The following is a 144,179-nucleotide window of genomic DNA, read 5'->3' as shown; positions in this document are numbered from 1 at the left end:
CTTAAACAGTCAGATTTAACTTCGATTTTCTTGCCAAATTCCACTAAATTACAGTAAATGGATTGTTTTAAAGGCATAAACCCAGAAAGAGAATAGAAGAAACAGCAGCGACACAGTGAAATGGCATCTAACTTAGCAGACTTTGGAAAGTTGCAGGAAAGCCAAGATGCAGTCTGGTATACATCGCAGAACCCCAAGAAGCTCAGGAGCTGGTGTTGTCAGGTGCCTCTGGACATGGGAGGAAAAGTGGAACTGAAAAGAACAGAATTGATTTAGTTTCCGTTTGAGAAGCAGTTAGACTCCTGGATCCCCTCTCCAATTTGATGCAGCTAGGTGACTGCCAACCCCAGCCATGAAGTTTCAAAGTTTATTTTCTGGAGTGGGTAAATCAGAGGGTCTCTAGACTGAGAGAAATGAAACAATTGAGGGCAGAGGTATATATTGAAAACAAAAGAATTCAATATACAAAAAAGTTTACATACTAAATACCCTGTTTCTCCTCTAGGTTCTGATAATGCTGGAAGCCAAATGTATTCTTATTAGTCAGGCAACTAGAAGTGTCCTCTCTGGGGAATGTAGTCAGCCTGAAGATAAGACCTAAAGATACTGATATCAATTGTTTCCCAAATGAAATAGCCCTGCCATACCGTCCTACTAAGAAGACCACAATGGTAAGGTCGAATGAAGAAAGCTTTGAATTAGCTTCTAAATATCTCAATGTTACATATGAGCTAATAGCCAAAAATCATTAACTATTTGAGGAAAATCTCTAATATGAGAAAGTGACCAAAAGCAACTGGGATGAAACAGATATTAGAGATTTTAAAAAGTTGAAAACAAATAAAACCTATCCTCAGGTACAGAAAATACATTGCACTCATGAAATAATAACAGAATACTTGAAATAAAAAGATCATTCAGAGAACACAAAAAAGAAGCTCCTAGAAAGTAAAATATGAAAAATAAGGTTTGGAATCTCTCCCCAAAATAGAGCAAAAAGTTAAAGAAATGGAAATTAGAGCTGCAATGAAGATTAGAAGAGTTAGTATTTGTTCCATGGTTAGAAGACTTTCTGGTACACAGAAAACAGAAAAAAGTGATGATAATAATAATTATAGAAAGATAAAATGAGGGGAAAGAAATTGCCAAAAAAATAATTCAAGAAAAAAGTTCAGAATTGAAGGATGTGAGTATCAATATTGGAGAAATCATTACAGAGCCCAATACAATGAATGAGGCACACCACTGTGTTTTCAAAACTCTTAGAACAAAGAGAAGAAACTTCTGGAGAGAAAAACAGGTTTTGTACTACCAACCTAAATAAGAAACAGAGAGAAGCCCTCTAAAAGAAAAAGATATTTAGGAGTAGAGCACTGCAATGGGAATATGCATGTCATAGTCAACTCTTATGTGTATTTAGGGAAGTAAGAGAAGACAAAGTGTTTTAAAGGAAAATGAGCCTGGCTGGCTCTATTTGTCAGGCTTTTTCAGCACCAGTGACTCCATTTTGATTCTGACAACTTTCACAGTATGAAGGATCAAGGATGCCATTGAGCTTCTCAACAGCAATTATGGAAGCCAGAAAATAATGGCTAGAATAGTTTTAAGATTCTAAAAGATGTTCCCCTTCCTGTGTCCAAATGTTCTCAACGGGGCCCGTTGTGGGGTGGAGGGAGGGAGGAGGGATAGCATTAGGAGATATACCTAATGTAAATGACAAGTTAATGGGTGCAGCACACCAACATGGCACATGTATACATATGTAACAAACCCACACGTCATGCACATGTACCTTAGAACTTAAAGTATAGTAAAAAATACATATATATATATATAAAAAATTCTAAAAGAAAGCATTTCCAACCTAAAATTTTCTACTCAGCCTACTAATCAAATGTGAAGGTTGAATAATGATTTTTTAGAAATCAAATTTCTTGAATTTTCCTTCCATTTACTCTCAGGAAGGTACTAGAGGACATATTACACTAAATGATGGAGAAGATCTTTCCTGAAATGAAAGACATTCCCGACCTCCTCCTTCCCACTTTTTCTTTTCACTGCCCCAATCCCCACCATTACCATGGTAATTGTTGTTGTTATTTCTAATTCTATAACCTAAGATCCCACTGGATTTTGGCAGCCATATCAACCCTCAAATCTTCTGCACAACTGCTTCTGCTAAACCATATCTCACCACCACTACCACATGCACACCAGGTACCTGCACTTAATTATCCCAGACTTCAAGATTTATATGAATAATTTCCTAGGACTATGCCCTAAGTCCTGGTTTGTTTTACCTAAGTGCAGGATCTTCTTTCTATTGCTGATAAAATCCGTCTTGTTAGATTTGTCCCATTGCTCCAGCCTGTCAGTCTTTTTGGTCTTAATTCTATCAGCCAATGAATTTGCTATCGTTTCCAGACTCTTGTCATCCACAAATTAAATCAATGTGCCCTCTAAACCTTCAGCCAAGGCGTGGATATAAATGCCAAACAAGCCAGGGCCGTGTCCATCTGGGAGTACATTGATCAATGCCAACAGCTGTTCAACCAGTTATGAATTTCCTCAACTCTCATGGGAGATGCTCCTGAAGACAAAACCAGATCTGTAGACAAGAAAAAAACTATAATGTTATTAATATGGAGTATCTGGTTTCTCTGTCTCTAATGCAACTCATGAGAAGTGTGCCATTTGGAGCCCAAGTAAATAAAGAAACCCTTTGAATAACTTGAGTAGTGAATACATTCAGGCTCAGCTTATGAAAACTAGCTACAGAGAAAAATACGAGAGAGAAGCATCTTGTGCAACAGTTCCAATCTATTTTCTTTTTTTTTTTTGGAGACAGAGGCTTGCTCTGTCGCCCAGGCTAGAGTGCAGTGGTGGTGAGATCTCAGCTCACTGCAACCTCTATCTCCCGGGTTCAAGCAGTTCTCTTGCCTCAGCCTCCCGAGTAGCTGGGACTACAGGCGCAGGCCACCACACCTAGCTAATTTTTTGTATTTTAGTAGAGATGGGGTTCCACCATGTTGCCCAGGCTGGTCTTGAACTCCTGAGCTCAGGCAATCCGCCCACCTCAGCCTCCCAAAGTGCTAGGTTTACAGGCGTAAGCCACCACACCCAGCCAATAGTTCCATTCTGAAGACAATATAAAGTGAATGTTCTCTCTAGTCATCATTACCCTTAAAAACCCTTTAGCAAAGAGCTGCATTGGAAGCCATCTCAGTCTCTCAGTAAGATCCCCAACACTAGCTTTTCTTACAGTGGTGGAACAAATTGCAATCTCTTTAGTAGAGCATCAATGAAGTGGTTGGCTCAATTTTAGTAGCCATGTTAAAGAAAAATACGCATCTTGTAAATACTAGAATCATGCTTAGTGTGGCAAGATGCTCCCACTGTTAGAGAACAAAGCAAAAATATTGAGTGAATAGTAGGCGTTCCTCTCTCCTTCTGACTCCAGGGCTTCCACTCAGTAAGTGGGGGAAATAGTCTCTCTCTCTCTCTCTCTCTTTCTCCAGTTCCTCAGAATAGAATTGTTTAAACATGGATATGATGTCTGTTTTGTAGTACCACATTTTTTTTTTTTTACTAGTCTTGGGAGTTCTAGGCAGGCAGATTACGAGGTCAAGAGTTTGAGATCAGCCTGACCAACATGGTGAAACCCCGTCTCTACTAAAAATACAAAAATTAGCTGGGCATGGCATGCCTGTAATCTCAGCTACTCAGGAGGCTGAGGCAGGAAAATCGCTTGAATCCGGGAGGTGGAGGTTGCAGTGAGCCAAGATCCTGCCACTGTACTCCAGCCTGGGCGACAGAGCAAGACTCCATCCCCCACCCACCCACACCCCCTGCCCCCCAAAAAAAGAGTAAAAAATATGCACATTTCTGATATCTGAGATCAGAAAGTTCAAATGTTTAGAGGGGGACAATTATTCAAAAGGAGGTGGATTACAATCTGTTATCTTGGGGGATTCAGAGTAGTCTATTTCGGCATTAGAGTGTCTATTACAATGCAGGCAGGTTGGTTAGTTTAACTACATGTCTACCTTGGGGAATTACTGGGTGCCTGGACCTATTATTTGTAGGTACTATGCATTTGTAGGTATCATTGCATCTGTGCCTGATGAGTTTCTGAAGAGACAAGGTCAACAGGAAGCTGGGATTTTACAGTGCCCGAATATTTTAAAATGCTAAGGAGAAGTCAGTGCTCCCCCATTGCCCCTCCTGAACAGCAACCTTTAGGTAGAAAGAGAACTACCCTTAAGTAAGGAGTTAGTGGGCTTGTCCTCCATTACAGGAAGCTGCAAAATTAAAACCAGGGATGTACTGAGGAATGCCTTCTAGGTGTGCTTGCCTAGTGCCCTCAGTAAAACTTCTTTGAAAGAGATGTGGGCAACTGTAGCAGCCACGAGTGTGGAAAGTTGAGAACCTAATAATCTAATTTTGGGGAGGTTAGAAGACCTGCCATTATCCTTGACCTGAAAGGAAGGTAAAGATGGTTGGTCTCTCAACACACTCATCACCACAAGAATAGCATTTTAAATCCAGAAATCTCTTAGTCAGGGCCTAAGCCACATATGGTCGTGTGAAATAGTAACAGTGCTCACACCCCTGCACAGGCAAGGTGCCTGGAGAGGGATGTGCAATGCTGAAAATCAATGCCTGTCTCTAAATGAAAAACTCAGACGCACGTGGGCTTTGGCTACATAATGAAAGCTCTTGGGTTCAGTAATTTACAGAATTAAGTGAGTGCTCATATTCAAGAGCTTTTAGTAGAAGTGATACAATTAAATGACCAATGTTTTAGCAAAACATTTTTAAAACCTTACTCTTAATTCAATTTGACCTTTTTAGAAGAATTATTTAGCAGATAAATTTTATCCTGAAACCAGACAAAAGAATAAAATGAAATCACACTTATGATTTCTCACATGCTGATATTAACTTCTTGCATATATTTTAAACAATGGCAATAGACTTTGTACTGAAATTTAAATCTATGTTGTAAAATATACTCAGAGCCTTGTCACTAGCTTCCAGTTTAGTGGCTTCCAGCACTTATTGATCTCACAATGTCAAAACAATTTTTTTTTGCTTCAAGTCACTTAATCTTTGATCAGAGGGGATCAGTTACCAAAATTGACTGTATGAAGCTTAACGGCTGAATTTAAATTGTGCCAAGTAAACAATTGTGTCATTTATATTTGTTATAGGGCGGTCACCATCTGCTTTATTCTGCTTGTGCTTTAGGGACCCAAAGTTATAGGGCAATTTTTCTAGTGAAAGCTTTTAATCAAATTGTCATCTCCTGTCTAAGCCACCTTGTTGAAACATGACATTTCTGACCCTGGTAGCATCATGAGAACTTGAAATAGAATATAAATTTGTATTACTGGGTTTTCTTATTGGTTGACCAAAAAGAAAAATTAACCTTATATGTATCACAAATTAAAGTATAAAATTTGAAAGGATCTTTGTCCCCAGAAGTGGGAAAGCAAGATGTAAATGAATAAAAGTCTCTTGAAATGATTATGCATCTTATTCATCAACAAAATTCTATCCACAGGACCACAGCTGACATTTACTAACACTTATTACATATGCCAGGCTCCATGATTGCTGAATTGTATATCACTTAATCCATACATGAACACTATATGACATGTTTTATTGTAGCTTTCAAGTTTACAGATGAGGAAACTGAGGCATAGAGCACATCTGCACCTTGCCCAAGGATATGGGCGAAGGATTGATTTTCAGTCCAGGCAGTATGACTGCAGCACTTGTTTCTACCATATTTCCTCTGAACAACCCACCTGTAGAATAGGAAGATCCTCACCTAATCCTTTCACCCAGTAACTATAAAACACAGAGAATGGACTGGATGAAAATAGTGTACTTTCAAGTCTTCTTACCTCATTGCCCTCTCAAATGCTGTTCCTATTCCTTCTATAAGTTTTGAAGAGCCCTTGGCCAAGCAAACAGACTGGGCTGCTCCTATTTATGAGATTTTTTTTTTTCCATGAGTGCTATATGTAGGAAAATAAAAAGGAAGCGTAATGTGGAAAAAGCACTTAGGCCACCTTCCGTGCTTTTAACATCTTTCTAAAACAGACCCAGACTCTTATTTGTAATAACAGTTGCTATGAATCACCTTCTGGTTATTTTGGCTTCTGTAATCAGAGGATTCTGGGGCTTTTTCATTTGGCTTTTCTCTCTTGTATTTTTCTCCCTGAAAGGACATGAGGCATTTTGTCTATTCTGTACAAATCCAAACTCTAAACAAGCCTTGATCAGGCTGTGTTGTGGATATTTGGCAATAGGAACGAATCTAGATGGTGTAACAACTACTCACTTTATTTGATGGAAGTCAGAAGTAACGATGAGTTATTTGCTTAGGGAATCATTTTACATTCTATTTGGGAAGCAGCTGACAGTTCAAGTGGTTTAAGCTATTACACTGGGCATGAAATAGCACTTTTTTTTTTTTTTTTTTGAGACAAAGTCTCACTCTGTCAAGCAGGCTGGAGCGCAGTGGCGCGATCTCGGCTCACTGCAACCTCCACCCTCCAGGTTCAAGTGATTCTTGTGCCTCAGCCTCCTGAGTAGCTGGGATTACAGGCACCCACCATCATGCCCAGCTAATTTTTGTATTTTTAGTAGAGGCGGGGTTTCACCATGTTGGCCAGGCTGGTCTCAAACTCCTGACCTCAGGTGATCCACCCACCTCGGCCTCCCAAAGTGCTGGGGCTGCAGGTGTGAGCCACCATGCCTGGCAGGCACAGCACTTTTTCCCAAGGTGGCTTGATGGTGTCTTCACAGGAGACAAAATTATCTCTAGCCTCCAAGTCAGTAAAATAACTATGTCTTACATGTTGTGCAAAACATAGATACGTGGAGTTTCCTAATCTGCTTAAATTTGCAGCTGGGAGCTGGGACAGAGTATACCTTCAAGGAACTTTATTTTCTGCCTTCTGTCTTTTCCTCTAGTTTTTTAAACATAGAAGGAACTTCAAGGCTCATCCAGTCCAACCCTGGATTTTGCCCAGAGAAAGAAATTCTTCTAAGTGAGAGATGTTCATCTTCAGCCCTTTTCTGGGGAGGGGAGGATTGAGCTCTGAGCACCAGCTTGGTCATGAGGAATACACCTTCTACTACATGGAATCTACCAATGTTTCCTGAGCACCCGATATGTGCAAGGAACTGCTTGGCTCTCAGAATGCTAAGTTGGCCAGCTATGGGCAGCTAAATCTCATGGGAGTACAGCCATGCACATTTGTTTATGTATGCCTAGGGCTGCTTTTGAGCTGCAACAGCAGAGTTGAGTAGTTGTGACAGACACTGTATGGCCTGCAAAACCAAAAATCTTTGTGACCTGGCCCTTGACAGAAAAATTTTGCCCATGCCTATTTCAGTGCCTCTCCCTTTGGGGTTTCATTGAGAGGAGCATTTAGAAACGGAATAGTTTGCTCAAGCAAGCATCATGTTTTTCAAAACAGAATCAATGTCTCTAGATGATGCTCAGAGACCTCCAAGTGCAGCTCACTGTCTTTCTAAACCCAGCACTTCCACATTTAAGCTACTCTGTGGCTTCTGAAGGCATTTGAGTTGGAGAGCCCTGATTTAGAGCAAGGTGGAGAGAATGAGGAGCAGGTCGTTTTCACTTAGCTTCAGTGCTGAGCCCTACCTAACATAGGGACATTTCTTCTTTACCATCAGTAACGCTCCAGTAAGAAAATCATTAGGTACTGGTTGGCTTATAGAATGAAGGTAGTAATGGAGAGTCTCGTCTATTATAACACTCTTTTGACCCCAGGTACAAGTATCTCTTGGCCCTCCAAACCTGGAACAGCTCCTGGCAGATAACAGATCCTCTATAAATATTACGGGGAATGAATCAATAATGGAAAAGAAGGGCAGCACAGAGCAAATAATTAATGATGTTTTCTAACTGACCAATGAGCTTGTTGAAATTGCCTCATTGTTTATTCATGAATTTTTACATACTCCTTTTAATGACGTAAAAGCATCTTTTTTTAATTAGGAAACTTGTCCAAGAGGATGAAGAAGTAATATAACCAGTTTATTATCAATATATAATCTCTCAACAGTCATGAAAGAGAAAGCCTAGAAATTGAGTGATGGCAACTCTGGCTGGGTCTTTCACAAGGTGACTCAATTTTTTTTTTTTTTTTTTTTTAAGATGGAGTTTCGCTTTTGTTGCCCAGGCTGGAGTGCAACGGCATGATCTCAGCTCACTGCAATCTCCGCCTCCCAGGTTCATGTGAATCTCCTGCCTCAGCCTCCCAAGTAGCTGGGATTACAGGTGCCTGCCAGCACGCCTGGCTAATTTTTGTATTTGTAGTAGAGAGGGGGTTTCACCATGTTGGCCAGGCTGGTCTCGAACTCCTTACCTCCGGTGCTTAGCTTGCCTCTGCCTCCCAGAGTGCTGGGATTACAGGCATGAGCCACTGCACCTGGCCAACTCTATCAACTTTTAACTAAATTTATTTTTAAATTTTAAGACTTAGCTGGTCCATGGGTTTCCACTTACATAAAGGTCTTGATGACTAGATAGAGGGATTATCACTTTGATCCTATAGGCAATAAAATCAACTTTTTATAATGATTAGAAAATATAACTTCATGTCACAAATAATTAAACCCAAAGAAGCCATGAAAGAGCCCATAGTTATCTCCCTGTTGGCTGGCAATATTCCCACCTGAGCTAGACAACATGAGTTCACTGTACTTAAAATATTGCCTTTTATAAGTGGCTTTAAGACCATCATCAGCTATCATTTATTGAATAACAGGAACTGTGCTCATTGTTCTATGTGCAGTATTTAATTTAGTCACATGAAGGAGATTGACTTATTATTTTCATTTTACATATTTGGAAATTGATGCAAACTTAAAGAGGTTAACTAAGTTACCCAAGGTTGTACATAGATGTATTGGCCAAGGCAATCCACATTTAATTCCAAAGCCACTTAGCCATTGAACCACCAATGCAATAACCTGCCTCAACAGTCCATGTTTATAATAAGGTTTTTCACCTTCTCAGTACTAAAATTCTAGATGGAAATACTGCCTAGGCCATATATTGCAGGGGGATCATTCAAAGCACTTCTTAACCTGGGATCTAGGGACACCTTCCAAGTTTATGAGTGCTTCAAGGACACTGCAAAATCCAGACATTTTATGCAAATGTGTGTGTGTGTGTATGTGTGTGTGTGTATGTGTGTGCGTGTGTGTGTGTGTGTGTGTGTGTGTGTGTGTGTGTGTGTGTGTGATGTGCATGAGGGTATGCATTTTTCTGGGAAGAGTTTTCATCCAAGTCTATGACCCAATAAAATGCTAAGAACAACTTGCTATTTCAATTACTCAATTATTCTTTGATTCACTCATCAACTATTTACTGAGTATCAACTGTGTGGCAGGCACTATGCAAGGGGGATACTAAGATGAGAGACTGCATGAAAGTTGAAGCCCTTTCTGCCATTTATTTTGTAATTAACCTAGCGTAAGGAGGTCCCTGATGTCTTTCCTTATTTAGGACTACAGAATCTAACTCATATCATGCATTAATTTGCTAATTTAAAGCTCAATAAAAATTTAATAGTGTTAAATATGTTGACTGAGTTAATTATAAAAAATTAGACACCATTCTCTACCAAACAATAAAAAGCAGGCTCTGTAACATCTCTTCATAAATTGCATATGTATTCCATTTTTATTGTATTACCTCAGTTTCTTAATCCGTCTTTGGAAAAAGTAAAAATAAAAAGATTTTTAGCAAGGAAATTTAGTCTTTTCATACCAGATTTTTTTTCCCAGGACTCTTTTAGTTTCAAGTAACAGAAACCCAAGCTTAAATAATAACAGCAATGTATTGAGTTAACACAGATGAAATATCCAGGGAAAATTTAGTTTTAGAAATGTGTGAGTCAAGTCCAAACAACAGTGTTTAAATCCTATTTATCTCTGTCTTTTGAATGGGTTCTTGCTACATGGTGAAAATGACACCAGCCCCCTCATTCTACCGATTTAGCAACCCCAATGGGAAAAATAATGTTTTAAAATCTCTCTCAGAGAGGTCACAAGTGATATTTGGATTCACCTAGGTTGGACATTCTTAATTCAAAGCCAACAACTCTAATAACTATAGCCAAGGAGACAGAGCATTCAAAGCCAGACTCATACAGGCCCATGCTTGGAGCTGGAATTGAGGAAACTGATTGATGAATTCAAATAACAGGGTCTCTTATGGAATAAAAGTATCCTATCACCATCAGAGAAGTGAATGGGTCCTCACGGACCAGAACCAGAGATGCCCATCATAGTAACTGTATTAGTCTGTTCTCACACTGCTAATAAAGACATACCTGAGACTCAGTAATTTATAAAGTAAAGAGATTTAATGGACTCACAGTTCCACATGGCTGGGGAGGCCTCACAATCATGGTGGAAGGCAAAGGAGAAGCAAAGGCATGTCTTACATGGCAGCAGGCAAAAGAGCTTCTGCCAGGGAACTCCTATTTATAAAACCATCAGATCTCGTGAGACTTATTCACTACCATGGGAACAGTATGGGGGAAACCACGTCCATGATTCAATTATCTTAACCTGGCCCCGCCCTTGATACATGGAGATTATTACAGTGCAAAGTGAGATTTGGGTGGGGACAGAGCAAAACCATGTCACCAGCATATGTGTTCTAAGGAAACTGCCTAGCAGGCTGAAAGCCTATCCTTTACTCAATGACAGATGTCCTTTGTAATGAGCTAGGCATTTCCCTAGGCACTAGATACAGGTTTTAAAAAGGCAAGCATCCTGCCTTCATGGAGCTTACCTTCAAAGTAGGGGAGATAGTCAATAAATAAAACAAGTAAGTAAGTTATACAGTAAGTCAGAAGGCGAGAAGCATTATGGAGAGATACAAAGCACAAAAGAGAAGTAGGGTATATTCGAGGAGAAAAGGAGATTCAGTGTTAGAGGTCATGAAGGCTCCACTGGGTGACTTTGAACAAAGACTTGAAGTAAGTGAGAGAGGCGACCATATAGATACCAAGGAGTTGAGCAGTTAGGCAAACAGAAACAGCATGTGCAAAGGCCCTGGGGTGGGAACACGTCTGGCATGTTCAAGGATTAGCAAGGAGTCCACTGGTGTTGACACTGGGAGATCTGCAACAGGGAGAGTAGTAGGAGATGAGGTCAGATAAATAATGGCATTTTTTTCAGGACTTTAATTTTCACTTTGAGTGAAATAAAAAGCCACTGGAACATTTAGAGCAGAGTTAAACTTTTTTAAACAATATCATTCTGGATGCTGTGCTGAGAATAGGCAGAATAGGGTGCCAGGGTAGAAGAAGGGAGAGCATTTTAGAAGATTTTGCAATAATCCAGGTGAGAAGGGATGACTTCGGCCAGGATAGTAGCAGGGCACATGTTAAATAATGGTCAGATTTTGTGTATATGGTAAAGATAGAACTGCTCATTTATGCTCTCTGATTTTGACGTAGATGTAAGAGAAAGGAGAAAGGTCAGGCTCAATTCTAAGATCTTTAAGGATGGAGTTGATATTAACGAAGTTGGGGAAGATGGAAAGGGGAGCAGATTGGGGGAGAAGGGAGAGATCACAAAGATTACTGAATTCTATCAAACTACATTAAAATCTATTTTCAAATCCCCAACATTTTCATTTCTGTCCTTCTCAAGAAAGCTCCTTGCACCTACAAGCACTACCTTGTAGCTGGCCTTAAGCCAGATCTTGTGTAGTAAGCTATACACCCACAGTTTGCAGACTGTTTGAGGAGACAAGGTTTGCCCACATGTCTAAATAATGGTAGAAGATTTAAATAGTAGTAGAAGATTTGAATAACCATTGAATCATACAAAATATGTTGCAATAGGGCTCATTCTGCAACACAATGTCATTAAAAATCAGATAAGGGAGGTCTCAATTTTTCTGATCAAGACAAGCAAGGTGTAATTGAGAAGGTATGATTTTGGTTGGCTACTGATGGAACAAGATTTGGATACATGGAGAGGGTTAGCTGTAAATTTCATTGGTTTTATGTGTGTGTGTGTGTCGGTGTGTATCTCTAACTTGGCTGCCTTGATTCATAAATGAGCTGTAGAGCAGGGGTTCTCAACTGTGGCTGCTTGTAGGAATTACCCAGGAAGGTTTCTTTAAAAATTATTCTAATTTAATTGATACGGGATGAGGCCTGTGTACCAAGATTTTTCAAAGCTTCTCAGTGATTCCAATGGCAGCCAGGGTTGAAATCCTATAGCAAAATGCAGAGCATGGCAAACTACCCACCATGGGCCAAGTCCAGCTGTTACCTACATTTGTAAATAAACTTTTACAAGCACACACCCCTGTCCATTTGTTCACAACATGTCTATGGCTGCTGTCATGCTATAATGGCAGTGTGAACAGCTGCTGTTGGGCCCTTTACTGAACAAGTTTGCTGATCCAGGGTGTAGAGAGGGAGGAGCATCACACGAACCTAGGTCTGAATCCTATTTCTTCTAAATATTAGCTGTGTGACTTACAGCAAGGTAGTTAACTGTCTCCTGGTTCCCCTACCTGTAACATAAAGACAACAGGTAGATTACGAGGCTCAAAGATAATCTGTTGAAGAACCCAGCATAGAAGCTGGCACAGAGAAGTAGTCAATGAAGACTGGTTTCCTTTCTTCCATATACAGGGTAGACTCAATCTTCAAGAATCTTCCCCTTGCAAAAAAACAAAACAACAACAGCAACAACAAAAACCCATAATTTAACATTTTTATGTACTTGAAACCTTATTATGTAGCCATTGTGGAATTTGTGCTTCCTCATTGCCCTACAGGTAAAAGTATCTGGCAGGTCCTTTAGGCACTTCGGTAGCTAGATGCTTTTAAGATACCAAGATGGACCCACGTTATATTCTATTTTACTAGATAACAAAGAGTTGTTCATGTATTCTGGTGTATTTAATATGTAATAGAATAAAAAAGGACTTATGTATCATGTCAAGAGGTAGAGCATAAATGATTGTGACAAGGGAAATGGAAGATCAGATGGTATAACCTCAGCTGACAGCAGAATCAGCATGATTAACGCTCCTGGCTAAAATAGCCAGCTTTCAAAAGCATCCTTCCAGCCTTTGCAAGGAACTGGGAACATGAACTGTTTCATAATGAGAAATGACCAAGTTAGTTTCCTGAGTGCCTCAAGAAATAAGGGACAATTCTTAAATTTTCAGAAAGATTTTAGAAGAAAGCTACTTGACCAAGGACAGGGATGTAGGAAGGCAGACTTGTAGAAGACCTTCAGTGAATCAAACACACATACACACACACACACACAAACACTCTACACCATTTAAAAGGACAAGTAGCTTGACACCCAATCCTGACTGCTAGTTCTAAAAACTCCTGTTGCATGCCGTGTCATTAACATCTTTTTTTTTTTTTGAGATGGAGTTTCGCTCTTGTTGCCCAGGCTTGAGTGCAATGGCAGGATCTCAGCTCACTGCAACCTCCGCCTCCTGGGTTTAAGCTGTTTTCCTGCCTCAGCCTCCCAAGTAGCTGGGATTACAGGCATATGCCACCATGCCCAGCTAATTTTTTTTTTTTTTTTGTATTTAGTAGAGACGGGGTTTCACCATGTTGGTCAGGATGGTCTTGAACTCCTGACCTCAGACGATCCACCTGCCTCGGCCTAATATCTTATACTGTCATCATCATGTGTGTCATTTGTTGTTCAAATGGATTTACAACTAGAAATGACAGACACAGGGGCTGCACTATGACTTTTGGGGACTCTAGCCACTTTTGCCATCATGAGCCATTTCTTCCATAAAAAATATTTTAAATGGTATTTCATGACTAACTACACAGGCTTAAAGATGAGTATAATTCAAGCTGGATTGTATTTTTTTTCTTCTGACTTTAAAAGAAATTAAAACCTCTTCATGGACCCCTAATAACATCGTGAGCCTTGGGCACTCTGTGTATTGCGTCAAATGGATAAGTCAGCTCCGGGCAAACTTGTACCAAGGCAATATATTTCCTCACTTCAGGAACCAGCAAGAACTAACACTAAGGAGAGGCCACTTCTTCTACATTCTGAAATTCTGATCATTAAAGTCTGATAATGAGTCCCAGTGTGTCGTGGTGGCCAAAGACCATATATGATATCTCCTCTCTGGATGGAGGTTACATTCATCAATGACATAGCAATTGTCCTACCCCTACAGCTGTGTCCTCATCACTCATGTATAGTCATTCAGAAACAGTGTGGAGAGCGAGGCGGGCAGATCACTTGAGGTCAAGAGTTCAAGACCAGCCTGGCCAACATGGTGAAACCCTATCTGTACTAAAAATATAAAAATTAGCCAGGTGTGGTGGTATACGCCTGGAATTCCAGCTACTTGGCGGGGCAAAGGCATGAGAATCACTTGAACCTGGGAGGCAGAGAGTGCAGTGAGCTGAGCTTACACCACCGCACTCCAGCTTGGGCAACAGAGCGAGACTCTGTCTCAAAGAAAAAAAGAAAATGAAAAAAGAAATAGTGTGGAGAGGAAGGAGTAAGTTGAAGAAAGACGAGGATGACAAACAGGAGCGAGTATGGGGTGTCTCAGCACTGCCAACTGGGAACTGAGCTTTGCACTCACCGTGACAGATTGGAGCTAATGGCTGAGAAATATGATCCTAAAACTATCCCCTAAATGCCAATTCAAAGACTCCTCCTGCCAATTCAAAGACTCCTCCTTCTCACACAATGACTCGGTGGAGGGAGGCGGCAATCTGAACTTGATGATAGAATGACAAGGCAAGTGTTGGTTTGTTTTTCCTATCAGGTGTCCACTTCCCGGAAAGCTCCATCTCAATTGCCATGCGTCAAAACTTGATTGCTGAGAGCAAGAAAGATGGGTACAGCAGGAATCGCGTACTTAGTCACCCACACATGTTACAAAGTTCATTCAGAGTGCCCTGGGGTCTTCAGCTTCAACAGTAGCACCTCAGAAAATGTCCGAAGGGCAATTTTCCCACAGTATCTGGGATGACAAGAACCATCCTCAGATTCTGGACCGGCTCTAACTTGGGAAGTTAGACTAGAATCACATGCACAGTCCCTGGTGTGGTCTCTGCTTGACTACTGTCCTAGGAGCCAAATAATTGGTGTAGTCAGTGTGCTTTACTAGGGGGAGGAAGGGGCTGATAGTGAAAAGATATGAACAATTAAGAAAAGAGATTAATTTTAAATTAAGCTGAATGTCAAGAAGATTAGCATAACTCTGACTGCTTTACCAGAAGCAGACTTCTAAAATGAGACTTAATCTAAAGACATAAATTAAAAATATCCCTTTAAATGATATATGGAAATACGAGCGGGCAGGCAGTGAGGAAGGCAGGCAGTTGTGTTGGATCTAAGATAAGTAAGTGTTCTGCAAATCAATTCACTTCACAGAGTCATTTGTGGAGCTATTGTTCAGGATATTTGTATTTGAATAGAGCTTGTCTCTCTCCTCACCCTGCTTCTCTATCCCAGGAGTCTAGAATGAAGGCACAAACTTCCACCAGGGTGACTGTGGCTGGTTGCCATGGAAATAGCGAGAAGGCACTGGATTCAGCATTTGACTTCACTGTGGATCACAAGCCCGAGCATGAAGACTGAGTCGCCTTTAACTAAGAGACTTGCTAATTAATGGAGCGCCAGGTACAGCTTAAAGAGAAAGTCACACAGTAGATAAAGCTAAGTTTTCAGGGCTCTCAAAAGAAATAATCGCAGGCCCAAGAGGACTGTGTAAGAGAATGCTTTCTCCTCTGAGATCTGTCTCCTTTTAAGTTCTGACTGCCACTTTTCCCTGACTCTCTGGAGGGAGGTGGAAATGGAGCCATTTAGGAAACCTTCCAGCTAATTGAATTCAAGAAGCCCATCTACGGACAAATGGATAAAGAAAAAGTGGTATATATGCACAATGGAATACTATTTGGCCATAAAAAAGAATGAAATACTGTCATTTGCAGCAACATGGATGGAACTGGTGATTGTTAAGAGAAAAAAGCCAGGCACAGAAAGACAAATACTGCAAATTCTCACTATGCAAGTTAAAAAAAATGATCGCATGGAGATAGAGAATACAATGATAAATACTAGAGGCTGGGAAGGGTGTGTGAGTCCGGGGGGAAGGATAAAGAGAGGTTGGTTAGTGGGTACAAATGTACAGTTAGGTAGAAGAAATAACCCCAATATTTGATAGCAGAGTAGGATAACTATAGTCTGCAACAATGTAATATATGTTTCCAAGTAGCGAGAAGAGAGGGCTTGAAATGCTCCCAACACATAATAATGATAAACACTCAAGATGATGGACACCCCAAATGCTCTGACTTGATCATCACACATTCTATGCATGTAACAAATATTCACATGTACCCCATAAACATATAACATTTTGTATCAGTAAGAAAAAAAGAAAAAAAGAGAGAGAGAGAAAGAGAGATGAAATGGCACAACTAAATCCTCAAAAGGTGACGATGATTTTCCCAGCCCTGATCTCACTCTGCCTCTTTGTCTCTGGGGGGCAGGTTCTTGGAAGGAGACATTTTTGGGAAGACGGCTCCACTACCCTGCTATGCGCTGCCTCCCCTCCCTTCTCACTCATAGCTCTTCCCCTAGCAAAATACAAGTTCACCACTGCCTCCCCTTGGTCTTCTTCCTCCCTCGCCTCGTGGCCCATTTGCAAGGCCATCTCTCGACCAGCCAGCAGAAATGCAAGAGCATCTGGTGTAGCAGAGTCCGTTTGAATAAAATGTGAAAGCACAGTTGTACGCCAGTCAGTGCACAAATACCAGCTGGTGGGAGTGGAATAGGAAAATCATTTCCTCACTGGTAGCCCATTTTTAAACACTTCATAATGAATGAAGAAGATTGAATTGGTCATTTAAAAGATAGCGGATTTCATTCCACAAATGCCTTCTGAGTGCCATTTACTGAACTGGGTGCTGGGGAGGTTTCTTAGGTAAATCAGACACATTCCTACTGTCAATTACACAATTGTCAAGCAGACAATTCCTGCATCACATGGAAGGAATAAGCCTGAGAGGCCTGGTGAGACGGAATCTAAATAGTATGCCAGCCTCCTCTTCTGCGTCTAGAGGTGAAGTCACCCGAAGATATAGTTTAACATTCACAGGGTGCGCCTCTGTGCTGAACACATATGGTTGAATTTGGCTCATAAAGGTGTATTATGCTACAGCACTGGATAGAAGTTCTGCTGAGCTTCTGCCGGGGTCTAGGGCCACGGTGGGCAGTGTAGCAGCTATTGCAGTGTGCAGCTATGGTGAGAGGCCACTCCAAGTCCGGCCCGTTGGTAAGGTAGCCAAGCTTTACTAACAAGGGCTTACTAACAAGGGCTGAGCTGATGAAATATAAAACCTGTGATCCTTTAGCTCCAGTTTAGGGTCCCACTATGGCCTGGGCAGGGATTTGGACCAGCTGAGGTGTGGCCATCACAGCAGAAAAGCATCCACCTGGCTGTGCATGACAAGGGTTCCATAATAATCCCACGTGGGAACAACTAAAGCCACACTGGTAACAGACTGACCAGAGTGACCTCTTTCTCCTGGCACACAGAAGCAAAACTAACCTCTTTTAAATAAAACTTCAAGTGTTAACAATTTGGGGTGGAAAAGAGGTCTCAAAGGTGAGATAATTGACTTTCTGCTAATATAAACACATGAGCGCTCAATTAATTGGATAAATAAAAGAGTAAAAGCCAAAATCCTTTCACTGGTCTACCGGATCTCTTGTATACTGCCCTCTCTCTGATCTCATTTCTGATCAGCTTAACCCTGCTCACTCAGCACCAGGCAAGGCAGCCTCTTTCCTGTTTCTCAAACATACTCTCACCTCAGGGCCTTTGCACTTGCTGATCGCTGTGCCTGAAATGCTCTTCCTGAGTGCTTCACCTGTCAGGACTCTGCTCAGACATTACCTTATTGGTGGTCTTCCCTCGCAACCTCATAGCACTCCCTCCTGCCAGCATTCTCTCTCTTTCCATCCTCTCTTGCTTTTACCCACAGAACGAATCACCATCTCATATTACATATTTACCAGCTTATCACCTCTTACCCCTATTTGAATATAAGTTTCATAAGGGCAGAGGCTTTATTTCTTACTGTTTCACTAGCACTCAAAATTGTGTTTGGCCCATAATAGGTGCTTAATAAACATTAGTTGTTGAAGGAGATGTGAATCTATTTGTACCCCAATTGTGGGGGTTGCATTCATACATGTAACAAATAAATACTAACACAAGATAGAGTCATAAGAGTGAGCCAGATAAAATGTTCTCAGAATCTAGAAGAAGGAGAGAGAATTCCACAGAAAGAAATCAAGGAACAGTTCATGGAGAAGGGACCATTTGGTCCTTAAAAGATGGATTGGATTTGAACATTTGGGGATGGGGGGAAGTTTCAGTGAAGGACATTAACATGAGCAAATGCATAGAGGTATTAAGAACAGCTTCTTTTAGCTAGAACAGAGGAGTACAGAAAAGATGGTCTAAAAGGTAATGAGCTTAGATTTTGAAGGGCCTTGCTCTCTATTCTCTGAAAATTAATGAATTATAATTCTGTAAAGTCTGTAATTATACACCAGAGGCTGATGTGTAAAACAGGTACAAATTCAGAGCCAGCTACGGAGGGCAAGGGGGATACAGGCCTCCTGGACCACACACCCACTCTCCTTTCTATGAACCCCTAGGGCACTGCTGTTCAGAGTCTAAAAACTACTGTTCTATAAATAGAGAGCTATTAGAGGTGTTTGGGCTGGGGAGAAACTGGATTAGAGCTGTTTCAAAAAGATTGATCTGGCAACCAAAAGACAAATTGGAGAGGGAAGGCACTAGAAGCGAGAAAACCAATTATGGTACTCTTGCCACTGTCTGGATGAGAGGTAATGAAAGGCACAACTTAGGCAGGTGAATCACAGATTCATGAATTAGGACTCTGGCAACATAGGAAAATGACTATGAGGGAGAACACCTGGATTGGGTGGTAGGGTTGGGGAAGCTGACTCAGGTGGTAGGTGTCCAATGGGCACCAGAAGCTCAGGTTGACTCACACCTGTGCCAATATCCCTGAGTTAGGAAGATACGAGCATCCAGGAGTGTTATAGGTCTCGCAGATGTTCACGTGGTTCTTCCAGGTCAACTATATTCACTGCAGGATCAAGTCATCACTTTGGAGTATGGGAAATCAAGAAAACAAATCCAAAATCCAGGGAAAATCTTAGAGCTCAAAAAGCTGAAGTCCCCAGTTCAGCTCCCAAAGTCAGATTGCTGAGCCTGGTCGGAGAAAATCACACAGCTCTGCATACAGGTGCTACTAAAGTGAAGTCTTTAGGTTGTTTGAAGACATGAAGTCTTCCTATGTGTCCTTCATCAATTTATTCTTCTACACACTTGACAAACTATTAGTACTCTCCTCGAGCCCCTGCTCTACTACTTTGCCTCTGATTTTCAGCAGACAGCCATGTTCCTTCTCTCTGGGATTGATGAATTCCAGCCCAATATTTTAAATGCTGTCTCAGGGGTGAAGCTTCCACAATCTGTAACTCTTCTCATGATCTCTTCTCTGTGTCCAAAACTACTTATCTATGTATTGAATATTCCACAGACACCTCAAACACAGCCTGGCCTAAACAGACGTGATTTCCAGCCTTAAATCTATTCCTCCTCATCTCTTTTTCTATCATAGTAAATGGCAACACCATTTACCCAGAGGCACTAGCTTCACAGCTAGAAACTATCTTACTCCCTTTAGTGTTGCTACAAAGGGATATCTGAGGCTGGGTAATTTATAAAGAAAAAAAGATTCATTCGGCTCACGATTCTGATGTCTGGAAAAGTTCAAGATTGGGCTCTGCATCTGGGGATGCTCTCAGGCTGGTTCCAGTCATGGCAGGAGAACGGGAACTGGTATGTGTGGAGATCACACGGTGAGTGCTGAAGGAAGAGTTGGGGAGGTGCCAGGCTCTTTCTAAACCAGCTCTCACAGGAACTAATGGAGTGAGGATTCATTAGCATGAGAAAGGCACCAAGTCATTCATGAGGGATTCACCCCCATGATCCAAACACCTTCTATTAGGCTCCAACTCCAGAATTTGGATCAAATTTAAACATGAGCTTCAGGAGAACAAACATTCAAACTATGGCACCATAGCACCGTCCTTGATTCCAATCCATCAGCAAGTTTGGCCTACCATATATATATATAGTAAAAAATATTTTACATATATACACACACCTGCTTTCCTCTCCATGACAACAATAACCCCTTAACCAAGCCACCATCACTCCATGCCTGGACCACACCCGCAGTCTCCTAGCTGGTCTCTTTGTTAGCTCTCTGCCATTCTCCCTCCATTTGCCACACATCCAGACATCTGCATGTATTCGTCCTCATCTCAGTTCACCTCTTAGCAGCATTTAACACTATTAGCCATTTCCTCCTTTTTGAATTTTTTGTCTCTTGGCTTCCAGACATATCAGTCTTCTGGCTTTCCTCCAACTATGTGGGCCTTCTGTTTTTTAGGTTTGTCCTTGTAGTCTAGCTGTTAAATATTAAAGATCCTCCAAGCTCTATCCTAGACTCTCCTCCTCTTACTCTGTATTCTCCATGATCTCATTAGTGCCCACAACATCAATTATGCTAATGACTATGCTGATGACTAACATATTTAGATGCCTAGCTTACATCTCTTCTTTGAGCTCCAGACCTATATATTCAGCTGCCTCCTTGACATCTCTTGAATATCTCAAATGTATCTTAAATTCATCATGGTAAAAACTAAGCTAAAATCAAATTCCTTCCCCAAACCTGGCCCTCTTCCAAGGCTTCTTAGCCCAGCACAAGGCCCTAGAGTCCATGCAGTTTGCATAAACCAGAACCAAGAGTCCCCCTTAACACCTGCCTCTCCTTCATCCCTCAGGCCCATGTCCTTATGTCTAATTTGATGGCAAATGGGGTAGCCACTTCTCAGCCTGGGTAAATGTCTTAAAGTTTCTTGCCTTGGTTTTCACACCTGTGAAATTGGTCTTATAAAAGAACCTATCTCATAAGGCTACTATGAACAGTAAATGAGATAATATACATAAGGTATTTAGAATGGTACCTAGCACATTATTTTTAAAAAGGCATTCAGCAACTGTTAAATATGATTATTATCCAATGCATAATGAAATCCTGCCAATAGTGCTTTTAAATAAATTTTAATCAGTTCATCTTTTTCCTCAGGCACCTTTGCCACCCTAGCCTAATCTATCATCACCACTTACTTGGACTACTGCAATGCAGCAGCTTCTTAACTGGCCCACTCTGTCCCTTTGGCCTCCATCTCTGCCACAAAATATCTCCTCCACAATGCAGACAGAATGGCCTCTTCAAAATGCAAACCTGATCACATCTTACCTCCTACCTCTTCTCCCCCAAGTCCTCACATTTTTCAGTGACTCCTTGCTGGTTTTGGGACAAATATGAAACTCCTCCTCATGGCCCTGCCTGCCTTAGGCCCTGTCCACCTCCCCAGCTCACTCTCACCCTCTGCTCCTGACATGTTAACCTCCCTTAGACTCTTGTCTGGCCTTGTCCCTTTCCCACCCAGGGCATTTGCACGGCCCATTCATTTTGCCTGGAAAGCTCTTCCCTCCCCTCTTCTACTAATTAAGGCTCCACCTCATCCAGTAAATCCCTGCTCAGGCAGTCTGTGCAGACCCCCGAATCACAGCCCCTCCTGGCTTGGGGCCCTCTCCCTGTAGCACACCACACAGCTGCCAAGTTCCAATTATTAGTGTGGGTGTTAGAGATCTGTCTTCCCCACTGAACTCTGTATCCTCCCAGGAGGACAGAGAGCATATGTGCTTCTGCTCACCCTTTGTCCCCTGCTGGTAGCATATTGCCCAGCAGAAGGTGGGCACTGCAAAACTATGTGTCTTTTTCTTTTACAGTACCACTTGCAGAAATGCCACCATTAAAGAATTTCGACAATTTTTGATGAGCCCCAGTGAGGTGATAAAGAAAAAGAATCCATCTGAGAGACTCAGTAGCCAAAAAGGGCATATTGATTGTCACAAAGACAGCCCATGCCCAGCAAATAGAGCTGAAGAAGGAGGGCGAGAACAATGCGAAGAAAAGTAACAATGGAAGTGTCAAGGAAGATTAAAGTGCAGCTCTTTGTGGAGCTAATAGATAAGGATTTCCCAACAGAGTAGAGTAGATGCATTAAATGTGAGAGCAGCCAGTTTTGGGTTGGAAACTAACATCCAGACAGTCATGAAAGGAATATTTCAATGTATGGAGCTCAAGAGATGGCAGAATTCTTCTCTCGTTCCCTTACTTTTCTTAAGAGTTTTATCATAGAAAGGACAACCAAAATTTATTTTCTCACAGTCTGAAAGCTAGAAGTTCAAGATTCAGGTGTCAGCAGGTTTATTTCTTCTGAGGCCTCACTCCTTGGCCTGCAGGTGGCTGTTTTTCCGTTATGCCCTGACATGGTTGCCTCTTGGTCTGTGTGTTGTCTGTGTCCTCTCTCCTTTTATGAGGACATCAATCGGCTGGGCATGGTGGCTCATGCTTGTAATTCCAGCACTTTGGGAGGCTGAGGTGGGTGGATCACCTGAGGTCAGGAGTTCGAGACCAGCCTTGCCAACATGTTGAAACCCCGTCTCTACTAAAAATACAAAAATTAGCCAGGCACGGTGGCAGGCGCCTATAATCCTAGCTACTTGGGAGGCTGAAGCAAGAGAATTGCTTGAGCCTGGGAGGTGGAGGTTGCAGCGAGCCAAGATTGCACCACTGCACTCCAGCCTGGGTGACAGAGCAATACTCTGCCTCAAAAAAAAAAAAAAAAAAAAAAAAAAAAAAAAAAAAAAAAAGGACAGTAATCATATGGGCTCAGGGCTAACACAGATGAACTCATTTCACCTTAATCACCTCTTTAAAGGCCCTGTCTCCAAATATAGTCACATTCTGAGGTATTGGAGGTTAAAAGTTCCTATAAAGTTTTGGGAAACACGATTCAGTCCATAACACTTTTCTATCTATTTATGTTATGTCTATGACAGCTGTCCAGATACACATGGCATACTTATTTTTTATTATATGACTGAACCAAAATTTCTTTATTAATTCATTTGTTAAGCACCTGAGTTGTTTCCAGCTTTTTGTTTTCAAGAATGCTGCTTTGAGCATTCTTGTACATACTCCTGGCATATATACTGAATTATATATGTGAGAGTAGAATTTCTGGATGTTAGGATGAATATGTCTTCAGTTTTACTAAATAATGTCAAATGGAAAACAAATTTCTGATAGATACTCTATATAATAGTCCTAGTTATTAAAGTTTTGTTTTTTAAAAAATTATAAACTATTTTTACTGAATATTTGTTCTGTGTCTATTAATTTTACTTAACAAATACCTATAGCAGATGCTATGAGTGACACTCTGTACTTAACAGTTACCAACTATCTATTGGAATAATCACTTTTTTTATTTTGTTAATATGGTGAAGAGCAGTAATAGGCTTTATAATGTAAAATTATCCTTGCATTTTCAGAATAAACTTCACTTGATCATGATGGATTATTTTTTCATCCATGGCTGAGTTTGCTTTGCTAATATTTTTCTGAAGATTATTTCATCTATGTTCAGGAGAGAGATTGGCCTATAATTTCCCTTTCTCACTTTGTCCTTGTCTAGTTTTCATTAGCAAAGTTGTGCTAGTCTCTTAGAATGAGCTGGTGGGGGAGAGTCCCTCTTTTTCTTTTATCATAAAGCATGTGTATAAGAGTTTTCAATCTTATATGATCTGTTCATATACATTTTTGTAATCTAGTTTTAATCTATAAACCTAGTTAGACCTGGTGTTTTCTTAATTGTTCAATAGCTTCTATTTATGTGGGTTTTATTTTTAATTTTTTTATATTCCTTATGTTTTCAAATGTATTAAACGTGTTTGTTGTATAGTTTAGTTTTCCTCATTTTTTACTTTAACTTTAAATGGACTATCAACGGCATATGTTCCATAACTTGTTCTTTTTATTTTATGCTGTATCTGTGAGTTATCCAGGTAAATTTCCAGCAATTCCAATATATTTATTGTCTAGGTTTGATTCCATTATGGGTTGCTTCTGCTGACTTGGCTCACAGAGCCTTGTTTGTGTGTATTTCTACTGTAAATTTATCTTCATTGCAATTTAATTTGGGGGAATTCTCTGAGGACTTGTTGAGGGTGCATTTCTCCTGAAAGTGTTTCTGTTTGCTTTTGTCAAACGCCTGGTGCTATGAGTCTGCTTGAAGTTTTTACTGTGCAGTTTTTTCATCCATGCCAAGAGTGTACATTTGAAGCAGGAGACTACTCGCTGGTCAGCCTCGAGTCCCCGGTTCTCAAAGGAGCTTTGTATTCCTCCTCTACCCAGCGCCAATGCTGAGACAGATTTTTTTCTCTCCTCTCTGCCTTTGAGCTGTGTAATTCTTCCAGTTTACCCTTTCACTGGGCTTCTGTGGTCAGGATTTTATGAGGGATCTCTGCTCACATCCTGCGTCTTGCTCAGGCCTAGGGGCTTGGTCTCCTGTCTCCCCTGCATGTGGGGAGACGAGAAGCTCTAGGCCTTTAGGGTTTGACAGAAGCCCGCAGAGTAGCTGATGGTTTCAGGGTCCACTTAGTTCTGGCTTTATGAACTCATTTCATTCCAGCCATTGAAGGAGTTCCTGTACTTTGTTGTAACTTAGACCATATTTAAAAGGGTGTTTTAAAGATTTTATCCACCATTTCCAGGCGTTTTATAATAAGATTCAAGAGATCTAAGCTACCATATTATGTGAAACAGAAGTCAGACTTCTTTTTTTAATCCACATTTAATCTAATTGACAGTTTCTGTGGCTAACCACTCTTTCCCTCCTTTTCATCATCCTCTATCCTAAGGTTTCTTCTTACTCATTTGTTTTAGGCTAAAAACCTTTCTTGAGTATTTTTATTAGGTGAGTATGTGGATGATACATCTAAATTCCACTCCCTTTAGAATAGCTTTCTTTAACCCTGAAAGAACAATTTCTGACTTTTAGTCTTTTTTTTTTTTTTTTTTTTTTTTGAGACGGAGTCTTGCTTTGTCACCCAGGCTGAAGTGCAATGGCACGATTTCGGCTCACTGCAACCTCCACCTCCCAGGTTCAAGCAATTCTCCTGCCTCAGCCTCCTGAGTAGCTGGGATTACAGGCGCTCACCACCATACCCGGCTAATTTTTGTATTTTTAGTAGAGACAGGGGTTTCACCATGTTGGTCAGGCTGGTCTCGAATCCTGACCTCAGGTGATTCACCCGCCTCGGCCTCCCAAAGTGCTGGGATTACAGGCGTGAGCCGTCTTGCCCAGCCTAGTCCTTTTGACTTTACATAATGTTGATATTATTTAATCATCTTCTAGCTTCTTCTGTCACAAATGCCCGTCTGATTATTTTTCCTTTTGTTATTTATTTATTACTTTTGCTTAGGAGCTTGTTAGCTTTTGTTCTAATCATATAATCTAGGAACTTTATAAAACTATACCTACATCAGTGGCATTTTTCTCTGACCTTGCTTGGAACTTGGTAAGGGCTTTCAATCTGCAGATTTTTCTTCAGCCAAGGGATGTTTCTTTTATTATGGTAAAAACCCATGAAAATGCAGATCCATATTGCTGCTGTCATCTGTCCAGCTCCCATCACAAACAGGAGTGGTCTAAAATGCTTATGCTGTATGTGGTGGAAAGGAGGAGAGGCATGGAGTAGATGATGACATGGCAGCCAGGTGGTGAAACTGCAGGCAACCTTGGCTTGGGAAGTGGGGTCATTCTTCCTCTGGTCCAGTCTCACATCAGATTGATGAAATGAGCACCAACCAACTGGATGATTTCTCAGATTGCTTCTGTTGATCTAGAGGTCCCAGCCAACCACAGCACCCAGATATGTCCCTACTGATATTTAAGCTGGAGCAGGTAGTACAAACCACAGCTGGCCCAGGAAGACTTTGGATCACACAGCTGGACATCCAGAAATTCCAGGCTGGCAATCCACACAGGTCCACCCAGGACACTGCTTGACCTCACAGTAATGCACACCTCATAGTTTTTACAATTGACTTTTTGGAGCCCACTTAAGCTATAGTAGCAGAATTCAACTGTATTTATTTGTTACATTTTCCTATTTATTTATCTCCTTTTGTTACCAAGACACTAGATTTTCTGGGTCAATTCTCTAACTTTCTTTTTCCCAAAGCACTCCCACCTCTTTATATTTTTGCTCTGTGATGTGAAATATTTCTTCTATGTGACCTTAGACATTAGTTTCTATCCCAAGATTGATTGCTCTCTCATTTAAGGCATCTACTCCACTGTTTATTGGGGAAAACATTATCTATTAGCTCCACAAAGTGCTGCACTTTAATCTTCCTTGACACTTTCATTGTTACTTTTCTTCACATTGTCCTGTCCGCCTTCTTCAACTCTGTTTGCTGGGCATGGGCTCTCTTTGTGCTTATCAATATGTTCTTTTTGGCTACTGGGTCTCTCGGATGAATTCTTTTTCTCTATCAGCTCACTGGGGCTCACTGAAGTTGTTGAAATTCTCCAATGGTGGCATTTCTGCAAGTGGTACAGTAAAAGAAGTGTTCTCATCTCTGTGGGTCATGGTGCAGCCCACAGAGGGCTCCAAGGCCCCTGATGAGGCATGATGTGGAAGGCACTCTGGCTGAAGGGCCCCCCTCACTCCCAGGCCCAGAACAGGTAGCATTCTGCCACCCTTTCAGCTCCTGCTCTATGTATTGGTGGCCAGCCAGTCCAGGCACAGCCACACAGAGCCTGTGACGCATGGAATTCTGTGTGTCAAGCTCTTTCTAGAAACCACCTATTCCTGATCCTGATTCCAATCTTGGGGCTCTCCAGTGCTAATCTCCAGGCTCTTGACTAACTCATGAAAGAGGCAGCCCTGCACTGGTTCTCCTCCTCAGGACCCCCAGAGCCCGAGGCTCAAGTACAACCACCTGTTGAGCACCCCTGCAGCTGCCTGGTTTAGGAAAGGCAGGTAAGTTGGTATAGGAGGGAAGCCCGGCTAGCTATGGATAGGTGGTCATTGTTCCAGGATTCTCAGCCATCCCATGTGTGTTATTAAAAGTTCACTGTGACCTCTAATCATTCATATATCTGCTCAACACATAGTTTTGGAATACCTACCCTCAACTGGGCAATATGCTACCAGTAGGGGACAAAGGGTGAGCAGAAGCCCATATGCTCCCTGTCCTCCTGGGAGGATGCAGAGTCCAGTGGGGAAGACAGACGTCTAACACTCATACCAAAATCGGAACTTGGCAGCTGTGTGATGTGCTACAGGGAAAGGGCCCCAGGCCAGGAGGGGCTCTAACTAGGGGGTCTGCACAGACTTCCCTGAAGGCACAATGCCTGAGCAGGGATTTACTGGATGAGGTGGAGCCTTAATTAGTAGAAGAGGGGAGGGAAGAGCTTTCCAGGCAGAACAAATGAGCCGAATGCCCTGGGTGGGAGGGGACAGGGCCAGACAAGAGTCTAAGGGAGGTTAATGTGTCAGGAGCAGAGGGTGAGAGTGAGCTGCAGAGGTGGCCAGGGCCTGAGGCAGGCAGGGCCAGGAGGAGGAGTTTCGTATTTGTTCTAAAACCAGCGAGGAGTCATTGAAAATGTGAGGACTTGGGGGAGGGGAGGTAGGAGGTAAGATGTGATCAGGTTTGCATTTTGAAGTGGCCATTCTTTCTGCGTTGTGGAGGAGATATTTTGTGGCAGAGGTGTGAGCCGAAAGGACAGAGTGGGCCGGTTAAGAGTCTACTGCATTGCAGTAGTCCAAGTAAGTGGTGATGATAGATTAGGCCAGGGTGGCAAAGGTACAGATGGAGAGAGGTGAACAGATTCAAATTTCATTTAGGAGACACAATGATGAGATTTGATTACAAAGTGGATAAAATTATAGGCAACAAATATTTAGCAATTTATAAGCAATGATTGAAAATAAAGTCTCAAGTGTAGAGATGCTAGGCAGAAGCAAAGAGAAAGCAGAGTTAAAATCGCACAATGTGTAACTTAAAATTTAAAATACTAAATGGGATAAAAAGGACTAGGTAATGAAAAAAGTCAGTATTTAAGAAAAACTTATATGATCTAGCACAGCCATGTACTGACAAGTGATTAAAGCAAGCATGGACTAACAGAGACTACCGACACTTGGGTAATACAATCAAGGTTATTGAAAGGTGGCTAACGCCTGTAAATCCAACACTTTGGGAGGCCAAGGCGGGAGAATCACCTGAGCCCAGGAGTTGGACACCAGCCTGTGCAATATAGGGAAAACTGTCTGATATGGTTTGGCTCTGTGTACCCACCCAAATCTCATCTTGAATCGTAGCTCCCATAATTCTCACATGTTGTAGTAGGGATCCAGTGGGAGACAATTGCATCGTGGGGGTGGTTTCCCCCATCCCCCATACTGTTCTCATGGTAGTGAATAAGTCTCATGAGATCTGACAGTTTTATAAGGGGTTGCCACTTTCACTTCCTTCTCATTTCTCTCTTGTCTGCCGCCATGTAAGACATGTCTTTTGCCTTCCATTATGATTGTGAGGCCTCCCCAGCCACTTGAAACTGAGTCCATTAAATCTCTTTTCCTTTATAAATTACCCAATCTCAGGTACGTCTTTATCAGCAGCATGAAAACAGACTAATACACTGTCTCTACCAAAAATAATTCTTTTAAAAACTAGCCACGCATGGTGACACGTGCCTGTATTTCCAGCTACTCAGGAGGCTGAGACAGGAGGATTGGTTGAACCTGGGAGGTCAAAGCTGCAGTGAGCTGTCATGATGCCACTGCACTCCAGCCTGGGTGACACAGTGAGGCTCTAGGATCTGCAGCAGCAGCAGTGACATCCTGCAATGGAGGCACCAGGTTCCTTACCCTCAAACCCTCACCAGCCAGTATGCAGCTGCAAATCAAGCATCAGAAGGGGTGACAACATCTAAGACTCTTAGGAAGCGGAACCATCCCCTTGCAGGCCCAGCTTGACAAGCACAAATTGAATACTCAGCCTGTGACTGGGACTGCACAGATTGGGGAACCAGCAAACCTGGGCCAGGAGCACACCAGTCATCTTGGGGTTTTATACTTTTCAAAATAATTGCTAGAGGACAGTACACAGTGTAATCAGGACTGAACAAACTTCATACCCATTATTCTCTCACCTCCACAGGCTAACACAGCTTGCTCTAAACACATTCCTAAGCAACTTTAAGAAAAGTTTAGCAGAGTTCATAGTATCATTTGTTTAGGTGCCTAATAATATAAATGTTCCAAAATTGTCTCAATCATAGCAATAAGCTCCTGGAAATGGAAATGGGAAAGAGAATAATTTCACCAGGATGACAAAAACTATTAAATATTTTAAAATAAATTAAACAAAATGTCCAGGACTTAGATGATTAAAACTATAAAAGCTTATTGAAGAATACAAAATAAGATCTAAATAAAAGGGAAAATATGCCATGTTCTAAGATAATTGATGTCTTTAAAAATGCCATTTTTTTCCCAAATCAATTTATAAATCTAATATTTCAATTAGAACACAAACAGGTTCTTTTTGTTTGTTTTGAGGGCTATTTGTGGGCTTTTTTGGTTTGGTTGGATTTTGTCCTTTATTTGATGGGAGGTGGGCTGCGAGTAGAGAAGAAGGAGGTTTCATTTTTCTTGGAAGGAAAAATGCCCAAGAATAGTTATGAAGAGTATGAATAACAACAGTATCAAGGGGGCACTTGCCTCAGTAGACATGTGAACATGCTTTAAAACAGAACAAGATATTTTAGAATGTAGAGGCAAAATCAAATCAACATACAAATAGATCAATGCAACATGATGGAAAAAAATGAACATAGCACAGTAAAGAATCCAGAAATGGATGTTAGTATATTTGGAAATGTAGCATATGACAAAGATGATGTATCCAGTAGAAGGGAAAGGGGTATTATTTAATAACTAATTATTGGCACAACTAATTATTGATCAGGAAAAAAACATATTAAAAATAGTAAAAAAAAAAAAAAAAAAAAAAAAGCCAGACATGGTGGTGCACTCCTGTAATCCCAGCTACTCAGGAGACTGTGGCGGGAGGATCATTGGCACCCAGGAGTTTGAGGCTCTAGTGCACTGTGACAATCAATAGCCACTACACTGTAGCCTGGAGAACACAGTGAGTGATGTGGAGAAATAGGAACACTTTTACACTGTTGGTGGGACTGTAAACTAGTTCAACCCTTGTGGAAGTCAGTGTGGCGATTCCTCAGGGATCTAGAACTAGAAATTCCATTTGACCCAGCCATCCCATTACTGGGTATATACCCAAAGGACTATAAATCATGCTGCTATAAAGACACATGCATACGTATGTTTATTGCGGCATTATTCACAATAGCAAAGACTTGGAACCAACCCAAATGTCCAACAATCATAGACTGGATTAAGAAAATGTGGCACATATACACCATGGAATACTATGCAGCCATAAAAAATGATGAGTTCATGTCCTTTGTAGGGACATGGATGAAACTGGAAATCATCATTCTCAGTAAACTATCGCAAGAACAAAAAACCAAACACTGCATATTCTCACTCATAGGTGGGAATTGAACAATGAGAACACATGGACACAGGAAGGGGAACATCACACTTCGGGGACTGTTGTGGGGTGGGGGGAGCGGGGAGGGATAGCATTGGGAGATATACCTAATGCTAGATGACGAGTTGGTGGGTGCAGCACACCAGCATGGCACATGTATACATATGTAACTTACCTGCACGTTGCGCACATGTACCATAGAGCCTAAAGTATAATAATAATAATAATAATAATAATAATAATAAAAAAATAAATAAATAAATAAAAATTTACAAGTGATTTAATAACCTAAATGCTTTAAAAAAATAATAATAGTCTTTCAAAGTAAATAAATAAAAATACTTCATGTAAAATTTATGGATTGAGAGAGGACTTCTTAACCAGGACTAAAATCTAGAAGCTAGAAACAACTGTGTTTGACTATATAAAAATAATATTTTGCTATAGTGAAAGATATTATAATATCATCAAAACAAAAAACTTGGAAAATCTTTATTTACAATGTAGAAATCAGTTAATACCTTATCATACAGAGAGATCTTTCAAAATGACAAGGAGACAAGTAATCTGTTAATAAAATGAAGGAAGAAACAATTCATAGAAGAGAAAGACCAAAGAGTAAGCAAATCAACGAAAAAGCTAACTCACTCTCTGAGCAGGGCATCTCTGAAAGAAAGGCAGCAGCCCCAGACAGGGGCTTATAGATAAAACTCCCATCTCCCTGGGACAGAGCACCTGGGGGGAAGGGGCGGTTGTGGGCAAAGCTTCAGCATACTTAAACATTCCTGCCTGCTGGCTCTGAAGAAAACAGCAGATCTCCGAGCAGAGTGCTCGAGCTCTGCTAAGGGACAGACTGCCTCCTCAAGTGGGTTGCTGACCCCCATGCCTCCAGACTGGGAGACATCTCCCAGCAGAGGTCGACAGACACCTCATGCAAGAGAACTCTGGCTGGCATCTGGCGGGTGCCCCTCTGGGACAAAGCTTCCAGAGGAAGGAACAGGCAGCAATCTTTGCTGTTCTGTAGCCTCTGCTGGTGATACCCAGGCAGAGAGGGTCTGGAGTGGACCTCCAGCAAACTCCAGCAGACCAGCAGCTGAGAGGCCTGACTGTTAGAAGGAAAACTAACAAACAGAAAGGAATAGCATCAACAACAACAAAAAGACGTCCACACAAAAACCCCATCCGAAGATCACAAACATCAAAGACCAAAGCTAGATAAATCCACTAAGATGAGGAAAACCCAGTGCAAAAAGACTGAAAATTTCAAAAACCAGAATGTGTCTTTTCCTCCAAAGGACCACAACTCCTCGCCAGCAAGGGAACAAAACTGGACAGAGAAGGAGTTTGACGACTTGACAGAAGTAGGCTTTAGAAGGTGGGTAATAACAAACTTCTCTGAGCTAAAAGAGTCTGTTCTAATCCAATGCAAGTAAAATAAGAACCTTGATAAAGGGTTACAGGAATTGCTAACTAGAATAACCTGTTTAGAGAAGAACATAAATGACCTGATGGAGCTGAAAAATACAGCACGAGAACTTCATGAAGCACACACAAGTATCAATAGCCAAATCGATCAAGTGGAAGAAAAGATATCAGAGATTGAAGATCAACTCAATGAAATAAAGCATGAAGACAAGATTAGAGAAAAAAGAATGAAAAGGAACCCAAAAAGCCTCCAAGAAATATGGATGATGTGAAAAGACCAAACCCACGTTTCATTGGTGTACGTGAAAGTGACGGGGGGAAAGGAAGGAAGTTGAAAAACACTCTTCAGGATATTATCCAGGAGAATTTCCCCAACCTAGCAAGACAGGCCAACATTCAAATTCAGGAAATACAGAGAACACCACAGAAATACTCCTTGAGAAGAGCAACCTCAAGACATAATCGTCAGATTCACCAAGGTTGAAATGAAGGAAAAAATGTTAAGGGCAGCCAGAGAGAAAGGACGAGCTACCCACAAAGGGAAGCCCATCAGACTTGCAGTGGATCTCTCTGCAGAAACCCTACAAGCCAGAAGAGAGTGGGGGCCAATATTCAACATTCCTAAAGAAAAGAATTTTCAACACAGAATTTCATATCCAGCCAAACTAAGCTTCATAAGCGAAGGAGAAATAAAATCCTTTACAGACAAGCAACTGCTGAGAGATTTTGTCACCACCAGGACTGCCTTACAAGAGTTCCTGAAGGAAGCACTAAATATGGAAAGGAAAAACCAGTACCAGCCACTGCAAAAACATACCAAAATGTAAAGACCATTGACCCTTTGAAGAAACTGCATTAACTAATGGGCAAAATAACCAGCTAGCATCATAATGACAGGATCAAATTCACTTATAACAATATTAACCTTAAATGTAAACGGGCTAAATGCCCCAATTAAAAGACACAGACTGGCAAATTGGATGTTACCTGCACGGACCTTGGGGGAACTGAACAAAGGGGGGCGAATGTGGGAATAAAGACAAAGACAAAAGAGTGTATTTGGAAGAAGGGGCACCTTGCGTCTAGTGGACAAGGGCCCAGACTTTCCACAGCCCTTCGAATTTATTGGTAAAAGAGATAGTGCAAAGGGGGGTGGAAGAAGAGGTCAGCTGCTCAGGCCAGAGTAGGCTTGCAAGACTGCATTCCTCGAACAATAGGCTCTAGATATCCCAGTAGATAACCTCAAGGAGCCCAGTGCCAGGGAGTGACCACCCTCAGCAAAACTTCTGGTGGCAGGCACAGTGTGAGTTTGCCCACATCCTGCATTCATGATAAACAGTTTGCTGTTTGATCATATAGCCTCCAGTGGAAAGCTGAGCTGGTCACAATCCCTTTGGCCTTTTTGGCTCCCAACAGATAATGAGTCAAGACCCATCGGTGTGCTATATTCAGGAGAACCATCTCACATGCAAAGAAACAATAGGCTCAAAATAAAGGGATGAAGGGATATTTACCAAGCAAATGGAAAGCAAAAAAAAAAGCAGGGGTTGCAATCCTAGTCTCTGATGAAACAGACTTTAAACCAACAAAGATCAAAAAAGACAAAGAAGGGCATTACACAATGGTAAAGGGATCAATGCAACAAGAAGAGCTAACTATCCTAAATATATATGTACCAAATACAGGAGCACCCAGATTCATAAAGCAAGTTCTTAGAGATCTACAAAGAGACTTAGACTCCCACACAATATTGTGGGAGCCTTTAACACCCCACTGTCAATATTAGACAGATCAATAAGACAGAAAATTAACATGGATATTCAGGACTTGAACTCAGCTCTGGACCAAGTGGACCTAATAGACATGTACAGAACTCTCCACCCCAAATCAACAGAATATACATTCTTCTCAGCACCACATCACGCTTATTCTAAAATCGACCACATAATTGGAAGTAAAACACCCCTCAGCAAATGCAAAAGAACAGAAATCATAACAAACAGTCTCTCAGACCACAGTGCAATCAAATTAGAACTCAGGATTAAGAAACTCATTCAAAACTGCACAACTACATGGAAACTAAACAACCTGCTCCTGAATGACTACTGGGTAAATAACAAAATTAAGGCAGAAATAAATAAGTTCTTTGAAACCAATGAGAACAAAGACACAACATACCAGAACCTCTGGGACACAGCTAAAGCAGTGTTTAGAGGGAAATTTATAGCACTAAATGCCCACAGGAGAAAGCAGGAAAGATATAAAATTGACACCCTAACATCACAATTAAAAGAACTAGAAAAGCAAGAACAAACAAATTCAAAAGCTAGCAGAAGACAAGAAATAACTAAGATCAGTGCAGAACTGAAGGAGATAGAGAAATGAAAAACCTTTAAAATATATATATATAACTATATATATATAACTCTCTCTATATATATATAGTTGTATCACTGTAACATGATATCAGAGTTCTTCATTGCACAACACAGTTCACTAGAACGTTCTGCAATGATGGACATCATCTGTGCTGCCTAATATGGTGACCACTAAGTGTATGTGTCCACTGAACACTTGAAATGAAGCTAGTGTAACTGAGGAATTGAATTTTTAATTTTACTTAATTTCAATAAAAATTAAGATTTAAACAGCCATATGTGACTATGGTTACTGTATTGGATAGCACATGTCTAGCAGGTAGTTTTACTGTCATCAATTCTTTATTGACACTATGAGGCATCTATTCGTTCAAGTTTCTATCCACTTTTTAGGTGTTGAAACTAAATATTATTTAAGAGACATTCCCTAAATGGCAGCAAAATCCTTTAGACTACCCTCTGACCCAACCTCATATTACTACTGTCTGTGGATCTGCTGTTTTGACTAGTTAAAAAAAAAAAGCTAACTCACTATAAAGTACTAAATTTTATATTATACATACACACACATATGTATGTATATATGCCTATGTAAATACATATACTTGCATTCATCACAAAGAAAAAAGATAAAGCAACATAAAGGGATATGGGGGAAGGATACTCACATATATTTTTGGTACAAATCTTAACAAATAAGAACTTTGAAAAAGAACTGGAAACATCTTAATGTAAAAAATACATACATAATTTGATCAAGCAATTCTGCTCTTGAGAACATATCCTCTAGAAATAGCAGCATGAATATGTAAGTATATACATACAGGATTGTCTGTTCCGGCATGGTTTTTAGAAGCCAAAACTAGAAGCAACAATCACAACATAAGGGGAATGCCCGATATATGGAAGTCATTAAGAAAAAGATTGAGTGTGCTAGCTTCAGCAGCACATATACTAAAAATGAAAGAATATACTAAAAATGAAAGAATGATAACCTATGCTAATTGACATAGAGAAGTTTCCATGAGATACTATTGAATGAAAAAAATTAAAATGCAGCAAATATATACAAACATGTGTGTACGTGTGTATATACATATGTGTATATATGTGTGTGTATGTATAGGAAAGCTTATATACTAGATTAATAACTACAGTTATCAGAGATAGTGTAGAATGAGGGCAGTAAGGAAATGATGCAGTTTGGGGAAGGACAGTCATATCAAATCACTTTTCTGCTTAAGAAAACCTTTAATGATTATTCATTTAACTTGGACACAAACAGAAACCTCTTACCATGGCCTACAAAGTCCGGCATAATTTTCTCTCCAGGTAGCTCTTTAACCTCGCCCTGCCCATTCTTTTTTCTCACTTACTGTACCCTAAGCACCCCGATCTTCTGAAAGGTCCTAGAAGTGCAAAGTTCTTTCCCAGCTCAGGCTTTTGTACCTGCCCTTCCTTATTCCTGGGAAGTTCTTCCAGGATCCCTGGCTTCTTGAGTTCTAGGTCTCACCATCCAGAGATACTAACCTTAACTATCCTATTTAAAGAGGTACTCTCACCCTGTTCTTTATTACAGTACACTGTATATTTCCTTCATGGCACGTTATCACAATTGATGATTAAAAAAAATTTTTTTTTTTGCTTATGCAGGGTAAGTTTCCCTCTTTGGAATATAAGCTTCATGAAAGCAAAGAATATGCTTCTTTTCTCACCACTCTGTTCCTAGCACTTAATGCAGTTATTAAATAATGAGTGATCCATCCTCTTCTTTACAGACAAGCTGGAATCCATCATGCAAAACCCCATAACTTTCTGTTCACTGCTCAGCAACAAGTATTAAGAATATTGACACTCACCCTTTCTCTTCTAACAAAGGCATCTTTGCTTTTTCTTTCTTTTTGAGATGGTGTTTCCCTCTTGTCACCCACGCTGGAGAGCAATGACCCAATCTCGGCTCACTGCCACCTCCGCCTCCCGGATTCAAGTGATTCTCCTGCCTCAGCCTCACGAGTAGCTGGGATTACAGGCGCCCACCACCATGCCTGGCTAATTTTTGCATTTTTAGTAGAGACAGGGTTTCACCATATTGGCCAGGCTGGTCTCAAACTCCTGACCTCAGGTGATCCACCCGCCTCGGCCTCCCCGAAATGCTGGGATTACAGGCGTGAGCCACCGCGCCCAGCCGACATCTTTGCTTCCTACCTGAGCTCTGGGCCCTATATTTTGCCTCTTCCTCAAGAACCTCATTTCATCAATTATTAACTTCTTTTCTATATCTTCAACATCTCTGATCCTTTCTCCAGCATATATGCACATATGCTCAGTCCTTTCCACTCTAGAAAGAAGAGGAAGAAAGAAGGAATAAAAAACTCTCCACTTCTCTATAATAAAATGTACTTTTGGTTGAAGAATCCCCAGGAACAAAGAGATCTTTAAAAAGCAGCTACCATACGAGGAGGAAGGGGCAGGACAGGTCACCTGTAAAGAAGCAACAATTGGGCCGGGCGCGGTGGCTCATGCCTGTAATCTCAGCACTTTGGGAGGCTGAGGGGGGCGGATCATGAGGTCAAGAGATGGAGACCATCCTGGCTAACACGGCCATCTCTACTAAAAATACAAAAAATTAGCCGGGCGTGGTGGTGGGCGCCTGTAGTCCCAGCTACTCGGGAGGCTGAAGCAGGAGAATGGCGTGAACCTGGGAGGTGGAGCTTGCAGTGAGCCGAGATCGCTCCACTGCACTCCAGCCTGGGTGACAGAGCGAGACTCCGTCTCAAAAACAAACAAACAAACAAAAAACAGGAAGCAACAATTAGACTCACTGCTTCTTTTTTTTTTTTCAATAGCAACAGTGGAAACCAAAATACGTTGGAATGATGTCCTAAGAGAAAATAATTTCCATCTTAGAATTTCATATCTGGGGAAAATATCTTGTAAGAATGGGGATAAACACGTTTTTAGACAAACAAAAGCTAACATTGTTTTCCATCAACAGAAATTATAAAAAATTTACTTCAGGCAGAAAGATAGGGACAGATGATAGGTCTGAGATGCAAGAGGAATGAAGAACACAAAAGTGTGACTTAAATACGAACATCATGCATGACAAATTGAAAAGAATCAGCAAAGAAAAGATGATCTTTTCAATAAATGGACCTGGGAAAATTGGGTTATGAAGAAAAATGAAATTGGACCTCTGCCAAATAACATACAGGAAAATTGATTCTACGTAGATTAAAATCCTAAATGTGAAAGGCAAAACAATAAAGCTTTTAGAATATATTATAGGAATATAGTTTCATGACTTCAGGGTTAGAAAGTATTTTTTAAACAAGAACCTATCAAAGACAATGGCTAAATTTGAGTACATTAAAATTAAGATGTTCTATTCATCACAGATACCATAAAGAGGGTGAAAAGAGAATCACAGCTTGGGAGATGTTTGCAACACATGTAATAAACAAAAGACTAAAATCCACAAATATAAAGAACACTTACACATTAATTAAAAAGAGACATAATACATCTTAAAAATGGGCAAGTGACTTAAACATTTTATTATTACATAGGAGTCTGTGGTCAAAAATCTATGGGAAAATTACTGCTTCATAGCAATTTCCCAACGAATGAGTATTTTAATGAATGAGATTAGAAAATGGTGCATGTGCACTCGCAGGCTCTGTCTCCAAGCTTAGGAAGTGGTTCCTGCATTTCAAGGCTGGATCTTTCACCTCCAAAATGTGCTTGGGGTATTATGTTTGGAAAATGAGCTTCAGAGAGGGCCCTTATTCAATACAGAGAACTATTATGAGATTTTGCAAGAAGGTTGCAATTCAGTATTTCTAAAATTTCTTAGCAGATTAATGTAATTTTGTACTTAGTGAAAATGTGCATTTAACTTTATTCTAAATTAAATTTGCAGGTGCCAAGCGCAAGAACTCATTAATAATAAACATTTCTTTTAATTAACGTAAATATTTTTGACTTAACAATTTCACGAAGGCATTACTTCCCTGTCTTCTGCCCCTTTACCTCTTTCTCTGTCTCTCCCATCTCCCTGTCTTATCTCCTGTTCATCCAAACCACTCCCATCTCCCACCAAACCTGATCTTTCTACACCTCTACATTTTACAACATTTCTTACAATTTTCCAGTGGAATTTTCTTCAATACATAATTAATTACTGGAAGGAAAAATCAACACAAAATAAAACTGACAGTAGTTAAAACCACATATTGTAAAATTTATGACTAAATAGTGGTCAAAATCTTACTTTTGTCTAAGTTTATATCTTGTCCAATTTAAGCTGGGTGGATTGGCCAATAAATAATGGCCTCAAAAGGAAATGCATGGCAATAATTACAAAGAGTAAAATTTGATAGGAACATAAACTCAATCAATGAATCACATTTGTGATATGAAAGTTTCTCTTTAGAAAGGAACTGATCACATTGAAAATAATTTAATAAAAAATAAAAAGAGGGAAAAATGTAAATCGTATATCTCTTTTATATAGAAAAACTGATAAAAAATAATTAAATTAACTCAATGTAGTTGACTCTGGAAGATACTACATCATTATGATTAAAACACTTTTTCTAAATTATTCTAGAGGTTAAGAAGTTTAGTAAAATATATTTTCCATGAAATCCTGCAATTCATTTTTGTCTATAAATATAATTTGTATGTTATATAAATTAGAAAAATGGTAAATGTTTCCCAATAACCTGGTATCAATTACTAATACTGATTGATATGCCACACAGTTTTGCAACAAACATTTGTTGAGTGGCAGCTGTGTGCCTTCACTGTCTAGGTACCGGGAATACAGAGATGAATTAGACAGATTTCTGCCCTCAAGGAATTTACATATGCACTAAAATTGCAAACACGAGCCTGAAATTGATTCATTTTGCTTTACCATATTTGACTATATTAATAAATCTGTGAATTTTAAACATGTGCGTGGTTGAAATGCCACTTATAAATTATTTATTCAAGAAGGTGACTAATGATAGATCGTATAGGACGTTGGACATATAGTTAAATGCCGACTTGTCGTAAACATTATGTTTTTCATTGTTCCCAAGTTTACTAACAAAGTAATCCCAATAAAATTTGGCAAGTTTGAAAATGTAAAAAAAAAATAAATAAATAAAATAAATAAATAAATAAATAAATAAATAAATTATTTATTCATCACTCTGCTGTGACGTTGTCTCTTCAAGACAGTGTCCTCTCCTGAATTTTCATTTATTTAAACATATCTGCGAGGTTTAGAAATCAGTATCAAAAGCCTCTAAAGCATTACATTCAAAATACGAAGTTGGCATTTTACATTCTGTAACAGCCTTGTGTTAATTTAGCCTGTCAGAGTCAGTTTATCCTGTCAGTCCTCCATAAAGTCAAACCATTAATTTCCTCAACTATCAGTGTACATATCACTTTTAGGATAAATCTATCGAATAAAATCTGACATCTCCCAGGCTTTGCCATCATTAGATGGTGATTAATGTTAAAAACTTCCATTCATCTTTAACACCCCCGTTTCTAATTCAGTAATTGGATCAAAGAAAGAGATGCTGTGTTAATGGGCAGTACAGCCTATTTTCCAGGTGGCTCCTTCAGCTCCTGAGATACAAGTTCTGGGCCTTCCCTAAACCATTCCTAGCTTGAAGCTTCAATGACAGCCCACCCCTGGACTTCAGCGTCAGCAAGTGTAACCCCAGGACTTCAGTGCTCTGGTGATTCTTCATGAATCTTAAAGCCCAGGATGAATGCATTTCAAACTCTGTCCTGCAACAATAAATTAAGCTCCCAGAAATTGGTCTTTGAGACTTTCTTGCACTGTGTTACTTAAAGCATAAAGCCTTAGATTGAATTCCCATTGCTCCACTGCTCATAGGAAAAAATCCCTTAATAATCTGGCCCCTACCCAGTTTTGCAGTCTCTTTAACCTTTCTCTGTCTCTCTGTCTCTCTGTTTCTTCTCTCTAGCTTCGTGGGCTTCCTTGCAATCCTTCAAATGCCCTGCTCCTTTTCCCTCTGTGGGTCTTTGCCTTTTCTCTGTTTGGATTGCTCTTCCCCCCATCCTCATCCAGTTTCTCTTCTCTAACTTCTGATTAGAGGTCACTTCCTCAAGGACTCTTCCCCCAGATCCCCACAGTAGTGTTATATGTTGTCAAGTACCTTTTCCTCATCACACATAGCACAATTCTCATCACTTATTCACCTGATGATCTGCTTAATGTCTGTTTCCTCTCATTCAACAGTAGACACGAGAACAGGAAAATTTTCGGGCTTTTCACCATTTCATCACCATAGCATAGTACACACAACAGCCCAACTTACAGAAAAATGTTTTAAAAATATCTGTTAAATTACAGTAGGGTTGTATTCCGGTCCCAGTCTGGGAAGGCTCCATTTTTTTTCTTGGGTAAACAGGAATGGAGTTTAGGCACAGTGGAGTCCTTTGTGAGCACCTGCTAATGACCAGGACTAGCAAGGACCTCTACCCAACAAACACATCTACAGCTGTCCACACTGGCGGGTCCATTTCCCACTCACTTGCCTTCCTGAAAGCACGATGAAGACAAAATGGGCAGCTGGATTCAGCACAAATAATTACGGGAAGGGTACCCACTGAAATGTTCTGCCACAAATATATATGCCAGTAGCCGGACAAGCAAGAGTTCAAATGTTCTCGAAAGCACCAAGCTTAAAAATATAATATTGACTCTGCGTTCATATTCAATAAATTCTTTCCTATGAGGGTTTGACAATCTTATCATCAGCAAATGTATCCATTCCACTCCTGATCTGCCTCAAACTGGATTGCTTTTTACTTACTATCCTAGGGTAAATGGGAATATGTTAGACTTTGGGTTTGCAGAGTAACTATAGTTTGTTTGTTGGTTGGTTGGTTGGTTGGTTGGTTGGTTGGTTTGTTCTTGGAGGCAAGGTCTTGCTCTGTCACCCAGGCTGGAGTATCATGGCGCAATCATGCGTCACTGCAGCCTCGAACGCCTGGACTGAAGTGATTCTCCTGCCTCAGCCTCAAGTAGCTGGGACTACCCACCGCCACACGTGGCTAATACAGCTTGTTGTTTATTCTAGCTTTACTTACTGCCTGAGACGTAGAGTCAAAGATTAAGCAAATATATGCCTAGAAGGCTCTTATACTTGGCTGGTTGTGGGTATCTCAACAGGGGATATTCAAATCTGTCCATTTTCCCCAGAGCCATCACTGCCACCTTAGTTCAGGCCAGTAACATTCTTGCTTGGTCTATTGCATTAACCTCTTAACTTTTTCCTGGTTTTCTGTACAATCCGTTTTCCACTTTGAAGACAGAGTGGTCTTTATAAATCAAATAAGATTGTGCTTGCCTTGGCCCAAAACCTGCCAATGGCTTCTCATCATACATATCTACTTCTTCTATCAATTACTAAAAAGGATCTTAAAAATCTTCTGTTATGATTGTAGATTTATTTCTCCCTTTATTTCTGTCAGGTTTTGCTTCATGTATTTTGAAATTCTGTTATTAGTTGCATACATGTTTAGGATTATTATGTCTTCTTAATGGGTTGATTCTTTTATCATTATGAGATATCTCCTTTATCCCTAATGATACTTTTTGCTCTAAAGTCTCTTTTCTGATATTAATATAGCTATTTCTGCTTCCTTACAACTAGTTTTATGTTTCTTAAGTTCTTATATGTTTAATTTACTTGTGTCTTTTTATTTAAAGCATACGTGTTGTAAATAGCCTATGTCTGGCTCTTGCCCTTTTATCTAGTCTGAAGATATCTGCCTTCATGTAATTAGTAATACAATTGAATTAAGACTACCTTCTTTTATTTTTTCTCCATTTATGATATCTGGGTTTTGTCCCTTTTATCCTTTTTTACTGCCTTTTTTGTGTGTTAATTATTTTTATTGTTTTATTTTATTTCCTCTATTAACATTTTAGTTGTGCTTCATTTAGTTTTTTTTATTGGGTCCTCTGAGATTACAATAAGCTCTATTAACTTAATGCAGTCTACCTTGAAAAAATATTAGACTACTTAATGTATAAGAAACCTACAACAGTATGCTTTCGCTTGCCCTCTTCTGTCCCTGGTACAGTTATTGACACACATTTTACTCCTACATGTTACAAACTCCATGATACATTTTTATCATTTTGCTTTAAGCAATTATTTCTTAAAGAGATCAAGAAGGGAGGGAGAGAAGTCTTTTCTTTTCCCTTTTTTGAGAAAGGATCTGGCTCTATCACCCAGGCTGGGGTACAGTAGTGCAATCTCAGCTCACTGAAACCTCCACCTCCCAGGTTCAAGCCATCCTTCCAACCAGCCTCCAGAATAACTGGGACTACAGGTGCCTGCCACCACACCCAGCTAATTTTTGTATTTTTTGTAGAGATAGGGTTTTGCCAGGTTGCCCAGGCTGGTCTCGAACTCCTGAGCCCAAGCAATCCACCCACCTCGGCCTCCCCAAGTGTTGGGATTACAGGCATGAGCCACTGCACCTGGCCAGAGAGAAGTCTTTTATATTTATTCATATATTAACAATTAAAAGTACTCTTCATTTCTCTGTATAGGTATGAGTGTCCATCTGGTATCATTTTCCTTTGTTTCCCTGAAGGACATTTTGATTTAGCAATCTGATGAAGGCATTACAGATGGTCCTCAATTTACAATGGTTCGACTTATAATTTTTTTGACTTAATGCTGGTGCAAAAGCAATATGTTGAACAGAAGCCATATTCAAATTTTGAATTTTGAACTTTTCCTGGGATAGCAATATGCAGTAGAATATTCTCTCTGGTTGCTGGGCAGTGGCAGTGAGCTGCAGCTCCCAGTCAGCCATGCAATCACAAAGCTCAGCAACCAATATTTCACAGTGTGCTGTGTTGCAGATGATGTTGCCCAATTGTAGGTTAATGTTATTTTCTGAGCATGTTTAAGGTAGATTAGGCTAAGCTATCATGTTCAGCAGGTTAGGTGTATTAAGTGCATTTAGTTTTGCAATATTTTCAACTTAGGATGGGTTTATTAGGATGCAACCCCGTGGTAAGTTTCAGACCATCTGCATTGTGATTCCCTTTTCTTCCTCCTATCTCTTGTCTCACCTCGTATCCATTGAGCTCCCTCCCACCTCCTCCAGTCCTCCATCTTTCCAACTTCTTTAACATTTCTCATAGTACAATTCCCAGAGTGACAAATTCTCTCAGCTTTTATTTATCAGAAAATAGCTTTATTTTGCCTTAATTTTTTGGTGGATACATTTGCTGGATATAAAACTTAGGTTGACTTTTTTTTTTTTGCAGTATTTCAAAGATGTTGCTCCATCTTCTAACTTGCTTTGTTTCTTATAAGAAGACATGTTAATCTTATCATTGTTCCTTCAAATGCAATGTGTCTTTTTTTGATGCTTTTACTATTTTCTCTTTATTTATGGCAATTTGACTGTAATGTGCTTAGGTATGATTTTCTTTGTATTTATCTTGCTTGTGGTTTGTTTGAGCTGTTTGAATGTAAATTAATATTTTTCTTTAAATTTGGAAAGTTTTAGAGCATCATTTATTCAAATATCTCTCCTCCTTCTGGAATTCCAATTACACATGTGAGACTGCTTGACAACGTCCTACAAGTCAGTAAGCTTCTCTTCCATTTTTTCAGGGTTGTCTCTCTCTGTGTGTTTTAGTTTAGCCAGTTTCTATTGTTTTTCTCTTGTGCAGTGTTCAATCTGTCCTTAAGAGCACTGTTTGACCTTTGAAATCTCTGTTCAGCTTACAGCTCCCCAGAAGCTACTCTCAGCCCAGCCATCAGCCTTACCCTTTGCATGTGTATCTTAATATTTGGCCCAAGACTGAAGAGAACTCCTATGCAGATTTTTGGAGTTTCTTCTGTATATAATTCCTTCCTTTCTGGCATTCTGCCATGTGAAATTGCAGCTGCTTTAGCACCCCCAAACATGGATCTCTGCCTACTCATCTCAGTGAGACTGCTATGCTGTGCCTGTGCCCTACTTCCCTACACTGTGTTCCAGAAAGTGCATCCACACAGAAGCCAAGGTGCTTCTCTTCTCTCAAGGATCACAGCTTTGCTCTGCCTTTTATCCAATGTCTGAAAGCCATTGTTTCATACATTTTTCCAGTTATACAGTTGTTTACTGTAAGAGAACTAATCCAGTACCAATGACTCTGGTTGCCCCATAATAAATTCCAAACTCCTTGCCCTTGTTTATAAGGCCCTATACAATCTGGCCTGCCTACTTCTCTGAGTTCACCCTAGCCTCCTTTCCCCTCCCCAGACAACCAAAATACTTCCCACTTTAGAGCTTTTGCACTACTGTGCCTTGTGTCGAGCATGCTGTGTTTCTGACCTTCACATGACGGTCTCTTGCTTATCATTCAAGACCATCCGAATTAAAGTATCCACTCAGTCATTTTCCCAGAAATCTGTTTTAATTATTTGCAGAGCGCATATCACATTCTAATATTTTTGGTTTTGTTTGTATATTTAATTTATTTTTTCTTGGCTTATTTTCTGTCTTCCTTCATTAGAACAAAGTGTCCATGAGGGACCTCTTCTGTTTGGTTTACTGTGGCATCTTTAATGCTGGGACTATGTCCAGCACATGGGAGCACTTGATAAATATTTCTTGGGTAAACGGATAAATGAATAAAACCTATTTTTCTTTTATGTTGCTTCATATCTTTCCTTTAAAATACCACACTTCAGTGGGCATGTTCAACTTTACATAACATACAGATAATGGTGAGGAAGAAGATAATAATAATTCCTAATATTTATTGAGCTCTTTTACTGTGTGTTAGTCACTGAACTAGAAGATTTCCATCTATTATCTCAATTAATCCTCATTACAACGCTATGAGGTACCTGCTAGGATTTTCAACATTGCAGATAAGAAAACTGGGGCACAGAAATTCAGTGACTTTCTGAGTTTCTCACATCTAAAGTAATGGTTTCACCCACACCCCAGAGTTGATTTTTCAGCCAGATTTTCCAGAGTTGCTTTTGTCCAGGCTCTGCTGTTCATTTCCACATGACAGGAGCTGGGTTTATCCTGCCTTTGAGATATGCTCAGGTCATGCTGGTCTCTAGTTCGGAAACATCATGTACCACATCTGTCGCCCATTACTCTTCCTTGCCAAAATAGTCCATATTGTGCTGTTGTATCCAACCCCCATGTTTCTACTGTAGCAAAAATATGCTTAACCAGCTGCTGCTAACACTTCATAATGCTTGTGACAACTCTACTGAGAAGCCCCTCTTCATGGAGCAGATGGTGTGAAATCAAGCAGGCAAGCGGAAATGTAGCGGAAGAGCCTGGGGAGGAGGTTCTGGTCAGGGGAGGCACCGCTTCTTTTGTTTTTGTTTTTTTTTAGACTTTAATCTAAAGTAGGTCCTATCCACATCCCTATGAACATGTCCCAAAGTCAGTGTAAGAGCTGCTGGGATATGGTGTTAAAGGAAAGACATTTGGAGAGCGGGAAAATAGAAACATTGTACAGAAGTAACTGATGAAACCACAGGAATGAATATGTTTCTCCAAAAAGCAAATGTAGGTGGAGCACAACAGAAGGCACTGAGCAGAGTTAGGGATTCGGGGGAAAAACCAAAGGGAGGATAATTGTCCGAGAAGAGTAAATGGCATATGTTAATAATCACACTATTAAGAGATGTCATTTTGAATAATGTAAAGAGAAAAACTTCAGAGTCAAACAGACTGGGATTCAACCCCAGATCCGCTGCTTGCAAGCTGTGACGCCCCAGGCAAGTTCCTTACCCTCTCTGGGTTTAAATTATTATCCTTTGGATAATAAATCCTACCATAAGGTTTATAAGAGGGAGGTTTGGGATAGAGGCTTGTTGCCTAGGGACAACATGTACAACAAAGCCAGTGAAAAGTCCTCCCACAAACCCCAAGCTATGAGTGGGTAAAGACCAACCTCCAACAGTCACAAACCCTGCAGCGTGTCGGAGGTGGTGCAGAGGCCATGGGGAGGAGGGAAAGAAGGAAATATCCATGTGTCTGACAGACTTCAGAATAGGAGACACACCAAAGAAGCAAAAAGTATTCCACTGGAAGGCACAGCAGACCAATTGGAGAAGAGCAGCTACAATTGCTATAATTGGGAGTGACTGCAGTAAGGGTGAGTGCAAGGGATCCAGGGTAAGAAGTTCTGCAGGATTTGAGCAAGGGATGCCCTCTTTTTCTCCTTGGTTGGCAGGACATTTAGAGTCTCAGGGAACCTAATATGCTAAGGGGTATATGAAATGCGTGTTGCAAGAAACATTCCAAATTTCTCAGTTAAATTCATACAAATATTTGGATGTTTATGAAATCGGGGTGTAAAAATATTAATTTAATTTCCTTTGAGACCAAGTATCAAGTCTCCTAGCTACAAAATTATCCAGACTGAAAATGTCCGGGATTCCATGAATGTTGAATGAGTTTGCAAAGCCATCTACATTGCCCTTGACCAAGAGTTGTAATCTCTTGCAACACTGGCCACTGCCAACTCATGGTCACTCGTTCTGGCAGTTTCGAGCTTGCTTACTCCAGAAGGAAGAAAAATTATGACATTAAAAAATTTTTCTGATCCAAGTGTCTGCTTGCCTCTGGTAGTTTGTAGACAAACTAGGTTGGTGCTGTTTGGGAATAATTTGCATTATTAATGACACTTAAAAGCAAGATATCTTAGGCACGAACTTTCTTTGCCTCACTTTTGCCACAAGCTCCATAAAAAAATGGGAAAAGTTCCAACTTTATTTAGGGTGTTTTAGGAAAGCTTCACTGAAAGGGGACATTTGGGAAGACATAGGAAGGAGGTGAAGGAGTGAGCCATGAGGAAGAGACATTCCAGACAGGAGAATTCCTGATGCGTTCAAGGAACAGCCAGGTGATCAATGTGACTGGAGCAGAGTGATCAAAGGTCAGAGAGACCACAGGGAGCCAGGCAGTGGGGCCTTATAAGGATTCAGGCTCTTACTTTAAGTGGCTGTGACACCATTTGGAGGGTTTTGAGAAAAATGACATAATCTGACTAATGTTTTAAATAAATCACTCTTGCTACCGTATTTGTGAGAGTTACTGATTAGACTGTGGGTGGCAAGATTAGAAGCAAGGAAATCAGGCCAAATTTTTGTATTTTTCTGTAGAGACAGGGTTTCACCATGTTGCCCAGGCTGTTCTTAAATTCCTGGGCTCCAGGAACCTTCCTGCCTCAGCCTCCCAAAGTGCTGGGATTATAGGCATAAGCCACTGCACCCAGCATCCCCTTATTCCTATGGAAGCAAGGAAATCAGTAGAAAACTGCTGCAGCTATGAAGAAGAGAGACAAGGGCTGCCCATGGCCAACACTCCACTTGTGCCCTCCTTCCCAATCCCTCTCATCTATTCAAGCACATCACCTCAGCAATTCTTTCTCCTTGTATTATGACTTTCCTTTGCTATTCTAGATTATTTCTCTTCACATATAGGATTGTTGCTCCATGGCATTAGGCTCTTCTTGTATTGCTATAAAGAAATACCTGACACTGGTTATAAGAAAAAGAGGATTAGTTGGCTCAGAGTTCTGCAAGCTTTATAGGAAGTATGGTGCTGGCATCTGCTTGGCTTCTAGGGAGGCCTCAGGAAGCTTATGATCATGGCAGAGGTAAAGGGGGAGCAGGCATGTCATATGGCAGAAGCAGGAACGAGAGAGAGAGAGTGGGGTGGGGAAGTGACACACACTTTTAAATGACCAGATCTCGTGAAAACTCATTATCACAAGGACAGCACTACATCATGAAGGATCCACACCCGTGACCCAAACACCTCCCACCAGGCCCACATCCAACATTGGGGATTGCAATTCAACATGAGATTTGGGTGAAGAAAAATATCCAAACTATATCACCAATATTAAACATGTGTACACACATACATGCATACATACACATTCCCACTCAACCCACTTATGCCTCCAGCTACTGCTCAATTTCTTTGCTTTTTGTTTGCTTGAATTTTTTTTTTTTTTTTTTTTTTTTTTTTTGAGATAATGTCTCACTCTGTTGCCTATGCTTAGTGTAGTGGTGTGACCGTGGCTCACTGCAGCTTCAACCTCCCAGGCTCAAGCAATCCTCTCACCTCAGCCTCCTGAGTAGCTGGTACCAAGGCACAGACAACCATGTCTGGCTAATTCGTTTGTACTTTTTGTAGAAACGGGCTTTCACTACATTGCCCAGGCTGGTCTCCAACTCCTGGGCTCAAGATCCCCCTGCCTTGACCTCCCAAAGTACTGGGGTTACAGGTATGAGCCACCACACCCAGCCCTTCTTTGCTTTCTTTCGTAGAAAATAATTCTCTCCAACTTCTTGCCTCCCAACCTCTCTTAAACCCACTCCAGTCAGGACCTCACCACCACCACTCCACTAAAATCACTAGGTCATCCACATTACTAACTCCAGTGGTTAATTCTCCGTTATACTCTTCTCCTCCAGCAGTACTGGACACAGCTTCTCTCTCCAACCTTCTTAAAACCCTTCTTCCTTCAGCTTCTGGGACACCATATACTCCTCATTTCCTACCTGCTGCTCAGGCCGGTCCTTCTTGATCTCATTTTCTGGGTCTTTCTTGGTTTTTCAGCCTTAACATTGCACTTGTCTTTGGACCTCTTTGCATTTTTGTTTACTTTCATTGTCTAGGTCTCCAGATCTCTGCTTGGCTCTTTTCATTTTTGTTTACTTTCACTCTCTAGGTCTGTAGATCTTATTCATCTCATGGCTTTACACACCAGGGGTATGGTAACAACTCACAAAATAAACCTCTAGTCTGGGCCTCTGCCCTGAACTTCTGACTTTAACCTCCAGCTGCCTACTTGACATCACATATTCTATCAGCATCTCATATTTAATGGGGCTGAAACCAAAACCCTATCCTCCACTCCCTCTAAACCTCTCAATAGTAGTGTCTTAGGGCTGCTGTAACAAAGTTCCACAAACTGGATGGGTTAAACTAGAGAAACGTCTTGTTTCACAGTTCTGGAGACTAGAAGTCCAAGATCAGGGTGTCAGCGGAGTTGACTCCTTCTGATGGCTGTGAGAAAGAATCTATTCCACCTCCTAGCTCTTGGTGCTTTGCTGGCAATTTTAGGATTTCTTGGCTGGTAGATCTCTGCCATCATCTTCACACACATGACATTCTCCCTGTGTGTTCCTGTGTCTAAATGTCACCCTTTTAAAAGGACACTAGTCATATTGGATTAGGGACCCACTCTACTCCAGTATGACCTCAAAATTTAACTAATTACATCTGCCATGATCTTATTTCCAAATAAGACCACATTCTGAGGTCCTAAGGATTAGGACTTCAACATATGAATGTGCGGGGGACACAAATCCATACACTCTCCAGCCAGTTTTTCCCATCTTAGTTGATGGCAACTCTACCCTTCCAGTTGTTTAGGCTGACAACATTGGAGTCATCATTGCGTCCTGTCTTTTAAATATCCACACCTAATATATCAGCAAACCCTATTGGCCCTGCCTTTAAATTATATCCAGAATCTGACCATTTCTCACCAATTTCCCTGCCATCACCTGGTTTGGGCAGCCCTTGTCTCCCTGCTTCATAGCTATACCAGTTTTCTACTGATTTCCTTGCTTCCATGGAGTAAGGGGAGGCTGGGTGCAGTGGCTCATGACTATAATTCCAGAACTTTAGGAGGGTCCCTTGATCCCAGGAATTCAAGAACAGCCTGGGCAACATGGCAAAACCCTGTCTCTACAGAAAAATACAAAAAATTAGCAAAGTGTAGTAGTGTGTGTTTGTAGGGAGGCTGATATGGGAGGAGGTCGAGGCTGCAGTGAACCATGATTATACCATTGCACTCCAGCCTGGGTGACAGAACCAGACCCTTCCTCAAAAAAAGAAGGGGTTTCCTCTACAGAAATGGAAAGGAAGGCAGAGGACACAGGGCAGATTTTAGTAGGCAGGCAGATGTGGTGCTGGGAACTTTTACAAGTTCTCTCAGAGCACTTCCATGTTCTCAGTGGAATAGGAAGCAATGTCATTAACTGAGAGAGAGAAGCAGGGAGCAAGGGCTGCAGGTTTCAGGAGAGATGAAAATAAGTGCAATGGTCATTTAGGAGAGAGGGAGAGTGATTGCCCTAGGAGAATGTGGTATGGTTGCCAGGGAGCCCATTTTGGTCAGGTTTGTGCTAGGCCTGACCAAAGGTAAGCAGATCCATGTGGAGGAGCCAAGTGCTATCAGGAGGGTGTGATGATCAATTCATGTGTCAACTTGACTGGGCCATGGGTTGCCTAGACATTTGGTCAAACATTATTCTAGGTGTGTGCATGGAAGTGTTTCCGGATGAGATTAACATTTGAATCCATAGACTGAGAAAGGCAGATTACCCTCCCTAACGTGGGTGGGCCTCATCCAGTCAACCGAAGGCACGAATAGAACAAAAATTCTTAGTAAGAAGGAATTCCACCTGCCTGACTTTTGGTGTTCTTCTGCTCTCCGCCTGGAACTTATGCAGTCAGCTCTCCTGGGTCTTCAGCTTGCCAATAGCAGATCTTGGAACTTCTCAGCTTCCATAATTGTGTGAGCCAGTCCTTACAATAAATCTCTCCTTTCTCTCTCTCTCTCTCTCCCTCTCTCTCAATAAATAAATAAATATATATCTACATATATAATTATATATGTATATATATAATTTTGTGTATATATATAATTTTTTTGTTAGGCAGGTAGATGTGGTGCTGGGAACATTTACAAGTTCTCTCAGAATGCTTCCATTTTCTCAGTGGAATAGGAAGCAATGTCATTCATTAGTTGAGAGAAGTAGGGATATATATATATATATTTAGAGAGAGAGAGATCTTTGTATATATATACACACACACACAGATCTATATATATACACACACACACAGATACTGATACACACACACATATAGGAGTATGTATTATATATCACCTATTGGTTCTGTTTCTCTGGAGAACTCTGACTAATACAGAGAACCCTCACATGGCTCATCGTGTCTCTGCTGCCTTGCAGGGGCTATCCTGTGGGTGGACTCCTAAGGGGCAGGAAACAGAAGAACTCGAAACACTCTCCACCCGCTAGTAGAGTGTGTTCCTCTGTGCTGCCGCCTCTAGTGGGGAATTAATGAGCTGGCAGAGGTGGGTGCTGCTTTCACTTCATAGATTATGCACTCCTATAGGATGTGTCATCTCACCTCCCTCACCCTGAAGACCACAGGTGGACCCTTCCCCAGTCATACCATGGGCAGTCCTCCTGATTTTGTGTGTCCTTGAACTAAGAATGCCTTGTATATTTTTAAACAATTGGGAAAAAATAAAAAGACATAAAATGTGTTGTGACATGGGAAAATTATATGCAATTCGAAATTGTGTCCATAGAGTTTTATTGGAACACAGCCACAGCTGTTTGCTTAGGTAGTCTCTGTTGCTGCTTTCATGGGCAGAATGGAGTAGTTGCAACATGGACCATCTAAAATAGTTACCAGCTGGCTCTTCACAGAAAAACTTTTCTAACTTTTACCCTCTGTCATGGGGCTCCATCTCAGCCCAGAAGTATTGCCAGGAGCCAAAGTCTCTGGGCCCAGTTGGGTCAGGCCTGGAAGCTATAGCCGCCTTGACTCCTGTCCAAAGGCCAAATCAGAGCCCAATGTCTGGGGCTCTTCACTGAGTGGGTTTTGGAGGAGGGTTGTTGGGTAGGGCAAAACAAATGTGGGTGCTTCATACACTGAGTTCAATACAACATCTATAAAGTTATTGAGAGTTAGCTCCAGAAAGGACTTTAAAGATCTCATATTTCATTTTACTTATGAGGAAAATAAGTAAAGGTCCATAGAGAGAAAGTCATTTCCCAAGGCCACACAGCTGACACTGGATTAGAACCCATATTTTTCTTACTTCCTATTAATACTCTCATGCTCTTCCCACAGCCCCTGCTCCATCATCTTTCTGATGCTTCTGGAATCAGAGCCTATTCCTTCAAGCCATTCAGTGAGCAATGTCCCTTCTTGCAAAGTTCGCTATCAGTTGTGATATGGGAATCCAGGGCCTATGAAGCACATGTGTCTCTAAATCGGGAATTTCTCATATCTGACATTAGGATGTTGTCTCATCAGTAAGACCAGGAAATGTCTAAAGGCACTATCCTGCAATTGTCTGGAACTCCTGGCTAGGCATAAGGGCATAGAGTAGCTTTAGCCATTCAGAAGTTGTTCTCTGCCTTCAGATTCCAAGACCTTTCCAGCGACAGCTTTTCAAACATGACCATGTATCTAATTAATAATATGGATTTTCTGTTGTAAGTTAAAGCCCAAATATAGCTTCAAAATTTGCTTGGCCAGGCACATTTTAATAATACCTAAATGCCCTCAAGTGTTAAATATTCATCCATTTTTTCCATAACTGCTTACAATAAATATTGATGATCGTCTAACTTTGAAAATGGCTATGTACATGGAAGAATATTCATGTGTGTCTCATTGATTTTCCTGACAGGGCCAAATGGAGCAGGTAAGCCAATTTAACACAACCAATTTCCAATTTTGCACAGACCAAATAGGAGAAGTGCTGTGGAAATGAATAATCAATCTCATACCATTATTAATAATAATATTTAGCTTACATACAGCTCTTTCCATCTTCTAAGCACTTAGGCAACATTAACAAATTTATTATTAATACTCAAGGGAGGCCTTTTTGTAATGGGAATGAGAAGCCAAAAGGGATGTAAATGGCCCCCTAGGGCTGAGGGACAAGTGCAAAGCAGGAGAAACTGGTGAGTCCCCGTTCCCATGGGATTCCCTAAACTCTTCAATATTGCGGAAGTGTTGCAAGCCTGGGAGGCAAGTCTAATTTTTAAATCTTAATTTTAAAAGGTGTGTGCTCACCATAATAGAACTACATTTATTACTATTTTTTGAACACCCACTTTAGGCTAAAAACTGCTAAGTGTTGGGAACATTAAAAGAAAACAGCTTCTATCCTGAAGAAACTTACAGAATAGTGAGGGAGAGGGAGACCTGAATCCCCCAACAGCCTGCAGTGGGATGAAGTCCCATCTGAGAGACACAGAGAGAGGCACAGCCACACCGAGGAGAACCCAGCACCCCATGAACACCTTCCCTGAGAAGGTGTTGCTCCAGCCGAGCCCTATAAGGCAGCTGAATTAGGATGGGGGATTTGAGCAGGAGAGACATTCTAGAGAAAAGGAAAAACATGAGGGAAAGGCAGTATGGAAGAGAGTTGTGTCTTCTGGGAACTGTAAACACTTTAGCTGGACTGGAGTGAAGAATGAGACAATGAGATGCAGCCATTACAGCTGAGCAAAATCCTAAAGATGTCTCCAGTAATATCTCCCATCCCACATGCTCTTCCACAATGGGAGCTTGCCACCCTCCCCCATCTAGAGGCGGGGTTACATCCTCTCCACTTGAATCTGAGCAGGTTTATGACGGCTTTACAAATGCAGCAGACGGAAGCGATGCTATGTGACTTCTGAAGCTAGGTCAGACAAGGCACTTTTCTGACTCTTGGAACACTGAACCGCCAGCTGAGAAGTCCAGCTAGCCTGAGGTCACGGTGCTGGTACTCAGGCCACCAGGCTACAAGGAGAGGCCGCAGGTGGGTGCTCAGGTCAACAGCCCCAGGTGAGATCCCAGCCGACAGCCAGCATCAACTCCAGATGTGAGTGATGACACTTCCAGATGATTCCAGCTCCCAGCTATTAAGCCGCCCCCCAGCTTGGGAGTTTCCAGCAGAGACTCCAGACTCTGTGGAGTACAGGCAAGCCGTCCTCTTTGTGTCCTGTCTGAATCCTGACTCACAGAATCCATGAGCATGATCAAATGGCTGACATTTGGGAGTGGTTTGTTACATAGTAATAGTAACCACAATGCCAACACCGCAGAGTTTTTTACTTTATTTTCAGTTAGTAGAGAAGCATTGAAGGATTTTCAGGTGGAGTGTGGTGTCATCAGGTTTTGTGTTCAGACTGAAGGACAGGAACAGGGGGGTCCTGTGTGAAATGAGAAGACCATTTGGCCAGTGGTTTCTGTATCTCAGGCCTATGGATCCTCTTAGATGAATCCAGGGCATCGCCTTCCTGTCGCTGCTGGCCAGTTTCCCTCTAGCTTAGTGATTTGTATTTCCGGTTCCACAGTAGGATCACTCGGGAGCATCAAAACTATCCCATTTCTTGGGTCCCACCCTAGATCAATCAAGTATGAATGTCTGAGGAAGGGGATCTGGCATCGGATTTTTTTTTTTTTTTTTTCAGAGTCTTGCTCCATCACCCAGGCCTGTAGTTCAGTGGCACGATCTCAGCTCGGCTCACTGCAACTTCCGCCTCCCAGATTCAAAAAATTCTCCTGCCTCAGCCTCCTGAGTAGCTGGGACTACAGGCACCTGCCACCACACCTGGCTAATTTTTCTATTTTTAGTAAAGGCAGGGTTTCACCTTGTTGGTCAGGCTGGTCTCAAACTCCTGACCTCAGGTGATCCACCTGTCACGGCCTCCCAAAGTACTGGGATTACAGGCATGAGCCAGCGTGCCCGGCCTGGCATTGGATTTTTAAAGTGTCCCTAGATAATTCTGATGTGCATCCAACATCGAGGATCACTGAGAAAGTTGCTCGCTGACCACACAACTCAAACTGGGGAAAGTTGTTCATACCGCAAATCTGAAACTCTGTTGAAAACTAAACTTACAAATTGCAAAAATCAATATACCCTCCTACCTTGGTAGAAAAAGAAATGTCTAGACACTGGGGGCTGGTTACTGTAACAGAACCAAAGGAAATATATCAGACCTGAGGCCATATTATGAAAAAGATGTAAGGTCTCGAGGGTAAATTGATCAAAAAGGGAACACTGAGACTCTCTCATCAGAAGGATTGTCTGTTTATGAATAGAATAGAGAGCTCCTTTCTTTCAAGCAGAGCTTCCCAGCTTGGTTTGATGGAGACCTCTTCCAATAAACCACTTTCTTTTGCTTTGACTCTGCCCCAAACCAAAATGGGCCAGTTACATAATCACTGCGACTCTACCCCAAACCAAAATGGGCCAGTTACATAATCACTGCTCACGTCTAGGAAACTGGGTAAAAAAGAGAAATCCTCCCCCGTGTGCCTGTATATTGGAGGGATGTGGGAGAGACAGGACCAGGATCATAACATTGGAAAGTAGTGGGCAAATCAGGATAGTGTAGAAAGGGACTGGACAAAGGAGAAAGAAGTCATGATGCTTGGTGACCTTGGGCAGGCCACATGGCCTCTCTGAGCTCCAATTTCCTCATTCATATAAGAAGGTAGGATGATTTGGAGGTCTCTTCTTCAGCTTGAAACTATGATTCTGTGGTTAGGTTCCAGAAACCTGTATATTTTGCTTTCGAAGTACAGTTCTGCCCCAGACTAGCCCTGAGTCCTAATGCACAGCACCTTAATCCTCTGTTTATTAACAATGTGTTTCTGATGCTTTGACACCTGGGGCCTTGCTGACCCTGGAGAAACTGCCCTTCCCGGAGATAGCCAATTTCTAGAGATAATAAAGAACTTATCTCCAAGCACGCTTTTGATATGCAAACAAACCATTCCAGAGCTCACACCCCAACCACCTGCTTTATCAGGCTCTAACCTTCTGGGCCATCATCCACCTGCTCTCATCACCCCAGGGTCAGGTACCAGATGGCTGGGGACAACCTGTGTGACCCAGAGCCTGCTGAAATGCTAAAATGGTCAATCCTCAGCCTGCTTACCCTGCCTCACCCATTCCTTTTCCAGGGAATCATGATAAAGCCTGTTGCCCAAGTCTTCCCCTAACCCCCTCTGCCTCCTGATCCACCCTGGTGCTTCCCCATGGGACCCTGTGTGGTGCAGCGTGCCTCCTCCTTTTGGGAACTGTGAGTAACAATTATCTTCTCAATAGAGGTTGTCTTCTGATCTGTTGGCCATAACATACCCGAGAAATTAAACCTATATTTAAAACACTGTAAACACAGCATTCTCACTTGTAAATCAAAGATGGGAATGGCAACCTCCCTTCCAGTGATTATGAGAGCAATCAGTGATCACAGTGACATAAATACAGTCCACTAAAGCACATGTGCTTGGAAATCACAGAGACATTTCAGATCAATACATAAAAGCACCTTTAGAAGTCCATGTATTGTGATGGGTTGATCCAGGCCCCCATTCCCTTCACCTTAGAGCTGTGCAGATCACAAAAGAAATTGTCTGCAGTGTCACAGCTGATTGGGATAGAAATTGGGAAAGCAAATACAAAGTCCTCTGGCATGACCCAGCAATCATGGCAGTGTCAAATTAAAGAAATTGACATTAACCCCTCCAAACAAACACTCCATCCCCAATGCTACATATTCCCATCAACACAACAGTCCATTTTCCCTGAATTTGTATCACAATGGTAAACTGATATTATATAAAAGGGACCTACAGTCTCATTTCAGTCTCCCCATTTTCGTAACTTGCACAGCAGGTTTAATTTCACAGCTTTTAGTTTCACGACATTCAAATACCAACAATTGATTGGGGGGAGGGGAGAGACCCATGTTTATTGGAAATATCAGTCACTGTAAAAAATCCTGAAGGAAAACTTGCCACATTGTAAAAGGTCACCAGATAAATAATTGCCTTCTGAATTGGGATGATTCCTGTTGTCATTAAGCCCCAGCAGCGATCTAATACGCTTTAATACTTCCACTAAATTCTGGGAGACAACTTTGCAATCGCAGTCACATAGACAATTAAAGCTAAGCAATTGGTGCCTGAGTCAGAAGGCTTTTTCTTTTTCCCCCCATTTTTAATGTATAAGATGAAATGATATCTACTTCTCAACTCTTATCCTCCCTTTTTGCAATGATAATCATTGTACCCCTGTGAACACAATTGATTTAGGGCTTAGTTTCTCAAGCCTAACACAAGACTGGCTGGCATTAGCTTTATAGCAGATGTTTCCCATTCCAGCTCTCACATCTCCCCACCTCCACCAACAGGGAGAACAGTTGTATTCACCAAACAGTGGGATCTTCCTAAACCATCCTTCTGGTAAGTGACTGCTGTGGACTAAATTGTGTCCCCCAAAATCCTTATGTTGAAGCCCTAACCCCTGATGTGACTGTATTTGGAAATAGTGCCTATAAGGAGGTAATTAAGATTAAATGAGGTCATAAGAATGGGGCTGTGATTTAATAGAATGAGTGTTCTTATAAGGAGAGGCACCGGAAAACTCCTGTCTCTCTGCCTTGTGTCTGCCATGCCATAGAAAGAAGGCAGCCCCTGCAAACCCAAAAGAGTGCCTTCACCAGAAACTGAACCCTACCAGACCTCAATCCTGGACTTTCCATCCTCCACCACAGGGAGAAAATAACTTTCTGGTGTTTAAGCCAAGCAATCTGAGATATTTTGTTGTGGCAGCCTGAGTAAGCTAATACAGTGGCCTTCTAGAGACAGCAAGAAAGAGATCTCCTCACTTCTTCACTGAGTGGGTCCTCACAGCCACAACAGACTGTGGACACAGTTTGGCCAGCAGAGATGCAGGACATTTGCTCCTACAGAGAGGGAGGTAGTCATGTTAGCCTGCAGCCACATGGGCAAAGGGAATGGATGAGGAGAGTCAAGGGCATCAGACCTCATCTAAGGACAAGGTTATGCACAAAAGCTCTTATAATTAGGCATCCTATGCTCATGTGTAAATGTCTGTCTTTTTGCAAGAGGTCTTTATATTAGAATGAGGAAGAGGGCATGTCAGCATGGTGTACGTCTAGGTTATAACAGGGGCTAACTGAAGTGGTGACAGTATTCATTTTCCCCTTGAAAGCTGGTCCTAGAATTATCCGAAAAAATGGTCAGTCAAGGTCACTGACCCATGGCTGCTGCAGGTTGTTTTTCTGCTCTGCTAAGTAAAGTTAATATAACCCAGGACTCCCTGGTAAATCCTCCCTTAAGCCATGGTGCTCAAAAAGCTCCTGAGCTAATCTGAGCCTGTAACCAAGTAGTGTACATTTACATGTTCCAGAACTGAAACCTCAGCATCACAGACATGTCTCCTGGACTTGGAGTTGAATGTTTACAAATCACAAGTGAGCTCATCAAGAAGGTTTAACTTTGTTTAGGAGAAACTCCTGATTCTACTACACAAAGCAAAATAACTCGGGCTGTGTGTGTGTGTGTGTTTGTGTGTGAGTGTGTGTGTGTGTGTCCTCTTAATTGATCTCTTTCCCAGGAAAGATCCAAGATGTAGAAACCATCTTGTAGTGACCCAACATTTCCTGAGCACCCAATCTGAGCTAGGTGTTTTATGTAATAGTTGCCAACATTTATTGATTATTTTGTTAAGATAGCGAACACATTACTTTATTTAAGCCTAGCAAGAAATGTATTATTATCCCCCATTTACAGACAAAGAAACTGGCCTTGGGGGTTTGGTAACTTATCCAACCATAAAAAGTTAGCCAGATTAGCCTTCAACCTAGGTTCCTTTTGCTCCGAAGTCTACATATGGCTCTACATCTTACAGTAACCCTATGCAGTAGGGATTATAAATCTACTTCACCAACTAAATAAAGTTATTTGTTCAACATCATACAATTACTAGCAATAGAACCAAGCCTTACTCAGACCTGGACAAGCCCATAAGCACTCCATTACCCAAGGGGTTATCACATCCTGGCACACACAGAAAAGGTGTGGAACAGTGCTTCTCAAGTCTTAGTGTGCAGTACCATTTGACCCAGTGATTCTACTCTAATCTACCCAACTGAAATAAAAACATATGCCACAAAAAGACTTGTACACAAATGTTCTTTGAGGTATTACTCCTAATGGTCCTAAAATCGGGGAAAAAAACACAAATGTCCATCAACTAACGAACACAAATGTCCATCAGCTAATGAACACAGAATTGATAGGGACAGAAGGCAGGGAAATTCTGGGCAGAAGAGGTCGGTCCCCGGCTAGAGTGCCATCCTCAAACCTGGAACCACGGCCCAAAGTGGGAACATACATTCTCACTTTTTTTCCCACCCGAATGTTGCCTTTTCCAAAACCACCCATGACCCAACTTGTTCTCCATCCTGTGCCCATAAAAACCCCAGGCTCCACTGGCAGAGGAAAAGAAGAGAAGAGGAGAAGCAGCAGAACATCAGAGACTATGGATGGATGTCAAAAAGCAGCAGCTTGATTTAGAGGGACAGCTTGATGGCGTTGCTTAGAAGTCTGGGGACAGCCGGACTCCAGGGGAAGATTATCTTCTCACTCCATCCCTTTTTCAGCTCCCCTTCCATCTGAGAGCCACTTTGGTCAGCAATAAAATCCCTGGCGTTTACCATCTCCAATTTGTTCATGCAACTTCATTCTTCCTGGATGCCAGAAAAGAACTAGGGTGCAGGTACAAAAGGCTGCCAGACTAACCCTCCACTGAGCTGTTAATACTTAAGCCATCCATGGACAGCAAAGCTAAAAGAGCACTGACTGTAACACTCTTTCTGGGGCTTCAGGATTGCGGGCACCCCCCTAAGTGTTACTGGGGTTGGGGGGAGCTGCACACAGTTTTGTTCCTGCCAGTGCCCAAAAGTGCTCACCCTGGCTCCTGCACCCACTCACTTGCATTCCCCCTCCTGCGAGGGGTGGAACACAGCGGGACCAAGCGAGTGGAGTCCGCCCCTGTTGGCACCCAAGCAGCGGCTAGTTCTAGCACCTGTGCACTCCAGTTCCCACCACAAAGGAGTCAGCGAGATTTCCTGCTTCGGAATGGGATATAATCATAACAATGGAATGTTATTTGGCAATAGAAAGAAATGAAGTACTGATATCTGTACAGCATGAACAAACCACAAAAAGCATTACATTAAATGAAAGAGGCAAGACACAAGGGATCACATATTGTATAGCTCCATTTATCTGAAATGTCTTAGACAAATTTATAGAGACAGTGGATCAGTGGTTGCCTGCGAAAGAGATGGGAAGGAACCAGATTGACAGTAAAGGGAATGAGGGATCTTATTGGGGTAATATTATAGAAGTGTTTTAAAACTGATTTATAGTGATGGTTGTACAACTTGGTAATTTCACTAAAAATTATTGAATTGTACACTTGAAATGGGTAAGTTACATATGTAAAATATGCCCAAATAAAGTTGTAAAACAATTTTTAAGGTACAATTGAATCATCTTAGAATCTTGTTAAAATGCAAACTGAGTCAGTAGGTGCTATGGTTTCAATATAGGACTTCTTGGCCCCACCAGGTCTCATGTTGAAATTCTGTCCCCATTGTTGGAGCCTTATGGCAGATCCTTTATGAATGGCTTGGTGCCATTCTCAAGGAAGGGATTGAGTTTTCACCTTTGGTTCCTGAGAGAATTGGTGTTGAAAAGAGCCTGGCACCTCCTCCTCTTTTCTTGGTCTACTCTCCACGTGCTCTCTGCACGCAGCCCCCCTTCGCCTTCTGTCATGAGTGGAAGCAGCCTGAGGCCCCACCAGAAGCCAAGCAGGTGCCAGTGCCATGCTTCTTATATAGCCTGCAGAACTGTGAGCTGAATACACCTCTTTTCTTTACAAATTGCCCAGCATCAGGTATTCTTTTCTAACAACGCAAATGGACTAAGACAGCAGGTTTGGGGCAAGGCCTAAGATTTGCATTTCTAGTAAACTCCAAGGTGATGCTGATGCTGTTGATCCAGAGACCACATTTTGAGTAGCGAGGAGACAGATGTCCCAAATTCCTACTTCTCCAATTCAACTAACCCCAGACAAGTTACTCCCTCACTTGGGCTTCATTTATGCAGATGTAACATCCTCAATCATCTCATTCTGAATTCTTCACTGGCCTTGAACCATGTCATGAATGCACCAAATCCTAAATGAAAAATTTTTATTTCTCCCCTCCTTTTCTTTGTTTGCCTAAGCCAGCATGTGAAACTTTAGCACATCAAGCTCACCCAAGGAGCTGTTTAATATGCAGATTCCCTGACCCCCTGCCGCCCCCTGCCCCCAAGACATTCTGAATCTGTAGGCCATCACTAGGAAAACTGTCTTTTTAACAAGCACTCCAGGTAACTCTTATGCAGGTGATTTAAAAATTGTCTTTTGTGCACTGTTAATCTAAATGAGCACAGATCAATAGAAATATGATGGAAGCCCATATGTTATTTTAAATATTCCAGTAGCCACATTTTAAAAAGTGAAAAGAAACAGGTGAAATGAGCTTTCATAATATATCTTATTTAACCCATTAAATCCAATATGTTATCACTTTAACATGTAATCAATATAAAAATATTGAGATAATTTATGTATTTTTTTGGTACTAAGTCTTTGAAATCTGGTGTGTATTTCAAATTTATCACACATCTCAATTCAGACTAACCATATTTCAAGCACTCAGTTTTGGTCACCGACCCAAGACCTCTTGGATCATAAACTCTGGGTGTGGCCCAGTAAGCTGTGGTCTAGTAAGCTCTCCAGGTGATTCTCATATTCACTTGAGCTTGAGAACCAGTGATCTATGCTATTGTTTCTTGAACTTGACTGCACGTTGGAATCACCTGGGAAACTTAAAAAAAAAATGCTTATGCATGAATCCGAGTCTTAGAAATCAAGATTTCCTCAAAAAGGCCTTCCAGATGATTCTAACATGCATCAAAGCTCAAAAGCTGCTGCTCACTGTCTCTTAAAGATGCCTACCTTATTATCTTCAGCTCCGAGAAGTTACTGGGCTCCTTCCATCATTTTCTGTGATATATCATGCTCTTCTCACCAATCCCCCCAGGTCCACATTTCTTGTTTATTCCACTTCGAGTTTTTAGAAAAAAAGTAATCATCTAAACCACTACTGCAATTCCTTTCCTAAAAGGGAAATCTCTGAAAAATCTGCATCCTTCAGCTTCTCCCCGATGATTGCTAGTCCCCACCTGCTTGACCCACTCAGCAACTCTCACCTCTTACTCCATCTCCCCATAGCCCCCACAGACCCTGATTCATCTTCCAGGAGCATCAACCCAATAACAACTCCATCCCACTGCCTATGTGGCTCCCAAATTTTGGACACTTATTGGTGACTTTTAATTGAGCTGTGGCCCTCTCCTGTATTTCAAAGGAATCCCTGAAGGCCCAAATCATCCCTAAAAGTCTCCTCCAGAGAAAAAGAGCAAAAACAGAAACTCAACCCATAAGCCTCCTTTCCTACCACTGCTAAGAGTTTCCATTCAGTAGATCTCCATTTCCCACACCCTTGGGTTCTGGCAGCTCTCTGGGAGAGGAGGGATCTTTGGGAAGGTCATCTGATCATGTGTGGAAGGAGTTGAGGGAATTAAAAATCAGATTGCATGCCAATGTCATAGATTGTTCAGGAAAAAGCAGCTGCTTGGCGTGTGTGTGTGCAGCCCACACAAACAACATAGGTCATGTTTACGTCTACGTAAATATGTATAGTTGAAGCACCCTCTAGTGGAACACCTAGAGAAGGTCACACTCTCTGGAGAAACTCATCCTTGGAGGAAAAAACACAAAAAACAAAAAAACAAAAAAACAAGGTATTTGGAAATCTTATCTGCCCAGAGCATCCATGACGAGATATAAGAGCACAAGTCTGTAGTGTATTCATGTACAGGGGCACAGGCCAGCCCGGTGTCCACCTGGTCCTGCTGGGTGAGGAGGGGGCATGAGCTGAACTGGTCTTTCTTGAGGCCTCACATGGAGGCTTTGATTCCCCTGTTGCCTGAGGTGTAAGAAAGCAGTGTTGGGATGTATTTTACAGATTACCACGGGTTCCTTTCAGAGTAAGAAGCGTCCATCTCCATTTCAAATCAAGGAGTGGGGAGAGAAGATAGATTATTCACTATCGGGACAACTGGATTGCTATCGGGAAGAGGATAACTTTGAAGCATGACTCAACTTTCATACACTAAATAAATTCCAAACTGAAACATAAAGAATTTGAGAAAAGGAGTGAAGATTATGTTGAATTAGGAAATACCTTGCCAAATGTAACCCCAAATCGTAAGTCATTTTAAAAACCATTGAGAAAGTTTAACAAATAAAAACAAAATATTTCCACATGGCCAAAAACAATGCCATGAACAAGGTCAAAAGACAAATAGCACACAAGGGGAAAAATGCAATGGATAGTACAAAGGGATAAAGTCCTTAATCTAGATGGTGTTCCTACAATTAATAAGCCACACACTAGGAGTTCAATAGAAAAAAAATGAACAAGGGATATGAACAGACAGGTCACAGAAAAGAAAACAAAAAATTATGCTCTTAAACCTATAGACAATGTTCTGTTCATTCTCATTCATAAGAGTTGTTTTTCAACATCACAGAGTAGGGTCATATGCTAAGCAGGGCAAGTATAAGGAAGCAGGCACAGTCATATGTGGGAGTGTGGAATAGAAACTGGCACACTGTTCATAAAGGGCAATTTTTTAATAGCCATCAAAATAAACATTAGCCATACACATTGACCCAGCAAGTCCACTTGTAGGAATTTACCTTACAAATACGCTTACAGATGTGTGAAATGATGCATGCATGAGGAAATTCACGGAAGCATGGTTTGCAAGAGCAAAATCCTAGAAACACTGTAAATGCCCATCAAGAAGGGACTGGGGAAATAAATTATGGTACGTCCATACAACAGAATACTATGCAGCCATGGGCTCCATGTTTCCAAAATAAGTCATCTCTATCTGTGGAGATGTGGATTAATTTTCTACATATATAAAGTGAAAATAACAAGATGAGGTGAGGATGTGAAGATTTTCATTAAAAAAAATGAGGCTCCCTGGGGAGAAAAATGTTTCTCAGGTTGTAGAACCAGCTGGTGATATTTTTATGATTTTGGTATAAATGTTGCTTGTTTTATTTTTAATTCAATAGTTTAAAATTATCACAAAGGGAATACATAAATATAAGAAAAGAATGGTTAGTTTTTATGTTATGGGCACAACAGTCATATAACTGCTTGTATTTTCCTCTGCATTTGCTGCTAGAAAGCTCAGAGCCACATTAGTAGCCCACCTCTTGTTGTACAGTGTTTTAGGGCATGTGTATTTTGTACTAAACTCTCTGCTGACTTAGTTTTATTTTTGTACAACTCTATACTTTCCTAAACCATTATTTTACATAGATTATAATAAACTGCTTCAAATGCATCTTGTAATGAGACAGTGCTATATACCTACTGTTTGTGTTACCCCCACCCCAAGAAAATTCATGTGTTGAAATCCTGCCCCGCAGTGTGATGGTATTAGGAGGTCGGGCCTTTGGGAGGTGATTAGGCCATGATGGTGGAGCACTTATGAATGAGATTAATGCCTTTATAGAACAGGCTCCAGAGAGTTCCCTCACCCCTTCTACCTTGTGAGGACACAGCAAAAAGATGGCTGTCTATGAACCAGGAAGCCAGCCCTCACTAGACACTGAATCTGCTAGTGCCTTTATCTTGACTTGTCAAAATATAAGAACTATTTTTTTGTTGTTTATAAGCCACCCAGTCTATGGTATTCTGTTATAGCAGCCTGAACGGACTAAGACCAATAAGCATATCTTTTTTAAAAACACTAGAAAAAGAAAGCAAAGAAAGTAGTATATGCTTCCGTTCGCATTAAAAAGAATACATGCATATGCTCACATTTGCATAGAGTATCTCTGGAAGGTTAGTAACTCTGGTTTCCTGCAAGGGCTAGGGAACAGGAGACAATGGGAATCTTATTAATTACTAATAACTAGTTAATAATAAAATACAAAATAATTTTTAAAAGTTGTTTTATGCCATATACATCTTTAATAAATATTTTTTAAAGTTATCCTTCCCTTTGCTCTAAAGAGCCACTTGATTGCTTTGAGCACCACTCTCCTGGTTGCTACTGTTCCGCCAACAGGAAGCAGTGTAATAGAGGAGAAATTGATTTACTGTCACCCACTGACTTTCTGTTGTAATGTGGACTCACTGGTTCTGTGTATTGTGCCAGAGCTGCTGAAATGTCTATAAATATTTTTACTGTATTATGAAAAACGAAAACTTGGCCCATCTCCGATAGTTTGCATTTTTTATCTCCAAAACGCAATTGGAGATAAATATGATTTTTAAAAATGTATTGAAAGTGAGGTCCCTAGTAGGGGAAAGACAAGGGCATGATGAGTTTTCTAAAGAGTGAGGCTTTCGCTTTCATTCCCTACTAAGGCTCACATCTATGTAAGTCCCCAACAATGATGCGCTATTTTTTAAAGTCAGGTTTATTGAGATATAATTTATACAAGGTTTTATATATATACAATTGACCCTTAAACTACATGGGTTTAAACAGCATGGGTCTGTTTATATGCAGAGTCTCATCTGCTCTTGCCGCTCCTGAGATAACAAGACCAACCCCTCTTCTTCCTCCTCCTCTTCAGCCTACCCATCATGAAGATGAATGAAGACCCTTATGATGATCCACTTCCACTTAATAAATAGTAAATACATTGACTCTTATGATTTTAATGACATTTTCTTTTTCTAGCTCACTTTTATTATATCAATACACTGTATAATATATAAAATATGTATATACATATAACATACAAAACATGTATAAATTGACTATGTTATCAGTAAAGCTTTCAGTCAACAGTAGGCTATTAGTAGCTACATTTTGGAGGAGTCAAAAGTTATATGCAGATTTTCAACTGCAGGGGTGTTGGAACCCTTAAGCCCTGCATTGTTCGAGGGTCAACTGTATGTATAACTGTTATATATAAAAAATTCACCCTTTTTAGGATATAGTTCAGTGAGTTTTATATATATATATATGACAAACATATATAGATCATATATAGAACATTTCCATCACCTCAAAAATTTCCCTCCTTCCCCTTTATCGTCAAACCTTCCCTTACCCCCAGTTCCTTAACTTTTTTTTTTTTTTTTTGAGACAGTGCCTCACTCTGTTGCCCAGGCTAGACTCCACCTCCTGGCCTCAAGCGATTCTCTGGCCTTAGCCTCCCAAGTAGCTGAAACTATCAGCGAGTTTTAACTTTTTATTTGGGAGCAATTTTACAGTTACAGAAAATTTGTAAAGATAGTTCACAGTTCTCATATATCCTTCATCCAACTCTCCCTAATGTTATTATAACATCTTACATAACAGTGGTTATATGTATCAAAACTAAGAAATTAACACCGGTAAATTACTATTAAGTAAGCTTTTATTTTATTCAGATGTAACCAGTTTTTCTATTAATGTCAATTTTTGGTTTCAGATCCTATCCTGGATCCCACCTTGTGTTTAGTCATCATGTCTCCTGAATCTTTTGTGACCTGTGACAGCTTCTCAATCTTCCTTTGTTTTTCATGACCCTTTTTAACTTATTTATGCCTAGTGTTCCATTATTGGAATGCTAAGCGTGTGGGAGTTATTTATATCCTGCTGCTCAAGGTCATTGCCAAGGTCTGATTTTTCAGTCATGCAAAAATTCAAAAAATTGTTAAGAATACTGGTCAGATAGTATGTAGTACGTCTCTCAGTTTGGGTTTGTCTTCTGTTTTCTCACAACCAGACTGGGCTTATGGATTTGGGGTAAAAATGCCAGAGAGATGAGGTGTCCTTCTCAAGGCATCATGGCAGGGCACATACCATGGTTATATAAGATGTTAGCTTTAGGGAGAGTTGGATGAAGGATAAACGAGAACTCTGAACTACCTTTGCAAATTTTGTGTAAAGTGCAAAATTGCTCCCAAATAAAAAGCTATAACTGATCTATAATTCCAGCTATTTGGGAGGCTGAGGTGGAAGAATCACGAGGCCATGAGTTCCACTTGATTTATCATTGGTGATGGTGACCTGGATCACCTAACAGTTTTCTCCACTATAAAGTTACTTTTTCACTTTCCAAACTCCACTCATCAGAAGCACTAAGTCTGGCTCACTCTTGAGGAGAAGGCAACTAAACTTCACCTCCTAGAGGAGAGCTCTCTCCACATATTATGTGGCCACTCCCCTCCTCCAGGCTGTCTTCTCCCTGTGCCATCTTTCTCAGGGAGCACCTGCAAAGGCCTGTGGAGAAGAATCTGCATGTGTCCCTGTGACTTCCCATTGTGACTGCAGCTCCTCACAACTCTTTACTCTCACCCTGGTCCACCCTTGCCATTTGCCACCATCTACAGCTTTAGCTGAATCCTTCATATTCATTTCTTAATCCTTGTGTAGCCTGGGCATCTCTCCTATGCTCTGTTCTGCTGAGCTGGTTGTTCTCTCCCATCTCTCCTTGGAAGGCCCTGTCTTTTCTTGGATTTCAGGCTATTTGGTGGCCTAAACCTCATCTTTCTAATGGTTTCAAGGAGAACTGTCAGTATTGTTTATCAAGCTTTTTACTCATTAAGGTGAGAGTGACACTATCTTCAGCTTCCTACATGCTGGGTGGAAGCGGAACTTGTACTGAACTTGAAATCCACTCCTCTGAGGGGAAAGTGAGAGCCAAGGGATGCACAACTGTGAGAACATCAGAGAACATCCTCAATTCCATGACTCCCAATTAGGCCCACCACTGGCTGCTATGCCCTGGCATACCAGGTCCTATGACCGTCCTGAGAATGGTTGGAGCCATTCTGAGAAAGAGTGATCAGACCTAACTCTAAGCAAAAGCTGCTGCAGTTTCTCCTTCCGATCATAACACTCACTCACTCCTCACTTGCCTAAGGCACCCCTCCAGGTAGCCCATGTCTTAGGTCTGCCATAGCACCCACCAACTGGGGTCATCTACTCTCATCACAGCACTTGGTGCTCCCCCAAGCCCTCCTGAACCAGTGAGTGATGTGAGCACGTGCCAGTGTTTGGTGGTGGCTGCAGTGACAGCTCAGCTAACCCCACACACTTATGTCTCTGACAATTTCATTCCATCACACACTCTTTCATTCCTTTATTCATTCACTTAACAAGTAGCAAATATGGCAGGAATTATGCTGTGGAAATTATGCTGGGCTTTGGATATCCATCTAGTGAACCCCGTAAAAACAACATTTTTTTTCTACAAGGAGAGGCCAAACAACAATAATCTGTCTTCATAATAAGCTTTGTATCTGAGTAGCCATTATACAGTTCCATTTGAGCCTCACAACAGCTCTGTGAGGTAGATGAAAGATTGAAACTGAGAGATATTAGGTGCTTGCCCTATGATTGCACTGTTCATATCTGAGCCAGGTCTTGAGGTCTTCTGACTTCAAATATAGTGTTCTCACTGCTCCAATGCTTGCATCTGTGAGAAGTAGTAAAATATTCAAAACTAAATGTTCCCTCTGTAAACCAAGGACCACTCTCACCAAAATATAAAAGAATAGGTGTCCAAGGTGATTGGGTTTCCGTGGCTAGGATTCAGGCCTAAATTTATATATTATTTCATCCCTAGTCCTTTTACCAGCTCTATCCCAATCACAGCACTCTAACTGAGGTCCAGAGAATGACCCTGGAACCCAGTGACCCAAACTATCTGCTATAGTGATGGGCACTGGCAACTAAACTTCATTATTACCAGCTTATTAGCAATGGAGAAAAGCCACATGCAGATTTACAAAAAGAATGTTTTGAACCTTCTCAGGGAGCCCTAATCAAAAAACAGCAGTGCACAACAGGTCCAGGCCTCTGTACAGGCACTCATAAATTGTCTGTGACCTTCCTGGGTGCCACTCTGCACAGCCAGCCCTGGAGACCTCAGTTGCTATCTGCATGGAAATCTCTGGACCAGGTGCTGCTCTGGACATGTTTGAACTTCAGAGGAAAACTGGGTGAACCAATGTCATTATTCCCAAGCAAATTTACCCAAATGCCAGATAAGCGAAGCCTTTTTTTTTTTTTTTTTAATTCACTACATTGGTCACTGGAGCAAGAAAGCTATTGCTTGTTCATTTCATCTCGTGGGACACTTTGGAATTTGTTTTTAAAAGAAGAGGCAAGATCACCTTCTCAGAGGAAGATAAATACAGACAAGAACAATTTCTTGACCTTCACATAGAAGAGTAACCATAAAACTAAGCTTTTCTCTATGATTTACAACAAAGAAAAACAAGTTCTCAGTGGTCAGGCTTCATCTTTGGGGATGAATAGTGCATAATCTAAGAGGCTTTTAAGCAAAATGGATTTGCCAGCTTTTGGTGTTTGTCCTGAAGGAAACATTCACTGAGTCAAAACATTTACATTGTATAGTAAGGAGAATGTGTCAGCCTACCCTGAGGTAATGTCACAACATCTTGATGAAACATATGCCACAATAAAATTATATCAGTGCAAAAAAAATCAATGGTTATATTTGTCTATGTGTTACACACCTCCGCCTAAACTTGTTCGTTTACTGGAATAAAAACTTAGCAAACAAAATAGAAATAAATTATTCCCAATAAAAGTGGAATTCCCGAAAAGTTTATTTTAAATAGACCCCCAATCCGTTATTTTGTGGATTTAGATGGGTTTTGACTTAAACTCTATGCCCTTATAATTGTCCTGCATAATGAAACCCCATACAGTAAACTGATTGTATTTGTAAGGAACATGTTTGGAATTCTCTTTGAATCCTAACTTCATAAGCAAGGAAAGGTCTGTGAGAGTTGGATGTGTCCTATGTGTATTGCACACAACAAGTGAAAACCCCAAATTTAAACAATTAAATGTAGAGCTTCTTGGGTTGTGTGGGACACAGAGCAGAGAACATAGAACCCCTTCACTTCCTTCTCTTTTTCCTCTAGACAACTCCCTTCCACACCCCATCCCGCCATTCCCTTCACCCTTCTCCCAACACAATTGGCAGTCTTTCAAGCACCTCTTGGAAATATTGAGTACTGTTTGCTATATGGAGCAGTTGCTTGAATGCAGCTGCACTAACTGATATCTATGAAAGAGATCTTGTATTTATCTGCCAGCAAAGATAAATGATCTCCCCGTACTGTCTAGGAAGCAGTTAGGTGAGTTGTGGTTCTATGTCCAGATTTGTGGTTCTATGTCATATTTGATATACTGTTGCCTTTAAAGACTGTAATAAAATTGTCACAATCATCTACACACCTTCAGGTCACTCCTCCTTATCCCGAGAGGATTTTAGCACCTGATTCACTCCCTTCCCCTCAACACTATCCCTGATATAGTTCTTGGTGATTTCAGAATCCACATAGATGATTCTTCCAAAACTCTGACTTCTCATCCTTGACCTCTGCTCATCCGATGACCTTCCACACTCCCATCCCCACCCCTACCAGCCACAAATCCACTCCCATGACCATGCCCTACATTGAGTCATTGTCAAAAAGTACACCCTCCCCATAATCTCAATTTCAATCCTCCCGCTCTCTCACCCCATCTCTTATTTTTCTGTCTCTCCCAGTACACTAATTTCAACAGGTCCTCAACCCCACTGAACCACTAATCCATTGGCCCTACTACTTTTTACTGTTCCTCTAACCCCTATGGCTTCAGTTTCCTCTTTTCCCAACTTAGACCCTTGGTCCATCTTTGTACTTGCTCTCTCACCCTCAGCAAAACACAGCCCTGGTTAAATCCAGTCCTCTGCTCACTTCTCTCCAGCTCCAAGGCAGCTGACTGTGACTGAAGGAGAACACACAACTGTGCTGATTGACCTTACTGTAAGTGCAAACTCACAAAACTCTAATGTTGTTGAGAGGTCTTATTGTCCACCTATAATGACCTACTTAACTCACAGTTCCAGTCTCTTGGGTGACTCTTACACAGCTCTCTTCTTCTCAAACATCCAACAGCTTCTTCCCCACTTTCTCTCTCAGTTGATGGCCTCGCTTCTGCTTTCACTAAAATAAAGGAAACGACTAGAGGCAAATTTCCACCCAGTCCCCCTGCCAGAACCAGTGGCCTGCCTCTCTGACCCGCCTAATGGGCCTTCTCCCTTGTTACAGCGGTGAGCAGCCCGTGCACTTTCAGAATCAACCCTTTAGCTTCAGCATCTGCTCCCTCCCTCTTCCCACCCTGAATGCAGCTCTTTGAGGTTTCCTCTCTCTGTCCTGCATCAACAATTGCACGCTCTCTTCTTGATCATTTACATCAGGACACAAAGAGATAATCACCTATTTGAAAAAGAAAAAAAAATCTTGACTCTACAGATACTGCCTCATTGCTTTCTTCCCTTTACAGTGAAACTCTTCTAAAGGGTTTTCTGTCTCCACTCCCTCTGCTCCCACTCTTTTTGAATCTGCTTCAACGAGGCTGTTGTTCCCCTCACTCCCTAAAACTGCTTTTGATGAGGTTGCCAATGACTTCCATCTTGCCAAGTCCAGTGGTAGTTTCTCACTAACCATTTAATTTAAAGTATCAGCATTATTTGATGGTAGATCACACCCTCTTCCTTTCTTAACTTAGCCTCCAGGAAAACATTCTCTTGGTTCTCTTCCTACCTTATCAGCCACTCCTTCTGAGGCCTTTTTTGCTCGTTCTTTCTGTCTTTCCCATCTAAACACTGAAGTGTCCCAGGCTGAGTCCTCAGACCTCTTTTCTTCTCTATCTTCACTCGTTCTCTAGGTGATCACATGATCTCATGGTTTTAAATTCCATCTACATACAGATACATGCAAAATACATATCTCCAGTCCAACTCCAGACTTGTATATGCAACTGGCAATTAGGCATCTCTGCTAGGATATGTAATAGGCATCTCAAATTCGACATGTTCCAAAACAAATATGTATTTTTCCTTACTGCTTCTACCATTTTCCACACTTTAGGTGTTGAAAATTCCAAGCTTCTAGTTGCTCAGACCCAAATCTTGGAGCCATCCAGGATTCTTCTTTCTCTTACATAGCATATCTAAACCATAGGCAAAACCTGCCAGCTCTCCTTTTGAAATGTCTGTTGAATCTGATCACTTTTCACCCTCTGTCCTGGTCCATGCCACCATAATCTCTTCATCTCTTATCTCTCACTTGAGTTATTGGACTGACTAGCTACCTTTTTCCACTTTTACTTTATTTATTTATTTATTTTATGAGAAGGAGTCTTGCTCTGTCACCCAGGCTGGAGTGCAGTGGTGCCATCTCAGCTCACTGTAACCTCTGCCTCCTGGGTTCAAGCAATTCTCCTGTCTCAGCCATCTGAATAGCTGGGACTACAAGCACGCACCACCACACCCGGCTAATTTTTGTATTTTTAGTAGAGACGGGGTTTTGCCATGTTGGCCAGGCTAGTCTTGAACTCCTGACCTAAAATGATCCACCCACCTCGGCCTCCCAAAGTGCTGGGATTACAGGCGAGAGCCACCACGCCCGGCCTCTACTTTTACTTTAGACTGTGGCCAGAATTGTAGCACCATCACACCTCCACCTCCACCCCCACTGCCAAAGCCAGCTACATCCCATTCAACCTCTAGTCTTGGCTTTGTCCGCAGCAGGGAATGTAACCTTTGACAATGTCCCACCCCCTCGCTGGGTCTGTCTCCTCATTTGTAAATATGGTAGTTGTATTAGGTTACTTAGGTTTCTTGCAGCTTGAATATTTTAGGGTCATCTGTTTAAAACACCCCGCTTCTCCAGAAGTCTGATGTAATACTCCCACCTGACGGACTGGCCCTTCCCTGGGGCTGTCAGAGTCTTAGTGTGTGTCTTAGTGCTTTTCACATGGTCCCATAATCCTTGATTCACTTGAGTCTCCCTCATCTTGAGACTACAAAGCCCTTAAATGCAAGGAGCTATGTGTTAGTTGCCTTTGTGTCCCCAGCACCTAGCATAGTTCCTAGTACATAGTAGTGCTCAGTAAATGTGTGTGATATGAATGAAGATAAAGCAGGTCACCTTCATGCTGGGAAAGAGATTGAAAAAAGAAAATCACAGAGACAGACCCTGAGAAGTTGGAGGCAAGATGAGGATGCTGAGGCAAAAAGACCAAGTCTAGAGTGATGGGTTTGAAGGAAAAAAGGGGAGAGGGGGCCAGGCGCAGTGGCTCACGCCTGTAATCCCAGCACTTCAGGAGGCTGAGGCAGGTGGATCACGAGGTCAGGAGTTCAAGACCAGCCTGACCAACATGGTGAAACCCCATTTCTACTAAAAATACAAAGGTTAGCCAAGCGTGATGGCGGGATCCTATAATCCCAGCTACTCGGGAGGCTGAGGCAGGAGAATCACTTGAACTCAGGAGATGGAGGTTGCAGTGAGCCAAGATCACACCACTGCTTTCCAGCCTGGGCGACAGAGCAAGATTCTGTCTCAAAAAAAAAAAAAAAAAAGGAAAGAAAGGAAGAAAGAAAGAAAAGAGAAGAGAAGAGAAAAGAAAAAGAAAAGAAAAGAGAAACAAAAGGGGAGGGACACCTTAGGGACACTGGAGACACTGGGGCCTGACCAGGTATCAGCTTACATTTACATTCACAGAGGGCCCCCTGAGCTCAGCCCCAAGGAGAGCCTTATAAGAAAGGTAACACAGACTTCTAGGAAGAGTAACTCTCTGCCTTCAAGAAGCTAACTAGCCTGCTGGGCAGATAATCCATGGATGGACTAGAAGCCACTTTAAATTGTACCAGACAGTGCATGGGCAGGAACCAAGTGCTAAGTACTGTGGTGCAGATTACTAAAATTATAGGCAGGGAAAGATCAGCGTGAGCTGGAACCTGTCCCTGCTCAGCTGAAGGCAAATCTGTGCCTCCTTCCTAGTTTTTTCTAGTTTTAAAAAACCTGCCAATAATTTCTTTGTTTATGTCCTCATATATGGCTTTCACTCAAGAATCATGACAGCAAGACCTTGGTGGACCTAGTTCCAAAGATTCTTGGTTTCCCTTCAAATAAATGTGTCAGGTCTAGAAGTTAAAAGGTTTCAACCACATGTTCAAAGACCACAAGTGCTTACTTCCATAATAGAGTCTGTGAATGGGAGTTTCCATTCTATCACACCTGACTTGGCTATACACTCCATGAAAACAGAGACTGTGTCTGTCTGCTCAGTGCTGGCTGCCCTACACTTGGTATTTGCATGGGAGACTGTAGAGGACCAATGAATATCTCTTGAAAGAATGAATAAGCCTCGGGAGTGTGTGTTAGAGGTGGGAAGATTTATAACTAATTGGCTTATATCTAAAATGTGTAAGTATTCAGGGAGACATTTTATTTAATTGTAAGAAAATGAGTTATCGATAGTTGAGAATTGTTCAGGACTACCTCATTTCTAGAAGTGTGATTTCATCTTGGAGCTTTGGTAGGTGAATGGATAAACAAACTTTGGTACATCTACACAATGCATATGGTTCCGGTCTAAAAAGAAATGAGCTATCAAGCTATGAGAAGGCATGGAGGAAAGTTAAATGCATATTGTTAAGTGAAAGAAGCCAATCTAAAAAGGCTACAAACTGTGTGATTTCAACAGCATTTCATTCTGGAAAAGGCAAAACTATGGAGAAAGTGAAAGATCAGTGGTTGCCAGGGATTAGAGATGGGGAGGAGTAAATAGGCAGAGCACAGAGGATTTTTAGGGCAATGGAATTATTTACCATTGTTACTCCAAAACATAGTGGAGCTTATTATTTATTTTAAGCCCATGTGCTTTGGAGTAACAATGGTGAATTGTGAATTGTCAGCCCATAAAATGGGTTAGGTGCAGTGGCTCATGCCTGTAATCCTAGCCCTTTGGGAGACCAAGGCTGGAGCATCACTTGATCCCAGGAGTTCAAAACCAGCCTGGACAACAAGCCAAAACCCTGTCTATACAAAAAAATTAAAAAGTAGCCAGGCATGGTGGTGTGTGCCTGTGGTCCCAGCTACTTGGGAAGCTGAGTTGGGAGGATCACCTGAGCCCAGAAAGTCAAGGCTGCAGCGAGCTGTAATTGCACCACTGCACTCCGGCCTGGGTGACAGAGTGAGACCCTGTCTCAAAAAAAAAAAAAAAAAAAAGCCCATAAAAGGTACAATACCAAAAGTGAACCCTAGTGTAAACGATGGCCTCTGGGTGATGTTCCAACACATGTTCATCAATTGTAAGAAATGTACCGATGTGGTGCAAGATGCCAATAGTGGGGGAGGTTATACATGTGTGTGGAACAGGGGCTATATGGGAACTATCTGAACACTCAGTTTTGTCATACTTAAAATTGCTCCTAAAAATGAAGTTTATTAATTTAGAAAAAAAAAGGTAGAGCTTATTCCCCTCCTCTTGAATATGAGCAGAACTCAGTGATTTGCTTCGAATGAATAGAATGTGGTAGAAATGATGCTATGATAACATCTGAAGCTGGGTCATAGTGAGAGTAGCTTCCACCTGGCTCTTACTTTCTTGGGTGGATCACTAACTTTAGGGGTCATGGGAATTGACTATGGGAAGCCATGTAGATGTCACATCCTAAGGGCCTTCAAACAGCATATGGAGAGGCTCATGAGGGAAGGAACTGAGGCCTCCCACCAACATCCAGCACCAACTTGCCAGTCATATCTGTGAGCCATCTTGGAAGCAGATCCTCCAGCCCTAGTCAAGCCTTCAGATGCCTGCAGCCCCAGCCAACATCTTGACTGCAACCACCAAGCCAAGCTGCTCCCAAATCCCTGACTCACAGAAACTCTGAGAGCTAATAAATGTTTACTATTATTTTAAGTCACTATGTTTTGGGGTAACTTGTTCTGCAATAATACATAACAAATACAATCCTCATTAACTATTGTATATTGTGTTTTTTGTGTGAACTAGCATGGAAGTGGATGTAAAACTGGGTTATATGTTATTGGGTTTTCAATATAAGAAGGTTGTTTAATTAACTATGACAAGAGTTGTAAGGTTGGAGATACATTTGTCAACAAGTAATACAAATCCCAAATAAAACTGACAAAAAATACTGTACATATTGGTTCCCATGCCTAAAGGCCCAGCAGCAGGTTGGGTTTCCAATCAATTTGTCTAGGGGCTTCTGCTGCATCGCCCTGTGACTTTCTTGCCTCAAACCTCCCAGACCGTGTCAGCCTTATCCTCACATTGGGTAACACGATGGCTGCAGCAGTTCCAGGCCTCACATCAGTACATGTCAGTATCTAAAAGAAAAGTGTCACTTCTGGAACTTTGCCCGGAAGACTGAGAACTTTCTTTGATGCTTCTCATTGGCCAGAATTGGGTCACAAGCCTATTATTGAGCCTTCACTGGGAAGGAGGATGGGATTACCCACAGGTCACCCAGGGCCACCCCTGCAGCTGGGAGTGGTATCAGCTTTCCTTCAGGCCTGTGGGTTGGGTAGGAAAGCAAAGGGAACCCAAACAACAAGACAGTTGTGTTACGGAAGAGAAAGAGGGGATCTCTGCTGGACAGGCCACCAACAGCAGTGTTTATGTGATGTGCTTTACACAGACACACAACAGCCATGTTAACTTCTAGCTCCGAGAAAAAGCAAAAAATAGCTAATAAACTTTGCAAAATCTTGACAATAACACATTTCTTGATGTTCCCATGGGCTTTATGCTTTATAGCTGCAGTTTTCTTTCATCTCAGGTGGGGTATTTTTGTTTATATGTAGTGTTCTTTTTTTGATTGTTGTTACAGAATTTAGGATTTAATAAATACTTAAGATTACTAAAGGAATTTAAAGCTTTAATAAAGCTCTAAGTTAATTTATAGGTCACTTTGAGGAGGGGGTAAAAAGCTTAGAAGAGGTCTCTTCATAACACAGGTTAAAATATGCGTTCTTTTCTGAGCCAGGGCGACTTCATGCAGGGCTGTTCATGTTATTAGGTGGCCTTTAATATCTTTGAAATATGGCATAATTAGAAGCCTGAACCTTACTCTAATGTTTATAGCAGCACTTTATCAAACTAGGTTTCGGATCATATACAAATTCTGACACTAGAGGGAGTGCATAATGTATTACAGAAAGGGAAAGCATACACCTAATAAATTCAAGGTAAAAATGCAGAGTAGCAAGACAAGACTTTCATTATGTTCCCTTCACTAAACCCCATGCCTTTCCCCCACAACCTCCAAATTACTAGAGGCCTCTTTCCGCCTTAGAACTGTAGTTTGAATTGGTAGGAGGTTGGTAGGTTGCTTGAAGAACTGTGAAAACAGTGTTTTATTTTACAGCCTTTCTAGTGTTTTGTTTTCATTTTTTAAAAATTGAGACGTAGTATTTCCTAACTCTCATATATTAGATGGCAAAATTAAAATTACTCCTGGCTGTTTTGTTCTGTTTCTGACTTGGTTAAGATGCCTAACTATATGGTAATGTCACCTATAAAATGAAAAGACTCAGGCTTTATTCTTTGCTTTAAAAATGTAGTCTAGTCTTATGAAAGGGTAAGCATCGTTTTTAGCATTCAGCTTCATCCTTTATTCCCTTATTTAACAGCCAATGTCAAACAATTAACAAATAATATTTAAGGCATTTTTATTTCCTAATGTCAAAAATTTCTCATGCTCTAACCAAATGGAATGCCTGATGCCTGAAAACATGTAAATGACTACAAATATGACTGAGCTATTAACACAGCAACAAGAGATTTGACTGGCTGAAAAAGTGAATGATCATTGCCACCAGTAAGACTTAACAACTGTTCTCGAAAAATGTGATCACTGCTGTGTGCTTTCCTAAAATCTTTTTGTGTATTCATTATACATTCCACAATTATCTTAAATCCATCTTGTACTCACATAAATCTTTGAACTACCAGTAAACTGTCTCTTTAATGGAAATGAAAATTAGAAAAATTAAAAAGCAGGCTCATTATGAAAAATCCTGTACTTTATCCAGATGAGTGAAATGACCCACACAAATGAAACATCCAGACTCACATTACTCTTTCCTAAACCATGTCTCTGACTAGGGTATATTTGTACAGACTTACCTGACAGAGAGCCTTTCAGTTAATGATATTTCACCATAATGACTTCTGGAAAGTAAACCAGATTTCAGGCAATAGACTATGCAGGGTGTATGTGTGTGTGTGTGTGTCCATCTGCATATATGTGTGTCTGTGTCTGTCTGTGTCTGTCTGTGTGTATGTGTCTGTATGTATGTCTGCATGTATATGTGTGTGTGTGTCTGTGTCTGCCTGTTTGTGTGTCCATCTGTGTGTGTATGTCTGTGTGTATGTCTGTTTATGTATATATGTGTGTCTGTGTGTGTCATGATTTTTTATTCAAAAGCACACAAGTAAACACATCATGAGAAGTACTATTTCAACATTACGGTTCCAGTTAAAACACATATGAATCAATTTACACAATATCACAGTTTCCAGATAGCAAATATCATATGGAACAAATTTGAATCCTGCCCCATGTTTGGATGAATGCCAGATATTTTACTCTTGCACACACCAAGTAATGGGGGTGAGGATGCAGCAGATTCTATGGCTCTTCAGTCTGTGGTGCCCATGCACGATTTCTACCTGTTTTCAAAGGTTCTTACCTTTGTGTTGCCTTAATGATGTTTGCCTGTGCTTTAATCTTATTAAGTGAAGTTTGAGTGTGCTGGTGAGCCCAGACACTCTGCCTAAATTGGTCACTTGATTTTTCTCCACCTCTTACACCTGACAGTCTCTCTATCCACCACCACCTGCGATCAAGCTTCTCTTCCCCTCTTGGTGAGTATCATAAACCTTTCTCACTTTTCATCCACACATTACATTTACCTATTTTCAAACTGTTGTACATTGCTTAGATATATTTATCTTTATCATTCAATTGAAATGTTTTCTTTTCACCTGTAAAAATTGGTTAGATATATTGGATTGGGATGAAATTAATCATAATTTTCCCCATTAAAAATAATTTTTCATGTAACAGCTTTCACTTAGTGGCAGAATTTTCAGGAATTAATTCAAAATGGTAAGAAAGGGATACACAAATATTGAAACACAGAGCACCCCACCAGACAAGTCTGGTAAGTCCACTCACATTCTCCAGGGGAACAAAGGCCAAGCCTGGGAGAGAAGAGATGAAGTACCCTCTGCATTAGTGTTTATGTTATTTTATTTTTTTTCTTTGAGACGGAGTCTCCCTCCAGCGCCCAGGCTGGAGTGCAGTGGCATGATCTCGGCTCACTGCAGCCCCTGCCTCCCAGGTTCAAGTGATTCTCTTGCTTCAGCCTCCTAGTAGCTGGGATTACAGGTGTGTGCCACCACACCTGGCTAAAGTGCCATGTTGGCCAGGCTGGTCTCGAACTCCTGACCTCAAGTGATCTGCCTGCCTCAGCCTCCTAAAGTCCTGGATTACAGGTGTCAGCCACAAATGTTTAGTATTAGTGATAGTGCCTCAGTGTTGCAGATGGTTTCCAGAGTTCCCAGAATTTTTGTTTTGGGGATGGGGTGGGGAGTTGCATGGGAGAAAGAAAAGTGTCTCAACTCAGAATCTTGGGGAGATTCAGGAGATACTTGGATAACCAGACAATCCCCACAGATATCTTTAGTGATTTTTAAAAATTACTTTATTTTCTTAATTTTTTTACTCTTTACAACTTTGTTGGTATTCTGTTGCTAGACTACAATTTAGGTTAAACACAAAGTTTGTTTAGTATTTGTTTACCCAATTATATCATTTTTACATATACAATAATTTTATAAAAACATTAAAATTACTACTATTTGTAACCTGAGTATCATGATTTTATCTACCCTATGTACAGGAGTCAAAACATTTATAAAAAGTTTCCCAAAAAAATTTTCTGTCAAAGAGTAGGCTGGTTAGCATCAATACTACCATAGAAATCCAGTCTGGCCTGATCTTCTATCCTCAGATCTCTAGATGTATCTGAAATGGAATAGATACCCCAAAAGTAGAAAATATTCCTTATTAGATGCATTGTGTGAGAAATGATTGTTTGAGATGTTAAGGAAAACACTATTTCTGTAGCAAATCTAAATTCTAAACATACATAAGATGATGCCCTATGTAGGTCTGCAAAGAAACAGGTTGAAAGAAGCACCACACTGTTGTTCTGTCCATTAAAAATTAATCAACAGTGGTGAAGACATGCTTTTATTGACATAGAAAGATGTTTACAATACACTGCTGAGTGGGAAAAAAGTTACAAAACAGAATCTGTGTTTTTCTTAGAGAAAAAATGTATATGTAGCAAAATGTAAAAAGGAGCTCTCTATAGTATAATTATAGATATTTTTATCACTTTCTTCTGCTTATATGTATTTTTCTAAGTTTTTTTATATAATGAGCATGAATTACTTGTTTGATGTTTTATGTATGAAGTTTGAAAACTCTAATAGCTAGTAATAGCTTGATACTGGCTTTGAGTAAGGTTTAGACCAGTGATCTTCATCCCTGGCTGCACACAGAATCACTTGGGAAGAGGGGGTTAATTATGACCCCATGTTGTAGAAAAGGGTGGGAACAGTAACCAATTAAGTCAGAATCTTGCTGGAGGGGGCAGGGAAGGAACACTGTTTTTATTTATTTCTTGTTAAGTTCCTTAGACAATTCTAATATGTAGTCAAGAATAAGAATAATTAGTTTCAACAGTATTGGTCACAGTTTATGATCAGATTCACCAGCGAATGTTATCTGAATATTCCCATTTTACTTCTCCCTGAATACTGCCTAACTTAGAACCATTGGCTTTTCTAACTTGAAGACAACTTAGTTCAATTCTGATGATCAAATGTGTTGATTTCCTATTGTGTGCCGTTACTTGCTAGGTTCTGGCAGTTGAAGGTGAATAGCACCCAGACCCTCCCCTTACTGAGTTTGCATTCCCCTTATGGAGCTTGCATTCCAGTAAGGGAAACACACTGGGGGGGAAAAACTGCTGCAATACAATGCCGTTGGTTGTATGATAGAAGCATGCACATGGAGAACTGGGGGGATATGGTGAGAGGCACCCACTTAGGGTGGTTTGGGGAGATCTGCCTGGAGGAGAGGATCATGTGTCCCCCTTGGAAGGTACATGACTGGTTCAAGATCACACAGACAAGTGTGAGGGGCCAAATCAGGAACAGAACCTTGCTATTCAACACCTACTCCTGTGCCATTTGATGACTTCGACAAGCTGAGACAAAAGGCCTGACTCAAGGGTACAGAGAACACCCTCCCTTCTAGAATATCCCCTTCCTGTACACGCCCACACGTGTGAAATAAACCACAGAAGTATCAGCTGTAAGATGTTATTAATGAAGGCAGGCCTCTCAGGCATTCTGACCTGGCACAAAAGTTGTCAGATTAATGGTATTAGAAAATTTGCAAATCAAATGGCTCATTATGTATGATACTGTACTTGCAAATAGGATTAGGTTGATTATGCACTATAAATAGCATTTTTAAAAGACTCCCTTGAGGCCGATTGGGCTGATATCTTGCTAGTCAGATTTTTTTTAAATAAATAATATTTGTACATATTTATGGGGAACATGTGATATTTTGATACATGCATACGATGTGTAATAATTTAATCAGGCTCTCAAAGTAAAGGGTTACTGAACTGCTAAACAGATGACACCTTGTAGTCAGAGCTTAGCTGCCCAGTGAAGTGCTGGAGAGCTAGGGTTTGGTTCGTGATTGCCTTTAGAGACATCTTTTCACCAAGCCTCTGGTGACAGAGCCTTGATCGTTTTACCACCTGGACAAAGTGATCACAGGGTCTTCTGTCATGCATAATAGAGCCAGTGCTGCAGCCTGGGACAGCCTTGGCCACAGGAGGCCACTGCCCAGGCCAGGAGGGCAACTGCATTCCTAGAGGAATGAGGGCAAGGTGAGGGTGAGCTTTGAAAAGCACCTGAAGGTTCCGACAGCAAATGTCACTTCTATCAGCATCCTCCTGCATAAACCTGTTTTGTTGCATACTCTTCTGCCCTCCTGTCTCAGGAAACCTAGCCAGTTTTTAAGAGACTACATAGACATCGTCCCTTTTCCAGAATGGGGAGACCATGTGGTAAATACTCAAGGAAGATGGTATTCATTCACATAAATCAAAATTGGCTCTACATAAAAAATTCCCAGCTTGCTGCATGTGTTTGCTTATTCCGTTCTTCCTGAAGGTCAGCTGGGAAACTATTCTCTATTAATGAGATTATATTTCCCAAAGTGTTTTTTTACCCCACTGTCCCCAAGTATTTCTTTCTGTAGCAGCAACATAGTAAAGCCTGAGGAAAAGAAGCAATTGGAAAAGGCTACATTGAATTAGAATCTGAATTAGAATATTTTATTACTTTCAAGCATAGAATTATTATGTGCATCATTAACAATGTTTCCTCATGTAAAGTTCCCGGCAAAATTGCTTCAAGAAATAGAGAAGGATCATTTGAGATTTGCATATCAAATGTGAAGAGCCAGGGCTGCTTATTTTCTTAAGCAGGTTAAACATGTTCTCTAAAATTCTCTATGTCCTATTAATGTGCTTCAACATGACTCCCCCCTTTTTTAATATAAGTCATCAAAGGTAAATGTAATCCCTTGTCCAAATTCTCATTAATTCTGAGTCGATACAATTCTATTTCACTGCAAGTTTTTCTCTATTTCATAAATATGCTTACCTCCAAATCCACCTAACAGAGATGGAAAAATTTATGCTATTGCTAATAAATGTTTACATCATCTTAGATTCCTTTTTCTCAATTGTCACCATCTCCTTGGGAACTCGTTTGGTAGAAAGATGGACTTTTGATACAGACAAAACTTCACATGCCTTCCACTTGCTAAATGTGTGTTGAGCAGCTTCCTTAAGACTGCCAGATATTATACTAAGGTGTGGCTATCAAGTTAAGTTAAATCTCATACCTGCAGTTTCTAAGGCCACCTGTGTGACAAACTGAAGACAAGTTAATTAAAGACACCTAAGGAGTCTACACTCAACTGAAAGTGTGTTTGTTTCACTTGAACTTGAGAAGGCTGACACTTTTCATCTCTTCAGTGGACAGTTACAAGACAGTAACCAGCTCTTCTCCCATGCTGCTGAAAACAAGGCTAAGAAAGTAAACTGCCATGTGAGGAATTGCAGGTAATTATATGGGAGAATGTCTCATGAGAAAAACTTACTGGAATGGTCTAACCAAGAAAAAATTGGGATCTTCATTACTAGAAAGAGTTCTAAAATATCACCAAAACCTATTCATCAAGACAGTTCAGTTGTAAACCAATCTGGCAACAGGAAGAACAAGAAGGACTTCAAGTTTTCTCCACTTCCTTTTAGAGAATTATAATTAAGGTATGTTTGTGTTACTATATAAGCTTCAAGAACTTGCATTGAATAAATATCCTGTGTACAAAAACAGGAATGAACCATCCTTATTTGCAGAACTCTGAACCAAACCCATATATTTTTTCTTCACTAAACCAAAAGTTTTGACGAAAACTTCCGAAACAAACTGATCTAGAACTATGCTCATTTAAAATGTTTGAACTAGAATAGCTACGTCTTCTGAGTTAAACCTAAAGTGAACTAATATTATATTTAAGTATGTTTGAAGCTCTCCCATAGGCCCTATATAGATTATTTGTATTATGTATGATGTCTTTAGCTGGATATTGTCTCAAGAAACTATATACCCACAATGACTGCAGATAAAATCTGTTTTATAAACACACAAGACTATCATAAACACATCATAATCCATGTTAAACTAGGCATCATGATCTAATGAGCCAGGAAGTCTGAAGATTACAGGTTAGCTGATATACAGAAATAAGGGTTACCCCAAAACTCAGCATATACCTTCTTCACTGTGGCTTAAGGTACTATATTAGAAATGCTAACCGCTCCAATGACATTTTCATCTAAGAGAACCTGTCTCACACCCCCAACCTCAGCTGTGGGATTTGCACCTTGTAAATTCATCTTGAACCACAGCTGATTAGACCAGACCTGACCACACCCTCCGCCCCTCAATGCACAGAGAAGCATTCCATAGGCCAGACCAAACCAAATTCTCTGTCTGACTCCATTTGATCTAAGAGACACAGCAGCAGAGTCAGGTGGTAGCTAAAGCTCACGGATGATGCAGCACTGGTATCAGTGTCTGTAAATCACTGCCGCTGAGGACTCAGGGGCAGCCCTGTTCCCTGAGTTCTGGGACCACAGCTTTTCTTTTGGGTTCCAAAAATATTTTAGTTTTCTTGTAACATATTTTTACCTGAGATACTTCAAAAAACTTTGTTCCTCACCTTTCTGACATTCTGTCAACTCCCTTGCTTTCTCACCTCTACCCATGCTCATCTTGGTGGTAAACCCAGGGAAAGAATTACCATCCTGTTAACGGAGGGAAGAATAGGCCAAAACCATCAGAACAGTGCCAGATGCCAGATATCAGCAGTGAAGTCACATAAAGAAAGACAACCCATGGGGTCAGAAATCAAGGGGATGTGGACAGGCTTCAGAGCCAAGCTTGTGAACATATGGGGACCTCGGAGGCCTGTTATTTTGTTGTGCCATCCGCCTGGTACAGGGCAGACCTCGTGGGTCCAAGCAGGGCTTTTCCCACTTTAATGTGCACATGAATCACCCAAGATGCCGGTGGAATGCAAGTTCTGATGCACTAGGTCAGGGGAGGGACCTGAACATCCATTTCTAACAAGCTCCCAAGTGATGCCAAAAATGTGGCTTTGGACCACACTTGAGTAGCAAAGGTGTCAAAAGCTTTGCAGGATTGAATTGTGCAGCAACAATAAAATACATGATAGATAACAATAAGCAATAAAATAACAATAACATAAATAATTAACATATAAATAAAATAATTAACAATAAACAACAATAAAAGAACCCCCATCTTCAGGTGGTGATGGAAAATTATGAAATCTCCAGGTGATGGAATTACTGGACCCCAAGTCTCTCTAAGTGCTGTACATAACATCAGTGATTTATGTTATAGTTGATCGCTCCTTCAAGCTGAGAGTAGACACTAGAAGCTTGTGGTAAGGCAGATATTGATGGAAACTGGAGCCTCCGTATTCCATCAAATAGGTAGGCAAAGCTTAGAGTGTCATACTTGGCACTGTGACCAGCCCCCAAATATTAGCCTTTCTGAATACATAACTGTCAGGCCTCTGAGCCCAGGCCAGGCCATCGCATCCCCTGTGACTTGCACGTATACATCCAGATGGCCTAAAGTAACTGAAGATCCACGAAAGAAGTAAAAACAGCCTTAACTGATGACATTCCACCACTGTGATTTGTTCCTGCCCCACCCTAACTGATCAATGTACTTTGTAGTCTCCCCCACTCTTAAGAAGGTTCTTTGTAATTCTCCCCACCCTTGAGAATGTACTTTGTGAAATCCACCCCTGCCCACCAGAGAACAACCCTCTTTGACTGTAATTTTCCATTACCTTCTCAAATTCTATAAAACGGCCCCACCCCTATCTCCCTTCGATGACTATCTTTTCGGACTCAGCCCACCTGCACCCAGGTGAAATAAACAGCCACGTTGTTCACACAAAGCCTGTTTGGTGGTCTCTTCACACAGACGCGCATGACATTTGGTGCTGTGACTCGGATCGGGGGACCTCCCTTGGGAGATCAATCCCCTGTCCTCCTGCTCTTTACTCCGTGAAAAAGATCCACCTACGACCTCAGGTCCTCAGGTCCTCAGACCCACCAGCCCAAGGAACATCTCACCTATTTTAAATCGGGTAAGCGGCCTCTTCTTACTCTCTTCTCCAACCTCTCTCACTGTCCCTCAACCACTTTCTCCTTTCCACTCTTCAATCTCTCCCTTCTCTTAATTTCAATTCCTTTCATTTTCTGGGAGAGACAAAGGAGACACGTTTTATCCATGGACCCGAAACTCCGGTGCCGGTCACGGACTGGGAAGGCAGCCTTCCCTTGGTCTTTAATCATTGCAGGGACGCCTCTCTGATTGTACACCCACGTTTCAAGGGTGTCAGACCACGCAGGGATGCCTGCCTTGGTCCTTCACCCTTAGCGGCAAGTCCCGCTTTTCTGGGGAAGGGGCAAGTACCCCAACCCCTTCTCTCCTTGTCTCTACCCCTTCTCTGCTTTCCTGGGGCAGGGGCAAGTACCCCTCAACCCCTTCTCCTTCACCGTTAGTGGCAAGTCCCGCTTTCCTAGGGGGCAAGAACCCCCCAATCGCTTATTTCTGTACCCCAACCTTTTATCTCTGTGCCCCAATCCCTTATTTCCATGCTCCAATCCCTTATTTCCGTGCTCCAACCCCTTCTCTGCTTTTCTGGAGGGCAAGAACCCCCCACCCCTTCTCCGTGTCTCTACTCTTTTCTCTGGGCTTGCCTCCTTCACTATGGGCAAGCTTCCACCTTCCATTCCTCCTTTTTCTCCCTTAGCCTGTGTTCTCAAAAACTTAAAACCTCTTCAACTCACACATTACCTAAGACCTAAATGCCTTATTTTCTCCTGCAATGCCGCTTGACCCCAGTACAAACTCGACAGTAGTTCCAAATAGCCGGAAAAACGGCACTTTCAATTTTTCCATCCTACAAGATCTAAATAATTCTGGTCGTAAAATGGGCAAATGGTCTGAGGTGCCTGATGTCCAGGCAGTCTTTTACACATCAGTCCCTTCCTAGTCTCTGTGCCCAGTGCAACTCGTCCCAAATCTTCCTTCCCTCCCGCCTGTCCCCTCAGTCCCAACCCCAAGTGTCGCTGAGTCTTTCTAATCTTCCTTTTCTACAGACCCATCTGAACTCTCCCCTCCTCACCAGGCGGAGCTAGGTCCCAATTCTTCCTCAGCCTCCTCCTCCACCCTATAATCCTTTTATCACCTCCCCTCCTCACACCCGGTCCGGCTTACAGTTTAGTTCCGAGACTAGCTCTTCCCCACCTGCCCAGCAATTTACTCTTAAAAAGGTGGCTAGAGCTAAAGGCATAGTCAAGGTTAATGCTCCTTTTTCTTTATCCCAAATCAGATAGCGTTTAGGCTCTTTTTCATCAAATATAAAAATCCAGTCCAGTTCATGGCTCGTTTGGCAGCAACCCTGAGACACTTTACAGCCCTAGACCCTAAAAGGTCAAAAGGCCGTCTTATTCTCAATATACATTTTATTACCCAATCTGCTCCTGACATTAAATAAAACTCCAAAAATTAGAATCTGGCCCTCAAACCCCACAACAGGACGTAATTAACCTCACCTTCAAGGTGTACAATAACAGAAAAAAGTTGCAATTCCTTGCCTCCACTGTGAGACAAACCCCAGCCACATCTCCAGCACACAAGAACTTCCAAACGCCTGAACGGTAGCAGCCAGGCGTTCCTCCAGAACCTCTTCCCCCAGGAGCTTGCTACACGTGCTGGAAATCTGGCCACTGGGCCAAGGAATGCCCGAAGCCCGGGATTCCTCCTAAGCCACGTACCATCTGTGTGGGACCCCAATGAAAATCGGACTGTTCAACTCACCTGGCAGCCACTCCCAGAGCCCCTGGAACTCTGGCCCAAGGCTCTCTGACTGATTCCTTCTTGGCTCAGCGGCTGAAGACTGACGCTGCCTGATCGCCTCAGAAGCCCCCTAGACTATCACGGATGCCGAGCTTCGGGTAGATCTCACAGTGGAGGGTAAGTCCGTCCCTTTCTTAATCAATACGGAGGCTACCCACTCCACATTACCTTCTTTTCAAGGGCCTGTTTCCTTTGCCTCCATAATTGTTGTGAGTATTGACGGCCAGGCTTCTAAACCTCTTAAAACTCCCCAACTCTGGTGCCAACTTAGACAATACTCTTCTAAGCACTCCTTTTAGTTATCCCCACCTGCCCAGTTCCCTTATAGGCTGAGACACTTTAACTAAATTATCTGCTTCCCTGACTATTACTGGACTACAGCTACAGCTCATTGCCGCCCTTCTTCCCAATCCGAAGCCTCCTTTGCGTCCTCCTCTTGTATCCCCCACCTTAACCGACAAGTATAAGATACCTCTACTCCCTCCTTGGCGACCGATCATGCACTCCTTACCATCTCATTAAAACCTAATCACCCTTACCCCACTCAACGCCAATATCCCATCCCACAGCATGCTTTAAAAGGATTAAAGCCTGTTATCACTCGCCTGCTACAGCATGGCCTTTTTAAAGCCTATAAACTCTCCTTACAATTCCCCCATTTTACCTATCCTAAAACCAGACAAGCCTTACAAGTTAGTTCAGGATCTGCACCTTATCAACCAAATTGTTTTGCCTATCCACCACGTGGTGCCAAACCCATATACTCTCCTATCCTCAATACCTGTCTCTACAAACCATTATTCTGTTCTAGATCTCAAACGTGCTTTCTTTACTATTCCTTTGCATCCTTCATCCCAGCTTCTCTTTGCTTTCACTTAGACTGACCCTGACACCCATTAGGCTCAGCAAATTACCTAGGCTGTACTGCTGCAAGGCTTCACAGACAGCCCCCATTACTTCAGTCAAGCCCAAATTTCATCCTCATCTGTTACCTATCTTGGCATAATTCTCATAAAAACACATGTGCTTTCCCTGCTGATCGTGTGTAATTAATCTCCCAAACCTCAATCCCTTACAAAACAACAACTCCTTTCCTTCCTAGGCATGGTTAGTGCAGTCAGAATTCTTACACAAGAGCCAGGACTGCACCCTGTAGCCTTTCTGTCCAAACAACTTGACCTTACTGTTTTAGCCTAGCAGCAGTGCAGCAGCTGCCGCTGCTTTGATACTTTTAGAGGCCCTAAAAATCACAAACTATGCTCAACTCACTCTCTACAGTTCTCATAACTTCCAAAATCTATTTTCTTCCTCATACCTGATGCATATACTTTCTGCTCCCCGGCTCCTTCAGCTGTACTCACTCTTTGTTAAGTCCCACAATTACCATTGTTCCCGGCCCAGACTTCAATCTGGCCTCCCACATTATTCCTGATACCACACCTGACCCCCATGACTGTATCTCTCTGATCCATCTGACATTCACCCCATTTCCCCATATTTCCTTCTTTCCTGTTCCTCACCCTGATCACGCTTGATTTATTGATGGCAGTTCCACCAGGCCTAATCGCCACACACCAGCAAAGGCAGGCTATGCTATAGTACAAGCCACTAGCCCGCCTCTCAGAACTTCTCATTTCCTTTCCATCGTGTAAATCTATCCTCAAGGAAATAACTTCTCAGTGTTCCATCTGCTATTCTACTACTCCTCAGTGATTATTCAGGCCCCCTCCCTTCCCTACACATCAAGCTCGAGGATTTGCCCCCACCCAGTACTGGCAAATTAGCTTTACTCCACATGCCCCGAGTCAGGAAACTAAAATACCTCTTAGTCTAAACAGACACTTTCACTGAATAAGTAAAGGCCTTTCCTACAGGGTCTGAGAAGGCCACCACAGTCATTTCTTCCCTTCTGTCAGACATAATTCCTCAGTTTAGCCTTCTCACCTCTATGCAGTCTGATAACAGACCAGCCTTTATTAGTCAAAGCAGCCAAGCAGTTTTTCAGGCTCTTAGTATTCAGTGAAACCTTTATATCCCTTACGGTCCTCCGTCTTCAAGAAAAGTAGAATGGACTAAAGGTCTTTTAAAAACACATCCCACCAAGCTCAGCCACCAACTTAAAAAGGACTGGACAATACTTTTATCACTTTCGCTTCTCAGAATTCAGGCCTGTCTTCAGAATGCTACAAGGTACACCCCATTTAAGCTCCTGTATAGACGCTCTTTTTTATTAGGCCCTAGTCTCATTCGACACCAGACCAACTTAGACTGTGCCCCCAAAAAAACTTGTCATCCCTACTATCTTTTTTCTAGTCATACTCCTATTCACCGTTCTCAACTACTCATTCATGCCCTGCTCTTGTTTACACTGCCAGTTTACTCTGTTTCTCCAAGCCATCACAGCTGATATCTCCTCCTGCTATCCCCAAACTGCCACTCTAAACTCTTGAAGTAAATAAATAAACTTTGCTGGCAGGACTATGCTGAATCTCCTTAGGTACTCTCTAATCAGATGTCCTAGGTCCTCCCAATTCTTAGACCTTTTATACCTGTTTTTCTCCTTCTCTTATTCCATTTAGTTTCTCAATTCATCCAAAACTGTATTCAGGCCATCACCAATCATTCTATACAACAAATGTTTCTTCTTACATCCCCACAATATCACCCCTTAACACAAGACCTCCCTTCAGCTTAATCTCTCCCACTCTACATTCCCACGCCACCCCTAATCCCGCTTGAAGCAGCCCTGAGAAACATCGCCCATTCTCTCTCCATACCACCCCCCAAAAATTTTCACCGCCCCAACACTTCAACACTATTTTGTTTTATTTTTCTTATTAATATAAGGAATGTCAGGCCTCTGAGCCCAGGCCAGGCCATCGCATCTCTTGTGACTTGCACGTATATATCCAGATGGCCTAAAGTAACTGAAGATCCACAAAAGAAGTAAAAACAGCCTTAACTGATGACATTCCACCATTGTGATTTGTTCCTGCCCCACCCTAACTGATCAATGTACTTTGTAGTCTCCCCCACCCTTAAGAAGGTTCTTTGTAATTCTCCCCACCCTTGAGAATGTACTTTGTGAGATCCACCCCTGCCCACCAGAGAACAACCCCCTTTGAATGTAATTTTCCATTACCTTCCCAAATCCTATAAAACGGCCCCACCCCATCTCCCTTCGCTGACTCTTTTCGGACTCAGCCTGCCTGCACCCAGGTGAAATAAACAGCCATGTTGCTCACACAAAGCCTGTTTGGTGGTCTCTTCACACGGACGTGCATGAAAATAACTGCTATATGAAAATTAAACTTGGGTCAGACCAAGTCTATGCCATATATTTCAGGAACAAATTGCAAAGTATCTTTTACTCTCTTTTCTTGCTGACTAAATATAACCTGCCTATACGGGTTGCGCATCTCAAAATCCAAAAATCCAAAATCTGAAATGCTCCAAAATCCAAAACACTTGAGTGCCAACATCACATCCAAAGGAAATGCTCATTGGAGCATGTTGGATCTCAGATTTTTAGTTTTGTCGAGTGGATAAAGAAACTGTGGTACGTATATATGATGGAATACTACTCAGCCATAATAAGGAATGAATTAATGGCATTCGCAGCAACCTGGATGAGATTGGAGACTATTATTCCAAGTGAAGTAACTCAGGAATGGAAAACCAAACATTGTATATTCTCACTCATAAGTGGGAGCTAAGCTATAAGGATGCAAAGGCATAAGAATGATACAGTGGGCTTCGGAGACTCGGGGGAAAGGGTGGGACAGGGGTGAGGGATAAAAGACTACAAATTGGGTTCTGTGTATACTTCTCGGGTGATGAGTGCAACAAAATCTCAAATCACCACTAAAGAACTTACTCATGTAACCAAATACCACCTCTTCCCCAAATGGAAATAAAAATTAAAAAAAAAAAAATAAAGATTTTTAAGTTTGGGATACTCAACAAATATAATGCAAATATTCCAAAATAGAAACACTTCTGGTCCAGAGCACTTCAGCTAAGGCAAACTCAGCCTGTATGCCTAACTTACTGCAACAGATATCCTTCTTTCTTTGATTAGACCACCTGGCTACATTCTTAAAAGAGAAGAGAGAACTCACTGGTGCTGGTAGGTGGAGCTCCAAGATGGAAATTCATGCCTAAAGAGTTTGGTTTGGGCTACTGAAAGCCTTTTTGCTGTGTGTAACTGAGGAGGAAGTAGAGATTAATTTGTCTCATTTTCAGCCCAACTTATTTCCAGACCATGGAACATATCAGTGTAAATTTAAGTCTGGGAAGGCTGCTTTTTATTTAAAAGACAACACTGGAGGTGACGGTGCTTTTAACTATGCAAATATAATGAAGCTCCCAACTTAGTTATGGTTCACTTAACCTAAAGTAAACTGAAAAGCCAGGCAGTGAGCCCTGTGCTTTATCAACTGAATGCCATATAATGAATTTCCTTTTAAAAAGTGCATTTCATGTTGCCTTTATTTACTGATTTCTCACGAATAATCAACTTTAACCATTTTTAACTACTCAAACATAGTTGCAGAAACTTCTTATTCAAGGTGATAGACTGACTTCATATTTTCATATCCTCTCTCTCCATAGGCCTCCAGGGGAAGGTAAATGAGGTCATTCATTTATTCACTGCTACAGCATCAGGCACAGTTCTGGGTAAAAGTATCATGGTAATAGGCAAGACAGATAAAGACTATTTTCACAACACTTGAACATCCTAGATGAGTAGAGGTAGATGATAAACAGAATATGTATCTGAAATTACTGAGAGTGAGATAGGTATTATGACCAAAGTGAAACAGGATGATTTTATAGAAAGTAAATTGGCAGCCAGATCGTCAGGGACATTTAAGCTAAGACCTCAATGACAAGAAAGAATTAGCCCTGTAAAAATAGGAGGCAACAGCAATGGTAAAATCATTAAAATGAGAATGTGCTTGACATTTTTAAGAAATCAAAAGTAGGCCCATGTGATTGAGCATACTGAAAGAGGGGAAGAATAAATGGAGTTGAGGAGAAAGATCAGGGCAGATCATATGCGACCTGTAGGAAGCCTGGAGTAAGAAGTAGGAGCACATCGTATAGGACCATGGCCCATGGAGACCACAGAAAGTGGGGACCAGATGGCATAGGCCCATGGCCCAGGGTAAAGTGTTTGGATTTTATGTTAAGAAAGCAGAGAAGTCCTTAGAGCATTTTAATCAAGGCTCAAAATACCCTTATTTGTGCTTTTAAAAGGGCATTCTGTACAGAAGAATTCCAAGTTATTTATGTGGATACTTTGCCCTCCATGTGGTGGAACACAACTCCCTACTCCTTAAGTGTGTACTGGACATAATTACTTTCTTCTTAAGAGTACTATATGGAAAGGATGGGAAAAGTAACTTTACAGTGGAGAAACCTGAAAACACTACCTTAGCCAGATGGTCAAAGTCAACGTCAATGGTGATGTCATGTTGATAGTATATACCTTCGATATGAGGTAATAAGAATGATACTTTACCTCGTCGTCTCCCACTCCAAAATTCATAACTTCAGTCTAAACATGAAAAAAAAAATCGGACAAATCCCAGTGACAGACATTCTACAAAATACCTGACCAGTACTCCTTGAAGTCATCAAAATAAGAAAAGTCTGAGAAAAAAATCCAGCCACGAGGAGCCTAAGGAGATATGATTACTAAATCTAATGCGGGATTTTGGGACAGAAAAAGGACATTAGGTAAACACTAAGGGAGTCTGAGCAAAGTATAAGTATAAGCTTTAGTTAATAATAATGTATCAGTATTTATTCATTAATTATGACAAATACACCATACTACTATGTTAGTAACAGAGGAAACTGGGGGTAGGATATATGGGAACTTTCTGTACTATCTTCACAATTTTTCTGTAAATCTAAAACTATTCTACAATTAAAAGTTTATTTTAAAAAAATCTATTCTAGCTGCCATGTGCAAACTGAACTCTGGAGCACGAAAATAGCACTTTCTCATTCTAGTATCCCCTGGGTCCCTGAAAACCAGATTCTTTGTATTTTAAAAAGGAATTACAGATATAAGATAGAAGAGTTCATACTAATACTTGCCATTTAAATTCAAGACTACAGAGCTTTTACATAATCTGCTCTACCTCAGGCTAATTGGAGGATTGTTCTTTACAGAAATAAATGATTACAGGGCAAAGGTTTCTGAATTCAAGCATTTTTGGAACTCTCAGAATAAGAGCCAGTTTCATGCCTGATGACCCTAAAAGGAAGCCTGTCAATCGTAACCTGCCTCATATCAGGTTCTTAATCAGTTTCAAGGCCTTATCCTTAAAAATGTGTGGATAGCCAAGACAGATGAGACATCCAAGGAAAGCCTTGGACATGGAAGAAAGAACCAAGAAAAATACAGGGAAAAAGCATAACACCAGAAGCAACATATAATTCAAGAAACAAAAGAAAACTTAAAGGAAAATAAATTAATGATTATCTTCAGGGATATTTGAGAAGATATTGCATGATGAAAACATAACAGAATGCTATGAAAAAAATGGAGGAAATAACCCTTAGATATAAAAGATATATTTAATAATAACTGAAATAAAGTTAAGTTCAAATAGTAAAGAGTTAAGTTCAAAAACAAATTTAGAATTATCTTTTAGAAAGAAGTATCCCAAAAAAGAGATGGAAAATATAACAAAAATAATTAAAGGTTATGGATTATCAGTCTAGAAGATCTGACATCAGACCAATAAGAGACCAAAAAGAAAAGAAAGAAAACAAGGAAAAAAATGATCAAATGAAAAATATGAGAGAACTTCCAAGATCTAAAGTACAGGGGTGCTCATACTTAGAAAATCCAGCAAGTGCCCAGCCTAGTAAAATAAAAACATTCACAGCAGGTTGTGAAATGTCAGAATATTAATTTTCAAAAAAAATCTGAAAATCTTCCCACCAGAGAAGCTTCCCTGGGTCCTGTACAAGAAACAAAATACCACACTAGCCTCGAGGTTTCTCATGAAGTTAGAAGACACTGAAGAAGGGCCTCAACATTTCTGACAGAAAACCATTTTCACCTATCATTCTATACCTAGCCAAACTGTCAATCAAGTGGGAAACTAGAATAAATACATGTTTAAATCTATACAGGCTTGGAAATTCATAGCCCACACCAGTTACCATAGGAGATGACTTGATGTGCCCCAGAACAAAAAGTAAAGGAAATCAAAGAAAGAGGAGGCTGCCCTGAAGCCTCAAGTACTCAATGGTGCAGTAAGAAACAAAACACAAGAGTTGGGATTTGTAACTGTAGAGTAGCGAGATATTTGGATCCTAGAACTCAACATCCAGGCCAGATGGCATGGCTTGGAACACCCTGGTTCCCTCCTTTGAAAGGGGAAAAAGGCAGAAAGCCTGCCATTCTAGGGTCCCCTGACCAGGCAGGTCACTTACCCTCCTGGCTGCTGGGACCCCTAGATTTTTATGAGAAACAAGGGAAGCTGTGAGGTGGGAGATGGAGGAGGTGAAGCTCACTGATACCATTATATATCATTAATCTCATGGGCAGCCTTTGAAATAACACTAAACTGAAGTCAATGTAATCGTGCCCAATTCTAGGTTGTCCTCTTTCCTTGCCTTGCCTGGACTGGCCTTTGTGGCCTGTCCTAGCTCACATGGGATCCAGACAACAGTGGATCCAACCCAGAGCGTAATGAAGGAGGATCCTAATGAGGTAACTGTGTGGCAGGCCTAAGAACAAGCAGTCCAATTTGCTTCAGGAGGATAAAGAACTCCAGGAGAGAGGGAATTCGGGGGCAATTAGTATCCAAGGGATTTAATAGTATTCCTGAGAATGTGGAATTATTTAAGAAGATGATAAAGAAGACATCCTGAAAAACAAGGAGGAGTGGGAGGAAGAAAAGTGAAAAAAAAAAAAAGATGCATTCATAATAGGTAACATTTATGTAGCACAAACTACAGACAAGGAGCCACTCTAAGCACTTGATGTTTACTAGCTCCCTAATCCTCATAACGATTCAGAGACAGGCACTATTATTATTCCCCTTTTTATAGATGATGGAACTGGGGCACAGAGAAGATTAAGAAGAACTTGCCAAAGGCCTAAACTTAGTGAGTGGCAGAGCCAGGATCAAATCCTGGCAGTCTGGCTCCAGTACCTGAGTGCCATGAAACACTACCTGAGACCGGAAGCACAATACCCTACCTCGCTGTGCTGTGGACAATATTTGAACACAACAATGAGGCCAGGCGTGGTGGCTCATGCCTGTAATCCCAACGCTTTCGGAGGCCGATGTGGATGGATGACTTGAGGCCAGGAGTTCCAGACCAGGCTGGCCAGCATGGTGAAACCCCTTCTCTACTATAAATACAAAAATTAGCCAGGAGAGGTGGCGCATGCCTGTAGTCCCAGCTACTTGGGAGGCTGAGGCAGGAGAATCACTTGTACCAGGAGGCAGAGGCTGCAGTGAGCTGAGATCACACCACTGCACTACAGCCTGGGCAACAGAGTGAGACTCTTTCTCAGAAAAAAAAAAAAAAACAAAACACAAACAAACAAAAAAACACAACAATGAAAGCACTGTTTATTGATTTTCATCTTTTAGTATAAACATAACCCCCAAATCATTGTGTTTTCAAAACACAATGTTCTGGCAATGTAAAATTAAAGGACAAGTGGCAAAGTTGGGAACAGGAAAAATAGAAAAAGTGAGGGAAAAGGTAAGGGTGCTGGCATCTTAATCGTACAAAATAAGGAATTGAGAGATACTGTCTCTAATTTGTTTGCACACTTATTTCCTGTCTCCCTACAACCCTGAAGTCAGCCCCACGGAAGCAGAGACCTGGTTCATCTTGTTTGCTGTTATATTTCCAGCCCCCTACAGGAATACAAGGCATGTACCTGAAGGCACTTAATAGATATTTGTGGAATGATGAATGAACGAATGAATGAATGGAAAAATAAGATTCTGAGAATAGCATTTAAATTTATAAAAGTAACAAAGAGGAAATAAAAATACTGAAAGAATTGTATTAAGAAGGAGCTATGGGAGGTGTGAACAATGGAAGTCATCTAAATCCTCACCTGTCATAGCAGAAAGTCAATAAACAGAATGTATATTTGATAAATTAGGAAACGGATACAGGCATATCGTCATCCCTCAGGATCCTTCAGGGACTGGTTCTAGGACCACTGTGGCTACCAACATCCTTGGATGTTCAAGCCCCTTATGTAAAATGTATATAAAGTATTAAAAATGTATATAAAATATTGTATAAAGTGTACTGGCATATAACCTACACACATCTTCCTGTATACTTTAAATCATCTTTAGATTGCTTATAATAACCAATATAATATAAATGCTCTGTAAATAGTTGTGATTCTGTATTTTTTATTTGTATTATTTTTATTGCTATATTGGTTTTTTGAAAAAATTGGATTCTTTTCTGAATACTTTTGATCCACAGTTAGTTGAATCTATAGATGCAAAACTGCAGATAAGCAGGGCCAACTATATTCTTCAGGAAAAAATACAGATAAATAAAAAAAGAATTAAAAAGAAGAACATTAAAATTCTTAATAGTGACCATGTTTGGATGTGGGATGGGGATGGAGACAGGTGGGACAGGAACTACTTGCTTTTATTATAAGCTCATCCAGATTCTTTTTTCTCTATGTGCATGTATTCCTCTGATTTAAAATACAACTTAAAAACAAATATAACCACAACATTCAGGACTTCTCCAGCAGTTTTCCACATTAACTTGACTTTAATCAATCAATTCTATAAAACCTGCCAGGTAATTTAAAATAGATGCAGCCTTCTTTCTGTCCAAAATCAATCCTATAACCCTCTAGTCAGAAATATCTCCATCAGTTAACTGCTCTGTCTCATCTTCAACCAATTCTTTTCTAGTGACTCTCCTCAGCTTATAAAACATGCTCAAAACTCTACTAGAAACAAAATGGGAAAATCCTCTCCCTACACCCCTTTCTGTCTACCTACTGCCCTACAGCTTACTTTCCCTTCAAAGCTGAGCTTCAAAACTAGTTGCCCTCATTGTCTCAGTGTCCTCACCTCCCACAATGTTCTCATCAACACTTTGCTTTCTTTGTCGGGCTCATTTTCCCCTGATTTGCTCCCTCAAAAATGGCTGGACCTTTATTGCCAAATCCAGAGGACAGTTCTGAGTCCCCTTCCTGGTTTTTTTTAACCTCTCTGGAATATTTGCTACCGTGAGCCTCAGGGTCCTCAATGGGACCCTTTTCCTCCAGTAACTGCAGTTCTGCAGGTCACATGTTCTTCATGTTCTCCCTCTGAGGAGTGTCATCTTCTCTTATGGGGTTCATGGTCCTGCCTATCTAGTGGTGGCAGCCAACTCTGTCTAGCTCCCTGGCCTGCCCCATAAACAGGTTAACGTAGTTTTTTTATCTACTCACAAATCTAAATTTCCTTCTCACATTTTAGTGTTAGAAGATAGGTTTTGAGGTGATTGTGTCCTTAAAGCTCTCTTTCTTTGGATGTACTCCCACTCCCAGCCTCCACTGGTAAGTTCGATCTGGAAAGTCATGTTGGATCAGGTGATCCAGCCCTGTGGCCACAGCTGATAGGACCAAGGGCAGACATCAGACGGAATATGGGCTAATCAAATTCCTCGCCTGAGATTGGTGCCATAATAAGGTGAAGCCTGCGGCTGGGACAAGTTTAAATTATGAATACATTGTGAAGTGACATCCAGAAGCTGTTTAAGAGTTAAGAGCTGCAATTCTAAAAACAAACTGCCAAGGTTCTCATGTCAGCTTTACACACTGTGCGACCTTGGGATAGTTACATCAATTCTCTCTCACTTTATTTGAGCTAACTTAGTTGTCTTTCTCTTCCAGGCTCTTAACAAATACTTACTGATAATGAGGCTTATAGTTAGTATTTTAGGGGGTACAGTAAAGTTCTCCTTGGTGATTCAAAGATATTTTTTAAGATAGAACTTGGGGGAAAAAATCAACTTCCATAAATTATTCATTTATGGAAGTCATAAGCCATGGATCTTCTAAGAAGTTAATGTGGGTTTTCATAGTCATTTTCTTCATCTATTGAATGGATATATTACCAACCCTGGCTGCTTTTCAGACAACTCTGGAAATGGCAAAATGTTAATAATAACAGCAACAACAATGATAACAAAAGCGATCACAACAAGCACTTCTTTTATGCATATTATGTTCCAGGTGCTGTCCTGGGTGCCTTACATGTATTACTTTAAGTTATTCCCACCACAATTAGAAGGTAGGCACTATTATTATCCCCCTTTTACAGACAGTGAAACTGAAGCACAGGGAAGTAACTTTTCCTCAACCACAAAGTTAGTAAGAGCTGGACCTGAGATAAGAACACAGGCAGTTTGGTTCTGGAATCTTTGCCCTTAACTCTTAGATAATCCCAAGTCACTTGACAATTTGTGATGCATTCTCTCAAGGATTGCACCACATAGCCAAGGGCTGCTGTTTGGGAGATACAGGTCTTACTCTTAATCTGAAACAGTCTTTCTGAAAAACAGAAAGTGATAAAAATTTGTTAAAAGCTGAAACGTGTTGATGACCATGAGGAAGAACTCACAAAAATGTCAATAAACCCATTCTTATATCAGCAGTATATATAATATGCTATGTTATATACATGCTACATATCAATCTCTATATCTGGGATAATATGTATCCATCCCTACATTGAAATAATACAGCGTATCAATACATACTATATATATGTGTGTGTGTATCCACAAACACATACATACATACACACACACACACTGTTAATAATCAGTGGTATTTTTAATTCTAAGACCAGGTAATGTATTAGAGCACTGGCTAAGCTGATATAACAAGGAAACCTCAAAATATACTTATTTAGGAGAGAACTTCCCTCTCGCATAAAGATCCAGATATATGTAGTGCAGATCTGGTAGAAATGCTCTGGTTGTCTGGGATCTGCTCTGCCTGCCACCTTCCCAATATGTGGCTTCCATTGCTGGGTGGAAGTGGGTGTTACTCCCACCTTCGCCCTCTCCCAGGCGGCAGGAATTAGGAAAGGAAATGGGAATGCATGGCCAGTTCTTTAAAGGCCAAGATTCACCCATTAGTGGTGTACTTCAATTCTGTTCGCAGTCTATTGGTCCAAATAGTCACATGGCCAAACCTAGTAGCAAAGAGGGCTGGGAAATGTAGTTTTTAGCTAGGTGGATGGTCACATGCCAAACTAAAAAGATTTGAGCAAACACTCAGGAATCCACTACAGCACAATTATTACAATTATTTTATTTTCTGATCTCCTAATGATAATAGCAAAACTCATTTCTCTTATTTAATTCCTTTAATAATAAATTCAGATGAGGGAAGAAAACATGGATTTTAAAGGAGTTCAGAGACATGAAAATGGGATAGTGAAGTATAAGGCTTAGAGTTTTTATCTTTATCAGAGGGCCTTTAAATGAAGATTATGTTTGGCCACATCTCTGCAATTCAGTGATTTGTGTCTTTCCCTGGCTGCTGTCCCTCTCTGCTTCTAGAATTCCTGGCCCTTCTCTTCTCCAGGGCTATCCAGCCACATCTGGTTGGAGAGAAAAGCAGCAGACACCCCCAAGAGAAAACTACAGAACTTTACATAAGGTTTTGATTAGACTGGAAAGTATCCATTCCTTCTCTTCATTTCTTCACAGCAGATCTCTTTTTTCCCATTATGCTAATCAACTTAGTTTTATTTTCATCTTTAGAGCTGTCTATTTTTTCTCTGCCTCCACTTTCATGATTTCGATCACTCAGCCTTCTTTTTTTTTCATTTTCTCATTCCCTCATCCATTCTTTCTCCTCACTTATTCATTCATTATCCATTTTTCCACAGCTTTGGTTGCCATGATTAATTTTATTAATATTCATTTCCATTTTCTCATTTCCTTGCCCATAAAATGAACATCTCTAATTTACTGTGTAAACTTTTCTCTCATTCACTACTTTATTCCTGATCTCATTTGTTAGATTTCCTCATGCCTGGTCCATTCTTCAACTCATTTTACCCATTACCTCGTTCATTCTATGTCACCTTTCTTCTACTTTCTTATCCCTGCAATTAATCCTCGTGTGCTTTTTGCTATTTTCTCATTTTATGCATTCTTTCCCCATAATCTTGAGGTTACATTTCTTTTACATCTACATTTGGCATTCTATTATCTACTGTCTTAGCTTTTTTTCATTTACCCTATCTCAAGTATAACCATAAAGCATAAGTTACTCTTTTTTAAAAAACTGGGTCAAAATTTATTTATTCTAAGTAGTAAGACAGACGGCTTAAAAGCTAAGGCTAAGCCCTCTTTCACAAAGATTGCTAAAAATATTTGGAGACTCTCATAAGGAAACATTGTCAGAGATCTTTACAAGCCATCTTCAAAACTAGTTTCAAACCTTTACGGTCCTATCTCATTTTTGTCTCCAAATAATATTCATCAGCTTGATAATCCACCCATATACCAAAATGTATTCTTTAAATTACTATTGAATGTTTATAAAAATTTATGTCTATACTCAAACATTGACAATGGGCTACCAGAAAAGAATATAAAGATGATACATATGAAGGAAACCCTGAAAGTGAACTACCAAGAAGTATTTGAGCACTGGCGACATGATTGGAATAAAACTACTGCATCTTGAGATGACTGCTCTGAAGAAACCGGCACTCTTTGGTTGGCATATAAAACAACACAATAGATGCCTAATACATGTTCCTTTCTTTTTTCTTTCTAGTGATTGTTACAAAATCAATCAGTCTCACTGCTTTTACTCAAAACTTAAATTTGGCAAAGCACAGTGGCTCAAACCTGTAATCTGAGCACTTTGGGAGGCTGAGGCCAGTGGGTCACTTGAGGTCAGGAGTTCGAGACCAGCCTGGCCAACATGGTGAAACCCTGCCTCTACTCAAAAAATACAAAAATTAGCAGGGCATGGTTGGGCATGCCTGTAGTCCTAACTACTCGGGAGGTTGAGGTGGAAGAACCACTTGAACCTGGGAGGCGGAGGTTGCAGTGAGCAGAGATCGCACCACTGCACTCCAGCCTGGGCAACAGAGTGAAGCCCTTTCTCAAAAAGCAAAAACAAAAACAAAAAACCCTTAAATTTGCTTTTCCTATTTTTTTTTGTTGCTTTTGGTTTTCAATGTAAATTCATTGGGTTTTTTTTTCTTTTTTTTCTTAAGGGAATGGGAGAAATCCGAGAATTTTAAAACACATGATAAAATGAAGAAATAAGACAATGAAAAAAGACATCAATTTCTTTTTTTTGTCTCTATTAATTCTACAGTTTTCATGAGCCAGGTATTTAATTTTTTTCTTGATCACTTTGTTTTCATTTGTTAATCTCATAGTTTTTAAATCTGTACCTTCAGCCCAGATGTATCCCTTGAACTCCTGACCTATACAAGTTGACCCTGATATTTTCACATCATGCTTCCCAAAGACTTTCACAAATTGCCAAGTGTGTAGAATGTTACTGCAGGGCCTTATTTTCCCTTCCCACAGTAAGTATAGAGCTACAAAGCAAGTTGAAGTATAGGTTCCAGGAAGTAGACCACAAATTTGATCACTGGTAAAGTGGCCCATTCTTATATTAATATATTGGCCTAATCACATAAGATAAATTCTTCCCGTGTCAATTATGAAGAATGAAAATCCCTTGCAGCTTTTTCTCACAATGGGAACTAAATTCTGGGTTGTTATCATACAGAAAAAAGAGAAGAAGTGTATTCTAGGGTCAAAGAAGCTTAGAGAATTAAATATTTTTCTGGAGGACTTTTTAGAGCTTTTAATATGCAAATATACATTGCAACTATTCAAGAGGGCTATAATATTTGTTCTTTCTATTATAATGAATATATATCACAGACATGAATTCTCCATCTCATTTTCCATTGCAATGCCTTTTATAAATCTCCTCTTTTGTCCAATTATGTATCTCCTCACCTATTCTAAACTTGTGTTTCATTTTCTGCCCTTTTCTCACCCCTCACTTTATTTTATTGCTATTATATCACTCTTATTTGTTACCTCGTCTTCATTTTCTGTCTATGTGTGGCTTTGTTTCTCAGTTTCCTGATTTCTTTCTTTCTATTTTGAATCAATTCTCCCTCCTACCGTCTGGGCTCTGCATGTCCCTCTGCTCCCATGCAGAATTTGAGGACAGAGAGGCAGCCTCTGGGGTAACCCACCCTGTCAGGGCACCCTGTCTCAGTCAGATCTCATTTTCTCCTCCCAGATCTGCACCTGCAGCAGTCCAGGAAAACATAAAGCCAGTTATGAGCCAGAGGCCCAAGGACAGCTGTTGATCCTGAAAATGGTTTTAATTTGTCTCTGTCTCATTAGCTTAATGCTGATGCTGGTGGCCCCCAGGCTGCTGACCAAGCTCAGTGACTTTCTTTTCAACTTGGCCTGCAGCTTATTATCAAGGCCATAGATGAAGCTGACAGCTGACAGCTCAGGCAACCTTCCCTTTGTGACCCTGGCCCTTTGGGTCTACTCCCCAAGGACTTTCATTCATTTCTGGGCCCACAGTAATTAAAAGCTGGAGGGGAGACCGTCCTCATTGGCATGACAGGCAAAATCACATAAATAAATGCTTACAGTGCAGGAACCACATTGTAAATGTAGGGCTCGCTTTGATGACCAAGCTGGGAGAACTATACACCTGACACATGCTGCTGTGAATGAGTCCAGAGGCTGAATCGTCATAAATTGCTTTCAAAATTGACCCCAGAAGACCATCCATAACTAAGAAAGACACAAAGCTTGAAGAAATGTTTTTCTTTTCAGTAAATGATGTAAGTTGCCACATTTGAAAAACAGAGGGTTAGGTCTGAAATTGATCAAGTTAGGAATCTATTCAGGCAGAGCGCAGCAGGTAAATCTCTAAGACAAATAACGGTGTTGTCTCCTGGTCTGAATCTCAATTTCTTGATAATTTTACCATGCAACATGAACTTCACCTCGTTTGTATTTATTACGATTAATGCCCTCTGTGTCTTGAGACGGTGAGTGGCAGTGAACTAGGAGAACTTGCAGAGTTGGGAGATACATGAGTTGTTTTGCCTGGACCCCATACGCATGCTATTCTACACTCAATGTCTGATCAGTTCTGAGCTGATATGTTCGTCTGGGTTTCATGAAGGGATCCAGTTCCTGGGCAGAGTTTGATGAGGGTAACAAACCCATTCCAGCCATGTGATAGTTAATTTTAGGTAACAACTTGACTGGATTAAGGAATACCCAGAAACCTCATAAAGCATCATTTTGGGTGTGTCTGTGTTTACAGCGAGGGTGTTTACAGAGAAAATTGTCATGTGAGTAGGAGTGGACTAGGTGGGGAAAATCGGCCTTTAATGTGTGTAGGCAACATCCAATCCACTGGGGTCCACAGAAAACGAAAACAGAAAAAAGGCAAATGTGGGCGTGGCATGGTGGCTCATGCCTGTAATCCCAGCACTTTGGAAGGCAGGCAGGTGGATCCCCGGAGGTCAGGAGTTTGAGAGCAGCCTGGCCAACATGGTGAAACCCCGTTCCTACTAAAAGTACAAAAAATTATCTGGGCATGGTAGCGCATGCCTGTAATCCCAGCTACTCAGGAGGCTGAGGCAGGAGAATCACTTGAACCCGGGAGGCAGAGGTTGCAGTGAGCTGAGGTCAAGCCATTGCACTCCAGCCTGGGCAACAAGAGCGAAACTCCATCTCAAAAAAAAAAAGGCAAATGTATCCATGTGTCTATTAGAGCTGGGATAAGCCCTTCCTCGCCTATCCTTGGACAACAACTCCAGACTTTCTCACCTCTGGACGCCAGGACTTATACTAGCATGCCCCACAATGGCCCCCTGCTTGCCCGGTTCTCAGACCATTGGCTTTCCTGTTTCTGAGGACTTTAGACTTAGTCCAAGCCATGCTGCCAGCATTCTGGAGTCTCCAGTCCGCAGAGGGCCTCTTGCAGGATGTCTTAGCCTCCAAAATCACATGAGCCAATTGCCCTAATAAATCCTCTCTCATGTATCTATATATGCATCCTATTGATTCTGCCTCTCTGGAGAGCCCTAACCAATACAATCTAATTAAGATGAAACAGGCCTAGAACTTCACCTTCCCCTCCCTGTTCCAGAGCCTCTAGTGGTCACTTTCCTTTACCAGGATCCCTTCTCCTCCCCCTGCTGCCTCCAGGCTGCCCACCCTGGAAAGCATCTCATCCATTCATTCACTCAAACAGCATTCGGTAGGTGCAGGCTGTGTCAAGAACTAGGCTACGAGGCCTAGAGATGTATAAGTAAGGGCTTCCACCTTACAGGAACTCATGGGTCAGAAGAGAAGGACCTGAGAAACATGTGGTGATCATGGAAGAGGAGGGAGCCATAGTGTTTGGGAGCCCAGAGGACAGTGTTACCAGGGCAAGGGAAGACACGGGTGGGAAGTCCAAGGAAGCTCTTGGAGTCTTCCCCTTCTACAGCAATCTGTCTGCCTTAAGTTGCCCTGCCCCCAGACAAGCTGTCAACATCCTGAAGGCAGAGCTGGGTGTACCCTGCCCATGGGGCATCCCCAGGGCCTGGCAGGCATCTGGCATAATACCACACTTGCAGTGGGTTTTCAGGCTTATTGATGAATTAATCAATGTAGGACTTATATGGTCCTTCAAAGAAAAAACACACTGAATTTAGGAGATGGAAAAAGGGAATGGGCTATTATTATTTTGCCTTATTTAAATCATTTATGTATTTGAGTAGCTAATATAGTCACATAGTTCAAAAATCAAAACAATATAACAAGAAAAACATTAAGAGGTCTTACCTCTACCCTGATTCCCACCTATTCCTTTTCCCACCCCATCATAGTCACCTCAGCCTCCTATGAGTTACCATTTTAGTTTTTGGTATATTATTCCAGTGTACCCTTATGCAAATAAAATCACATACATAGTTTTTCTTATTTTTACTCCTTTCCTCACAAATGGTGGTAACTGAATAAATTTGCTTTTTTCTTTTAATCAACAATATATCCAGGAGCTCTTTCCCTAATAGTACATTGAGAATGACTCATTCTTTTTTACAGTTGCATAGTACTCCATGGTACCTTATCTGAAACTCATTTTAAGCACCTGTATTTGACTAGACCTTTTCTCCTCCCCCATCACACCAAAACTTGCCCTCAAGACACTAATCTTTTTTAGGTGTCTAATTTAATAAAACAATCATGCCAGTGCATTAAAAAAATGGCAATGTGTGTTTATATGTATACTTTGTAAAACAGGCCATGAGGTCAAATGTCTCATTTCAGAGGAGTCAACTCCAAAGGAAGCAAGTGGAGAAGCATCTTGGTGCAGGGACTGTGTCTCCAGGCTATTCATATTCTTAAAAGGATCCCCCCATGCTGAAGACACTGAGGGGCTGAGCTCATTCTGGCTGAGGAAAATCAATCCTGTGGTGATTATTGCAGGTTCTGCAGGCTGCTGATAAAGGAACTATTTGAAGTAGGTGCCCTGCACACTTTCTCAGCAATCTGGCACTCTGTCAACAGGTGCAATCCTGGCTGGTGGTGACCCCGGATTTTTCTTGGCCACTTTGCTAACCTGGGACCTCCATGGCTGCAGGAGGTGCCCTGCCCACTCGGCCTGCTGGGCCGTGCCTGGCTTGTGCATCAGCTCAGCCCACAGCTGGGCCAGGCGTGCCTCAGCTCACCTGTGTTACAGCTTGTACCTACGTTTGGCAGTTCCCAAATTCTTGTCCCACAACCAAGAAGAATGAGGTTATGCTGATAATTGAAGGGTGAGGAGGGCAGAGAAGAATTTTATTCAGTGGCAGAACAGCTCTCAGCAGAGAGGGGATGCAAGGATGGTCCCCCACCTGAAGCTGGGTGGTCTCTCTCTATGTGTGCCTGGGTCTGGGGCTTTTATGGGCTCAGAATGGGAAGTGTGTGCTGATTGCTTTGCAAAAAAAGGCTAAGACAAAGGCACCACTCTAAGGTGGGCACAACAGTGTAAAAAACCAATTAGAGAAGGGTACATATATGTAAAATAGATTAAGAGTGGGGATCAATCAGAGGAAAGCATGCCAAACAGGAAGACAGGTTTCTCAACCTTGTCCATGGATTTAGCCAGGACTTGTAGCTAGGCTTTACAGGCTGTCTTTGGTTTGAAGGTGGGGTTTCACCAGGGACCTGCCCCTGTCTGCCTAGGATCTGTCTGCCTCTTGCCACTATCAGTAGGAGGGTAGGGGATGGGTGCTTTCTGGCCCAGTCTACCCTCACTGTCCCAGAATGTAATAAGATTGTACCAATACTCCCTTAACCTTGTTTTCTCCCTTAACTAAAAACTTTCTTAAAATTAAACCAGAAGAGATTATAGGTAATAGCATATTCAATTTTGCCTAATTCCTTCCAGCCAAACTGCAAGTGTGCAGCATATAAGATCTGAAACCTGAGCTGAGAATAAAGCCAACATTTTTATGTTAGTAATTATTGCTGACTTGTTTTTTAGCTTTTAGTATTCTAGGCAGCTCTGCTGCTTTGTATGGCTGCTATTTTTAGTCATCTTTTATCTAGGATTTCTCCCATCTTAACACGTCGGTTTTTCATTTCCACAGTTGAGGAGTTCAGGTATGTCATTCTTCCTGCAGAAGGACATGGGCTGTATTTGTATGTGTGAAAAGACCAGCGATGTCACCCGCCTTCTTGTTTTGGTTGCCTTAATGAAGATTGTGGATTGTTACAGAACTGATGGGTCTGCAGACTGTGGATCAATAAGAGAGATGGCCAAAATGACCAAACTGGCTGGGTTGTCTTGCTGCTCATTCATCCTATTCCAAAATGGCCAAAAACTCAATGATGGTTGGGGCAAGAGGACACTTTGAAGGTTGTAAACTGTAAAAATTCCCTGCCCCAAATCAGGATGGGTCTTGGGCCATTCATTCTCACTGGAGGATTGAAGTACTTGAGAAAAACAATTGTGATTTCAAATGCTGAGGCTAGAAACCCTCCTAAAGAGGGCCTTTGTTGTTGTTGATCACCCAATTAGACATGAAAAACCAGACTGCAGGGCAGAACACTTCGAAGAAGAAAGCAGAACAAAGAAAAGGCTACATTGCTCTGCACAGAGAAAAGAAGAAGAAGATTTGGCCACCCAGAGGAGTCTGAGCTTCCTGGCAGGAGGCTGGAGGAAGGAGAGAAAGCAATGGCTGGCCAGGTGTTTCTGGGGGCAGGAAAATTTGGGAAATATCTGATGTTCAATTGTAGGTTGTTTTCTGGGCTGCAACTCTTTTCTGTTGTCCCTCGCAAATCTTCAATAAAATCTGCTATGAACATTGCCTGTGTCAATGATACTGTGGGGAGAGGTGGGAAATAGAGTGGCCTGTGACACAAGGTGATGGGGTAGGAAGTAGAAGCCTCCCCCCAGCAGCCGTGGAAACACAGACCTTAGGCTAAGGGTGCAGTGGAAGGAGAAGGTCTGAGCCATTGTGCAACCGACATACATAAGTCCTTTGAGGATTCCCAGAGGTGTCTGCCGGGACCCTGGATTTCTCCCTTTATATGGGCTGGTGGCTCAAGACACTGTAGTTCAGTATTACAGAAAAAGGTAGCACCATAAATATGAAAGAATGCAAAACCCCAGGTTGCCAACCTCTCACTCAGTAATAAATATAATTGAGGTTAACTTATACAAATTTTTAAAGAAAAGAATAGCAAGATGTTCTGAGTCCAAGTAATAACAATTTTTCCTTAGTATAGGTCAACAGGAAAAATGTAGCAGAATCAGGGTGCCACAATCTTGGGAGGGCAAGGAATACACACTCACACACACACACACACACACACACGTATATTTTTATATATGTATGTACATAAATACAGCTAAACTTAATTTGTTTCTATTTAGAGTTCCCATTCATCTTAGTCAATCAGTGTATACAGGGTTGCATCTGAGCTGGGAGACAGAGGGTGAGAAGGGAAAGGACAGATATTCCAACAAGGTCACACTGTGGCCACCCTACATTCTGCCCTTGGAGAGACGCTGGGTTTCCCTCTAATCTTTGATCATTCATTGGTCCAAGTGATTGGCAGTTTCCTTCATGCTCAGGCACAAGGCCCTTGCAGGTGCAGCTTTTTCTGAGCTCCTCCTGTGTCCTCACAGGCTCTCAACAACCTTTGCTGTTTGGGGGCCACATTCCCAGGGAGGGTGGGGAACACCATGGATCTGCCTAAGACCCTTCATCACCTCTGGACCCCTCTTTGGTGTATGCAAAACATTCCATTATTTCCTTGTCATGTGGAGGCACATGGGCTGAGATCCAAATCTTTGGGTAGTTGCACATGGGAATGAGGATGCAGATCTGCCCTGCCAGCAGCTCCTTCAGACCACCTGGTGGTTTTGGTTTATTTCCCTCACCCCAGTGGGGATAGAAGCAGGCCCTGAGTTTCCTATCTCAGATACCCCCTACTTGTAAGCATTCCTCTCTTCCCCTTCAATGGTGCAACTCTGTGCACTGGGGGCTCTTCAGGCTTCCTTGCAGGAAGCCACACTCTCATGTTGTCAGATATTCTCCCAGATCTGCAGAAATTAAACGTCTGAAACTCAAAAAAGCTGCTGTTGCCCTGCAAGGCACCTCTTCCCTAAGACAAAGGTCAAAGAGACTGTCGCTGTTTCGCCATCAGTGCCCATCATTGGGAGTTAACTGAAAGTCATCAGGTGGAGGACTTCTCAGATCACCTCCATTCAAGGTCAAAAAGCTCAGTGCTCCAGGACACCATGAACCCAAGGGTTTATTAAATGGTGGAATGAAAAGAAAGCACTTGCAATTCTCTGCTACTGAGAATGAGGATGATTTCTTTTTATTCTTGAACTAGAAAGAATCTAGCTCCTTCTAAACTGTTTCCTTTCTTTACTATTATTATTATTATTATTATTATACTTTAAGTTTTAGGGTACATGTGCACAACACGCAGGTTTGTTACATATGTATACATGTGCCATGCTGGTGTGCTGCACCCATTAACTCGTCATTTAGCATTAGGTATATGTTTCCTTTCTTAAGACTTTTTTTTTTATTTTGAGTATTCAAGTGCCTTCTGCCTTAAGAACTTTTATTCATATCAGACATTCTGAACCCGAGGTTTGTGAGCTCCCAGAAATAATATGGAAAATTGTCTAGATGACTTTCTCTGAGATAAGCAGCCATGATTTTTTATTTGCTTGTTTGTTTCATTCTTAAAAATCAGTTTCTTCAAAGAATTTGTGATCCAGGTAAGGGTAAGAACTATTCCTCCAAGCCAAGGTCATAAATCTATTTTCTCTTGACTTTTGTGCTTCCCCTTGACCATGCTTTGAAGCTCAGAAAATAATTAAGATCTGTTTAAATGAAAATGGTCATTCTGTGCACTGAATTAAAGCCTTAAAATATGCAAACTTTAGCCTGTTATCCCTTCCCACAGGTTCAACTTATGACAGCACCTTATGGTTTTGAGGGAAAGCTGGATGTGACATCTGTCACCTCTTGATCACAAGGTCTTGGCACAGGTCTGCCTCTCCTAACTGTTCTAGGTGATTGCTTCCTGAGACTGGACATTTCATCTTCAATCACAGTGTGAAGGAGCTCAGCTCCTCCCCTGTTCAAACCTCCAGAAACTTACCTTCACATAGCTTTTTGCACAGGATAAGGCTCTTTTGCATGCATTTTATCATTTGATCCTCACCATAACTCCAGGCAGATATTCCTGGCCCCATTTTATAGATGCAGAACTGAAGCTTAGAGAAGATAATGACCACTCCACGGTCCTGCCAGAGCTCATGCACAGCAGGGGGCTGCCCACAACTTTTTCCAAGACAGTTTTTAATTAAAAGTAATATAAGGCCGGGCGCAGTGGCTCACGCCTGTAATCCCAGCACTTTGGGAGGCCAAGGCGGGCAGATCACGAGGTCAGGAGATCGAGACCATCCTGGCTAACACGGTGAAACCCCATCTCTACTAAAAATACAAAAAATTAGCCAGGCTTGGTGGCGGGCAGCTGTAGTCCCAGCTACTCGGGAGGCTGAGGCAGGAGAATGACATGAACCTGGAAGGCGGAGCTTGCAGTGAGCCAAGATCGCGCCACTGCACTCCAGCCTGGGTGACAGGGCGAGACTTTATCTCAACAACAACAACAACAACAAAAAGTAATATAAGACATTAATTTTTGGTTCACTGCTGTAGCATGAGTTGAATTGTGTCCCCTCAAATAATCCATATGTTGAAGTCCTAACCCTCAATACCACAGAATGTGACCCCATTTGGAAACAGGATTGTTGCAGATATAATTGGTGATAATGAGGTCAGGCTAGAGTAGGGTTGACCCCTAATAAAATATGACTGGTGTCCTCATAAGAAGGGAAACTTTAGACACAGACACATACAGGGAGAATGCCATGTGAAGAGACAGGCAGAAATCAGAGTGACGCATCTATAAGCCAAATACTGTGCTGGACCCATATTAACCTCAACAGGAATGGCACCAGGTTCAAGAAGCTGAAGAAGAGACCCAGAGCCAGCAAATGAGACCCTGTGAGACACAGGGTTTTATCAGCTGGAAACTTACATACAGACTGGTTCCGTGGTGGTGAGCTGGGCGGGAGAACTGCCACTGCTTGTAAGAAGCGTGCAGTTTACATAGCATTTTACCTTAGCACCCTCCCCCTAACTGCCTGTACCTGGCAACCTTCATTTAACTCAAAACAAAGGGCTTCAATCCCCTGCATAGCCTACATTTCATGGGACAGGCTTGGGGGACAGTCCAATGTTCCTCACGGATAAGGAATAAATCTCTGGTTTGGCCGCTCCTTAGATTCCTTAGATTTTGTAACTCCAAACACACATTCAGGCGCATCTGCCATGTAGGCTCATTCTCAATGTAAGCTTAAGTCAAGTTATCATTGTCAGGTGCATCTACCATACTCTAAGGAATGCCAAAATTGCTAGCAAATCATCAGAAGCTAGACAAGAGGCTTGAAACAGATTCTCAAAGCCCTCACAAGGAAGCAAGCCTGGACACTTCTAGCCTCTACAACTGTAAGACACTACATATCTGTGATTTAAGCCACCCAGTTTGTGGCACTTTGCTATGGGAACCCTAGAAATTAATACATTCCCTCTTTCACAATTTTTAAAAAGTAAAGAAATAGATGCATCTTTGCTTTGGCATGAAATAGTAGAACAACACAAAAATATGTAGAATAAAAAGTGAAATGCCCCCTTCACCATCCTAATACCATTCCTCTCCAATGTAACCACAGTTATACTGGGTAGCTACTCCTCCAGAACTTTTTCTGTGCATTTACACACACATTTGTAGAGATGCCCATATGTGTTTATGAACCCAGTTTTTCTGACTCTGGGTTTTCCCTTACATGTTATTATTCACTCAGATACCTAAGATAATGTTTACTCGTCTACTGATTGTTAATTCAAAGTGTTTCTTCTTTTTAACAACCCATTGAAGTTGTGTGCATGTGTATGTGTGTGAGTGTATTTTCATAATCATTTCAGGAAGAAAGAAAAATTCAAACAAAGACACCTCTCTGAGGTAAAATGTGCACATTGGAAAAGCTTTTAGATATTGCAGACATAGATACACTTGCTTTGCATTCACCCTACAGCTAGACACCAGGTGAAAGGTGTGAAATACAAGTTTTGTGATATGTTTTCCCTCAAGCTCAGAGGGTAATGCATGCTTCCACATAAATACAGGTGGTAGTTATCTACCCACAGATGTGACTGCCCCCCTCCAAGCTTTACCTGTTAAAAATGCATCTTTTCCCACTGCCTGGACAAGGTGCTACTCTCTCGTATCAACTCAAAAATTTCTGCTTTTTAAAAACAAAGCAAAATAAAAAAAACAACACTGTCTCCATATGGCCACTGTTGCAGAGCACATATGGTGCCTGGAAGGAAAGAGAGAGCCTTGCACTCCTGTGGTCCTCTCCAACTGATACATAGACTAAAGTTCTAGAATGCTCAATCCGTATATGAATGGAGGGAAGCGTGGGGTCTGCAAGGGGAAGTCAGCAGGTACCTCCTGCAGCCCTGGGCGGCCTGTTTCCAAGTCCGTTGTCCTTCCTGCCTCACTCACCACCGTCCTTAGAGTACTTCATTCCCCGGGTGCCACACAGATGAGGCATCCCACCAGCCAAGATGGAAAATATTTCATTAACTGTGCTGCCCATGGAAAATAAAAGTAGAAGGGAGAGCCCACAACAGAGGCTGAGGCAGAAAAGAGAATGATGGAGGTGAAAGCCTGAAGCCCAAAAGGAAAAAAAGAAGCAAAACGAAGATGTGGAGCGGCAGCCATGGGAGGAGAGGGGTGAACACAAGGGGGCGGACAGAAAAGGCCTTGGCCTAATATAGCAGTTTGGCCCCTGTCATGGTTAATTTTGTGTCAATATTTGGCTAAACATTTTTCTGGATGTTTCTGTGAGGGTGTTTTCTGCGAATGAGATTAACATGTAAATTGCTGGACTTTTAGTAGCGTGCCCTTCATAACACAGCTGTGACTCATCCAATCCATTGAAGGCCTTAATAGAAAAAGACTGACCTCCCCAAGAAAGAAGAAAATCTGCCAGAAGATTGCCTACAGGCTTGAACTGCAACTCCTCCCTGGGTTTCCAGCCTGCTGGTCTATTCTGCAAATTTTGGACTTAGCCTCCCCACAATTGTGTGAGCCAGTTCCTTAAATACAATGCTCTCTCTCTTCTTCCCGTATTGGTTTTGTTTCTCTGGAGCACTGGAAACTTATCCTATTGGTTCTGTTTCTCTGGAAAAATTACTAATTTAGACCACAACAATCTCACCCCTCCCTGTATGCCCAAGCCACTCCTCATGTCAAAAGGTAGGGCTTATTTCTGCTCCCCTTGAAGCAGAAATAAGGGGATTGCTTTTACCAACAACATGTGGCGGGTGTGAAATTCTGACTTCTAAGTGCAGGCTATAAGAGAACCAGGAACTTCTACTTCCTTCCTCTTGGAACCCAGCTGCCATGCTTTGAGAGACCCTAACTTGCCAACCAAGCAAGTAATCACGCTGAACCGCCTTGGGCACTCTCTAATTGGATGTTCTGGGTCCTCCCAATTCTTAGTCCTTTAGTACCCATTTTTTTCCTTCTTTTATTCGGACCTTGTATCTTCCGTTTAGTTTCTCAATTCATCCAAAACCGTATCCGGGCCATCACCAATCACTCTATACGACAAATGTTTCATCTAACATCCCCACAACATCACCCCTTTACACAAGACCTCCCTTCAGCTTAATCTCTCCCACTCTGGGTTCCCACACCACCCCTAATCCCGCTTGAAGCAGCCCTGAGAAACATCGCCCACTCTCTCTCCGTACTACCCCCCAAAAATTTTCGCCGCCCCAACACTTCAACACTATTTTGTTTTATTTTTCTTATTAATATAAGAAGGCAGGAATGTCAGGCCTCTGAGCCCAAGCCAAGCCATCGCATCCCCTGTGACTTGCACGTATAGGCCCAGATGGCCTGAAGTAACTGAAGAATCACAAAAGAAGTGAATATGCCCTGCCCCACCTTAACTGATGACATTCCACCACAAAAGAAGTGTAAATGGCCGGTCCTTGCCTTAACTGATGACATTATCTTGTGAAAGTCCTTTTCCTGGCTCATCCTGGCTCAAAAAGCTCCCCCACTGAGCAACTTGCGACCCCCACTCCTGCCCGCCAGAGAACAAACCCCCTTTGACTGTAATTTTCCTTTACCTACTCAAATCCTATAAAACGGCCCCACCCTTATCTCCCTTCGCTGACTCTCTTTTAGGACTCAGCCCACCTGCACCCAGGTGATTAAAAGCTTTATTGCTCACACAAAGCCTGTTTGGTGGTCTCTTCACACGGACGCGCATGAAACTAGCTACATGGAGAGACTGTGTGGAAGAGAATCTAGGTGCTCTGATCAACAACCCCCATGGAGACTTCAGCACCACCAGCATTTTCCAAAACCAGATGATCCTCAGATGACTGTGGCTTCAGATGATATCACATGGGGCAGAAGAACTACCCAGCTGAGCTCCATCAGCTATGGCCTCATGAGAGAAAATAAAATTGGTGTTGTTTTAAGCCACTAAGTTTGGGACTGGTTTATTACACAACGATAAATAACCTGCCTTGAAATTTGGCTCAAGGTAGACCCTTTGTCCATTAAGAGCTCCGTCTTCCTGGATGGCTTTTCCTATGCCTAGCAAGAACCCATTTGACTCCCTAGAGAAGGGTTGCCCTTATTTTCAAACCCAGGATCCCTCTTCCCTAGGTCTTCAAGCAGTTCCTGCCAACCATGCCAGAGACAAATCACACTGCTACAGCTATGTTTGAAGTCACCAGCTAAAAACTACTCCTCCAACAGTGTTTCCCAACAGCCAGAATTAGTTCATTTGCAAATAAGTGCCCTGAACCCTTTATCATGTTCAGCAAAGTGATAGTGGTGTTTGGTGGAGGCAGACACTTTGCTAGGGAGTCATTTGAATTAACTCCACTGTTATTTGCTTGGTAGAAACCTGGCCTTAATGGCTTCTTTCAACATTATATTACACTGCATTGCCCAAGGTCATTATCAATCCAAACCCCAGTGGAACTAGGCCAAGCTGCTCATAAACTTCTCTTTACGATCTACCACAGGAATGTCCTCCATCTCTCAAAAAGGGAGTTCGTTCTGTGCCAATGATGTTAAGACCTTTACAATGTAGATTTAACTTGAAAGAATATAGAATATAGGAAACTCATATCATCTTATGGTAACAGGGTCTAAAATTTATATTCATCACTCAGGTATGTAAAACAAACATGGTTTATCTATTCCCTATAAATAATCTGACATTCTTCAGGCCTACCTTATTGATTAGTTGGGAGAAGGTATTCAGATACAAAATTTGAATTTGCCACAATTTATGGCAATGCAGTCTCTTTCAGTGTAAGCTGTCTTTCTTAGATGACTCAACTTTCTCCTCCACATGCTCTTCTTGGTGAGGGTGGGCAAGGGTAATGGAGTGTGTGCAAGGGCCTGTATCCCTTCGGGGAGCTTCAGACTCTTATTGTTCTGCTGGTAAGTGAGACCTCTCGTCTAGTCTCTGAACTGATGACCACAGCGGTCTGTCTGGTTGCAGACATTTGCCCCAGTCATAAACTTTCCAAGCTTGCTCCCAAGGACTGTTCACCTCTGTGCTGTTTGCCAAAGTTTGTGGGGGCTTCTGACCCCCACATAAGAACTGCTGCCCCAGCTCACCTGTTGCAGTATCGTGCCCTGCCACATTGGCAGTGTCTGAGCACAGGACTTCTCCTAAAAGCCCCTTCACCATCTCCAGGACAGCCAGAAGAGCATGCCACTAGCCCTGTACCTTTAGTGACCTCAGATTCCTGAACAGCTGAATTTTTTCACTATAGACCCCCTGGAGGACCCCACTTGTACAAGGCACAAGCAAGTACACATGTCTGAGCTTCTCCTCTCTCTGCTTGCAGTTTACCAGGGCTGGAAAGGGTGTGTTTTCTTTTCTTTTTTTTTTTTTTTTGAGACAGAGTCTCACTCTGTTGCCCAGGGTGGAGTACAGTGGCATGATCTCGGCTCACTGTAACCTCCATCTCCCCAGTTCAAGCAATTCTCCCTGCCTCAGCCTCACGAGTAGCTGGGATTACAGGTACCCCCCACCACACCTGGCTAATTTTCATATCTTTTAGTAGAGACGGGGTTTTGCCATGTTGGCCAGGCTGGTCTTGAACTTCTGACCTCAGGTGATCCGCCTACCTCAGCCTCCAAAAGTGCTGGGATTACAGGCTTGAGCCACCACTCCTAGCAAGAAAGGGTATGTTTTCTACTGTCTTTGTCATAACCTGGGTTCTCTGTGTGCTGTAGAACAGGGTTTGGCAAACTTTTTTTATGAGGGGCCAGATAGTAAATATTTTAGTCTTTGTGGTCCATATGGTCTCTGTAGCAGCTGCTCAACTCTGCTGTTGTAGTGTGAAAACAGCCATAGACAATATATGAATGAGTAAGTGTAACAGGGTTCCGATAAAGCTTTGTTTGCAAAAACAGGTGGAAGGCTAGATTTGTGCTGTGGGCCAGTTTGCCAGCCCCTGCTATGGAAGAAACCACATGAGCTTAGTCTTCCAGGCGTAGATCTTGATAAGGCAGTATAGTGGATAAGAGATAACCACAATTTCTTTTTTACACTCTTGACTTCAAATGGTAGCTCTCTGCATCTTTACCTTAAACCTGGTTGAGTTAATGGCTGCTTTAATCAATAGAATATACTAGAAATAACAATGTGCCCATTTCTGGTTCAGAGAATGGCAGATTTTTTTTTTTTTTTTTTGGTCTTTTGGAACATTCACTCTTAAAACCCTGAACCCTGCCATGTACGAGGTCCAATTACCCTGGAAAGACTATATGGAAAAGCCCTGAAATTATGTGGAGACAAGCAGAGTGCAGTGGAGCTCAGCCTTCCGGCCATCCCCACCACAGCACAAGACCTGTGAGCGAAATTGTCATAGATCTTCTAAGGAAGCCCAGAAGCCAGCGGAATTCCACTGATATCCCCCAGACCAAGCTATGCATGGCAGAAGAATCACTCAGCTAAGCCCTGTCCAAATTTGTGACCCACAGGAATCATGGTTCTTTGAAGTCACTAAATTTAGGTGGCTTGCCAGAACAGGTTATGGCTGAAAACTCCCTGGATTACTTCAAAAATATTATTCTCATTCCAATTAAAATCTAGCAAAGTCACTGAATCTCATTGTTTCCTCCTCTTGGTAAGCACAAGGTAAAGCTTCAACCAACTGACTTTCTGTCTTACATTTTGGAGCATCAGATTAACTTTTCCTACCAAAAAAATTCAGCAAAAATGTTCTTGAAAGAAGCATGTGCAAATCAAATGGAAGAATATGTGGTTTGGGAAAAGAGAAGACTTTAGCATTGTGTTTGATGAGCATTACATTTTTATGGCCTGTAGGGGCTTGTAGCTTCCTTGACCTGATTATGCAATCCTACAGCATGGCACACAGGAAAAGATGTGCCTAGTGCCTGTTGAAGCAGAGCAAGGATAAGAAGGATTAATGAATATGAAGTCTTTCTATCTTCTTTCTGCCTTTCAGGAAGGGTTTTTGCTTTGTGGCTGTCAGCACCTGAACTTTGCTGTTTGGTGCAGAACCTGGGAAATGGACAAATTTTTTCCCAAGAAAAATAATTGGAGTAAGAGGCCAGACTACACTTCCCAAAGTTTTTTTGTGGGGAGCACAAATGGAGGCTCTAGAGTGGGAGTGAGGGTGAAGGAGAAATAGAGGAGTCATGTAGAAGTAAAGGAAAGGCAGGAATGGGAGAGGAAGAATCAGATTGTCAGGCACTGTTTAGTGGAAGACATTGTGCTGGGTGCATGTGGGGGGAATATTCTATAGTGGGGAACTGGGAATGGGGAATTGATTTACAAAGTAGCAGCTTCTGCCTGCGTGGAAAATAGTGGAAGATTAGAGAAGATGATTAAGATATTTTGTTAGACATTAAGAACAGCATCCCCACTTCCATGCCTTTGGTCTTTTCTAAAACACTGAATACCATTGAAATAGTTGATTATCATATGTGCCTATTGTAAACTGCAATGTTTTCTTTTTTTCAAAAGTATCCATTTAAAGAGAGGAATCATAATCAAATCCCTCCAAAGTTTCTCATATTATAGGCTTTCTATTGTTGACTGTACTTTATTTTGAACAGCTGGTGCTGTTGGGAAAGGGACATTGGCCTGAACTGATCTCAATCAATGCCAGTTTTGGGTGATTCTGGAATCAGCTGATGGGGTCAGTTAGAAAAGAGCAAAACTATTTAATACAGATTTACTTGTCTGTTTGTGGGATATCATCTCACAATTGTAATTGGTGATACTATCTATAGAATTATTTTAAAGATCTTTCAAAAGCAAAACAGTACATGCTTCTGTTATAGAGATCAAGTGTAAACACAAACAAGATAAACAAAAATAAAAACAAGTGATCTAATATTTCACAAATGGGTACTTAATCCTTGGGATGACACTCCCAGTGCTGACATAATACATGCTGTCAATGCTATTCCTCCAACAACTTGGGTACAAATAAAAATGATGTTCTCTGCAACACTGTGGAGAATGATTCAAAAAGTGACTAGTCATGTTTTCAGTGATTTTTCTTATTAGAGAAAATAGGAAATTTATTGATACATATAGTTTTTTGCATGAAATCGTATAGACAAATATTCATTTCTTTTCTGCTTTTCTGCTGTTTCTTTCCATTGACATGGCACAAAAGCGGAGCCACATTGAGTCCCAGCTACATTCAGGTCTCACAACATATTATTTATAGCCCACATGGATAATACAAGAAAAAGTAATCCTTTGGTCTAAATTTTATATGTGTTTCAAGAGAGAGTATGGGGTTTAGAATCTTTGCTATCCCCAAATACTTGTTTGGCATTTCTTAATACATGTAGACAATTCCAGAAAACACTCAAGGTGAAATCTCAGAGGTGATAATCACATATACACGTGCTTCTTGAGATTGGCACATAATTTTGTAATATTATTTTAACTTTCTAAAGGAGAGGGTAGAAAATAAATTAGAAGAAAAATTAATTTCATCCTTGTGCTAATTTGGTACAAGAGGAGTCATGATTAAAGGCATGTAGTTTTCTATTGATCTAACGTTGATCTATCATAAAGGCCATGAATTGACTCAGTCAGGTCAGATCTGACCCAGAGACTTGCTTTTTTTGGATTGTGCAGTGTTTTTGTTTAAGTTTTCATCAGTTCCTTTTAAATTAGGATTCTATAATTCCCCCAATCACCTCTACCCACCTACACCTTGCCTTCTTAGCCATGTATATTATCTCGCTGGTTCCTGTAGACATTTTTTACCATCCCTGATGAAAGTTTATAGAAATTAGTTTTGTAAGTTGGCCATAAAACCTATAAAACAATTCAATCATGAGTCAGTTGCCATATCATTTCCAGATTTACTATAAGTGAGCTCAGAAGACGAGAGGAAGCATTTGGTTGGCCCTGCCCTTGGCTTTCTACATGTTACACTTTAAATTTATTCATAACTTTTCACCTAAGAATAATATTGTGGCACTGAAATTAGCACTGATGGTGTTGGATAATTCCTTCTGAACAAAGGTTGTTAGTGTTATGGAAGTCTGACATGGAGATTCTCATAATTATGAATGTCCAAACTGTACTCCCTGAGGGAAAAGTCTATGTGAATGAAGCCTGGCTCTGACAATCCACACATTTCTTGAGGGCCTATTAGGAATCTCTAGCATTTTCCACATTTCATTCAGCATTTTGTGTTTCTTTTTCCCACTTTATAGACTAAATGAATAGATTATAAAGACAAGAGTTTATTCTGAAAAGACCACGTCAATCTCATTAGCACATACTTGAAATGATATCCCTGTGTGTTAGAATTCCTTAGTAAATCTCCTTCCATTTTTCTAGAAAAAATCTGGGTAGCAATAATATGTGTTTAAAAATAAAAGCCAGCTGCTCCTCACACATTCACAGCTTCTCTGCCCGCCCTTCTTTGCAGGGAACACAGGAAGTCAAATTTTCAGTTTTGTTTTGCTTTTTAAAAATCATCGACTGCAAGGCTATTTTCTATTTAGATGGATCTGGTGCCTGGAAGTGAGTATTTTTGTGCCCTGCCTCCCTAAATAAAAAAGGTATTTATCCATTTAACATGTTGTCCATTTCAGCCCTTTTTAGACCAGAGGGACTAGACAACATATACATTTTGGAAGACTCATGTGCTATTGCACTAATTAATAAAACCACATTTTAAGCAAACATGCTGTTCTCTTACCTATTTTGAGGGGAAAAATACCTAAGGTGTTAGATGCAGTAGGCTGATTACTGAAATGGCCCCATTCTCTACCCCTCCTTGTATCCAAACCCATTGCAAAGTGACCTTTCAGCTCCTCCCATCAAGATGTGGATTCTATTTCCCCACTCTTGAGTCTGGGCTTGTCTTATGACTGTCTTTGGCCAATGTGGCAAAAGCAGTGGAGTGCCAGTTCTATGCCTAGTCCTCAAGAGGCTCAGCGTGTGCCCACTCTCTCTTGAAACTTTGCCACTGCCATGAGAAAAAGTCGGGCTAGCCTGCTGGAGAATGAGAGACCACGTGGAGAAGAGCCAGGTCACCCCAGCTGAGGCCATCCCAGACCGGGCAACCCCCAGCCAACCTGTTAGCTGATCGTAGGGGTGTGAGAGACACTTGCCAAAATCAACTAAACCCAGCCCACATCAGCAGAATTGCTCAGCCATCCCATAGACTTGTGAAAAATAATGAAGAGCTGTTTTTAAGTTGCTATATTTAGCAGCAGTTTGTTATGCAATAATAGTTACTTGATACACTCTGTCACAAAATATAAATTTAAAAATATATTCACATATATAATAGAGAGTATGAATATAGATGTGACTGCACGGTGGCTTGGGATCTAGTGTCAGATTCACCACGTTCATATCCAGCTTTTTCACTCACAAAAATATATAACAAGTTAATCTCTTTAAACTTTAATTTCTTCATGGAAACTAAGGAAAATTAGTACATTGTAGCACTGTTGTAAAAATTAGTGAATATATATATTCTCTAATTTTGAGCACAGTTAGTGCTTAATCAATGAAAGACAATAGCATGTCTATGCATATGGTTATGTTTGCACTTATGTGACTTGTAACTAATAAATTCACCTTTCCATGGCCCAGAGATTACAGCCAATAAGTAGTTACCTATGAGAGTGGTCTGTGTGTCTGGCCCTCACAAGAAGACCTGCCTAATCCCCAGGCCCTCTAACGATTTCCTTTTCCTAGAAACATCTCAAGGTACTTCTCCATGGAGGCCTATGGGCTCAGAACTTCACTCCAACACACAGCCTTCACTTCTGCTGGCCTTCTGCTATGCTTCAATGTGACTGCCCTCACCTTGATCTGTCTCCTTGATTTATTGCTATTGTTTGATTGCTTCTCCCTTGGTCTTCATGATTGCTGCCACATTGACATTATCACTCCAGCTCAGCTTCTCCAGCCATTAGCCCAACCTTGTTACTCTCCTCACTGGTACATTTATCAGGTTCTCACCATGTCATGAAACCATGGTAGAAACTCACCAAATTCCTTTTTCTCTCTCAGTACATAGCTAGACTACATTTTCCAGCTCCCTCATGTCTAGTTCTCAATAATGGAACTCTGACGCTGGAGTGATGTATAACTTCTAAGGAGAAACATATAAAAGTGGGTATGCCTTCTCCACATTTTCTTTTCACTTCCTGGTTGGCTGTTTGGAAAGCATAGAGTGGAGGACAGTTGTGGCACAGGGGATGACAAAGGTACTAGATGGAAACAACCTGGATCTCTGTGTCACCACCCGGAAGAGAACAACCCAAGAGGACATGACCAGAAACATCTACATTGAACTTTCCACGAGTTAGAAACGAATTTTCATTATGGTAAGTCTCTAATATTTTAGTGGTTGTTTGCTACCACAGTATTGCTTAATGTATCCTGACTAGCACAACTCCCAAATTCTGTAGCCCTACTTTCTGTTTCTTAACATGCTTCTAGCATAACAGCTATAATTTGCTTCTCACAGATCCTTTGCATCTTTAAAGTTGGGCAAATTACCTAGAAGTTTGTTAAAAAGAAAATATAAACTAACTCAAAAAATATTTTTGAATGCCTATTAGTTGCTGGGTAGTGGGCTAGGCACTGAGATTATGTAGATGAAACACAAAAATGATAACATAGTGCTTCACTCAATATTACACCTCTGGGGGCTGAGTTATCTCTGCTCCCAAGATATCTTCACTCTGCTCCCAAGAATAAATTCCCTGTCCATACTGGATCTTGCAGGAAGGGTAAAAGATAGTCTTTTTCCCTGTGTTTCTTATTGACAAGTCTCAGTCCTAAGGCTACAAGGCAGCTCCCATAAATCTTGTTTTTTTTGTTTGTTTGTTTTGTTTTTGTTTTTTGTTTTTTTTTTCCCCTCCTGAAGATCCACTGGAGCCTCTTATGAAGATCCTCACTGCCTGCCCTAACATGCCAGGACTTCAGAGGTGACTAGGAAAATAGGTAACCCCCCACAACACCCTCCCTGTAGTCATACAATTTTAATGTCACAGTATGTTTTTATTTGTTGTTGGTTGTTTATTTTTTCTCTCTAGATGCCCAGAAGGGTGGATCACAAGATTGTGAATCTGACTTTCACTCTAGCACTCTGTACAAGAAAAAATGTATCTGGTAGAGACATGAAGTTATTTTAAATGGGAAAATAAATGATTAGTAAAATGATAGTTATTTTAATTTTCACTAGAAAAGATAAGACACTTAAATAAAGAGGGAGACTTTCCCTCTTTTTGGTAGAGCAAATAGGAGGTTGATTTAAAATTTTTTTAAAAAGCCCCAGCCATGAAACTTACTCTAAACATAACAAATTTGCATTTCCATTTCCAATTTAGCCTTATAGTCTTGAAAACATTTCTCCTTCCAAAGATTTTTGGTATTTCATCTGCTACTAAACAACATGCTGCCGGATAATTAAAGAGCCACATTTGGGGTGTTTTCAAGAATCTCCGTGTGTTCCTGGGATGGTTCCACAGAACTTCAGATTACATTGTCTGTTACACATTGTTAAAGGGAATTGTTGAAATCAGAGATGTCCATCGAGCCCAGAAAGAACCAGAGGAGCAACAATAATAGCTGGATGCTACAAATGCCTCAGTATTTGAACTCATCTTTCAATCATTGCACTCACCATAGGTAGAATATTCAGCAAAAGGATGTTTGCCATGGAACCATCATCTGTTTCTCACTCTGCAGTGTCTGACAGTGAGTGAGATCGGCTCACTTTGATACTGAATGTGTTGGATGGAGATAATTAATTCCCAGCCTGTATAAGTTCATCATTGTTTCCCCACTTTTCTCAGCTTTAATCAGACTCCCATGAGGCCTTCCACTGAGCATGCTCACAAGAGCATTCACATGCCCCTTGTTATTGCTGTCAAATCCCGTATGCGAAAGGAATCTACTTTACAGAACAACAGCACAGCATTCTTCACTTAACAGCAACTAGATTCTACTATTCAATTTATGGACTAAAGTTGACAGATATAGCCAATTGGCCATTGATAATAGTACAACATAAAATAAAATTATATTTTAAGACAGTGCCAGCTTGAGTATCTTTCTTCCATATAAACAATTCACAAGGTCCCTCATGGAGGAGGAACACTGTTTTCTGATTATCCTGTAATTGGTACAAAATATTTCACTAGGCCGGGTGCAGTGGCTCACACTTGTAGTCCCAGCACTTTGGGAGGCCAGGGCGGGTGGATCACTTGAGGCCAGGAGTTCGAGACCAGCCTGGCCAACATGGTGAAACCCCATCTCTACTAAAAATACAAAAAAAAAATCAGCTGGGTGTGGTGGCATGTGCCTGTAATCCCAGCTACTCAGGAGGCTGAGGCAGGAGAATCGGCTTGAACCCGGGAGGTGGAGGTTGCAGTGAGCTAAGATTGTGCTATTGCACTCCAGCCTGGGTGACAGAGCGAGACTCTGTCTCAAAAACAAAACAAAAACAAAACAAAACAAAACAAAATTCACTACTGAATTGGAAGTATTGCACTTTCTTTTCTCTCTGTGTTCATTTTTTGGTTGTTGTTGTTTGAGACAGAGTCTGACACTGTCACCCAGGCTGGAGTGCAGTGGCATAATCTCGGCTCACTGCAACCTCCACCTCCTGAGTTCCAGCAATTCTCCTGCCTCAACCTTCCAAGTAGCTGGGATTATAGGTGTGCGCCACCATTCCCAGCTAATTTTGTATTTTAGTAGAGATGGGGTTTCACCATGTTGGCCAGGCTGATCTCGATCTCCTGACCTCAGGTGATCCACCCGCCTCGGCCTCCCGAAGTGCTGGGATTACAGGTGCGAGCCACCACACCTGGCCTAAAATATTAAAAAAAAAAAAAAAAAAGAAGCCTAAGTATCTCTGACTCTTCAATACTAGAACCTAGCAGCTAAACAGCTAACCCAAGGAAGGCTACTCAACAAACAGCTGTTGAACTAAAATCTTTCCACGTTTGTTCAATTGAAATGGTTGTTTTATCTTTACCCTGACTTTTATCTGCTTGGAATATCCCTCTGGCAATAATGCTGTATTCTTCCACACAGTTCTTTTTAAGTACTAAATTACATTGCTGTTGGAGTTTTAGACTTTGAATATTCCCCATGTGGGACATTTCAAATGATAGATGGAACACCTATGCCACTAAAAATTTTTAACTATGTGAAAGAAAAATTTGTTTCTCTGTTTGTTTCTCTTCAAACATAATATTTTTAATCAGTACTGAGATGATAAATTAAACTAGATTGCTTAGTTGATTTTTTGTGTGTTACTACCGACTTTATTTTTCTTATGACCATTCTGAAATTCTTCTTTGGTTAAAAAGAAAGAAAATTCAAAAGGATGTACCCTTTGAATTAAAATTTTGATAAAGATATAGAAAGAAAGAAAAAGAGAAAAGGGGAAATGAAGAGAAGGGAAGGAATACAAAGATGCTTTGGTATAGATATGAAAGATCTTGGCTTGAGCCTTCTGTTCTCTGTAGGGTCCAGACCCTTCCAGGCACATTCATTCATCTAGGGGGATAGGGAAGCCTCACAGGCCTGTTGATGTGGCTGCTAAGGAGCCTCCAGAGAACACACTAGTTCTGCTTATTGCTGGCATGCAGAAACATCTGGCACTTCTCAAGGCCAGGTGAAGGGGATAATGGGATCCTGCGGTAAGGAGAGGTGTGAAGAGCCTATTTAGAGAAAACTCATCCAAAGAAAGAAGACGCTAGATACTTTGACCTTTAAGTAGTCACTAAGTGGGATGGGGGCTCCTAATAACAAGACAATAACTATACCAGATCTACCCAGCCTCACCTTCAGACCCATGTCTGCATCTGCAGAGAAGAAAGCTGTGAGTAGAAACACAAAGAGCTGCTTCTCTAAACTGTCAGGGGCATTAGGCACAGATGCACTACTGTCAGGGGGTCCCCCACATTCCTGAAGGTCGCTGTGTGATCTTGGCACTTGGCCACTGTCAGAGTGGACACCTGTGTTCAGCAAAGCAATCCAAAGCAATGGCACATCCATTGTGGCTGGTGGGACACTGTGGAGTGACCAGTCAAGTATAGCGGCAACAGGTAGAGAGGACGGCCATGCCTGGGGGATGGGAAGAAGAGTAGTGAGGTCCAGCAGCATCAGATGGTCACCAGCGCAATAGCACACATGAGGAACACCTTCTGGGAACACCCAGTTGTTGTCAGGGGGACTGGAAATGCTGTGAGAGCAAGCGGAGGCACTGGGCCAGCAAAAGGTCGGTCTGGGTGTGTACTGGTCTGTCCCATTTATCCTTCAGGGGTGACTGAGGCCTGGAGACACTTGGGATAGACAGAGAAAAAGGAATCCTGAGGAGATGTCCTTATCAAATGAAGTAGGTAAAGAAATTTTTGTTTAAAACATCAGGAAAACTGGCCAGGTGCACTGGCTCATGCCTGTAATCCCAGCCCTTTGGGAAACCAAGAAGAGCAGATCGCCTGAGCTCAAGAGTTTGAGAACAGTCTGAGCAACATGGAGAAACCCCGTCTCTACCAAAAAATACAAAACTTAGCCAGGTTTGGTGGTGCATGCCTGTGGTCCGAGCTACATAGGAGGCTGAGGTGCAAGGATTACCTGAGCAGGAGAGGTCAGGGCTGCAGTGAGCTGTGATTGTACCACTGCACTCCAGCCTGGGAGACTAAGTGAGGCCCTGTCTTAAAAAAAAAAAAAAAAAAGAAGTCAGGAAAATCAGTGTAAAGCATTGAAAATCACACATGTATAAGGCACCCACGTGTGCCAGTCTCTCTGCTGGGTGCCTTCTGGGCCTGCCTTATGTGCTCTCAGCCAGCTCTGTGAAAGGGCATCACGTGATTAAACAAAAGCTCAAGGTGTTTGAAAATAACATTTCAAAAATCACAAAACCAGTGATAGTGAATATTCAATTCATGTCTTTCTGACTCAATGCCTTTATCCTTTCCATGGTTCCTGAACAGAAAACCATGCAAAATAATAACAGTTGATAAGTCTTTGTGAAGGGTAGGCAGGAGTCCAATGTGCTATTCTTACAACTCTTGAGTAAATATGATTTTTTTTTTTTCTGAAATAAAAAAGAAGAGGCTGGGTGTGGTGGCTCACACCTGTAATCCCAGCACTTTGGGAGGCCAAGGCAGGTGGATCACCTGAGGTAAGGAGTTCAAGACCAGCCTGGCCAACATGGTGAAACCCCGTCTCTACTAAAAATACCAAAAAAAAATTAGCCCGGCATGGTGGAGCGTGCCTGTATTCCCAAGTACTTGGGACACTGAGGGTCAATAATTGCTTGAACCCAGAAGGCAGAGGTTGCAGTGAGTGGAGATCATGCCACTGCACTCTAGCCTGGGCAACAGAGCGAGACTGTGTCTCAAGGAAAAAAAAAGAAGAGGAAGAGGAAGAAAAATTAAAATCATGCAAATCAAAATTTGAAAAGTGGTAGGGATCTACCGTATGATCTGTCGAGATCACCAAGAGATTGTTTGCCCTGGGCCTCCCTTTCCGAGGAATCGCTGCTTCCGTGCCCCTTGGCTTCATTCTCATAAATCACCTGGATTGAGTGGAATTCTAGGTGGGCCCTGTTTTCCTGTCCTAGGGCTGCTGTAACAACGTATCATAAACTGAGCGGCTTCAACAACAGAAATTTCTTCTCTCACAGTTCTGGAGGCTAGAAATCCGAAATCAAGACATCAGTGGGGCCATGCTCCCTCCAGATTCTCTAAGGAGAATCCCACCTCGCTTCTTTTATCTTCCAGGGGTTGCCAGCATTCCTGGCATTCCATGGCTCATGGCAGCAGCCCATCTCTGCCTCCATCTTCACACAGCCTTCTTCCCTGCATCTCTCTCTGCCCAAATTTCCCCTTCTTGTAAAGACACCCCCAATCCAGTATGACCTCATCTTAACTCAATTACATCCACAGAAACCCTATTCCCAAATAAAGTCACTTTCACAGGTCCCACGTGGACATGAATTTAGGGGTGACACTATTCAACTCAGTACAGTCCTCCAAGATCCCCACCTTCTGGTGTACACGTCCCAGATAATCCCCTCTCCTCAAGTGTAAGCAGCACCTGCAAATATGACAGATTAGTCACTTCTTTTTTCTTCTTTCTCTCTTTTTTTTTTTTCTTTTGAGAGGGAGTCTTGCTCTGTCACCCAGGCTGGAGTGCAGTTGGTACGATCTGGCTCCACCTCCCAGGTTCAAGCGATTCTCGTGCCTCAGCCTCATGAGTGGCTGGGATTACAGGCACACCACCAAGCCCAGCTAAATTTTTTTGTATTTTTAGTACAGATGGGGTTTCACCATGTTGGCCAGGCTGGTCTCAAACTCCTGACCTTAAGTGATCCGCCTGCCTCGGCCTCCCAAAGAGGGTTAGTCACTTCTGGGATTCCACGATATTACAGAAGACTCCATCGCAGCAGGCTGGAGAGAGCTTTAAGTGATGACTTTGAGGAAGGGCCTGATTAAGAGCTTTTTCCTGATGGCTTTGAGGAAGCACATGGCCATGCTGTGGAAGAGCCACATGGTTAGGACCTGAGAGTGGTCTCAAGGAGCTCAGAGCAACCCCTAGCTAACAGTCAGCAAGAAAATGGAACCTCAATCCTACAACCACAAGGAGTTGAATGAACTCTGCTGACAACCAGAGTTCTGAATGGGCTTGAAAATGGATTGAGCACCCCCAGACAAGAAGTCAGCCTGGTGAGACCTGAGTGGGGAACCCAGTGAAGCCATACCCAGATTCCCCACCCATAGGATGTGCTGATAATAAATGCCTATCTTTTCACTGCTAAATTTGTGGTAATTTGTCATGTAGCAATAGAAAACTAATGTGTCATCCAGTGTCTTTTTCCCTTTAGATTGGTCTGCAGATGGCTCAAACAAATTATAGAGATGTGAAATTTGGAAGAGAGACAATAAGGCTAGAAAACTTTGCATCTGATTTAGATTTGTCTTCCCATTTGGAGCAGCTCTGAATGGTTCCTGGCTTTATTATGACTTGGTAGTTATTGTGTCCCATATATCTTCCCGAACCATTTGCCCCACCCCACTTAAGGAAATCAAAACTAGTTTCTGTTGTTTGCCATCAAAATCACCTAATTAATACAAAACTATAGAGTGTAAATTTTGTGGAAGTGTATATTAAGTTACCTATATGATAGTGTGAGCCTAAAAAAAAAGGAAAATCATAATCTTTAAAGAAAGATTTCAGCTAAGAAAATTAGTACTATCATGTGGAGGTGATAAATGAGTATTATATTATATTATATTATAGTTACCAGGCTATGTACTTTACATATATAAGCTCATTTAATCCTTGCAAAGACCTCATCAGATAGGAAGTTGCTACCTTTAATCTCATTTCTTATTTACAGATTTAAGAAGTGGCCAAGCTGGGATTTTAACCTAGGTCTGTCTGACTCTAGGGCCTGCCTTTTAAATCACTAAGCAAAATTGCTTCCAGCAAAGTAATTGGTGCCCTATATTGTCCTTAAGCCGTAACCCTGGGTTTAAGAGTCTCTTAGTCTACCAAATGAAAGAAGAATAAAAATCATCTTGTAAATAATGAAATAAAATCCAGGTAAAATTTTAAAAAATATTTTCTAATAATGTCAAAAAAAATGAAAGCCATTTGTGTTGGAATAGGATTTATCAGACTCTGCCTGGTTTCCAGGTACCCCTCAGTGTCCCTCCCCACCACGAGTGACACTACTGACCCCTCCACCTGTGTTTCAGTTCAGCTCCGGATTCTAGGGCCAAGGCTTTCAGCCTGGGCTGTACATTAGACCCACCTGGGGGCTTTTAAAATCCTGGAAGCCACCCAGTTTGTGATACTTGCATCAGAATCCCCAGGTGTGAGGCTTAGGATTTGGTATGTTCTTCGGTTCTCCGAGTGATCCCGTTTTGCTGTCACAGCTTTGACAACACTACTCCAGGATTCATGCAGACCTCGGGAAGAAAGACAGAAAGGCTTCTAACCCAGTCTTTGCTTCTAGTCATATATGCTGGCTGCAATCCAGCTTGACTGGGGGCCCCAGGGCACAAGGCTGGACTTCCACTTTTACCTCCAGACCCAGGCTCTGTCTTGTGCATCAGTTCTAGTTACAGAGACCTCCTTCTCATAGAGTCTGAGTTCCCATTTTAATAACCTGTGCCTCACTCCACTTCCTACAAGTTTGGGGGTTCATCTGTCTTGCTTTTTCTTGTTCTCCCTGAACCAGAGTTCTACCTACAACCTACTAAATGGCCTAGACCCTGCCATTCATGGACAGCTGTTCCTGAAACCACCACCCATTCCTTCATCACCCTTTGCTGGGCTTTGCACACTGAGCACACCCGACCGTTGGTGGTCATTAGCTGCCTGACTAGATCATCGTCCTCCTTGTTCTGGACTTTTCCTAGTCCACTCCCTGGGCTTGCCCCGGCTCCCATCCTGTCCCACACTGTCGGTTTCTCTGCACCTGTCACCACATTGCACTTTGTGGAATCCTCTCACGATCAAGGTGGAGCACTTGCTAAAAGTAAGCAGTCACTCACTTGTAGACATTAATACATTTCATCCCAAAACAATTCAGTAGTGTTTGAAAATGCATTTAAGAATATATGTAATTTACACTGCCTATTACACAACAGATCAATAAGAGAACACCTGTATTTTATATAATTAAATATATGTTCATTCATTCACCTGAGAACAGATTATAAGGAGCAGGAGTGAATGCAAGAAGAACTGTTAGAAGGAAAACTGTATCAGTCCAGATGCATTTGGCATGGACTAATGGGGTTACAGCGCAGATAAAAAGAAGTGGGTGGATTCAGAACAAATTCAAGAAGCATAGCTGATACGAGGAAGGGTCAGAGGTATAAGAAAGCTGTTATGGACTGAATGTTTGTATCTCCTCAAAATCTGTATATTGAAATCTGAACCCCCAATGTGATGGTATTAGAAGGTGGAGCCTTTGAGAGGTAATTAGGTCAGGAGGGTAGAGACCTCAGGAATGGAATTAGTGGCCTCATAAAAGGGACCCCAGAAATCCCAGTTCTCTTCCCACCACATGAGGATACAAGAAGAAGATTCTCACTGGATATGACCACGCTGACACTGTGATCTTGGACTTCCAGCTTCCAAAACTGTGAGAAATAAATTTCTGTTGTTTCTTAGCCACTCAGCCTATTGTATTTAGTTATAGTCTAAAACAGAAGTGAAGATGCAAGAACCACTTTGTAGATGGGAAATTAAGCGAATGGTTAAAGGTAACGCCTTCTACTGAGTTGGTGAAGATGGGGGAAGGACAGATTCAGCAGAAGATACCAGGAGATCTGTGGATAAGTTTAAAATGCCTATTAGGCACCCAATCACTAAATAACCTGTTACACATTCAATATCCTGGGCAATCTACATGGCAAATAAAAAAGACATAGCATCCCCACACATCCTCCCCATGTCTGTGTGGGTTTTCTCCAGGTGCTCCAGTTTTCTACTATATGTGCGTGTTAGGTTCATTGACATGTATACATGGTACCAACATGAGAGAGTGAGCATGTGAGTGGCCCTGCTACGGGTTGGTATCTAGTCCAGGATTGGTTTCCACCATCAGCTACCCAGATAAGCTCTGGCATCCCACAGTCCTGAGCTGGAATAAGCAGGTTGGAAAAGGAATGAGTAAATGAATATAAACTACTGTCAAATAAAAATTCATAAAGGAGACGACAATCATACAGATGCCCAACAATAAATGATGTGTACAAAAGTGCTCAGAAAGGACAACCGATTGGTGATTGTTTTTGAACTTTCTGGTGGCAGGAGGTACTCTTACGATTTTTGCTTTTGCAAATATTTATTTCCTGATTTAACTCACCACCACTATGACCACCATCACTTACTAATTCAATAAAAATGGGCAAATAATTTTTACCTTTAAAAACTAATCTTTATTAAATGTATGTTTAGCTCACATGGATTACGTTAGAAGTGTTGGAGTCTTTAGAAGTTTGGTGTTGTTTTTAATTCTTGTTTCTATGAATTAACCTATGGTAAAACTGGTTTTGTTATATGCCGTTTCATTTGAAGTCACAGTTTGTAAGAACCTATGTTTTACAGAACCCCTATCAGCTCCCATGGGGATGGCACCAGGTTCAAGAGGCCAAAGAAGAGACCCAGAGCCAGCAAACAAGACATGGAGTTTCACTGAGGCTTACATACAGAAGACAGAATCCATTGGCAGCAGGATGGACAGACGTGCCCTATATTCAGTCCAGTGGTGAAGGGCTGAGCAGGAGAACTGCAACCACTTGCAAAAGGCATGCAGTTTATGGAACATTTTCACTTAATATCCTCCCCCTGACAACCTCCCTCTGGCAACCCTCATTCAACCTGAAACTCGGAGGCTCAATTCCCCTGTATGGCCCATGTTCCACGGGACAGGAAGGGGGCTCAGATGTTCCTCATAAACAAGGAACAAATCTCCAGGTTGGCCATTCCCAGTTTCCCTAGCTCAGAAAACACATTCAGGTGCATCTGTCATACAGGGTTATCCTCAGGGTACGCTAAAGTTATTGCTATCAGGTGCATTTACTGTACAACTTATAGACAATGTTAAGTGAAAACTTACTGTACTCTGGCTGTGAAACAGTGTTGTCAATACTATTCTATTGTTACTACTTTCAACAACTTGGCAAAAAAACCTTTGATAGTTATTTGGTATTGAACACACACATCTAACTTGTTGTCCGTGTAATTGCAGAGTCTGTCAGTGGTAACGTGAACAGGAGCTGGGGAGGCATATTTGTGAGACGCCAAATCTGAGTGCTGTCACATTTTATCCTGTCTGCTGACTAATATTCACATTTGGGAGGGAATTTCTCCGAATGTCTTGCTTCGTTTTTCATCCTCAACCGTGACTGTGTGACTCCGATATGACCATGGCATAGCATCCTGACATGAGAGTTCTTCCAACTCTTCGGGGTATTCATATTGCAGAAGTTTTGAGTTTAAACAACTGTGGAAAGTATATTATTGCTAATTTTTGTTGAATTATTATTTTATTTTTAGAGACAGGTTCTTGCTCTGTCACCCAGGCTGGAGTGAAGTGGCACAATCATAGCTCACTGTAAACTTGAACTCCTGGGCCCAAGTGATCCTCCCGCCTCAGCCTCTTGAGTAACTAGGACTACGGGTATGCACCACCATGCCCACCTAATTTTGTTTGTTTGTGGAGATGGGGTTTCACTACGCTGTCCAGACTGATCTCAAACTCCTGGCCTCAAGGGACCCTTCTGCCTCAACCTACCAAAGTGCTGGGTTAACAGGCATGATCCACCATGCCTAGCCTTGAAAGATTATTGTAGAAAATTGGGAAATTATAATAAAGGAAAAAAAGCATCATTCATGATACCATCAGGCCAGAGATAGACACCCTTGATGTTTTGATGTATTTTCCTCAACCCTTTTGCATGTGTGCATATATAGTTTTTGCTTTCATAAAATTGGGGGTTTACTGCTTTTTTCACTTAAAGGTGTATCATATGCATTTTCCTGTATCATTACTTTTCTAAAACATGATTGTTATTGACTGCAATTATATGTATATCTCATAATTGTTTCGCTATTGTAGAATATTGTCTGAAAGGTTTTTTTTGGTTGTTTGTTTGTTTTGTCTTGCTAGGCTGTCCCTTTGACTAGTGATAACAAGTTTGTGTTGGGATTTTTTTTTTCTTTTGGTCTGCATCTATTGGCATTCCCAAATTTCCAGCTTCTTCAGTTTCAAGTCTGGGATATATGAGTCAAAAGGAAACCCCAGGGAACTCACACCTGTGTCAGTCCTCTGGTCCCAGGCTTCCTGGCTGGTCTGCCTTTTCTCACTACCTTTCAGAGTCTTCTTTGTTTTAGATGTAATATCCAGGGGGGCTATTTATACTTATGAGGAGAAAGGAAGAGCACATCTGCTTCATCTTCCCCAAAGCAGAAGCCTTCTAAGGACACACTTAGAGAAGTGCTCTTTATCATGTTTGCCTTGTGTTCCAACATCCTAGCATGTCCGAAGTAATTTGTTACTTGTGATTGTTAAAGTGTCAAGGCTTGCAAAAAGATAGCCAGTCAAGGTGATTAACCTAAAGTGCAAATCTCATCATGCCATTCATGAACATAAGACTCTTAAATGCCTTCTCCATGTCCAGGATAACCAACTACTCAAAACTTTTTATTTAGTTCATGGCAGGTCCAAAATTTGGGCTGGGCTCTACTGGGTGCTTCTGTCCTTGACTGGGCTGCCTCATGTGTCTGTGGTCTGCTGTGGTCTGGCTGAGCTTTTTCAAATCTGAAACTCTGGCTGGATAACAGGGCTGACTTGGAGCTGGTGGACATGGCCTGTCATCCGGCAACAGGATAGCTGGACTTGTCGCATGGGGAAGTCAGGGGTCTGGGAGAGACAGCAGGCACGTACATAGCTCTTGAGGTCTAGGCCTGGCTCTGGCACACCATCACTTTTATCCCATTCTAATGGACACACTTAGACACAAAGCCACTCCAGGTTTACAGTGTGGGGGAAATAGACTCCAGGTATTGATGGGAGGAGCAGCAAAGTGACTTTATAAAGGATGTGGATACAGGGAGGGGTGGAGAATTATGACTAGTTTTTCAATCTACCACATCCCTATAATAACGTCTTCTCATTTGCATTTTCTGACATGCTTTCTTGAGTAGAAAAGAAACAAGCTAGTAATTGCTCATAGCCACTGTTTGGAGAATGTCACATGTATGAGAATCATAGGTGATAGCAGGAAACAGTTGATAGCGTCAAGGTGATTAACCTAAAGTGCAAATCTCATCATGCCATTCATGAACTTAAGACTCTTAAATCCCTTCCCAATGACCAGAAAAAATTCTAGATTCCTTAGCATCACATATAAGTCTTCCTACAAAGTCACCAAACTTCTTCCCACCTCACACTCCACACTCCAATGTATGAAACTGCTCACAGGTCCCTTGAAACCCCCATTCCATTCCAGAGCTTGCTCTATCCTGTGTGTTGTTTCTTCTGTCTGCAACACCCTTTTCCACCTGCCCCTCAGCCATAGTCTTGGTCTGGCTAGCTCTCCCTTCTCCTTCCAGGCTTAGCATATGGGCCATGCCCTTCAGTAGTCTTCTCTCACCATCCCTTCCTCACAAGCTGTATTACTGATTCCTCTCTGTGCCTTGAGCATTGTGCAAATTGAGTGCCTGTCATATTATATTGAAATTGTCTGTGGTTGTGGTGACTCATGCCTGTAATCCCAGCACTTTGGGAGGCCAAGATGGGAGGATTGATGGAGGCCTGGAGTTCGAGGCCAGCCTGCTCAACATACTGAGACCCCATCTCTAAAAACAAAAAACAAAACAAACAAAAAACAAAACAAAACAAAAAAAATTGGCAGTTAATGAGTCTGTCTTCCCCACCAGATTATAAGTTCTCTTAGGACAGAAAGCCCAGTCTTATTCAACTTTGTAGCTGCAGTGCCTAGCACAGTGCATGTAATAGTGAATTAATAATGTAGCAGATGCTGGTGGCACCCCATCCATATCTCTGGAACCCTACAGCACTACTGTGCCATGGGGACAACTTCCATCTGTTGTAGGTTTATGGCAATTCTAGTTGTTCTTGAAATAAATCAGTGTGCTTGCTTCTTCAGGTAAATAAGTAGTGGGAAAAATACCTTCTATTTGAAGATGATCTAAAAAGAAAATATAGTAATTTTTATATGCCTCAAGCCAAATTTTAAGAAATAATTTTTTGTTTTTGTGTTGAGATGGAGTCTCGCTCTGTCACCCAGGCAGGAGTGCAGTGGTGCGATCTTGGCTCACTGCAACCTCTGCTTCCCAGGTTAAAGTGATTCTTCTGCCTCAGCCTCCTGGGTAGCTGGGACTACAGGCACACACCACCACACCTGGCTAATTTTTTGTCTTTTTATTAGAGACAGGGTTTCATCATATTGTCCAGGCTGGTCTCGAACTCCTGACCTCGTGATCTGCCCACCTTGGACTCCCGAAGTGCTGGGATTAGAGGCGTGAGCCACCATGCCCAGCCAAAATAATGTATTTATAATGACTGTTTATGGGATGGGGTTTGCTGCTTTGGAATTAGAGGGATTGGGGTTTAAGTCTCCTTCTCATGAGGTATTTGACCTAGGCAAAGAACCAATCCTCCCAGCCTCACCTGTAAAATGGAACTAATTTAAATAACTGGGTTGTTGTAAGAATTACATGATATAATCTTTGCATCCTGCAAAAGTACATAGAAAGCTATTACAATTGATTTGTTTTCAGAAAGCTTGCAGCTAGAAACTCGCATACCTATACATAATATAAAAAAAGAATTTTGGAGAGGTCATACAGTGAAAAACCAAGGATATTTGTTGTGAACCTAGAAAAGTGTCCTGGCACGGGGGCATAAAATGGTTAACTTTTTGCATTTTAGAATGTCCACAATGCGGTGACCTTTGGCCCTTTCACAAGTTAAAAGGATTGAGTTAAAGGGAGCAATGATCTGTAGAAATAGGGTTTGGTGGAGTCTCTAATGGGCTGTGTGTGTGTGTGTGTGTGTGTTCTGTTTTTAAAAACTGGAAATTTCTCTGCTAAATGTTCTGTAAACAAGCTCTGTTGGATTAGCAGAACTTGCAAAAAATATGGTGACTGAAACCAGAACCATTGGTATGCTCTAGCATGCTGTGGTTTTCAACCCTTTCTAAAAGCCTCTTATGCAAAGCGGATTTCAGAAAAGCTGCTCTGGTGGAAGAGGGAGACATGCCCCATGCCCACTCTGCTTTTCCGCAAAATGCCATCCTCTCCCCTCCACGCGGTGACAGGGAACTGAGAGACCTGAGCTCCCAACCCAACGATCCCACTAACTGGCTGTGTGTGATTTTGAATAAGTACTCACCTCCATATTTTCATTTCCCTTGCCCATGAATGAGATGATGAGGACTAGAGGTCTCTTCCACTCTAATAGCCATGATTTTCTGAGTCTTCATATTCGCTTTTCTTGGAGTCCTTCCAGCCTCCCTGAGCTATGAGAACTCCACATTTGGCCCCCAACATTGGCAGAGATTACGCCTTTTCCCTTATCCAAGAGGAGTCAGAATTTTCGTGGTAACTAAATGATACTGTATCTGGTGCTGTAAAAGAGATTATAGGCTGTGCCTGTCCAGATTTACAATGTGGTTTGGGGGAAACTTTAGGAGAAATAAACATTGGGAGCTACAGATAAGGAACTAGTGCTAAGAATGGAAGGGGCAGGATTTCTGTGAATAATGACAATGTCAATGACACTAAACAAACAACACGCATATATAGTTAACAATCAGAATTAATTATATTTAAATCTATGTCTCAGACACTTTTTGCAGTAGCATGAGAACAGTGATCCTCCCTCAATTCTGAGTCAGGATTTAATATTCCAGAAATCCTTCCACCCCCACCCCACATACACACAAATTTCAAATTCAATTGATGTGGGGTAGGGCCTAGCTTCCAGTATTTTGGGGATTCTGAAGTCAGCCAAGGTTGCGAATGGATGTATTTAGAGAACTAATGTGCCTGTCTGTTTCTTCATGGAGGCAGACATTTCCACGTGCCCATCAAAAGCAAATAACAAAACTGAAATCCTTTTATCATTTACCTGACTAAATCTCACTTTCAGAGGCTGTCATTACTGTTGCAGTATTACCTAACTCAGGCTTGGCACACAAGAGACAAAGTTAATATTTATACTGTTTACAAAACCGTTCAATAAGTACTGGGACCGTGGCACACAGAGAAGAATTTGCTGCATCGTGATCTCATTTCAATTCCCTGATGGCAGTTCAGCCATCTGTGTGACAAAGTTCAGGGACTTTGGACTATGCAAGCTTCAGATTTTGTGAGTCCCAGATCATAGCCCCTTATCTTCAAGAATGTAACTGTTAAAAAAAAGTTTGGAGGAGCAGGATAATAATGCTCCAGCTGAACTTATTCCCTGGCATCTGGTGACCTTGTTTACTCCAGAAGGATTGGCATCCCCCATTAAACCACGGTGCTTCCAGCAGCTGTCCTTAAATGATTAATGTAAGCAGGCAGATAAACCTTAGGTCATTCCTAAACCAGAGAAGTATCTGCAAATTAATACACAAGCTTAACCTCGTTTGACTGGGATTGAATATTTTCTTGAACTGATGTCCATCTGACATCACTGCGGGGCTAAGACTGCACTTACTCTAAATCATACCTCTGCCAGGGCAGATTCAAACACTCATTTGCTTAAGTTAACAAGCTGTTATTCCCACCATAGCCCACTTACCACACAAGTAATACTCCTCAAAAGACTCTTTAAAGTTGACTTGAGAAGCAACCTTCTGCTTTCTTCCATGCCACTAAGACCAAAAAAAACCCAAGTGTCACAAATTAAGAATTTCAATGAAGAGACCTAGTAATTGGATTCTGTCTGTACTGAGTTTTCAATCATACTCCAAAATCTGACTTTTCTAAAATACATAATACCTTCCAATTTTGAAAGAGAGCTCAATAAATAATTTCTTAAAAATATTATCTTTGCCTCAATAATTCCATTCCCAGCACTTTATAATCTGCCTTCTTTCCTCTCTTCCATAAGGGAAGGAGGAAAGAAGGAAGGAAGGAAGGAAGGAAGGAAGGAAGGAAGGAAGGAAGGAAGGAAGGATGGAAGGAAACATGTTACACATATACATGGGCTTCAAACAATAAAAAGATTGGTTAAGTCAAGTGTACTATACCAACCTGATGAACAGTTATAAAATAATTGTGAACACTATAGAATGACATGAAAATGCTAACGTTTACCAAAAAAGCAAAATACAACACTACATAACAATACATCTTTCTTTCTTTTTTTTGAGACAGAGTCTTGCTCTGTTTCCCAGGCTGGAGTGCAGTGATGTAATCTTGGCTCACTGCAACCTCCGCCTCCTGGGTTCAAATGATTCTCCTTTCTCAACCTCCTGAGTAGCTAGGACTACAGGCGCGCACCATCATGCCCAGCTATTTTTTTTTTTTTGTATTTTTAGTAGAGATGGAGTTTTACTATGTTGGCCAGGCTGGTCTCGAACTCCTGACCTCGTGATCCACCCGTCTCAGCCTCCCAAAGTGCTGTGATTACAGGCGTGAGCCACCGCGCCCGGCCCCAACAATACATCTATACTATGCATTGTGGATGTATTTATGTATATGAACTAGCAAGAAATAGGAAGAATAAAAAGTCAATATTTGGTAGCTGTGGAATTCTGAGAGCTCACTTCCATTTTCAAAATTTCTATTAATGCTGTTACAATAGAGTTAGTGCAATTTTAAAAATCATCTCTTTTTCTGCAACAGTTTAAATGTTTTCATATAAGTATAATCTAACACTAAAGTATCCTCTAAAGGGTAAAAACTCATTCTATTCTGTGAAGGCTTGAAGCTTTTTGAAGATTTAATATAAATGTATTTAACATTTAATATTTATAACAAGGGTGGAATGTATGTATCATTATCCCTTGTTTGATAAATGAAGTCTCAGAGGTGTTGCGACATGAAAGGTTTGATCAAGGTTGTATCATTTATCAATGACAAGCAGGAGTGGAAGGAAGAACACCATAAATCTGAGTCTTGAAACTAAATCCAACTCACAATCTCTACTTTGTATTTTTCAAAGAGCCCAGTAAAGTACAACATACTCAGTGAGAACTTGGTGAACACTGATTTTCTTAAGTGCCAGGATTAGTACAGTTATAGAGACTGTTAGCCAGTCTTCTTGACTCCAGCCTCACCTTTTGTCTTGTTCATCATCTACATACAACTGTGAGGTGAATCTTGAAATAGAGCTTTCATCCTCTCACACTCCCATACTCAAGAACCAATAATGGCTGCAAGTTCATTTTCAGACTCTAGATCCTGGCTTTCAGGGCCATCTGTAATACAACTCTATTCCACTTCAGCCAAACTTTTTGATTAGACCTACCTGGAGCGTACCACCCTCCCTTCCAGTCGAGCCTAGCTCTCTAATACCTCCTGTGTGATGAATAACCTCCTACAAGAATGTTTAAGTTTTATATTTCATTTTCACATTAATCTAAAAAGAAATAAATGCTTTTTTTAAACCTGGGCTCTTTGGATAACCAGTTAATATTGGGTGTTGACTCTCAATATCAGTGCCTGGATTTATGTCTGTACAGAGGATCACATTGGCATCAGGAAGATACCTTTAGTTGCTACGGGCTGATGTGAAAAGAAAACAGGCAGGAACAGAACACAGTGATGATATGCTAGTGCTATATGAAGGCCAGATGCCACTGTGCAATGTCTAAGCAATGGTTTCATGGTAGTTGAAATGGAGCAGGCTGGTGGGAGAAGTGAGTCATCACACAGTGCTCGCATATCAATCTGCCAAAAGCTTGTGCTGTAGCATTCACCTTTTAATGACATAAGCATCAATTTGGTGACTGAAAAACATCATTTGTCAACATAAATTAACCTATTTCAACTGAATATTACTGGTTTTGTAGTTTTGTGATTTAATTTGTAAATTTGCTTTGTTTTATAAATTGTGTTAGGCTGTTTTTGTGTCACATAAAGAAATATCTGAGGCTGGGTAATTTATTTAAAAAGAGATTTAATTGGTGCACAGTTCTACAGTCTGTATAAAAAACATGGATTGACATCTCCTCAGCTTCTGGTGAGGGCCCCAGGAAGCTTACAGTCACAGCTGAAGCTGAAGAGGAATGAGCATGTCACATGGAGAGAGCCAGAGCAAGAGAGGTGCGGGAGGGGAGAGGTCCCAGACTTTTAAACTTGAAGTTTAAACTTGAAGATCTCACATGAACTTAGTGAGAACTTACTTATCACCAAGGGGATGGTACTAAACCATTTGTGAGGGATCTACTCCCATGATCCAATCACCTCTTACCAGATCCCACTTCCAACACTGGGAATCACATTTCAACCTGAGATTTTGAGGCGACACACTTTCAAACCACATCATAAATGCTTGACTGTCTTTGGTTGTTGTTATTATGGCTGAATAACAAATTACTCCCAAATTTAGTGGCTTAAAACAACATTTTTTTATTATCTCTCAGGGTTCTAGTGGTTAACTGGACTCAGCTCGGCAGTTCTTACCCAGAGTCTCTCCCACAATTACTGTGGCTGGGAGAGGAGGCTTTCTCACATATCTGATGCCAGATCTGGGAAGACTCAAACAGTCAGGACTGGAGCAGCTGTGGCTCCTTGGGCATGTAGTCTGCCCACATGGTTCCGTGGTGGCTTTAGGGTAGCCTAAATTCATACAAAGTGGCTCAGGTCTCTAAAGTCAGAGAGAAAGAGGGAGAGAGATCTGGGTAGGTAGGTAGATTAATTGATTAAATCAATCAATAGATATACATAGGTGGATGGATGGATGGATGGATGGATGACAAAGTGACAGACACACTGTATCACATCTTCTAATATAGTATCAGAAGTCACCCAATCTCACTTCCACCATATTCTACTCATTAGAAGAAAGGTACCAAGGACAGCTTGCAGTCAAACAGAGGGCAAGTAGACTCTACTTTTATGGAAAAGTGTCAAAGAATTTGCAGAAGTGTAAAACCACCACAATTATACAGTTCCTTCCCCTTGCTGTTTGCTAATCTAAATCTTGTCATCTTTTGCAGCTGGCTTAAGTGTCCCCAGCCCCCAGAAGATACCCCAGGTTTCTCCAGACCTCAGTCTCCTTTGATAAAATGAGTTTCCTTTGATAAAAGTCCACAGCCTATAGTCTGTAATATAGAGGTAAACCTTTCATTGTATTCTGCCTCATATTGCTTTGTTTCTGATGATGGTAACAAAAGTTATGACAGATATTATATATCTATATAATCCAATTACATTAAAAACCTTATTTTATATGTATGATGTAATTAAATTAAAATCCTTGCAACAATTCTGTCTTCTTAGCCCAATTTTACAGATGAGATTCAGAGAAGTTGAGAGAATTGCTCAAGATCACTTCTACTGAGCTAAAGTCTGTTTGACTCCAAAGCCTCTTCTTAAGCACTATGCTATATACTGTTTCCTATAATTTAAGTCGTATATGTGCAGTATGATTGAGAAGCATAAAGGGTGGAAAATAGAAGAGGAAAAGGCGGAAGGAACAAGAGATACATGAGGACAGTGATGTCAGAAGGCTGACCATATTGGCTGCTTCAAGGAAGCCCAGCACCCTGGTTACCAACCCTCCCCCTGCCACCATTATCTTCACCAACACGCTCCATCTTCTTCCTGCATTCCCCGTCTGGAATTGTTGGGCCAGTCATTAATTCAACTCTCCATAGCCCTGTCAGTCTCTCCATCTTTGAGGTAGCAATCATAAAATGCACCTGCATCCACAGTGACATTTGCAGGAGAAAGGTACTTTGCACATGTAAGTGCCAAATACGCACGATCACCACTCAGAGATGAAAGGTCATCAGGGAAACTGAACTCTTCAGCTGAAGTGCCTAATACTGATTTATCATTAAGTTCAGGCACACCATAAACTCAACACCCATGTGAGTGCAAACACAACATGCCCTATCACTCACTGCATTTAGTACAATCAATTTAATGTCCTAATTTAAATATCTCTCTGAAAGATGATCTCTGGAAATGGGGTGGATTTTCGGTGTTATCCTCAGCGAGCGAATTTTCATAATATGAAAGGCCATTTCTGAGGGTTTGCAACTACTTAAATAAGAAGTGATGAATAAGTGCCATACAAATTTATTGCTGATAGAATGCTTTACATTAGTAGGGGTACTGCAAATTTGCTTTTCATTAACCTAACAAGCAGAATTTAATAGCTGAACAGGACTTGGAAAGTGCCTGCCCATCAGGTGAGGCACCACAACTTTTCCACTTGGAACAAGAGGCCAATCCATTAGTGAGATTGCACAGTGATGAAAACGTATCTAAGTATTCAGTTATGTCTTCAGTTATATTTATGCCCTGCAAATGGGGTTGCCCTGCCAGAAATTTGAGCGCTGGCCAGTTCATGACTGCCAGGGGGTTAAATTTAAAAGCTATTTTTTAACCAAAATTACTAGGAAGACAGAAAGGGTAAGGTAAAATGAATCTGAGCACTGAAGGGGATGCAGTATGCTGGATAAGAGGGCAGTGTTGGGGCATTTTTCTCTGGCACGGACTAGGCACATAACTTGGAACAGGTTACAGTATTTATCTTTAAAGTTGAATCTCCTCATTTGTGAATTAAAGATCATAATAGAGTTGATTTAAAAATTATAAGAATATCAATAAAAGTGTTCAAAACAGTGAAAAGCATAAAATAAAAGTTCAATACATTATTGTTATTACTATCATTGGTGAATACACAAAAATGTCATTTCTTCTGTCTTCTCTCTCTCTGTTATAATGGATTTATTTAATCTTTTGTGATTTATAAACCCCTTTAAGAATCTGATGCAAAGCTATAATCTGTTTCTCCAGAAAAGTGCACATATGCACACACTCAATATTTTGCAATTTCAGGGTTTCGAGGACTCCCTGGATACTTAAAAGCTCTGCTCTCACTTATCTTTCTATTCTCCCTTACTGTCATTTTGAAGTTCTGTGGCTATCTATATTTTACAACTACTTAATTAGTCTTAATCGTAGCTTCCGAAAATAAAAAAACCAACTCTGTAAAACTATCAGCATTTATATTTCAGATTTGATAAAATTTAAGATCAAGGTAATCAGTCAATCAAAACATTACAGTCTGTTTTAAGCTTATTAGCCCCTTTCCAAAAGAGTGATTCTAAGTTGATAGTAGAGTTCTCAGAACACATTAGCTCTTAGTAAGTGTATTAAAAATGACAGCTCCGTTACCAGGACACTGTTCAGAACATATTTAGCCCATGAAGTTGACACTGAACTAATTATCTTCTCCAACAAACTCAATCTTCTTCCTGCATTCTCCATTTTGAATTATTGGGTCAATCATTAATTCATTTACCCATTCAGCAACTATACTAAGTGCTGGCAAGG

The sequence above is a fragment of the Pongo pygmaeus genome, chromosome 6 (assembly GCF_028885625.2).
Source record: "Pongo pygmaeus isolate AG05252 chromosome 6, NHGRI_mPonPyg2-v2.0_pri, whole genome shotgun sequence".
Classification (NCBI taxonomy): domain Eukaryota; kingdom Metazoa; phylum Chordata; class Mammalia; order Primates; family Hominidae; genus Pongo; species Pongo pygmaeus.
The sequence above is the reverse complement of the archived record's forward strand: the minus strand, read 5'-3'. Positions refer to the sequence as shown.